At 37.2% G+C, this 144,179-nt stretch overlaps 2 protein-coding genes across 3 annotated transcripts; one reads left to right on the top strand and one right to left on the bottom strand.

The window, feature by feature from the left end:
* Window positions 1–7,513: 7,513 nt before the first annotated feature.
* Window positions 7,514–111,587, bottom strand: LOC149079200 (caveolin-3-like). 2 transcript variants are annotated; one of them, XM_089239958.1, is made up of 2 exons: window positions 111,224–111,587; window positions 7,514–8,103 (listed from the first exon to the last, which is right to left on the bottom strand). In XM_089239958.1, exons 1-2 carry the CDS (start codon window positions 111,500–111,502, stop codon window positions 7,738–7,740), a joined length of 645 nt encoding a protein of 214 aa, XP_089096084.1. In that variant the 5' UTR covers window positions 111,503–111,587; the 3' UTR covers window positions 7,514–7,737. The 2 variants fall into 2 exon arrangements, with proteins under 2 accessions (XP_089096084.1, XP_089096085.1); XM_089239959.1 differs by lacking the exon at window positions 111,224–111,587 and adding an exon at window positions 101,324–101,921.
* A 29,035-nt stretch (window positions 111,588–140,622) lies between these two features.
* LOC149079201 (uncharacterized) lies at window positions 140,623–142,269 on the top strand. The gene has a single exon (XM_089240416.1). The coding sequence runs from the start codon at window positions 140,623–140,625 to the stop codon at window positions 142,267–142,269; it is 1,647 nt and encodes a 548-aa protein (XP_089096542.1).
* The last annotated feature ends 1,910 nt before the right edge of the window (window positions 142,270–144,179 follow it).

A 144,179-nucleotide genomic window follows, 5' to 3' on the forward strand; every position in this document is an offset into this window, starting at 1 on the left:
GGAGATCGCTTCTTGAATATGCAATTATGAATTCGAAAGGCTTCTTATAAAAACATTTCCTAAATTTCTTGCCAATTATAAACATCATGAATAATTTATTTAGCAGAGCGTGGTTTCGATCCGCGGACCTCTGAGTTATGGGACAGCACACTTCCACTGCGCCACTCTGCTGTGCCAGGTACGACATAATATGAATTTATCATCGGAAATCGCTTCTTGAATATGAAAGTATGAATTCGAAAGGCTTCTCATAAAAACATTTTCCAAATTTCTTGCCTATTATAAACATGATGAAAATTTTATTTAGCAGCGCGTGGTTTCGATCCACGGACCTCTGGGTTATGGGCCCAGCACGCTTCCACTGCGCCACTCTGCTGTGCTAGGCGCGACATAATATTAATTTATCATCGGAAATCGCTTCTTGAATATGAAAGTATGAATTCGAAAGGCTTCTTATAAAAACATTTCCTAAATTTCTTGCCAATTATAAACATCATGAATAATTTATTTAGCAGAGCGTGGTTTCGATCCACGGACCTCTGGGTTATGGGCCCAGCACGCTTCCTCTGCGCCACTCTGCTGTGCCAGGTACGACATAATATGAATTTATCATCGGAAATCGCTTCTTGAATATGAAAGTATGAATTCGAAAGGCTTCTCATAAAAACATTTTCCAAATTTCTTGCCTATTATAAACATGATGAAAATTTTATTTAGCAGCGCGTGGTTTCGATCCACGGACCTCTGGGTTATGGGCCCAGCACGCTTCCACTGCGCCACTCTGCTGTGCTAGGCGCGACATAATATTAATTTATCATCGGAAATCGCTTCTTGAATATGAAAGTATGAATTCGAAAGGCTTCTTATAAAAACATTTCCTAAATTTCTTGCCAATTATAAACATCATGAATAATTTATTTAGCAGAGCGTGGTTTCGATCCCCGGACCTCTGGGTTATGGGCGCATCACGCTTCCACTGCGCCACTCTGCTGTGCCAGGCGCGACATAATATGAATTTATCACCGGAAATCGCTTCTTGAATATGAAAGAGTGAATTCGAAAGGCTTCTTATAAAAACCAAAAACGGTTGGAGAGGTGGGATGCATCCTTGTCATATTATTTTTTCAATGTTGGACCAGTTGGTGATTTCTTGGTATATTCTGAAGGCTGCTTGTTGTTGGTATTAAATGTTTTTCGTGATTCTCAAAATGCTTCTTAGGCGGAAAACATAGGAAGGCGGAGAGCAAAGCAACGAGGGGACAAAAGATCCGAACAGCGAAATCAAACACTTGGATTCCAATGCGTCTGCGTACAGTGCCGCGCACCGTAGCAGGGCAGGAACTCCGCGACAAGCGATAAGAGAGCAACTCATCTAAGTTCAATTTCGCTGCTCTGCTCGCTTATGTGTAGTTTCAAGCATGGGTGGAGATACCCCCCCCCCCCAGCGTCAAAGGTGAAATTGACTGATCTAATGTATATGCATATATGAATTGACATCATCATCATCATCGTGCCCTCCCCCCCCCATGACTTTCAAGTCTATGCCATCTATGGTTTCCAGATGCCCGTCGAAGGATTTGTTTTCGCTGTGAAAAAGCGGTATTGAGGTCAATAATGCCACCAGAATCGTTCATGTTAAGTTCTCGAAGTACTTCAAAATGGTGTGGACGATCAAATGAGAACATCGAGTACCGAATAATTTTCATAAATTTCCCGTCGAACTTTTTTCGTGCGCGCGTGCGTAACCAAACCGAAAATGATTTATATTTTGAGTTCTAAGCTAGTTTATCATGCACCGTGTGTGGGAAAATGTATTTGCGTAGTCTGAATTTGAAGAAAAAAGAAATCATGTATGTTTGTTTCTGTGGGAAAATTAGCAAGTTTTATTTGTTTATTTTCTGTGTAAGATTTCGATACTGCAAGCGTACCGAATATTTTTTTCATGCTGGATTTTTGTGTGTCAATAATAACGTCTGTTGTGTAAAAAAATTAAACCAACAAATATTCATACAAATAAAGGTATTCGAACGTTGGGGGGTGAGTTTTACACTTTTACCCTCCCGCCTAAACTAATAATAAAAATTTAAATGGCAGGGGGGCGGGATGATAAACTTGATATTTTTCTCCATTTTTTTCTCATAAATTTAGTAGAAAATATTATTGATTTTTCAGGAAGTGATCTTGTATTAAGGAAAGCGACCAAAATATGAGTGTGGATCATTTCCGTAGTTTATAATTAAAAATAGCGATATTCACACAACAGTATTATTTCTAAACTTTTATCTGAGCAATTATTTTTATTATTATGAAATTTTTGAAAATTTTTAAAGACGCGGAGCATTCTTTAATTAAAAAATCCAAGCGGATTGCGAGTTTCTATTCGATACTCTGTGCTATATCAAACGCCGCCACTATGTGTGTGCGTTATGCTCATCTCGCTTCTCATTCGTCGCTTTGCTCGCCGCCTCCACTATGTTCTTAGCCTTAACATCTCCTACATCAAGTAAATTTTTATTCAGCAGAGCACGGATTTGATTCAAGGACCTGTGTGGGTTATGAGCACAGCACGCCGCTTCCACTGTGCCACTTTGCTGCGGAAGTCATAGTCATAACATAATTTTAGTTTATCGTCAAAAATCTCATTGTAGATATGGCAAAAATGATAGTAAAAACATTGTTGCCATCAGAAATTTTGATTGAAATTAAATGTATAATTTTTTTTTTTTTTAATAACGTGATCCACACGTATTCCCAAGGGATCAGCATGATCCGTCCAGGGAATTTGTTAGTGTTAGTAAACATCCATGCCCGAACCGGGATTCGAACCCAGACCTGCACAGTCAGAAGCTAGTTCCCTAACCACTCGACTGCCAGGCGGTTCTTTTCAAAACTAATCGGATAATTCTTTACTTCTTTTGGATTTTTCTATCATTTCCTGCTATCCTCTTGGAATGTTTCGTAATTTCCGAAGATGCAGCAAGAGAAATTATGAATTGAGTTACACTTACACTATCTGAATACCAGATATAGATAATTGGCCATGCTTATAACGATACAATTAACTTTGCATACGAAGTAAGAGATGTATACTATCCAAATATCACACTATGACCTGAACCAATTTTAATCTACAGCATTTTAAGCGATAAATCAAACCAACCATACTCTTTCAGCTGATTCTCTACCATGCACGACCACGGATTTTCGATACCAATTACCAAACCTGAAACTCAGTGTGACGCTAGAATTGACACATCGGACCCCAGGTATCTATCTAGCTGCGGTATCTTTGTTAATCGATTTCACGATACGACGCGTCCACTTATTCAAAGTATCCCTTGAGGCCATCCAAGCTCTCTCTCTCTCTCTCTCTCTCTCTCTCCCTCGTGATTTGCATGCATCTAGTAAAATGATGAGCTGTGGCATCAGTAATACGCCGCGTGAACAGTGATTTGTGAAGGCATGAACCGAAAATCGACCGGAAATGACCATAAACTATTCCTTCGATGTGATTGGAAGTGAGGTTAACTCTGTACGACATTAAATTCGCGCATAAGATAAAGCTCCTCGCGTGTACATCGTCAAAGTTTAATGTACCGCCTATTGCGTCATTATTACTGAATATCTACCTACAGTATTTGGCTCTGCAGTCATGGCGTCAGGTTTTGGTTTATTGAGCATTCGTGGTTTCGATTGAATACAGATTCGTCTATTAGGCGAAATCTTTCTTATAGTATAAAAGCTGCAAAATAATTTCTGATTGATTGAAGCTGTACGGAATAAAATAACTTTTAAAATAATTTTGTTTTGAGTTAAAGAAATTCTTTATCCATTTTTCAATTTAAGAAACTAATTTGAAGAAAAATTCATTGGAAGAAAAATTCAATTAATTCATTGGAAGAAAAATTCAATTAATTCATTGGAAGAAAAATTCAATTAATTCATTGGAAGAAAAATTCAATTAATTCATTGGAAGAAAAATTCAATTAATTCATTGGAAGAAAAATTCAATTAATTCATTGGAAGAAAAATTCAATTAATTCATTGGAAGAAAAATTCAATTAATTCATTGGAAGAAAAATTCAATTAATTCATTGGAAGAAAAATTCAATTAATTCATTGGAAGAAAAATTCAATTAATTCATTGGAAGAAAAAATCAGTTAATTCATAGAAAGAAAAATTCAATGAATCATTTAATTTTCCAATTCAATGAATCATTTAATTTTCCAATTCAATGAATCATTTAATTTTCCAATTCAATGAATCATTTAATTTTCCAATTCAATGAATTTTTTAGTTTTCAGTTCAAGAAATTGTTTATCAATTTTCGAATAAAGAAATCCTTAAATTTTTTAATTAAAAATATTTTTTTGGAATTTTTTCATTGAAGAGATTGCTTTTTTTTCAATTAAAGAAAGTTTTTAATATAATTACAATTTTTCATAACAGAATTACAGTTTTTAATGGAAGAAATTTAGTTTTTAATAGAAGAAATTTAGTTTTTAATAGAAGAAATTCAGTTTTTAATAGAAGAAATTCAGTTTTTAATAGAAGAAATTTAGTTTTTAATAGAAGAAATTTAGTTTTTAATAGAAGAAATTTAGTTTTTAATAGTAGAAATTTACAATTTTTAATTGAAGAGATACTTTTTAGTGGAAAACGTTCTTTTCACTCGAATAAATTATAATTTTTCTCAATTGTTTTTTAATTTCTCAATTGAAGAATGAAATGATTATTTCAGTTATTTAATAAAATATATTATTTATTAATTGATTTTCTTTTTTTAAATAAGGAGATTCGTTTTTTGATTTTTCATTAAGAAAGTTCTTACAGATTTCTCTATTGAAGAAATTCTTCAATTTTTAAACATAAGAATTTTTTTAAATTGAGAAATTTTGTTACCGAAGCAGTTCTCATTAACTTTTTCTAAAGGAATATTATTATTAATTTTTCGATTGGAGAAATTCTTTTTAATTTTTTCAATTGGAGAAATTCTTTTTAATTTTTTCAATTGGAGAAATTCTTTTTAATTTTTTAAATTGGAGAAATTCTCTTTAATTTTTTAAATTGGAGAAATTCTTTTCAATTTTTTAAATTGGAGAAATTCTTTTTAATTTTTTCAATTGGAGAAATTCTTTTTAATTTTTTCAATTGGAGAAATTCTTTTTAATTTTTTAAATTGGCGTAATTCTCTTTAATTTTTCAAATTGGAGAAATTTTTTTTAATTTTTTAAATTGGAGAAATTCTTTTTAATTTTTTAAATTGGAGAAATTCTTTTTAATTTTTCAAATTGGAGAAATTCTCTTTAATTTTTTAAATTGGAGAAATTCTTTTTAATTTTTTAAATTGGAGAAATTCTTTTTAATTTTTCGATTGGAGAAATTCTTTCCAGTTCTTCAATTTTCAAACAATAAAATACACATAACTTTCTCAAATAAATGTCCTTTCACAGTTTCAATATTTTTTTTCTTTAGTTCATACCTGAGATATCGAATAAAGTCCATTTTCTTCATCGATATTTCAGCCCTACCCACCAAATCTTTTGAAATCGTGACAAAATAGTGTTTTCTCCAGAATTCTCTCTAATGGAGGATATTGGCATTCGATCAAAGTCGGAACTTTAACGTTGAATTTGCATTTTTCTGCAGAGATTTAATGGTGTACTTTCAAGAGCATTTAATGTTCACTTTCCAAGAACCGAGTGTAAAAGATCTACGCATAGAGAAAGATATACATTATGTATTACATGCTTTCAAGTTCGATCCATGAAAAAGTACAGCTTTCATACATGGGAAATGTTAAAAAAAGAAAACATTCGTTAATGCATGTGATATATTATATGGTTTTTTCTCCTTTCTCATGTTCAACTCGTTACATATCGAGAGTGAGTTAATGTTCGAATGATCTTCGATAAATTTCTCCGTGGTTTTTCACTTGATCTTGAAGTAATAACGTATCGATCATGTTTTTGTTTTTCCTCCTTTGGTTGGAAGTTTTGAATTATTTATTATTATTTCAAGATCAAAAATTGCACATAATCCTCTCTCTCTCGGGAATGTGGTTAAAGGAAATTAGAATGCGTAAGGAAATTGCAAAGCCCTAGAAATTTGCGTAGTCGTGGAAATGCTTGGGAGGATTTCTCACTCCTTAAAAAAAGATGTGTGGGAGGATACTATATACATATATAAAAACCTTGCGAGTCTTGTAATACGTTGGATTATTACTAGCTTTTAAAAATGTGTACGAGGCTTGCATTCCTGGAAATACTTTCCCTCAACAAACATTGCGAGTCTTGCGTATTTCTTGTAATTCGTAGGAGCATTGCTTACCTTCAAAAATGTGCACGAGGCTTGAGTATTCCCGATAATGCTTAGGATGGTTGCTCACATTTTAAAATGTGTAACAGGATTGCTTAGCTCCAGAAACGTGTAGGAGGATCTCACACATCTGGAAATGTGTACGAGGCTTGCGTATTCCTGGACATGCGTAGGATGATTGCTTACCCCAAAAATGTGTACGAGACTTGCGTGTTTCACAAAATTCCATATGAGCATCGCTTTCTCCTAGAAACATGTACGAGGATTTCTCATCCTTATAAATGTGTACGAGAATTACTAACCCCTAGAAATGTGTATACGATAATTTCTGACCTGTAGAAATTTTTACGAGGCTTGCGTATTCCTGATAAATGTGTAGGAGGATTTTTTACATCTCGAAATGTGGACCAGGATTGCATGATTCTGGTAATGCATAGGAGGCTTGTATATTTCTGGTATTGTATCAGAGGTTTGCTTAGGCCTAGAAATGTGTAGGAGGATGTCTTAAAGTTAAAAATATGTGTGAGGCTAGCGTATTTCTGGAAATGCACACGAGTATTACTTACTTCTAGAAATGTTCAGGAGGATTTCTTACACCTAGAAAAATGCATAAGAGGATCGGCTATCTCTAGAAATGCGTGCGAGGCTCGCGTATTCCAGGCAACACGTAAGAAGCTTTACTAATTTTGCTCTACCCTAAACATGTGCATGAGGCTTGCTGAAACTGCAGAAATGTATAATGTGCTTGCATTGCGTACCCTTGAAATGCCAGGATGTTTGCATATCCACAGAAATGCTCAAGATGTGAGTTGAGTTTCCCTCTAAAATCTAAGATTGGATTGAATTTTTTTAAATATTTTAAAATCGGTCGATTCTTTCTGAATTCCACGTAAACATTTTAACTTTATCTATTGATTGTTGCACATGTAGAATTTGATAAAATTATACTGTGCGTTTCATGTATGGAAAATGGCCTGAGTTGAAACACTGTTTTTCGTCTTAACATATTTTACTTTACTTTGCGGAAAATAAATTTCTTATTCGAACAGTTTTCACTTTGAAGGATCTTCCCACACTTTGGGAACCACTGGCTTAAGGCATTGCCATGTCATATGAAATGGCTATGTGAGTTGCAAATAACTCTCGGCAAAAACACGCAAATTCGAAATGCAACTAAAATAGCATGATTTCGAATGTTTATTAAACACATTGGAAAATGTACAAACTACGACACATACTCATCACATTGCTGATGAATGGCTTCATATGATTTCTGAATAAGATTTAGAGACGAAATACGTTTCTACATCTATAGTGGCAATTAAAAACACATGCGCATGTAGCCACTGGAAATGATGTCCGTAGAGATCACGTGAATACATATCTTATATGAACTGTATGGTGTTTGGTTCTTCGATTCAAACTTCTTCAGTGTCATTATCAGCTACTTTGGTGTAGTTGGTGACTTGAATGCGGCTGAGGCAAAGTCCCATTTCGCTGCAGCATGGTCCGAGGCACGAATCTAGTATGGTCCTCATGTACTCCCTGACGACGTGGCAGTTTATGCGGCAGTGACGGATAGCCGGTCCGATGCACCATATGTGTTGGAAAGATAGGCACGCGAAAGAACATCCGACGATGAAAGCTATCGGTAGAGCACACAGAATCGTCAGCAGCTTGTAGCAGCAGTTCTTGGTGCCCGTGAAGACTTTGTAGGACGTCCTCCATATCCAATTCAGGGAGAACGTCCCTTCTGGTTCGGCGATGACGTCATCGAACTCGACCTGCAATGTACCAAAAAACAAATACAATATCACCATTTTATACTAATAAAACAAAAATTTATCATTCAAATAAACATCATAAAATCATACGATCAGTGAAATCAGAGAAATTAATTCAAAATTTTGAAACATCATTTGTATTGCTGGTTGTGTCCAATTCGTGTTACGTTTACCCCTCTAGTGCAGAGGTTCTCAAACATATATATATATATATTGAGCAAATGTTCTTTGCCCCCCACGGGAAAAATTTAGAATGAGACGGGCCTGCCCCAGGAATCGGGACGCGTACTTTTAGAAACAACGCCGTAGTGATACGCGAAGCTATTCAGGGGTACGGAAAACAACCAGACATAGGCAGAAAAATGAGTCTGACGGATGCGAAATATCGTCGTGGTTCGATGTACACGTGGTATACAATTCTAGGTGGTGTGGTGCGACCACCAACTGCATACTTACAGTTGTACGAAATCATTATGCGCATTTATGCGAATTCGGACGCCTAATAAGAAGTTAAGAAAGTCCCGACTAATGAGTGTTTCTAAGGAAAAGCAAACGCCCTATGAATTTCTTGAGTGCGGAGGAAGGAGGGATATGAAAATTTCGTTCATATTTCTGGGAGTAAGCATGCGTTTCACTATTTCCAGGGTTGCGAACGCTTTTTGCGCATGTCTAAAAGTACATAAGTGTCCTATGATAAATCAAGCCTCGTACAAATTTCTAGGAGCATGCAAGCCTCCTACAAATTTGAACAGATACGCTTTCTTTCTACGCATCTCTAGAAGAAGCATATCATATCTAGGCAACTACGCGTGTCTAGATGAAGAAAGCAAGCCAGCTACGCATTTTTCGTGGTACGCTCATCTTCTGCACATTCCTCGCGGTACACAAACTTTCTATACATTTCTCGCTAAGGCGGCTGCGGGTGGAGTTATTCAGATACTCGGTAAGTCACACAACTCATCTGTTCCTGTGGCATTAAGACTATTTGATTCTTTATCAGGGTCTGTTATAAATTATGCTGCGCCAATCTGATCACTGGATCACTGGTTACACATTGAAAAAGTAAGATTTGTTTCTCCGTAAATTATTCGCACGTCCAGATATTGCCCCGGCTATATTCTCAGACTTGAATCAACCAGACGTCCAATGTCAATTTTTCTTCTTAAAAATACCCTCTACTTCTGGTATAAAATTTTAATGCTCCCAGATAACCGACTCCCCAAGATCTGTTACAAATACCTTTTAAAACGCCCTCCACTGCATAATGGCCGCAACTAGGCTTTTAATATTTTGAATTTGCTATATACAATTGGACTCCCGTTCGTTTGGGATCTGCAGGTCGCACCGGCAGCGCTGAAGAAATATTTTCCTACCATTATTACAAGATACATACATAAACCTAACAATTCAAAACGATCTTTCATCAATTTTGAGATCAACTAGATACGCTCATTACGATGAAACACTTTTCAGCACATTACACCAGAAAATGATCTGTTTTTTAATATACCCATATCCGTGGAAACGCTTGATTTTTCAAGTTAGGACGGTTAGTGGTTTTTTACGTGTTCCAAGAGGATGTGTCATACTTAGTCCTGGCGAGAATTGCCCTAACTGTAACTTTAGTCATTGCTTTGACGTATTTAATATTATTTTTGAATGCCCATTGTTTAACTTGCAGAGAGCTGTCTTGTAAAAATCGTGTATTTTCCTCAATCCAACCAGACAAAACCTAATTTTTAAAATTTCGCACCTCTCTGAATATCAAATTGAAAAACTGTTTTATTTTTTTTTAAATGATATTGTGAAGTTCCTGAATTTTTTAAATTGAAGTGTATGTGTGTGTGTGTTCTATGTCCTACGACTGGTATTCTAATGATTCTAAAGATGCTGAAATCATTTCTGGAAGCTGGATGTAACGAACACACTACACGCTTACTGATCTTGCTCAGTGTCTTCATCTTCAGATCAGCCAAAACCATTAAACACAGGAATCGGGAGTTTCTCAGAGTGTGGAATTGGTCGAATAACGGATGCAATATCAAGATAAGAGATCCTGTGGCGTTTTTTCTGGCCGACACAATTTGTGTTGACCAAGCAAAAATTGCAATTAGTTATGTGATTTGTGGGTTCCTGACAAACCACATGGGAATACCAAAAGGCAAACCCTTTCATCCTTTCATTTTCCTTTTGTCCAGTCACGAAGCATTTCCTCGCAATTATGACACACAATTTGAGGGGGTCCATTTGTTGTCTTGGTCCCCAAGTTGAATTTCAAAATGAGCTTTATAAGCACGCTCCACAAACAATAAAATACTATGCCTTCGACGAAAAAGTGTGCAGCAACCACATACACATAACAGAATGTATTAGGACTATTTGAGTACCAACATCTACTTGAAAAAGCGATGAATTAGATCCGAGGCGAACTCCACAAAATGCAGTTTTGTGGTTTAAAATGCAGTTTTACTCAGTTTGAAACTAACACCTAAAATAACACTGAAGATAGAGAAGAATATGACATTTTTCCATATCGCATCTGCCACTGACATGTACCGTGGTCGCCTTCCTGACGTCACGCCCTACATGCTAGAAAAATGCTGCCCTTTAGTAGCCAATGAAATTAAATTTATAAAACTGATGCTACATATTGATAAATTGACACACTAGTGAATCTATATAAATGTCCCGATATTGTATAATTTTTATACAGTATCACGAAAATGCTGTGTATTGGCGACTTCAGTAAATATTGCAACTTCAAACAAGCAGTTGAGTAAGTTCAAAAAACGGGACATGTGTAAGTAAAATCGGAGCAGCCAAATTTACAGGAATGTCCCGTATTATACGGGACACATGTGGTACGTCAGAATGTTTCAGACATTTTACTGGTCCTTGTTTTCAGGAAGGTTGGGAAACGCTGGTCTGAAAAGAAAAAAAAAATACAATTCGATCTCTCCATTAGAACCACCAAATTGCGTCTTTCCACAAAAGATCAATATCACAGGTATATTCACGTTTTATTCACCGCCCTGTAGGAACGTCTTAGACATTTTATCCGTCGGAAAATAGGAAGGCCATTTTTCATAGAAGAGGAGAAGGCCAATATGTAGTGCAATGTTCCTTGGGAATCACGCCATATTTGTCTTCATTCGCGTCCACAAGAGGAAAACTATCTCCGGGAGACGAGGAGAAAGAAAAAAAAGAGCCACCATCTTGTGTTTCCTCGCTTCATTTCACTTCAGACAACGTCTCCAGAAAATGGCCGACCCGGGAAATAAGAGACCGTATATATAGTATATAAAAATAAAAGAATCTCTCAGTCTCAGCCATTTTTGTTTCTTTCTCCGAATTTTGATGTCCCAGACGAGTAAAAATGATATTTCCCGAGTCTGGAGAAGTTTTCCTGTATTAATAATAATATCCCGTATTCCTGAGAGACTTAAGAAAATAACACGTTTTACGATCATGATCCCAAGTGTGATCAGGTCAAAGCACATTGTCTCGTTCATCAAAAACTCCAAAAGAAGAAGGTTACGATGTATTTTTGACGTTTACATAGGTTTGAAATTAGAATACCGTCTTCTCCTAGATTAATCATCAAATACAGGGTGATTATAAGTACCCGTACTCTGAATAGTTTCTCTCATAAACTGCTTATCCGAATACGGTCAGATTTGTGGCATATTTTGAAGAGACCCTGTGGGAGAGAGAAATTTATGAAACAAAAATATAATAACAATTCAATTTTCGACCACCATGTGTAAAAGTGTCACTTTTTTTATTGCATTGTACATTTTCCCACGGTCTATATACTGTATATACCAAGTTTCCATGAAACACGTCTACCAGAACGGGTGCTATATAGGTACGAGTAGTTCCAGTATACCGGGACTGCTCAGACCCATCAGTACACTGACAATACTCCGGCGTATGTAGCTCCCGTTCTGGGGGAAGTATTACATTGAAACTTGGTATATACTCTATATCAGTGTTTCCCAACCGCCGGGCCGCGGCCCGTTACTTGACATCAGTGAAACCGGGCAGTGAGTGGTTCACTGTTTCATTTTTACCCATTTATTTCCCATCAGTCGTGTGTGTGACCAGGCCTTCCACTCGCAAAACAGAAATCAACCGGGCCGCGGACTTCCAAAGGTTGAGAGCCACTGCTGTATACGGTACATGAGAAAATAAAAAATTCCATAAAAGAGCGCCGCTTTGTCACCTGGTGGTCAAAAACTGAGCTTTTTATTTCATAAAGTCTCTCTCACACATGGTCTCTTATCCTATAAATTGGGCTACAAAAGAAGGCCTCCGCACGAAGCTCGTGACGTCATACGAGCGTGTCTGTATGTATGGCCTTCATGATACTGAAGAAGGCCCCACACACACACACACCTCTCCTATTTGCCATGTATTTACTGCAAAAAAAATGGTAATAATAGAGGTCGTTAAAGTATTACGTCATCATCACTGGGGGGGGGGGTGGTTCCGATTAGCTGACTTTTGATGACAAGGGGGAAAGGGGGGTTTGGATAATGCTTACGTCATCAACCACCCTTTATGAAAATATGAAATATTTTTAATGGAATCTTACTGGTGCGCCAAAAACGAGAAAAACCTTTCGATAGTTTGTGGACACTTGAAGTAACATCCCCCCCCCTATTGATAAGTGCCCTACGGAGCCACTTTAGTGATCTGTAAATGTTTCGCGGATCCAAGTGATCTGGAAATGTGTCCGGGCCGTTTAAGTGCTCTGGAACTGTGCCACGCATCACTTAAATAATCTGAGAATGTGGTCAGGGGTAATTTCAGTGATGTAGAACCGCACTGGGGGTCACTCAAGTGCTCTAAAGCTACGTCACGTGTCACTCAAGGGATCTCTAATTGTGTCACGGATCGCTTAAGTGTTCTGAAACTGTGTCTCAAATAATTTAAGTGATCTGAAAATGTGCCACGGGTCGCTTAAATGTTCTGTAATTGTGCCACGGGACACTTAAGCTATCTGTAAATGTGCCGCTTAGTTCATTTTTACAAAATTAGGTTTGAAGAGGGCAGGCAGCATCAGATAACACCCAGGGCCATCTTTGGTTTATGTGATTTATAATTATATGGCTTAGAGGTGGGTCGCAATGAATTTATTGAAGATAAATTTTGAGTTCATAGTCTTCAAATGGCATTTAAATTGACAAAAATTGATTATAATAACATATAAAAGTATTTTCTTCCGAAATTTCAATTACAAAAAAATAATTTTTTTGCACTAAAAAAATAAATTTTTCATCGTTCGGGGGGGGGGGGCCATGAGCCCCCTATGCCCCCACCCCCTTTGTACGTCTCTGATCCCACAAATATGCGTTAGGATTCAGACGGGCAGAGCTGATGACGAAATTTTGCTGACGGGAGGGGGGGTCAAAAATGGCTAAAACTTTACTTACGTAATACTTGAACGGCCCCATATCGCATGCGTCGGCTTGCTATTATATCGAATTTCACTAGATGAAATGGCCTTCTCAAGTGACGTCATGAGCTTCATGCGGGGGGGGGGCTTCTTCTGTAGGTGGTATTACCGTGTCTCGTCACAGCCTATCATAATTACTTTATTGGAGATTGTGTCACTGCCATCTATAAACGACTTCCGAAAATCTGTGAACTGTTTCCTGACCATCGACAAACTAGTCAACGAACATTGAAAAAAAATCAAAGTATTGGAGATTTCGACTTCTTGGTGTGGCGAAAAAATAATAGTATTTCGATAAAGAAGAGAAAATAACAGCTGAAATGTTTCGTAGCCATGCACACAAACGTCATTTAATTTTTAAATAGGGTAATTAAAAATATATATAATTTCTAATACCAGTTTTAATTACACGTCTTCAATATACAATTGCGTTTCTAGGTTGCTTCATAAGAGATAATATAGAATTTCGATATTGTCTTGTTCAGCATTCGAATTTCTTAGGCCGGGATTACGCTATGAAATACCACTTTCACTGCGGGGCTTAAGTTTTTCTGGTTGATTTTTTTCTACAAATAGGATGGTCTTAGTGCATGGAACACGACATTATATATATGTAGAGTTAAATTTGAATCAAGAGAGTTAAATTATGACGCAAAACTGGCGTCTTTCGATGGTGTAATTAGGTTAGTTATACAAACCGACAACACGTGAGAAAAAAAGTCTCTCGCCCTCTATGAATGTTGGGGAGGCCGAAACCTGACAAGCAATGGGCCATAGCCCACTAAACAATTGGTCGTCCGTGGTCCAGCCCTGTTAAGTGACTGCGTTTTTTTGTTGTTTTTTTTTTAAATTAACTTCCTGCCTGCTTAAGCTTTCCCCCCCCCCCTAGATTAATAACCCAATATGGGAAATACTAAACTCTAAGTAGTTTAAAAAATTATAAAATACTAGCTATAATGCCTGGCGCTGCCCGGGTTTTCTTTCTTCAATGAGGCTTTTTGGATATCGCGTGATCTATCTTTCTTTGAGGGACATACAAACCGTACCAAAGTTAACCAATATGGCGACTTCCTGCGTGACTCATGAAATAAACAAATCTGGATTTAAAGAAGATGGAAATATTTTTCTTCCTTTTTCAAGGGGCGCTGGGTATTTCGATCCCCCCCCCCCTGAACTTCAGGTTATCCATCTGCCTATTTAAGCTTCCAAAAATGCTTAGCTAAAGCTGTGGAATTTCTTCGCGCGCGATGCACTTTACGGCAGTGCCGTCTTAACGCATGGGCCCATCCGGGCACGGCCCGTGGGCCTTAAGAGAAGAGGTGTCTCACAAAAATTACATTTGGTTGAAATTTTCTAGAAGTTACCTGGTACGACCTCAGAAAAACCAACTGGCCATGGAGCCCATGATGCTCTTAAGACAGCCCTGTTTTACGGGCCCATAATTAATTTTAAAACAACCTAAATTATATGAATTTATGCAGTTGAATGCTAAAAGACAATGCGGAGACATTAATTTTCATTCTTGAGAAGATATAATTAAAAAGTTGAAATCAATGTGTTATTGCATGAATATCCAACTCGAAAGTAGGTCCGGCTAATGGCTTCATATTCAATTTTCTGGCTTCGTATCTCTAAGCGAACTCAATATATTTAAAAAAAAAATCAAGAATTCAACACAATTTTTGAAATTACAGATGCAGCAGAAAACCTCATTAAATCTTCGCATTTCTACAGTAAAATCGGATATTTTAACACTGATTTCTATGAGGATCACCCTTTTCCTGACCCTCAAAGCGATGCTGATGATGATTATGACGTCATTCAAAAAACCTCATTATAGTAGTATTGAAAATGTGGCAAACCATTATAAAGACATAAATTATTATTCATATAGTAGCAGGATTAGAGAAGTAACAAACCGTTGTAAAGGCATATACACGTCTGAAACGCATTGCTAGGGAATCACGGTAACCAAAGTAAACGTTCCGAAAGTGATTGTTGAGGCCCAAAAACCATCGTTGCCCGACACTTTTTGGCCCGTTTGGGGCATTTGCCCTTCTCTGACGAAATTTTAAAGTAGCCTATCATTCAAGTCGGGTCCCATTTGGTATATATGCAAAATTTGGCGACGATTGATGTAAAATTGTAGATTTGTATAGAGAACATACACACACACAGACAGAAAATCAATTTTATATATATAGATACAACCATGGCGAAAATCGCACTACTTGTCCAGGATGGCTAAGAAATGACTCAGGGGGTATGCACTGTTTGCCAATTTCAGTCGGAACCCACAGGCCACTATGTCATATTTAGGATTTTTGAAGTATATGACATCCATATTTGTTATGGGCATCTTTTCTCAACCACCTCAATGGGCATCTTGCCTGTTGTGGCGTTGCATTTGTATTTTCATCCAAATTATGGAGTATTTCTAATATATTTCCTGGTCCAATAAATATTTAGCTGAAAAACCTTTACGTGAAACTGCGATGAATAAAAAATGCTATCAATCGGATCTAAAAGTTACATCCACAGAAATGAAATTTAAAACAGGAAAACAAAGTAATTTAGAACTAACTGATAGTAATATTTAAAGTGGAAAAAGCAACTTAATTAACGTAATACAAAAACAGTTATTAGGATGTGGATGTATTATAACAAGTAAATGTAAAAATTACCTAAAACGTCGTTTCGGAAAAAGGGGGGGGGGCTCGTAGAGTAAAATCCAAGATGGCTAATGCTTTGTTAAAGTGAACCAAGAAATTCACGTTACAAATTGTAGCCGTGTCTCAGAATAATAATTATTTATTTTTTATTGAACAGTTTTACTGTCATATATGAACGGTTCTTAAAAATCTATGAACCATTAACTGACTATCTATAAAACAGACAACGAATACTAGAAATTATGAATACGTTGAGGATTTTTGACTTATTTGTGTTGCCAAGAGTGTTTGTTTTAATAAAAATGAAAAATAATAATTGAAATATTTCTTATTGATGCAAACCTATATCCTGTAATTATTAAACAAGGTAAATAAAAATATATAAATAACAATAATCAAATTGCGAAATAAGTTGCTATTATAAGTTGCTTCTATAAGTTGCTTCTATAAGTTGCTTCTATTAATAGTGCAATTCGTAAACGATTCCGAATTGCATTAAATTTTTGTGTTAGATGTAGAGAGAGAACAGAAGTTATTATTGTTACAAGAATGTCGTAAAATCAGAGCTAACGAAGAGCATTTGAAAAAGTAATAATCATTAATTTTTCTCAAGATTATCGATGATATGGCTCTCAAATTGTTTTTGAAACATCGAAAACGATTTGGAGAGGCGACTTGTGGGAATTCCAAAAAATTCGAAGTCACTATAATGCTCTAACTGTTAACGTTCAGAAAATTGCGGCAGTGTGCCTCGACAGTAATCGTAATATATATATATATTACGATTTTTTTCAATTTAAGAGGTTTAGTGCCATCTGTGAACAGTTTCTGGAAATTCATGAACTGTCAGTCGACCATTCATGAAGTGGCCAACGAAAAGAGGTCCATCAAAACAAGGATAAGGAAGTAATTGAAGACTTAATTCCTTTATATGCGCAGGCGCCGGATTCGGACATCTTATTGAATAGTAAAAAAAATGTCAATTTGTTTGGTTCACGGGATATATGTCACAAAATTCCTAGACACAGAAATATTTATATTGACAGTAAAGCCAATCGATAAAATTAAATAACTCGGCTTATATTAAATAAATCACTAACATTTACTCCACACATTAAATATGTTCGTAATAAAGCTCACATGGTCATGTGTGTGGGGGCACTTAACAAAATAATATTCCCTCAAGCTAAGTTCTCTTTAAAGTACAAAATTCTTTACTTTAAATCTATTCTCAGACCCATACTCTTATATGCTTCCTCCGTGTGGACCCATGCAAACAAACAGAATATTAAATATTTACAAGCTGGGCAAAACAAAATACTAAGAAAATTCACTAATGCGCCCTATTTCATCAGGAACAAAAATATACGCAATGACTTAAAAATTTTACATATCTTTCAATACATCAAAAAAATAAATAGACATCAATATAATCGAATGGGCGAATTTGAATATGCTCATATAAGGGAAATCATTTATTACAACGAACGACCTACACCTAGAACATATAAAAAAAAGATCTATAGAAGACCCAAAAACAGATTTTCCACCTACCGTGGGGAAATCTGTAAATAAATATGCTGATGTTTTTGTAAATAATCACTTTGGTTGTTATTTCTTCTCTTGCAATGTGAATATATACCTTATATCTATTGACAAATAAATTTATTTGGCTCCTGTTTATCAATTTGAACTGTATATTATTGACGTCTATTTAATCATTGGCACCTACTTAATCTTTGGCACCTATTTACTCGATCAAAAACTCAAAAAAATCTAAAAAAAATCCACTCTGAATGGAAGGGACATATTTTGAAACTGGTGTGAGTTTGGTGAAATAACTTAAATATAATGGACAAATGACTATCAATATTCGCATGGCGACATGTATCAATGTATCACTTTTAATAAACTTTTGATGTTTAAGTAAATAACAAATGTCTCTTTTCCTTTTTTCCTTTTTTGTAGGCCATGACCCATTTAACCAAACTTGACAAATTGTCTTTTCTCATTCACAACACAATCATGCAGACATTCAAAACAGTCTTTTCTATCCTCTTCTTCATAGGCCAACTTGGCCCGTTCTTAATCCCACAATCGGCCCCCTGGGCTGGCCATGGGAGTCAAAATCTGATGCTGGTCTGGTCTTTATATGTGCAAATATAGATATACAGTGATCGACAAGTGTCAGTTTTAATATTCAAAGTCGTTTATAGCTTTAGAACATTCCTTTGAGAAATAATTTAGAATTGAAATTAAAGATATTGATAGGAAGCGTAAAATTAAATTAAAATAATGTATTCCTGCATTGTTAATAAATTACAAGTGGACATGGATGTTGATTAAACAAGGTTGGCTGTTACGAAATTTGAACCTTGAGTTATGTCTTAATTTAATTATTGTTTGATTCTTTTCAACGATACACACCAGCGTGATATCAATATATTTTGTGCTGAAAAGTTCTAAAATTTTTCGAAGTTGAAAAGTTCTAAAAAATTCGAAAGAAAGAACTGAAAGAGATCAAAATGTAAAAAATAACTCTCAAAAAAGTTGTTCTGTTTAAATTTGAAGAAGAAAATATTTTTTTTCCTGACTACTTTCAAATTATAGTTTCAGTGGGAAGTCCTTGAGTAATTACAGAAATTCATCCCGAAGAAAGTAGGATTTCGTGGATCATGAAAATATTCCCAAATGGATTCATTTTCGTCTGGGCTGTGGAAAGGATCGGACGCGTATATATCGCGCACCGGCCAATAGCTGTAGTCCCAGTCGGCTTCTAACCGAGACCGTCACTGAGAGTGGTGGTGTAGCATCGGTGAACCATTTTGTTATTTTCTTCGTTCTCTTTGATTTCACCACCGGATTTTTAGAAAAGCAGCCATCTTTGTATTTGCGAAATAAGTATTCTTCGTTACTCTCTACTGTTTTAATTTTCATTCCTATTTAAATCTTTCTTCTCGTGATTTGATTTTCATTTTATATTCACCAGGCTTTTTTCCGTTGTTTCTTTGTTGATAATGAATTTTTGTACAAATACAAATACAACGCCACAACAGGCAAAATGCCCAACGAGGTGGCTGAGAAAAAGATGCCCATAAAAATATGGATGTCATATATTTCAAAAATATAGCAACCCAATTAAAAATGCAATTAGAAAAATTATAATCAATATATACACATGACAAAATATTATACAATGCCCATGAAGAATACTTATGGTTGTCTTATTCTAAGTATGGATAGCTTCTCGATTTACTCCAACATGTTTATCGTACTTCTTTTTAAACGTGTCAATTGTGTTACAATTTACCACCTCCGGGGGTAAGCTATTCCATTCATTAACAACCCTATTAGAGAAAAATTCCCTGCGACACCATAACCTTGCATTGTCCCTCACCAATCGATACTGGTGTTCCCATGTAAAAGCAGTCGGTTGGCGGTGTACTAAAAGTTCATGGTCCATCCCATTGAAAATTTTGAACACTTCGATCATATCTCCTCGACACCTGCGTTCATCCAATGTAAACATATTCAAAAAATGAAGTCTCTCTTCATAACTCAAGCCCCTTGTGCCAATAAGGACACGCTTCTCTGCACCCCTTCAACCAAGTCTATGTCCCTCTGTAGGTATGGTCTCCAAAACCTTACAGCATACTCAAGTCCAGGACGAACTAAGCCTCGAAAAAGCGGAAGAATGACTTTACGAGAACGCGAAGAGACCTTTTTGAAAATGAGACCAAGCATTTTTTTCGATTTTTTGACCACCGCTGAACAATTCTCAGAAAACCTAAGTCGCTCGTCAATGAGAATTCCCAAATCGGTGACCCTAGTGGCATCCGGGATAGTGACACCATTCAACTCTTAAGAGAATGATGTTCTGGGAAAAACAACTCAAAGTTTTACCCATGTGCTCGTACCGGAGGGAATATCTGTTCATTGATTTTTGCCACTGTGGTGTTTTTCCCGCTTTTTTGATACAGGTATGAATTCAGGGACATTTAGGACATCTGCACATTCGTCCTAGCAACAATACCGATTCACCCTTCAACTTCTTGAGGCTTGATGTGAAATACTGTATTTTAGGAGCAGACCTGTTGCACACTCTAATCTTTTCTTCAAGGTTGCTTGGTGATCTTTGTCCATCCACCCCATCTATTTTCTCTCCCCCTCAAATGATTGAAGCCAGCAAAACGTGTGAGAATTATAGCGTCTATCATTTGCATAAGTCGATGATTATGGTCGATCTTGCATTTTCTTCCATGAACAGTCTGACCCATTCTAGAACTTCATACTTGCTTATACCTTTATTTGCATTTTTATTGTCAAAATTTCTTCCTCAAAGTTGAAATTTTCGGGAATGAGAGAGATTTCAAAAATAGCATTGCTAATATATAATTTATTACTTAGCAATAGAATTAAGCACTTATCAATAGAATTAAGCACTTATCAATAGAATTAAGCACTTATCAATAGAATTAAGCACTTATCAATAGAATTAAGCACTTATCAATATAATCAAACATTTAGAAACAGAATTAATCTTTCAGCAATAGAATTAAGCATTTCGCAATAGAATTAAGCATTTCGCAATAGAATTAAGCACTTATCAATATAATCAAACATTTAGCAACATAATTAAGCATTTAACAATAGAATTTAGCATTTAGCAACATAATTAAGCATTTAACAATAGAATTAAGCATTTAACAATGGAATTAAGCATTTAACAATAGAATTAAGCATTTAACAATAGAATTAAGCATTTAACAATAGAATTAAGCATTTAACAATAGAATTAAGCATTTAACAATAGAATTTAGCATTCATTTAGCGGATTCATTTGTCTGCTTGAAAAAAGTGAATGACTTTTCACGAAAGAGGAATTTTTCGACATAAAATAATCTTGTGTCGACTTTATTTACAAATACAAGGTCACAATATAGGCAAAATTCCCAACGAGGTGGCTGAGACTCCACAATTCGTTTCATTTCTACAAGTATCACATATACGTTCGTTTCTATAGTACAATATGTAGGTCTATTTATTTCTAAATACTCTCACTCAGTAATTAAATATGATTTTAAATTAGAATAACTTATCGAATTTTTTCATATTCAGTAGTCTGATATGTTTTACTAATAAATTCATTTAAAATATATTTTAACGAATTATTTAAAAATATATGCTTTATATATTCGTAAACTACTCTGTTTTTTAATAAATCCCCCCTCCTTCTGAAATCGGAATTTCCGATATGTCGAACTCTGCACATTCGACTTATCGAAATATTTGACTACTTTTATAATCTCGATAAACATTGCATAAATATTGCATTTGTATGAATTTTTTTTTTTTTTGCAAATGACTTTTCAGCACGGGAACTACATTTAAATACAGTTGAATCCCGTTATAACGAACTCCAAAAGACCGGAGAAATCAATTCGTTATAACAAAATTTTGATATTAAGAAATTTCAGAGTTTTGCATTGTTCCTAAGTAAACTTATCTGGGAGATTAGAAAAGTGTTCGATAAAACGATATTTTCGCTATAACGGTATTCGTTAAAACGATATTTTCGCTATAACGGTATTCGTTAAAACGATATTTTCGCTATAACGGTATTCGTTAAAACGATATTTTCGCTATAACGGTATTCGTCAAAACGGGATTCGACTCTTTTTTGAAAGTTTTAGTACACGCGGACTGCATAAAAACTTAATTTATTTTTTGTTTTGCGTACACGATCCCTTCGAAAAATTTCAAGATCTTGAGTAACCACATGCCATTTGAAAACTTCATTTGTAATTGGAAGTATAATTCTAAAGTTGTCAACAGTTGCGGAGATATCTGCTGTACAAACAAGTTGGGACACCCAGTGGAATATTACGGGAGTTTTTGAAAATACAAAACCAGAGATATTGCCGGAAAGTTCCTCTTGAAAAATACAATTCTCGTGTATAATCCCCCGAAGAAATTCGGGATCGGAAATAACACGGTTTTATGAATTCCAGTCACAGGAGGAAAGTCGAAAGTTTCTTGAGAAATTTGAAGAGAATTTATATTTTGGAAATATAAAGGGAATTTCTCAGCAACCTACATTTTATTGCGTATGACGAAATATCGATTCAATGCTGCAGTTCTTTCCGCACCAGTTGCGTTTCGCAGGTTTACGGAATTAATTTTTAAAGGAAATATATTATATATTTTTTTTACTTTATCATCATTTTTCTTTTAAATGTTTAAACTTTTTTCAGATGATTCGTTGAAGAATTTTCTGCTTTTGATTCGAATGGTGAGTTTTGTTATCTAAAGTGTGAAGATACATTAACATCCTCCAAACAGCGTAATTTCAAATATTAGCATCCTTTCATGCTTTCAGATGTTGCCCGAAATGATTTACGGAAAATTTACCGCCGGGAAATTCACCGACAACTGTTCATCACCAGTGATTAAGTGATCGAGCAAGTGAGTGAATGTGTGAACGAGTGAGTGACCGAATCAAAATTGGTGGATGAGATGAGCTAGCTAGCGAATAAGCTTGTGAGTGAGTGACTCACTCGCTCCCTCACTCACTTGCTCATTCATCTCCACTCACTTTCTAAGTCACCAATTCCCTCACTTACTCTCTTATTCGCTCATTTATTTTGATCTCACCTGCTCACTAACTCTCGATTCACTTGGGGCCGTACTCACCGACATGGTTTAAACTGTAGTCACAATTTTTGGATAAGAGATCAACATAGATTGGTTAAAAACCTGAATTTAACCAATCCGTGTCGATTCAAAAAAATTGTGACTATAGTTTAAACCATGTCGGTGAATACCGCCCTTAATTCAATCACTCACTCGCTCACTCACCTGCCCATCCACTCACCCACTGTCACTTTGTCGATGAATTGCGTGGCGATAACTTTTCGTAGTGGCGAATTGCCAGTCGGTGAATTTTCCGAGCGATGAGTTGTCATGTCGGTGAATGGCGTGGAGGTGAATTTCCATGTCAATGAATTCCGTAGTGGTAAATTTTCCAGCGGTAAATTGCCATGTCAATGAAGTAGTGATGGATATTCCACTGTAATGAATTCCGTGGCAATGAATTGTCGATTAATTATTTTCCGGCGTTGAATTTTTGGCTATGAATTTTCTGTATACGGCCCTACCTTAGTATAAGGTAGTTTTATGCAATGCAAATCGTGATAAACATCAATTATACACTTTTTGTGTCACATATGTTATGTTCTGTCGATTTTCTCATGAGACGGCGCCATCTGTGAGTGGAATTTTTCCCTTTTCTTATCATAATCCAGAAAAGAAAAACTACGCCATGATAAAGTATTTTAGTGCAAAATGCTCTTTTTTAATGCCAAATGGTAAATTTTTTATTGGTTTTTATACTGCGTCATGGACGTTTCACCTACCCCTGTACATCTGTGCTTCAATGTAAGAGTCGTATCTTCATGATCACACACAGCACCTTTTCAGGATACAAACTTAACTCTATATGTAATTAACTTCTTTTTTTGCATTCGACAAACAACTATTGATTAGGAAAGTGTTGCTAAAATTTCAGCGGTGATTTTCCCAGCGGTGAATTATCATATCAATGAATTGCGTGACGGCGAATTGTTTTTGATCAATTTTTCCGGCGGTGAATTGTTCGAGATGGATTTTCTGTACACGACCGAGATAGAAAAGATGCTAATATGCAGTATGAGGGCTCCCTGACTTGACGGAATAGCTCGATCTGGATCTGATGTTAATGCGTTGAGACAGCCCTGATTTGACGGTATAGATAGGGCAATCTGGACCCAAGGTCAAAGCGTGAAGACAGTCCTGATTTGACGGTATAGATAGGGCAATCTGGACCCAAGGTCAAAGCGTGAAGACAGTCCTGATTTGACGGTATAGATAGGGCACTCTGTACCCAAGGTCAAAGCGTGAAGACAGTCCTGATTTGACGGTATAGATAGGGCAATCTAGACACAAGGTCAAAGCGTGAAGACAGTCCTGATTTGACGGTATAGATAGGGCAATCTGGACCCAAGGTCAATGCGTGAAGAAATCTCTGATTTGGCGGTATAGCGCAATCTGTGGGCCTGAGATCATAAATTATACTATGTAGGAAAATCGTCAGAGTTATATGTTGCTCTAAAATGACATGGAAACATGTTACTTTCCCCCACGAGAGGATATTCCAATGACTAAGCGTTTATTTCTCTTGATTTTTGTTTTGTTTTCCGTTTATTGTCTTCAGCCTGTATCGTGACAAATAGGTTTTCCTTATTTCTTTGAAAATACCGCATGAGTGATGAAATGGGTAGAGCAAATATCATCAATTTCATGGCACCCGGGTCTTCATTCGAATGTTCATGTTTCATTTCTTTCGGGGGGTAAATCGATCAATATCTTCTTTGCAACACAATTTCTTTTCTTTTCCAATATGTGAAAAATGTACTTATGATGTTCGTGCCAGGACTGGACAAAAAAATCTGAAAAAAAGAAGTGCATGCCCGAAAAACATTGGTTAGCTTTCATTTTTGAGAAAACTTTTCGCACACATTAAAACCGAATGTGTTGCTACCTATTGATGAAAACTATGCAGAAAATATAGAAAATTAAAAGCATTGCACTACATTAAAGAAAATGTCAAATTGTTCCTTTGTTTGATGAAATCTCACAATTTTCTGCAACACCTACAAATTTTCCACACGGACAGATTTTGGACAATTTCTCCTTCCCCCCCCTAGTTTCTATCAGTGACGACTACATATGGTCTAAGGCTGGTGCTACACTTACCTTAACAAATGCAACCAATAACCAACATATCGGCTGCACTCGAGCGCATGCAACCGAAAAGCTCATTCATTGCATTTGTCAAGTTTTGTTGAAGGACTTTCATAAATCTTTCATAGTGTGGCCTAAGGCCGGGATTGCAATATAAAACTTTGATAGATATATCTTTTGGACTTTTTACATGCTTGAGTGGAATTTTTACATGCCCGGAGATGTCGGGCAATAGATTTGTCCATCCCTGATACGTACCTTTACGTTACGCCAGGATCATATTCGATAAAGTTTGATAAAAGATTTTTTACAGAAAAAAGCAACCAATAAGCCTGCTGGTAACATTCGCTTAAATGTAACCGATGCGCTTATTGGTTGCATTTCTCAAGTTTTATAAAACAATTTATATGCAATTTTTATAATCTAATCCCGGCTTTGGAGGTATACATATTTTGAACTTTCTTCCCTAACTCAAAACGATAAAAATATATAAACGGGATGGCAGAAAAGTCCATGACGCACCCAAAAAAATAAAATGAAAAATTCAATTAATTGACATAAAAAATAAGAGTGGTTTGGACTAAAATACGTGTGTGTGTGTGTGTTTTCAAAGAATTGAGAGAGGAAAATAGTTCCGAATTTCACTCACGGATGACGTAGTAAGGAAAAAAGGTTGACATAACACATTAAAAGTGTCATATGCAGATGCACAACGTGTCAACGACATTTACAAACCTAATCTTTTAAGACTTAAAAATGAGTTATTTTGCATTTTTCGCAAGTTTGCTGATCGGATGGCAGAACAGTGTCGCTAACATAAATCGGTACTGTTTTTGATCGTCACTAAAATAGGTCGGACTGTGTGAATCCAAATAACTTATAAGATAACTTGTATCACATTTGAAGACAATGTTCAATATATCATTAAGGAGAACATCCTATTGATAAAAAAGTTTGATCTCAGCATGGCGTCATCGCAATATTGTCGCAAATATGAGGTACGAAAACTGTCACGTTCACAAATCGGAAATTGGTATTGCTCAGAATACCGGTCTGCTATCACCTTACGTGAGGTGTTATTGGATTCATCTCAGCAAGTTCTACAAGAAGTGAAATAAAAGCAAATAAGGAGCCTTTACAAATGTAAGTGTGGTCCGATAATCGTAAAAATTTTGATTTTTCTCAGAATAACGCGAGATGTGACTGATAAAAACATCCGAAAGGATTTTGAGGCGCAACTTGTGAGGATTCGAAGCTCTAACTAACGTATTCACGTTGAAAACTTGAGGCCGTATCTCGACACAACTTACTCTAATTCTTCATTAATTAAAAAGTTTTACTGCCATCTATAAACGGTTTTGGGAAATCTATGAACCGATAAACAAACATAAAAAAAAATAATAAAGGTTTTGAAGACTTTTAGCTTCTCCATGTTGTCAAAAAATGTTTATTTTGATAAAGTGAAACGAAATAGAAGCCAAAATTTTCTATAGTCATACAAGCAGTCATTTTATTTATAAACATGGTAAGTAGGTAAATATAAATATTATAATTCAGCAATGCGTTACTTCTATATTCTAAGGTTATTTCGGTAAGGCTAGACTATGTACTAGTGATAGTGAGTAACTCAACGTCACGTTGAAAGTATGATATCGCTACGAAGAATATAAATTTATTTTTTGATTCTTGAGGAATGGCAACATTATTTACTTGTGATTGCACGTGTATTTTCGGTGGCGTCCAATTCTTTTGGGACTTATACGTATTGCGATATTACATAGAAAGAAATTCTTTACGTGAATTTGATTTAACTATGCAAAACACTTCCTGTTTCAAAACAGGAGTGGGGAAGACACCTCAAAGACGATCAAAAATTGAAATATTTTAGTAAATAAACAAATCTAGCGAAAATTTTTCTTATGCTATATTTTTCGATTCCCGTCAATTTAAAATGCTTTCTGAAGGTAAGTAACTCAAATTTCTGTGTAAGATAATCTTGTGCCATCAATTTCGATCCTTTGTTCGTCCCTTTACAAAGCAAGGGTATATTGGCTGTTTGAATTACAGAAGCAAAAATATATAGATAAAAATTAAGAGAACTTCTAAAAAAACAGTTTTCTTTTTGCTTAGCGATCAGCTTTAATTTGCACGGAAAGTGATAAGGCTGCTACTAAATTGTTTTCAATAATTTATTTTGTAATACACTTTTTATTCTACGTAGTTTATCTTTTGTCTCGTTGCTGCTCTTTGGAAATTTTTAATTCGCTAAAATGTGTGATTTTCCTGATAATGCACTGTTCCATGCACATTTCAGTCGCACAAATTCTCTGTTATACATCCGTCACGTTTTTTTCCCCCTGGACGAAACACCTGCAGAAATTTCCGAATAGTAATAACACAACTTAGTCGTAATAATCAACACTAATAATCGTAACAACACACGTCGACCGCATCGCCACTGCTGCTGAAAAAGTTGTTCTTGAGCTAAGTAAGAGGATCTTAGCTCTCGTTAAAAATAGTCCTTCCCAGCAATCCGCATTACCGTTCGTGAAGGATATGGTCGCAAAAACGCTTTTTATCGTTTATAACGAGAAATCGCTGACTGAATTATAGAATCCTTGGTGAGGACAAGTAGATTGTTTCGTTGTAAATAATCTAGAATTGCATTTTAAACCTGTTTAACAAGCGAAAGCCGAACAGTTCGAAGTGGCGCATGTTCGTTTCAGCAAATTCTGCGAGAATGCGGTGCAGGGGCTTTTTCATTTTTCCATCCTGCACCCCTTGAATGATGTGTGGTCAATTTGTTAAAAGTTAAGTTTTTCAATTTTATTAATTATCCACTATTTAATAGTTTAAAACTTCTAAACTTAAAATATATTAAAGATTAAATTGTAAAGCTAATTTGTTGAAGAAAAAAAGCACACAGGTATCAACGCAACAAAATTAAAATACGCTACATGTCAATTTTTGGTGATTAATTTGTTGTGGTTTCTTTTATAATAGTATTGAAATTTAGGTTTTTTTCTTTGAGAGGGGTCCTACCAACACAAGCTAAAGAAGACGGGTCTTCTTTAGGGGATGTTAGCCCTACCAGCATATTGTCATTTACATTCTAGCGATTCAAATTTTTAGTTTCCTTCAGCAAACTCCATCTTGCGAATGTGAATGGTAGAAGTGTTTGAGGAACAGTCAAAATTGTTCTAAATTAGACTTTTGAAGGGGAAATTTTTACTTTTTGTGGGAGGCTGAAATGGTTTTCAGCCCGGAGGAGGGAGGTGACCCTCTGATAAACTTCATTTTTTTTATTCATCCAAAGCCGTTGACATTGTTAAACAAGCAAAATGTTTGTACTTAACCGTACGTCCCACTTCAAAACAAAGAAAAAAGAATTAGATGTAGAGAGCTATATCACAGCGCTCATTGAGCATTCTCTTCCTTTGTGCTTTAGGGCTTTTAAATTTTTCTAATTTCTCAAATCTACAAAACACAGATGAACGTAAACGCGAAAATACCTCCTTCAAGTTCCCAGGGCAGAAACTGGTGGGGGCGGGGATTCTGCTGCTCCAGGCTTTGGATAAGTGAGCACCTGAATTTTTTCTTTGTCCACTCCAGATTAGTTACTGCGTGCGGGCAAAAAATGCACACTTGCCCCGTGTGATCCATTCATGCTTCTGGTATCGCGGCCCCAAACCCCGTCCTTTCCCTCAAGTTTTGTCGACATCAACATCGTTGTCAAGATGTGGCTCAAAAAGAGTGACAGCGTGAGATGTGTTGTGATTTTTTATTATTTCAAAATTTTGAAAATTTACGTGCCTAAACAAAAGGCTACCACCGGTTGCACCACGCCACTTGCACCCTCACTTAAGCCAAGGTGTATGCAGGGTAAGGGGAGCATATGCGATGTGCCTAAAATATACAAAAAAGCAGATAATTTTAGGGCGATGAAAATTCATGATCCTTTTACACGTGCCCCGTTCGCCCATGCAAGAATCAGGCCCTGCATGAATAACACATTTGGTGCCGTAAAATTATAATTTACTGCTTTAATTTTAATAATATGCATATTAAAATAAAAAACAACGTATTTTAGATTTTAATGGCAGTGTCAAAACTGACCTAAAAGCAATCGCGTGCCTCAACCTTCGCTACAAAGGGTCCGCGATATGAAAAAGGTTGAAAAACACTGGGCACAACACATGCGGAGTCCAATAATTGCAGTGTTTGGCCGAACAAGTCTACAAAAATTCAAAGTCGCTAATGCTTTGTTGAAATGAACCAAGGTATTTACGTTAAAAGTTGTTGCCTTGTCTCGACACAGTCCATTATAAATACTTTTCTTAATTGAACAGTTTTACTGTAATCTATGAACGGTCAACGAGTATTAGAAATAATGAACGCGTTGAAAAGTTTTGTTTGAATTTTTCGTATTGACAAAAAATGTTTACTTCTATAAAAAAAGATTAAAATAGATCTGAAACACTTCACGGTCATACAAACAATCATTAAATTTAAAAAAATAGGGAAAGTAGGCATAAAAATGATAAATCCTGAAACATCAACATCCATGTCTTTCTTCAAATTTATACAGCGTTCGAGAGAAACATCTAGAATTGCAAATTAAAGTCTTGTTTAACAATCGAGAGAGCGGATCGAAAAAGCTTGATATGCAACTTCTTTGTGTCATGGAAGTTCTAAAAAAAATGTAGTGAAATCAAAGCCAATAAAAAGAGCATTTGAAAAAAAAAAATTATGGCCCGAAAATTAGCAGAAATTTTGATTTTTCTCAAAATAATGTGTGAGATATCGCTAAGGCCGGCATTACACTATAAAAGTTTGGTAAAAGTCGTTTTATAAAACTTCAAAAATGCTACCAATAAGATGATCGGTTTCATTTTCTAGAATGTAACCAATAACTTTATTGGTAGCATTTTTCAAATTTTATAAAAGTACTTTTATCAAACTTTTATAGTGTAATCCCGGCCTAATAAATTATTTTTGAAACATCGACAACAATTTTACGAGGCACCATGTGGGGCTTCTCCAAAATATTCAAAGTCGGTAATGCTTTGTTGAAGTGAACTGAGGTATTCACATTAAAAATTTTGCCGTGTCTCGACACAGCCTACCATAATCAATTTTTTGTAAATGAAGTGTTTTACTGCTATCTAGGAACAATTTTTGAAAATCTATGAAATGCTAATCAACCATCTGTAAACCGTTGAACGAAAATAAAAATAATGAAGAAATATTGAAGAGACTTTTATCTCTGTATTGCTACAGAATGTTTATTAATACAATAACTGATATATTATAGCAGAACAAATATCATTTAATTTATTAATAAGGTTTATAGGTATATATAAATTATAAGTTACAATGTGACTATGCAACTAAGAATTTCACACACACAATAAGTTAACCTGGTCCAGTCGCTGGGTGAGGTAGGTGTTTGTTAGTTTTAAAAGGAGTGATGAATTCTTGAGTTTTGTGCGGGCTATGTGGAGAGTGTCGACGTGAACAGTTTTGTGTGATCCAGTGAAGGTTGTCGTATTTTATTTTTCGTGTCACTTAACGAATGTTTCATCTGAAGTTGCGCTGGTGAACTGGGATTTACGGCTGCCTCTAAAGGACTGAGCGCAAAATCGTCGCAAGGACGAACTTTACTCATTCTGATGTACGTGAAGAGTTTCGGTGTCTTAAAGAAAGTATGTTTTCGGACATTCTTCCGTTACGGCCAGATAGCCTAGAGTCCGGACGTAGCTGTGGAGGAATTGACGCCACTGGGTTTCAGATCAACGACTTCTTGCGCACGGCGAGACGGAGGTTCTACGGCTGCGATGGTGCTGGTCGAAGGGTCTGCTGGGGCAATCAGCCTTCCAGATCAGTGAAGTAGCCCGACTGGGGTAAGTACAATTGTCGTATGTGCTCCGCTCCCCAGTAAATATGCCTCTTAATTGCCTCATTCCGACAGGATTGAGCTGGTAAAAATACTTGAACTATGCAAACTTGCAGAGAATAGTGTTGATGATGAGGATAATGACTTGGAGTTATTTGTACGTAAATTCAAACATTGGATATGTGAAAAATATGATTTAGCTAAGATGGCATTGTTGATAATTGAAATTACAAAATGTTTGCACCATCAGTCTGTAGGGGGGGGGGGTTATCCTGAAGAACCCAAAAGCATCGGGTTTCCAAGTTTCTACACGGGTAATAACGTCGTCCGTGGGTTTTTTCTTGCAGATTATAACACCTAATAGAGATTTCTTGACCTCCTTCGGACTTAGCCTAGCTCTCCGACTTCCAATTCTATCTATGATAAGCAAGCCACAACTTATTAATTCATACTTTCTTAACTGATTTCAATTTAATTTATACTGACTCTCTGAGTACAGCTCGGACTGTATATTTTAATATATTTTTTGACACTCATCTTATGCACGTACACTCGCACACCCAGCAAAGAATCACATACAAACAATTTTTAATCTTCTCCATCCAGCTCGTACGGAACAGCATCGAACAGGGAAGCTTATGGGAGTCAATAGACTCGGTACGCCCTGAGAAAATGCATCTACCTCAGTGAGTCAGTCAGTCCACGATTGCTTTATCATTTTCATTTACTTATTGCATTTTGCAACATTTTGGCGAAGTGTATATATATATGATTTCATTAACGTATCCATTATAATACCCGCATTTATCGCATAATGTTTCTTATTCCTTTTGTAGTTGCATCCACCTAATGTTTCTTGTCATGTATAATACTCTGTCATTTTTCTTATCTCTCATACTGACAACAAATGGATAAATATGCCATAAGGAACTGGGACATGCAAGTTGCAATAACCATTAACTTACGTTAATGGCTCTGTCTGCACGAATGGTACACTGAGTGATTCCCCTTTTTTCCCCCGTTTAAAACAAGTGCCTGCAAATATATATATATAACAATTTTTGAATCTACTTCTAAAAAAACTTTCTGATATCCCATCCTCACATCCGGGGTTTTTATCACGTCACAATTTAGAAGTTTAGCTTACGTGGTGTTTCTCCCCCATTTGTTGCGTGATTTCGTTGATTAGTCGAGAACTTGTCGTAGCATAGGGCTTGAGTTTCTGAACGAAGACCTGAGTTAATATTCTGATGGTGGCGTGTAACTGGACCGTATTTTCGACTTTCCACTCACCTAAAAAGCACTCCAAATTAATACAAACACGAACAATTTTGTCTTTAACCTCTCCTCATAGCCATAAGGGCAGTTTGTAAGTCTCCGGGCAGGCCACCCTGGGGCTACGCAACTACGAGAAGAATTAAATTCCGTCGGTCGGTTCACGATTACTTCTTGATCGCAGGAACCATATTCCATTTCTAGAATATTTCTTGGGAAATAAGCTAGAATTACATTTAAAAACTTGTATACAGCGAAGAAATTAATGAACAAACACATCCTGGATGGTAGAAAAATCCTGGAAGTTTCTCTCAAAAATCCTCTATTTTGTTTTTCAATCCAAGTCAAAGAAAATCCTGTTTAAGTTTCGAGAGACTGAACCGAAACAGTTCGAAATATAACTTCTTCGAAGAAAAAAAAAATAACTTTGAAAAAAAGAGGATTTCCGAGAAGAGATATATAAAAGAAAATAAATAAAAAGTTTTTTTTTTTTTAAATTTTCAGACGGGAAAAAATAACTATTTTTTCTCGGATTCTTTCAAATTTGAGTTTCAGTGGAAAGTCTTTAGTAATTACAGAAATTCTACCCGAGTATTAGTTCGAGGACCAAGAGGAAAAAGTATCTTGAAAGTAGAAAATATTCATCGATGCGGATTTTTGTACGCCAGGATGGTTCCCAAATGGATCGAAGATTTTTCGTGTTTGTGTTCCCCACAAAGAATGAATAATAAATTGTTATCATAGATTATTAATTACTCCTACGCAAGACTAACGAGTCCCTCAAGGTCCATGAATATTGAAGTGAACGTTTTCTAGCAGGTCTTCTGTCATAGCTTTTGTCCGGAATGGATTCCAGAACACTTACAGGTTTTGAATAATACAATAGCGTAAAAAAATCACCTCATCGGTAGACGTTTTGGGTAATTTTAAATTTTAATCGTATGATTTTGGCTTTCTTTTCTTTTCTGCAACTCAGAGTGGCCCTTACTAAATGCGGAATATTTTGTAGATATTGGGAGCCACTCTATCGTTAAGGTAAAGTATGTGTAATAGTTATGGCTGGGATTTTTATGACCTTAAAAATCGACGGAATATGCTCTATAAAAATGTTTATGCTCCAAAAAGATCTAAAAATGTGCCTTTATAAACAGGCTGACCATATTTTCTCGAGAAAAATACGGGAAATTATTAGAGGAAGTCGCCTATCATTGCCAAAAATGATGCCAAATGTATTCAATTAAAATTCCCAATAGTTCCGAATATCGCCGAAAAATCATTGCCAAAACCGATGTCAAAGGTAAGTAAAATTTCCAATTATTGCTAAAATCAACAATTGCGAGAAATGAAGTTAGGCAAGAGCTTGGAAGGCGGGAATCCCTCTTCAGTGTTATGCTGAAATATGCAAAATAATGCTCCAAAATATAAATCTATGCCCTAAATTCTGAAGATATAAAAAACACTCTAAAACTAAAATTCATGGAAACAAAATGCCTTAAAATTACTAAAATTATTATTATTACTAATTATTTATTACTAAAAATTATCTATCACGTAAAAATAGCGAAATATGACAAGTCAAAAATCCGAGCCCTAGTAATAATGCCACCAATTCCGTATGCAATTTAAATTAGCGTTCTTCGACCGCTTTCTATTTACTGTCAGGTGAAATCTGAGAAACGATTTCATGGACTGGCATAAAAGGGAGAAATAATTTACGAACCGTAATTGCAGAATAATTTGCTAGCTTTCCGACGTATAAAATTCCATATTTATACTCTATTGCATAAAACAAGAGAGGAAACATATTTGAGATAGGATCTCTGCTTCCACCTGTTATATAAAAAATAAATCAATATGTTTAATTCTCGAAATAAATTTTGGCTTTCGGTTAAAGCCGGTGAGGGCAATGAGTTGTATAAATTCTATGCGCCATCCTACCGATTACGTTCTTATGTTTGCCGCAGGATTTCCGCAAAAAATATTTTCATGGCGCCGAATATGAATGCAATCGATCTTGAAACTTATGGGCAATAAACCATTTTGCGGCAGACAGCTGACTACTACGTGAATTTTTTAAATGGCAAGATGGTATCAGGGGATCCTGTGTAACAATGCCCCGCTCTGTTATTGTGGAAAAGAGAGGGGATACTGTTGTTTAAGGACCCCTGCCAATCCAAAAATTGTGACTTCAGTTCTAACCATGTCGGTTAATACGACCCTTAAACGCTTACAAGATGCAATCTTAAAAGAAAAAAAAAATTGGTAGATGTTTAGCGTTTAAAACTGATCATACTCGAAAGACACACCACTGAGTGACGTTATCAAGAACCACACCTAAAGATGTTTTCTATTCGGCGATGCCTATTGGCGTCAAGTAATCACGTGGTGGTTTTCCTTTGGAATTCGTCTGGCGTCAAGAGAAACAATTTGTTGTGACCGTAGACAAAACAATTTGGTGTAGAGGATATCAAAGGGCTTTCGCTAAAAATAATAAGTTGAGACAGGTCAAGAGAGAGAGAGCAAAGAGAAAAATGCTCGAGTCTATGACTCATTAAAGATTCAAAAATACTCATGGGGGAAAACGCTGTCACGCCAACATACTACGTGGGAATAATACGCGATCATGACATATGTTGACCACTTTCAAATTCCTCTTTCCGAGAGACTTTCTCAAGGGATCCATGAAACGAATGTATGGTACATTAAAAAAAATGTCGTAATTCGTGATGGACAGTTCCATTCTAAAGCCTCACAATGGCTGGGTAACAAAAATGATAGATTTTAACTTCAAGGGGAAAAAAGTCCTGCTTTTCAATGAAAAATGGAACAATTGAACATTTTGCAACCAATTACTTGCGCAGAGTCGGAGTTGTCCCGTTTTACCAAACCATTTCACTATATGCCCTGCTCAACAAAACGGAATGTATGATCAACGTACTAATTATTTTAGTCACACATTCACCTCGTCCACATTCCTCTGCGGAACTTCTAATGAATTGGTACATGTTGGAATGTATGTGTACGTGTTGTGAAGTTTATTTCTATGTCACGGCTTGTTATTTGTAGTGTCATTGGACATCTGTCATTGGTTTTTCTAACCATGAATGAAGTTTTTTCATTTAATAATTGTATCGTTGTAGACCTGTTGGTTTCTGTGGTGAGACTTTCTAATGGGGAGATCGGCCCGCATTTGCTCTTCGAAGTTGGGAACCACAGAAAACCAACTTCAGCTGACCACCACTGTGGCAACAGTGGGGTTTGAACCCGGATCTTCGCGATGCGAATCAGTCACTATCATCACTCAACCATCACCGCGAAGTAATCAACGTACTTTGAAAGCGGATATAGTTATCCTTCAGTTATTGCTATCAGAGACCTCGAGTCCTTATGCGATCACATAAAGCGACTAATATCGAAGATTAAAAATCCTCAAAGGGCGTTCAGATGGCGAATTGATATTTTCTTGCTGCTTCTCGGAAGTAAATCGGGAGGTAAAAGCCGTAATGACCCTTAAATTCCATACATACGCCATCTATCTTTCCTGAAATCAAGTAGAAGCACAAGAACAACAAAAAGTGGATGCTGTTTTTCTTTTTTAGGGGCCGTTCAAGTATCATGTAAGCAAAATTTTAGCAATTTTAGACCCCCCCCCCCTTCCATTGTCAGCAAAATTTCGTCATCACTGCTCTCACCTCCTAACACATAATGGTGGAATCAGAAACGTATGCCGGAGTGGGGTTTAGGGGCTCGTGCGCCTCCCCCCCTTGACGAAAAACAAAATTTAATTCAAAAAATTATTTTTTTAATTAAAATTTCGAAAGAAAATATCTTTTTATGTTATTATAATCGATTTCTTTTCATTTCAATGCTATTTAAAGGGTAAGAACTCTCAAAACGCTTCTTTAAAAAATTCATTGCAACCCACCCTTAATGGCTTAAAGGGTGAACTTCGACCCTTGACCCACAGACCAAATGTGGCCCTGTAGGTTTTCTGATGTGGCTTGGCCCCTCAAATCCCATTTTGTAAAAATGAACATAGCGGCGCATTTTTGCAAATCGCTTAAATGACCCGTGGCACAATTCCAGAAGATTTAATTGGCCCGTGACACATTTTCAGATCACTGAAGTAGGCCTCAAAGATCACTTTCACATTCAAAGATGATCTAAGTAACCCGCGACACAGTTACAAAACACTTAAACGATCCGTGGCACATTTAGAGATCCCTTGAGTGCCATGTGGCACAGTTTTAGAGCAATTAAGCGGTCCCCAGTGTGGTTCTACATCACTCAGGTTCACATTCAAAGATGATCTAAGTAACCCGCGACACAGTTACAAAACACTTAAACGATCCGTGGCACATTTAGAGATCCCTTGAGTGACATGTGGCACAGTTTTAGAGCAATTAAGCGGTCCCCAGTGTGGTTCTACATCACTCAGGTTCACATTCAAAGATGATCTAAGTAACCCGCGACACAGTTACAAAACACTTAAACGATCCGTGGCACATTTAGAGATCCCTTGAGTGACATGTGGCACAGTTTTAGAGCAATTAAGCGGTCCCCAGTGTGGTTCTACATCACTCAGGTTACCCGCGGAACATTCCCAAATTACTTAAGTGATAACTATGGATCACTTGAGTGATGCGCGACGCAGTTCCAGAGCACTTAAGCGGCCCGGAAACATTTCCAGAGCACTTGAAGGATCCGTGAAACATTTAGAGATCATTAAAGTGGCTCTGTAGGGAACTTATCAATAGGTAGACTGTTAGTTCAGATGCCCAATAACTATCGAAAGGTTCTTTTCCGTTTCTGGCGCACCGAATAAGATCAAAAATTGTCATTGTCATTCGGTGTCATGATCACCGAATTGTCATCAAAAGCAAGCAAATCAAAAACCCCTTCCCCCTCATCGATGCTGACATAATACTTGAATGACCCCTTATATGGCGAATCTCCTATATATTACGCAGTTAAATGGTTGGATATTTTTACTCCTCACATTGTTGTGTTCGTTACATGAGAAATTTTCTTTCCCGAAAAATAAATGGAGCCGGGAACATCATCCGTTTTGTTCATCACCGGGAAAACAAATGCGGTATTTTTTTTTTTCTCATGAAGGTTCGCGAAAAATATTAGGATCTTCCGAGGAAAATAAACCATTTGGGAGAGGATATAATTGATGAATGTGTTTCCATAGCCATGTGGTTGTTTTCTCCTCGAGGAAAAACAGTAACGGTTCCCAAAAAAGAAAGTTATGTCATAGATGCTTATCAACACCATCTTGAGAAATCCATTGCCTATCTCCGGAGAAGAAATCCGATATCGGGAGATATGATGAGGCATGCTTCCAGAAAATCGATCCTTATCTTGATTGAGACCTCGGCGCTTGAATAAGATCTTTCGGGAAATTAGATTTTTGAATGAGATTTCCTTGTTTTCGATTATCTTTAGGAAGGCTCGTTGCTCTCAATCTCGTACTTTCGTTACTAATGAAGAGACTGACGTCATTAATATTGTAATAAGGTAGAACTTTCGGTTAATTCGGATAATTCGAACTTTTTAAGATTCGGGGTCATTCAAGTATTACGTCGGCATCGATGGGGTGTGGGAAGGTTTCGGGTTTGCTAGCTTTTGATGAGGGGGGGGGGTTTGAATGATACTTACGTCATCAACCACCCTTTATAAAAATATATGAAAAATTCTTAATGGCATCCTGAACTGTGGTTTTGTGGGTACCTCAACTAACAATCTACCTATTGATAATTCTCCTAGAGAGCCACTTTAGTGATCCTCTAAATATTTCGTGGATCCTTCGAGTGATCTAGAAATGTGTTTGGGCCACTTAAGTACTCTCGAACTGCGCCACGCATTCAAGTGATCGGTAATTATGCCGCGGATCACTTAAGTAATCTAGGAATGTGCCGGGGGTAACTTGAGTGATGTTGAGCCGCACGGGGGTCGCTTAAGTGCTTTAAAACTTGCCACATGTCACTCAAGGGATCGATCTCTAAATGTGCCACGGATCACTTAAGTGTTCTGGAACTGTATCGTGGGTTACTGAAGTGATCTGAATTTTTTAGGATATCTTAATGAGACCATAGGGGAGCGATTTATAAAAATTTAAAAAAAAAAAGTTCAATTTTCGACCACTAGGTGAAAAAGTTATTTTTTCCCATGGACCAAATAGCGTATATATCAAATGTCAACGAAATGAGTCTGCAGAACGAGTGCTACATAGGTCTGAGTAGTTTCGGTATATTGACACTGCTCAGAACAATGTAGCACCCATTCTGCAGACTCATTTCATTGATACTTGGTATATTCGCTACTTGGTCCATGGGGGAAAAAGGAAAATTCAACGCAAAAAGTTCCACTTTTCCACCTGGAGGTTGAAAATTTAACTATTTTTTCTTTTTTATTCCATAAATTTCTCTCTCATGGCCTTATTAAGATATCCTTAGAAATTGGCTGTATTCGGATAAGCAGTTTTCGGGAAAAAAACTACTCAGAGTACGGGAACTTTATATATATAATTATTGTCACTCACTGTATATATCAGGAAGAACACATCGAAAATATTACGGGGATTTTCTTTTTCACCATAAAACGTGAAAATGAAGCGTATATGAGAATAAAGATGGGAGTCCCATCATATTTTGTGAATTAAAATTTTATTTTAACTCTAATTTACTTTTTCTGTGAAACGTCTAGATTACGTGACATGCATTATGAAAATTATTAGCCGATTTTAAAATTATTATCAGTGCGGATAGTTATTTCTTCATCATTTTCAATATTCCAGCCACCAATCAGCCAATGATAGATTGTCCAATTGGTATTGATGCCCAATTCACAATTATTGACACCCCCCCACCCCCGCCACAAAAGCAATGTTTGAGGGGAATAATCATCATTTTCATAATTATTCCGGCTAAGCAAACATAGAAATAACAACTTCTACTCGATAACGAAGAAAAATTTGTTTTTTGCGACACAGTGACAAAAATGTTGTCTCACAGCAGATGTCGCACAGTGAAAAGTCACTGTATGACAACTGCTCCAGTCTTTAATAACCCTGATCGATCACTCCTTAAATGACACCATAAATCAATTGATTAACTTTATACTTTACACTGGAATTTGATACTGCTGGATCAAATTTATACTTTGATCCACCATCAACTCATATCACTGAATAGCCACTGGTTAATCTAGTGATGGGCAAACTACGGCCCACCAAGGGTTTCCATTCGGCCCACCAACGGTGTTCGGGTAGAAAAGTATCAATTTACACTGCACAATAAATACCTAGGCATACCCTATTCCCTTCATGAAGGTACGGGAAACAGAAAATCGGGATCCATACGGGATATCACGAATTATCGCGAAAAAAAAAAATTGTCAAATGCAATTAAGTTGATAAATACATCCAATTTTTTTTCAAGTTCCAAAGTTGCCAATTACAGCCAAAAAATTGTCAAAGACAAGTAGTTACCAATTACCTCTGAAATTGATGAAAAATCGGCTATAGCGGGAAATAAGGAAATAGCATTCCACAAGACACACAATGGGTGAAAATTTATAATTCCCCAAACAAACGTCTTGGGAAATATGTGAGATGGATATGTTTACACGACAAAAATTAATTATCATATAAATTAGCTTGTGATAATCATTACTAAGTAGTGAAAAAATCGTAATTATTGATTTCGAACGGGTAATGCCTCATTGAAAACGGGAGAAAATAGAAATTTTGTAAAAAGTTGGTATACGTCCAAATTTACGAAAATGTCCCGTAAAATACGGCCATATGGTTAGACTATACAAACAAGTTTCTTCTATAGACATATCGCATATCTGGTCCACGGACTGAAAGTTTGACTATCACTAGGTTAATCTATCGTGTCTACGGTAGTTTTGAGCAAGTTTCTCAATAAAAATCTGCATTTCTTTATTAGCCATCACTTTAGACACCCGGGATCACAAATGCTGAAGAAAAATCCTCTCCCCCCCCCCCCAGAATCTTTAGTGCCTCCTGTAAATCATGTAACATCCGACCCGTGTTGCTAACGATCAATATTTCCACCATCAATGACACGACATATTTCCGTAGAATAAATTGACTCATATTTTTCACTATCAAGAAAAATAAATCCTCCGCGCGCTACTAGAATATCTAGTCTCGACGGAAATTCTTTGAAAATTCCATGAAAAAACGTGAAATATCGCGATATATTTTTCTTTGTGTCCCAAACTTCGATGTCGTCGTAATCTAGTGTTTTCGTATAAGTCTAATGTACGGGAACTAGTTTACATAAAATAAGCAGAATCTTTTTTTTTTTTATGAAAAACGGGGAATTTTACGGATCCGTGGTGCACACTTTGAGAAACATCGTTTAAAATATGGAATATGGGTAGACCATATAAGCCGTTCTCAAACTTTTAGCCCACGGTTTATGGGCTTATCAGGATTTCTTTTGCGACCGTTGTAAAAGCTGAATTTATTGTTCCTCTTGGAAGAGCTGTGTAAAAACCTTGTTACTTTTTTGGAGAGCTGAATAATTTTCGAGTTGCACGAAATCTAGATTACTCTGAATTACATTTTGAAGCTGAATTACTCTTTAGAAATTCCATTTAAAGCTGAATTATTCCTCATAAATTGCTTTTGAAGATGTGAATCACTCCTTGTAAATTACTTATCCAGCTCAATCACTCCCTAGAAATTACTTTTGAAGCTGATTTTTCTTCAAAAGCTGTATGAAAGCTGATTTTTCTTGAAGATCTGCATAAAATCTGAAATATTTCTTGAAGAGCTATGTAACTGAAATTAATGAATTGTTCCTTGGAGAGACAAAAGTTCCCTGAAAGAGCTATAAATAAAAGCTCAATTATTCTTGGAAGAACTGTATGAAACATGTACTATTTTTCGCAGACCTAAAAATTGAAAATCCTTATTGAGGCTGAATTACTTCTTGGAAATCCCTGAATCTTTACTGCTTCATAAAGAGCCGCGTAAAGTTGAATCAGTTGATCTAAATCCCTAAAAAAGCTCTTACACTTTCGCTTATACACCCGTTTAAAAGTGAATCATTTGTTTTAGAGCTATATGTACAAATGCTGAATAACTTTATAGAAAGCCGCGTAAATGTTGAATTATTCCATGAAAATCCTCATTTATGCTTAATTATTTTTAGGGAATTTGATTACTCCTTGAAAATCCTCATTTATGCTTAATTATTTTTAGATTACTCTATATTACTCTTTATTTTTAGATTATTGATTACTCCTAGAAAATACCAATTTAAACTGAATTAATTAATAGAGAGCTACTCAAAATCTGAATTACTGCTTGGAAATTCCTATTGAAGCTGAATAACAGCTTGCAGATTTGCATAAAAGCTGAATTACTACTTCGAAATTCCTTATTGAAGCTGAATTACTACTTCGAAATTCCTATTGAAGCTAAATTACTACATGGAAATTCCTATTGAAGCGGAATTACTGCATGGAAATTCCTATTGAAGCTAAATTACTGCATGGAAATTCCTATTGAAGCTGAATTAGTGCTTGCAGATTTGCATAAAAGCTGAATTAGTGCTTGCAGATTTGCATAAAAGCTGAATTTATTTTATTACAGATTTGCATAAAAGCTGAATTTATTTTATTACAGATTTGCATAAAAGCTGAATTTATTTTATTTGCATAAAAACTAAATTAATGCTTGGAAATCCTTATTTTAGCTGAATAACTGCTTGGAAATCCCTATTGAAGCTAAATAACAGCTTTGAAATTTCTATTCGAACTGAATAACAGCTTGGAAATTCCTATTCAAGCAGAATTACTGCTTGCAGGTTTGCATACAAACTGGATTAATGCTTGGAAATTCCTATAGAAGCTGAATTGCTGCTTGGAAATCCCTATTAAAGTTGAATTATTTCTTTAAGAGCTGTATAAAATCTGAGTTATTTATTGGAGGGATGTGCTGAAGCTGAAACCACTCTTTGGAAATCTATCGAAGCTTCATTTTTCTTACGAATTTTTACGGGGGGGGGGGACGTGGAGGGCATTGCCCTCCCAGCGTCAAAGGTGAAGTCGACTGATCTAATGTATAATTGTATATATAATCTGGCATCATCATCATCATCGTGCTCCCCCTCCCCCTCCAGACTTCCAAGTCTATCTCCGCCTACGAATCCTCATTGAAACCGATATTAGAGCTACATAAAAACGATAAGCTCTTTCTTAAAGATCCGTATAAAAGATGAGCTAACTCAAAGGAAAACCACATAAATTCCTAATTAAATTATATCTTCGACGGTGGAGCAGAAGCAAAATTAATTTAGAATTAGTTGTTGTTTTTTTAACAGGAAAAAGCGAAATCTCTCATTTTCTGGATTGTCCCGGAGCTAATCTTGGTGCAGCTACGCGTTAAATAATAGTAAAACAAATTGAAACGATCGAAACCAATTAATTAATTTAATAATTTTTTTCTATTACTTCAAAGTTTAATACGAAATGAGCATTTTTGGCAACTGAAAGGTCTAATGCGTGTCATAGTATTTTTTTTTAATTTGTTTACGATGAAATTTGATTTTTTATGATTTTAAAAATTTAAATTTATTTTCAGAATATTTTTTTCAATTTTTTTTTTCTTGACCATGAGCAGAGATAATTTTTTTAGAAATAGAAAAAATAATTTTTCCCCAAATTATTTTCGTCACATGGTACATGAATTTTCCCGAAATTATAATCATTAATTAGTTTGATTAAACTGAGATAATTAATTTTCATTAATTAGAAAGTTAATTAATTGGAGATTCACATTAATTACAAAAGAACAACATGATAATTGATGTCCCTTTTTTTTTAAACTTCGAAAATATGTTATTTAAGTAGGTGATATATATAAATTGTGAGATTTGGTCACGAATAGCAAGAGCGGTCAAAAATTGGTGAAAAGAGTATAGTACTTCCTAGCGGATTATCATAATCGGGTATTGGGACAAAATTTATCCCCCTTTTATCCATAAAAGTGTTTTTTTCTGCGGCTGATAAATATGATAAATATTGTGTGAGTATTGGTGAGCATATACGTGTGCTTTTCTTTCGGAACCTTCAACAAACCTAACCATAAGATAAATCTCATGTTTGCTCTCGAGTAAGCGATCGCCATTGAACAAGACGTTGATAAAATATTCATTTCCCCCGTTTCTTTTGCACTGTTTGAATAAACGATAGCTCAAACAGAAAAATATCTTATGAAGTTTATGAAATTTTCATCGAATGAAAATTCATAAACGCTTTGGATCTGTGAATTCTCTCCGGTTTTTCCGTGTTCGGAACGTGAACATGATACTGACAGTTTTTCGGAGTCCATTGTGTGAGAACATTCCCGTTTTTCAAAAAGTATATCCAGAAACGACAACAACAAATGTTGAAGACACATAGGATAGCCATCCGCTTGTTCAAGAGTGAAGGTTTTATGCCAAAACACTCCATGTAGAAGAATGAGAAATTCATACCTGCACATTAGAATTGAACATGAAATAGATGTGCGACATGGAAAATACCAACACTATATATATATATATATATATATTCAAGAGGTTTTTTTAGGCATAAATAACTTGTTAAAAGCTTCATTTTTATATCAAATAGCGGTTTTTATAGCTAAAGTGACAGGTGTTTCGTATGTTCGGTACGGCAATTGTAAAGAAGAGCATGAATTTCGCAGAACTGTATTGAATACTGGGAATATATCGCTTCTATCCCTCCTTTTGTTGCACTGAGTAATAGGGATACTCGAACCTGTTTTCTTGTGGTAAAAAAAGATTTCTGCGCGATACGCACGGTTTTTACGTACATCTATGTGTACGCAAGCTTTTTATACGTTTAGTGTTGATAAGAATGCTTTCTACGCATTTGAAGATCATGCACGCATATCTAGGGATATGCTATGTGGTGCGTCTCAAAAGTGTAGAGAATGCTACTTTTTCTCTGAATGAAATATGAACGAAAGCAACATCCCCTAAAAGATTTTGACATACGATTATAGGACTAATTAACTTTTCAATAAATTTTGATATGAATAACACAAAATACCAATTTGAATTATGGCAAAAAAATGTTTTCTCAAAAGATAGAGAAAAACGTAAAATCAGCGACTTCCCAAAGAAGCTTAATAAATTTGCAGAAAGTTGGATCGCATATGGACTTTTGTACACTTCGACACAGTGTATAAAATACTCGATAATTTGCACTCTTAATTAAGTTGAAAAAATTTCATTTTTTTTTTTGAGGGTGGGGGTCTTCAAACGAACGGATTGAATTTACAAACTAATTTCCAGAGAAATTAATAGAAGTAAATCAGTTTAAACCACGAATTCTCAACCTGTGGGGCTTGTACTGAAAGGGGGGCGCTAGCATATCGAAAGAAACTTGTATTATTTAAAAAAAATGATTATTTCACTCTGAAAGGAAAGCAAAACAAAATGCATTATAAGATAATAAAAAATAAAATTCGCATTTACACTGATATAATACACTTCAAATAGGACTTTTTCAGTACTGCACAATGTATTTAATAATTAGAATACATCCCATATTGTTCAGTATTTTCTTGACTTTCTCAGAGGAAAGATTGTTTTATTTTCGTTTAAAATAAGTTGATAAAAGTAATTTTCAGCAAATTATTTGAATGTAATATTACATATGAAAGTTCCAAAAATTTCATGAAGGGGGGGGGGGTGCCCCCCGTACTCCACTTGTGGGGGGGGCGATGAAAATTACGATTGAAAATTGGGTCGCAAATACTGAAAGATTGAGAGACGCTGGTTTAAACAAAGAACATTGATTTTATCGAAGAACACAAACGTAGATAACTCTTTCTGTTCTTCTTAGGGCCGTATTCACCGACATGGTTTAGACTGTAGTCACATTTTTTTGATAAGAGATCGACACGGATTGGTTAAATTCAGGTTTTTAACCAATCTATGTTGATCTCTTATCAAAAAATTGGGACTATAGTTTAACCCATGTCGGTGAATACGGCCGTTAGACGTCCACTTTGTTTCTATTCGACGAAATCGTAATTCATTCGTTAATAGCCGACTTATGTTTTCTCAGATTACTTCTGCAATGTTTTTTAACACCAATTTTGTCTCGTTAATTCCGAAACTAACGAGACGGATTTGGCAAATGTTTTGTAAAATTAATTACGGGATATTTTATAAAATTAATTCTGAAATGTTTTGTGAAATTAATTGAAATTTTAAATTTTTGTTAACACGCGCACACATATACGATACGTAGATACACAAATTAATTGCAACACGACACATACAGGAACATACACGTACAGCATACATGGTTCATAGAATATCTACAGGGTGTTCTGTTAATGGACCGACAAACTCAGAGGGTTGTTAATAGACATTGAAGAGAAACAAAAATTGCAATTTCGATATATATAACATCGGGGTGATTACGCACCTTGAGGGAAAAATGTACAGGTTGTTCTAAGCGTCCATTGCCATCTGCTCGACCGTAAATCAGATGTAGTATCATCAGTGTATTCCTCGTTCGTGTAGTCAGCCATCACGATACTCATTGCAACAGACAACTAACTGCTACACGTGCTTACTATTGCAATAACGCTAATTTATGTCGTCCGCAGTGCGTGATCCTACCCCAGCGATTAGATATGGCGAACGAACCCACGAACGCATTTAGCGATCAATTGACATCCACCTTTCGTCTCCTCTCGACTCAGAGCCTGCATGCGTTTTTCGCGATTTTCAACCTCACAACGTGGTTTGCGACACCGTGTTCCATTGCTGCAATATTTGTTCCTCTTGATGCCTACTAACAACCCTCCGAGTTTGTCGGTCCATTAACAGAACACTCTGTGTATAGTTGGTGGCACGCACACTCATAGAAAAGAGATGGTATTTTTTCTGCCCGAAACTTTTTTTTCATATTTGTTCTACGCGTTGAACACCCCTGACATGTATAGCAACTGCCCCATTCCAGTTAAATGAGATGACCTAATAACCATCAACGTAACATACGCTAGTGTTGCAAATTAAGAGAATTTTATCTTTTGGTTGATTATCTGGTCAGCTGGAGGAGTGAGGCTGACTGCCACGAGCCTCTAAACTAGGGGTGGCCAACCTTTTTCCAAGCCGTGCTACAATCAAAATTATTTTCAATACTCATGCCAATCTACGAATTTTAAATAGGTAGACCGTTCGTCCCGTTTTTACGGGACATGAGCATTCTCTAATGTTCGGCTGCATTCTTATTTCCGTGAAAATGTCAAAATTATCAATCTTTTGAGTTCTAATTTTTTTTTATTTATGACTCGCAATTTGGTTATCGCGATGCAGATTGTGTCTGTAAATATTATACATACATCGATAGAAAAGTTCAATTTTACCTATATCATATTGGGCATAGACATCTGAACTTGATGACTCAGGATGCTTGTCCCCAATTTTGCAAGAGGGCTTAACCCTCCCTTCCAAGAATTGGTAGATATATAATTTAATTGTATTATACAAAATGCATGTACCCACGCGGACGAACCTGAATCTCGTAAATGTTGGACGTCCGGCAAATATTCCCAAAGATGAAAAACCGAACGTAGACGCATTGAATAAAAATGCATTATATAATCATTATTTCGAGAGTTCCTACCGTAATAAATATAGGTTTGGCAGCCTACAATACTATCATCCATGAGAAAATTACTTTTTAAAAGTTGGAGAGAATTTCTTTGATTGAGAAAAAAAAATAATAGAATTTCATTTGAAAAGCGTTCGCGTGGCACACCTGATACAATTGTGGGATGTAGCACGCGTGCCGCGAGTGGCCGAGTGGCCACTCCTACACTAAACAGCCGGAATTCCAGTATAAATACACATTGGGTGACTTGTAAGAGGTGACCATATATTCTCCTATTACCTATTTTTTTTTTTTTTTTTTGGATATCGTAAGCTCTGCATCAGACCATTTGGCAACGATGCGTCTTACGCCAACACCACCTATTGAACAAGGCCTCCGCACGAAGCTTTTCTCTTATTGCCATTGGATACACAGCAAAAAAGGTAAAGATATCGCATGCGTCGCCCTGCTATATCCAATGGGAATGAGGTGAAATGGCCTTCTTCGGTGACGTGACGAACTTCGTGCAGAGGCCTTGTTCTATAGGTGGTGTTGCTTACGTACGACCACGTATGTGTACAATAACTTTTGTATGCCTATTTCGTTTTCATTATATAACTTGTATCAACACACCTGCTTGCGAAAGGCCATTAAAATTTGTCCAGAAGTTCCGGAGATAATCGAGTGAAAATGATCTTACTTTTTGAACACCAGTGTATATTAGAGCAGATACTTTCCGCAACTCTCTTTAGACGTAGTGTATTTATTCATCAATCTTTCTAGAAACTATCTCATCTTGTGGCCATCTTTTTTTGAGGTAGGTGTATCACCTCCACACACAGACACATACACTAGTAAGTACGTGAGCACTTTTTCAAGTCCAGTATTTTTATTTTATGAGCTCTAGAAGATAAACCGGACTCCACAGCAGAAATGCTTTAGTGTAGGATTCGTTGAAAGATTCATTCCTTGTGGAGGACCATCGATAGAAAATAGAAGACACACATACATATGTATCGATATATATATGTCTCTCTCTCTCTATGCTCAAGAGTGCTCCAGGAGTGAGTCGGACACGTAGCAATAAAAGGGCAATTTCCCGTGTTTATGGTCCCATCGTATTGCTGCTGACGTTCGTACAAATATATCGACTTTTATGGCCCCCCTTTGAATTGGAGAAAAATATTATTATTATTATCATTTTGGAAGATGGCTGATATAGTATTGGACTCATCTTGAGGAAAGTTACACTATAAAATAATTCGTAAGAATCTATTAGACCTTGCGACTGGCCACCAACTCTACAATGCCTTTCAATTAGAGAGATGACATGCAAATGTCGCAGTAAGGAGGGAAGGTGTCGCTGCTACTGTAACCAATACAGTGAATTCCGTAAATTCGTAAATAGTTTAAAAATTCATAAAAATTGAAAGAATTCGTATATTTTTGAATATGTGTGTGGTTTGGAAAAAGTTTTTTCGGAGGAAGGTGGTTTTTTTTTTTGGACACAGAAAAAAATAGTTGAAATTTTCGTCCATAGGTGACGCTGAATGTCTGTACGGTAAGAGTGACTGGACCTGAACCTTTATTCAATCTCTTCCGTGTCAGCCGATGATTCGTTGCTGAGGTTAAACAATGTTTTCAGTCTTATGTAAGCACCAGCAATAGGAAAATGCAGAAATGAGCTCTTAATCTCATACACCTTTCATTTTATCAGCATTTCATTTTTTATTACCTTTTATTTTTCAGACTCTCCTTTGGATATTTCAAGTGATTTACTTACGTGCATTTCTATGCATGTGCTGATTTGCACTCTCTATCGACAAAATAACTGCAACGAAAAGCAGTTTCTGTTCTCACATTTATGCAAACACATTCGAAAACCAGACAGACCACAACAAAGCTTGCCATGCCCCCCCCCCCCACATCCTGGAGCAGGGCCCCCTAGGCTGGGATCTTTTGCGGGGCCTCCGACCAGACTTTCACGGGCCCCTTTAGGATGAATTTATAGCGTGAAAAAAGCAAAAAAATTATGAAAATCATCCCGGGCCCCAGGGCTGGAGCCTTGTCAGCCAACCCCTTGTGGGGGCCATGAAGCTTGCCTCTATTCCCATCGTCAAAGGGCTGATTGTGGGATTAAAATAGATTCGAAAATAACAATTCTTTAAATTTTTTTTTACGAATTTTTAACCTATTTACGAATTTATAAGACACCCTGTGTACATGATGTCTCAAAATTAAAGGGAACATTTGGAAAATGAATGTAAATATTATGAGAGAAAAGTGGGATCAATGTGCACTTCTTGTGCGCGGAGAAACGATACATTTCAATCAGACAGAATTTTAGTATTAGTTACAGATTTCGGCAAGAGATGGCGTGCAGTCTGAAAAAATATAAAATGGTTTTTTTTAAAAGTATGTATCTATTATTTGTTGCAACAGCATGTTGTGTAGTCTCAAGGAACGAAACTGACAGAAACCGTCTTAAAAAAAATGGGATGGCCTGAATTGAATTTAAGCAGAATTTCAAAATTAGCTGCAAAGATTGTTAACAGATGGCGCTGCAGACTGAAAATAAAATTTTGCGGTTTTTAAAATCTCCGCGGAGACGTTCGCATGGGTTTTTGCGAATTTTGTCCTGCGACAATGTTGTTGCTGAAAACTGATGGATATTTTTAACCTTCGGTCGGGCGCATCTAATCTCTGACAATAAGTACCCAGTCTTTTTTCGTGCCCAACAGCGGGATTAACCGAGAGGGGGCGCTCTAGTAGCTTCTTGAATCTGCACTTGGTTTCTGTGAGGGGCACGTCAACACTTTTACTACGTACTTTAACTGTCTTGTTCCAACCGGCAAATCTTTAAACTTACTAAGTCAGTCTTACATCATTTTGTTCATGCTCGTAATCACTGTTTTTCTCACTTTCTATGTCAACCTTTCGATCGCTTACTGACCTAGTCCCTTGCTGTCAGCGCCCGAGGGGCACCGTGGTAAGATGCTCGTTTTCCACTATGGAGGTTACCATTAAGGCTCGAATTCGAGCATACAACGTTAGAGAAGCAAGTTCTTTACCTACCGAGCCTTCATTTCCCACAAAGCTACTCTGGCTGGAAATCGCCGTATGGCGATATATGACCGCAGGTGGTGTGCGGTAAAGTAATAGTCCCTTACTGTCTCGGAGAGGAGGATTTATTTAAAGTTGTGCAAATTTTGCCACCCATCTCCCATTCTATATTGATTTGTTTGGAAAACTCGTTTTTCAAATTTGCCGCTTCTCTGAACTTGCCGCCCCCCCCCCTCTAAATACGCCATTGGTCTTTGTTCATTTTTCCATTTGTTTCACCCTCGTAGTTCATTTCTCCTTTCCTTTTGTAAGCGCCGGGGGCACCAAATTGCTGCTCATGAGATGTTAATGATGTTCTCTGGGGTAGGATGTTGTACGAATGTTTTCTTTTTTTAATTGAGAAAATGGCCACCACCTTGGCGTCATGAGATTTTTTGATTGAAATATTTAATATCATACTAATTTAACTGTAATGGTATGTTTCATGACAATGCGCTATTTATGGGGAAAAAAACCCCGCCGCTTTTAAAACTCAGAAAACAAATTATGTCCCGCAGTGAAAGTGTCAATCTGGTAGAGTTGTGCGCGATTACATAAGAATTTTTGTGATTTTTCGGAATTTTCCTCAATATTTCTTTTTTATGTGTCTGCAATAGTTCGTGTCCCTACGTTCCAGATCCCCTAATTTATCATTATCTGAATGAGAAATAATGATATTGATAATTATTTGTCCTTATAATCTGTGATATGAATTGCGCCTGATCGTGTCCCTGAGGGAAAAAAAATTGAAAAAGTTTTGTTATATTGGAAATTGAAAGGAAATATGACAAAGAAGAGTTGATCAACTTTGCCCAAGAATATTTAGACACCAACGAAAAGGCAAATATACGATGTACATACATCTTGTATTTGCCTTATTCGTTGGGGTCTTCCTAATAAATATGACAAAGTTTCTGAAAAACGCAAATGTAATATTTTTTCAGTGAAAAGTTCAGTTTGATAAGTTTTCCCGTAAGCCTAAGCAAAAAATTAATTTCCGATACCACAGATGAATTGCGCCCGACCGAAAGTAAAACTAGTTTTTTTAAGACTCTAGCACCATCTATTGCCGAAATTCGTAACTAATTCTGAAATTTTGTCTGACATGGTCTCACAGGCCCCAAGGGTCTACTACCTGGACTTCCCGTGCATTCTGAGGGACGACCCCATCAAGGCTAAAGCAGTAGCTCCAATCGTAGCATCATAGACTGTATTTTATTACTGATTCAGTGGCACTATGGAGAGGGAAAAAAAAGGGGGGGGGAACTTTTGGTGCCCCGAAATTTTCCAGACACACATGATCCCGCCTCTAGTAACAACAGCCCTGAGACTAGATTACACTAAGAAAATATTCAAGTTTCGCACTACCGGGTAAGAAAACAGATGGCAGCACACGAACACATAACAAGCATGGCATCTTAATAATTCACAGTTAGATTACAAAAAATAGAGTAATTCCGATTATATTCATTTATCTGGTAGGTGGTAAAATTATAGCAAACCATCCAATGGTGATAGAATGGTTGCCAACTTTAAATAAGTAAATATGGCTATACGGGGGCGAAGATCCTGAGGGGGAAAAAGCACTTCCACAAAGAATTTGAGAAATCTTGTATTTTTTCCTCATATTACTAAATACGCCGTACTTATTTAAAGATTGGCTTCCCGGATTAGGAGTTCCTATATTTTTTTTTTCTATCCTGTCGTGGGGATCTTAAGTAGGATCTCGGTAATTAAAGCGCCAGTTTCCGGAAAGTGAAATTAAAGTAAAAAAGAGAAGTAGGAAAGAAGTTTTTCCTTTTTCAAACTGAAGCGGTCCACTTGCTCTTTTATTCATTCCAAGAATCTTCTCTCACGAGTTCCTTTAGAAAGGAAGTTGCAACTCGAAACTATTTCGCTTCCAGAGAGTCTTAAGAAGGATTTTATTTTATTCTTCAGCATTTGAACGGATAGGAACCCGGGGATAACACGTGCCTTTTTTTTTTTTTTCATTCTGCACCGGGTGTTTCAGGAAAAGTTCTTAATTTTACAGCGGCATGTGCATTTAAAATTCATATAAAATATGTAAAAACATCAGCAGAAAAAAGGGGGGGGGGCGGCGAGATAGTTTCACTTTTGCAAAATGAAATGAAGAGGAATTACTCGGAAGAGGATTATTCGGCCTAATGGGGCGTAAGGGTGGGCCGGATAACAGAAAAGTCGGATAGGCCTGAATTTTATAAATGCTTACTTCTCCTACTCCCCCCCCCCTCCCCCATTACCATCAAAAACACCATTTCAATACCAAAAAAGCTTCTATGCATACTTTGTGACCTCTTGTTACAGATCAGTTCTTTGTACATAAATATATATGCTACTGCCAAAGCCCAAAGTTGGATACATCGCGAATTGGCCGGCCCTTTTGACGATACCAAGGTCTTGAAGTCGGTCTTTCCCGTGCTTTGGCCTGCACCTAGACTGTATATCGATCCCTATAATTCGTGGTCATTGCCAAGTTAGCGTGTTTTTTTGTGATAATTATGGCCATTTATAATAAGCCATAGCTAACTACAATTATTATGGTTATCTATGACAATCCTAACGATCGAAGGAATCTGAATATCGATATCTTAGTGATCCATGTATAGGGATCGACATATAAGGGCTGGCCAAAGCGCAGCGAAAGCACGAAATTCGGACATTGGCTGGATCAACTGGGTCTGCCAATTCGGGAAGCGGCAAACTTCAGGCTCTGGCGGTAACATATACATAATGTAAATGTCTGCTTTTACTATACGTACAGTATGTTTTAAAAATTTATTAAAGAAAACGGAAGTCCAAGAATATAAATATTGTTACGAAAAATATGTAAATAATTCTTATCTTTTTCTTTATTTTGCCGTTTTTCGCCTGTAAATAGTCATTATCTTATGTAAAATGAAAATCAATGAATTTTTTTTGTAAATATCGCAAAATCGGCGACAAACTTGGCGAAGTTTCGTTCCAGCTTCGATGATTTGGCGACGTCATTGCGTCACGAATCTAGACAAGATGTTACGGAGACCGGATATTCACGAGCCGGATAGTCGAGATTCAACTGTATTACCTTATTTAACTTTTATCGTCACTACCTTCAGTCAAAGGAGGCTGCATGGCGAATTACTAACTGCCACTACGTGCGCATGAAGAGTCAGACATGGCTGTACTTGTATGTCATGTCAATAGTGTAATGCATGTAACGATTTAGGAAAAAAACTCCAATCGGGGGACTAAAGGCACTAGTGGGAATTTTTGCTGGAAATCTCCCGCCACAGACACACACACGAGTAAAGATGTTTTCAAAGATTTTCAAACTATGTAGGATAAATGCCGGTTTAAAAAAGATCTTCTGCCCGACGAATTAAGCGGGAAAAACGCCAGCCCGCGAAGGCTCGTCACGCAACACCCCCCCCCCTCCAACTGTTTAAGGTTAACGAATCATTTCATCATTTTTGTCGCACCACAGTCATTTTCTGCACACGAGGGCTAAGGCTAATTAGACCGGGACCTACAATTTCTTGCCGATTCCGAACGGTAGGCTTGTTTTTTATACTCATCGAGAGGTTGGTACGCTAACACCCTCGATGTGGGAGACCCTGCAGCAGCAATTTTTTCTGCGGTCATTCTCGCGACACTTCTAAACACCCTTTGGTACTTTAGGCGAGTATCTTATCGACCTGGGCTACCGCGCCCAAGGTGAACGAATCCTTCAATTTTTACGGATTCTTAAATTATTTACGTAATTTTAGTAACTGACAGTTCCTTCACTAGAAGCCATATTGCAGTCAACATTCGCATTAAAATTTCTATATATGACCTCCAATCAAGAAACTGTCAGTTACTAAAATTTTTGCCTTTATCCCAAAGTCAAGTAATCCATAATCTTACAAATAATTTAAGAATTCATAAAAATTGAAGGAATGGGTATAATGCGATATGAGAAAAAGTTATTCTCACGAAAGGAGATTTTTTTTGGTCCAAAAAAATTAGTCCAAATTTTCGTCGATAGAGTGTGTTACGGAAGAAAATCAAGAATGATTGGAACTGAATTTTTATTCAATCTATTCTGGGTCCGAAACCTTCAGCCAGTCATTTATGGCTGAAGTAAAACAACCTCACCACTAGTGCTTCATCCACCCAATGCCAACATTAAAATGGGAACCTTATTCAAGACCCAGTAAAGGAAAAATTCTTAAATCAACAGTTAATCGTAAATCCTGCATTCTATATACCAGTGATTTAAGTTCGCACAGCGTTCTCTAACGACAAAATTTGAACTTTTTTTTTTTCTGTACCCCTTTTGTGTGAAAATAACTTTTTTGCAAACCAGCACTCAAATTACCAATTCCTTCGATATTTATAAATTTTTAAATTATACACAACGTATTCGCACACCCTGTATTTACCGAAAATACTGTATTTGTAGTAATCTATGATTTCATATCAGAACAAAATGGAAGATAGTCACGTAAAGCAGCGAAAAATCAAGAATTTTAACTATTGATATCTCGACGAATATTCGTTCAGTTTCTAAGGGTTATCAAATTTTTGGTATCTCTGACGCAAATTTATTGAAAAAAAAGGAGTAAAATGCAGTATATTACAGATGGGGGTGGGAAAAATTTACTTGAAAAACATAAGGAAGCCATGTTGCTTTTTTTGAGAGCGCGACATTGCCACAAATGAAGGACTACCACATATATTCATTTAAAAACGTTCTGTGAAGTCTGAGTGACTTCATTGGTTTTACATGAGAGCAATTAACACTGTGTTAGCACACTCAATTATTCACTTTTCACAGGCGAAGACAAAGGAAACTTCACAATCCTGAGATGGGTAAAGGCCACAGGAATTCAAACTCCTCTCCTTGTATCCTCGATCGGCAAATAGCGTCTCCTGCTTAAAGAATTGACTTCTAAGTCAAGTCCCTATTCCTTTTGTTCCTGTTTGTCTTCGGGTGCACTTTTTAAGTACGACATCTGTAATTAAATAGGATTTTTTTCCCTTTCCTCAGAAAGTGAAATTCAAAATAAAAAGGAAAAGAATTTTTCTTTCAATTTCCAAGAGGGGGAAACTCTTATTTATTCCGGAAATACTCCAGGAAGTGCTTTTTGTAAGAGGAAGAAGAGGTTTTACGAGTCGAACCGAAGGGTTTTTATTCCTCTCGAATCTTTAAAAACAGGATTTATTTTTATTATCTTCGATAGGAGTGTATTTTATACGTCCTTTTCAAATGCATTTTACAGTCGGACTCGGTTATTACGGCATCGAGGATTCCGTGAACTATCTGTCGTTATAACCGAGGTTGAGATTTTCGAGAACTTTTTTTTTTGTAGAAAAATTCTATCAAATGCCGTGCAACAAGTTATTTCATTAGTAGGGCTCGAATTTCTAAGGCTTTGCATGTTTTTTTTTATGATTTTGCATATTTCGCTATTTCTACAAGATAGAGAATTTTTTCATGATTATGTATATTTTGCTAGTGATTTTGTTATGTTTCGCTATTTGTAAGCGATAAAGCATTTTCCAAGATTTTGCATGTTTCGTTCCCTGTTTCGCATGCACTCAGAACATACATTCCAGCGTGTATCGACCCGTTAGACATTCCAGTCACGTGGGGCATTGTACGGTTAGGTAGTAGTGGTGGTTATGCCTAGAATGCTTCTACTGGGCAATTGTAACGTTGGGGGGGGGGGGGAAGAAGGTACATTCACATTCTAGACTACAAAGGTTTTTCAACAACTGGTTGATGCGAAGATGAATTTAGGGAAGAGAGAAAATTCAATTGCCCTTTCGGGGATTTGTCGGGCTATTATCGGCGAATTGAACTGTCCTTGCGGGAAATCGAACCCATGTCGTCTCACTTGCCGGGTGCGCATCCTACCCCTCTAGATTACGTAAGCAACGAATCTCAATATTTTCTTAGAGCTCGTGTTCACTGAACGGGACCGTTCATCGACGGCCAAACCTAACTCAGGCCAAAGTTTATAATTGTTGACACTGACAGGTGGTGGCGATATCTGGTGACAACATACAATATGCAATTTATATAAAACAATACTAATTTCTAATAAAAAGCAAACATCGTACGTATTTCTAAGGAAGCATCGTGTACATATTTTTTTAACGCTAGTGATAGGCAAATATTGTACTCATTTCTAGGTATTGAAAAAAAAACAACTTTGGTGCATTTCTGGTGATAAGCAAGAATCGTATGCATTTCGGGTAATGAGCAAACACCATATGCATTTGTGGTGATAAGCAAGCACCTCTAGTATTCCTGGTGATAAGCAAGCATCGTAGGTATTTCCAGTGATAGCGAGAAGGAAACATTGCACTCATTTCTAGGAATTGGAACACTTTTACGCATTTCTGGTGATAAGCAATTATCGCTAGTATTTATGATCATGAGCAAGCATCGAAAGTATTTCCGGTGATAAGCAAGCATTGCTGGTATTCCTAGTGATAAGCAAGCATTGCTAGTATTTCTAGTGGTATAAGCAAGCATTGCTAGTATTTCTAGTGATATAAGCAAGCCTCTCTAGCATTTCTTGTGATAAGCATGTATCGAACGCTTGAATTTTACCCATTTCAAAAGGCTATGCAAGCTCCTTACAAATTTTTTGACACTCACCGGTTTTTTTTAATGATTTTTTTGGATATGCATTGCACGTCTCTCGTGTATTTTTAAGGAGGTATACATTTCTACTTGCAAGGAAAGAGCGTATACATGAAGTATGAAACTTTTGGAGCCATTATTCTACACAATTATGGCATTGCACACCCTTGGAGGAACTGATGATGGTTTCTATGAAATTGAAAATGTACAAATACTTTTAATTAAATGTACAAATACTTTGTTATTCTACTGAATGGTGGGTATCCGTTTATTATTATTATTATTATTATTATTTTGACTGAATTAGGAGAATGCTAACTTTTATGAAGATTCAGCTCTCATAACCCAGTCATGGTGAAGACTACACGATTATTGTGCTCACACCACGACTGGTTATAAAACCAGTTCGAAAGCTTAGCCTTCTTTACATTTGTATGTTTAGTAAATTTATACGATTTCAAAGGGCATAATCACTCATCATGAAGAGAGAAAACTCGTGATTCAGATATCGTTCAGAGAGACATTCAACGATATCTATTAATAGATATCGTGTTCATTTCCGATTCATGGAATCGTAAATCACAGCCCGTTTTGTGAATCCCCTGATGCCATATCCCTCTGTCTCACTAGTTATGCATGAAAATTCAGCGAGTTTTGATGAACTGGAAAAGGGAGGGGGATGGTACTTGGACATGCGGACCTGTCAGACCGCACAATAGATTAATAAAGTTATTGCAGCAATCATATTCACAGCAATCAATTCATATATCGAGATGTGATTTGTCCTGTTAGCATCATAAACAGGGCGTTGCAGAACTCGAGAACTATCACATCGAGACAAGCAATTTTCCCAAAGCAGTGAAATTCAATTGAGTCACGATTACATTTCTTTAAATTCATGTTTATACATGTATTTTATTCAATTATCTGTTAAATAGGTAGGAGATATTATAACCTTCTTCCTCTTTGAAAAAACAGAAATTCCCTTTCGTTCAGTTTTCTTTTGTGAAATATAGATGACAAATGCAAGGCCACAACAGGCAAAATGCCCAACGAGAGAAAACGTTACCCATAACAAATATGAATGTCATATGCTACTAAAATACAGCAACGTAATCAAAAATTCAATTAAAAAAACTATATATACATGATAAAATATTATTCAATGTCCATAAGAGTATTATGGTTGCCTTATTCTAAGTATGGATAGCTTCTCGATTTACACCAATATGTTTATCATATTTCTTTTTAAACGTGTGAATTGTGTTAGAATTTACTACCCCCGGGGGTAAGCTATTCTATTTATTATATTTTCTCTATGAGAGAAAAATTCCCTGCGACACCATAACCTAGAATTGCCCCTTACCAAACGATACTGGTGTCCCCCTTGCAAAAGCAGTGGATTGACGGCGAATTAATAAATTATGGTCCATTCTATTCATACCGTTGAAAATTTTGAACACTTCGATCATGTCTCCCCAACAACTGCGTTCTATACTATATCTTTCATATCCAATCTATATATCCTGTGAATTATAATTCCATATATATCAATCTATACATATTCAAAAAGTAAAGTCTCGATTCATAACTCAAGCCGCGTGTGCCAACGAGGACACGCGTAGCTCTTCTCTGCACCCCTTCAGCCAAGTCTATGTCCATCCGGGGGTATGGTCTTCAAAACTATACAGCATACTCCGGTCTAGGACGAATTGAGCCTCGAAGAAGCAGAACAATGACTTTGCGAGAACGCGAAGACACCTTTTTAGAAATGAAACCGAGCATTCTATTCGTTCTTTTTTACCAATGCTGCACAATGTTCAGAAAGCCTAAGCCGCTCCTCAATGAGAATTCTCAAATCGGTCACCCTAGTTGCATCTGGGAGAGTGACGCCATTCATCTCGTAAGAGAAAAGTGGGTTGTTCGAAACAAAATGAGCGATTATGAACTTGTCAACGCTAAACTTCATGCTCCATTCATTTGCCCATGTTCCAGATCTGTTCAAGTGCGTTTGGAGCAACTCCCTATCGCTTTGATTCCCAACTACCTCATTAGCTTCACGTCATCTGCGAATTTGCTGACACTCCCATCGATACTCTGATCGAGTTTATCAACAAAAAGCGAAAAAGTATAGGGCCAAGGACACGTCCTTGAGGAACTCCACTAGTAACGCCTGTACAACCAGAGAATTTTCCGTTGATCATAACTCGTTGTGCCCTATCTCTTAACCACGATTCGATCCAATTCAGCAAGTTGCTCCGAATCCCTGTCTTGTGTGAACGTTTCAAGAATTTACCATGTTTGACCAGATCGAATACCTTCTTGAAATCAAGGTAAACAACATCTACATTTCTGGCTTTACCCAAAGCTTTAGTCACGTGATCACAGAAGCAAAGGAAGCTAATTACACTTGACTTCCCCTTCCTGAACCCATGCTGATTACCCGACACTACACTATTCTCGTCTAGCCACTTCACCAATTGCTTTTTGATAATAATTTCCAAAGTTTGCAAGAGGGAGCTCGTCAAACTCACTGGACCTGGTATGCTCACTGGATAATTGGACACAGCCTCTCTACTACCCTTTTCAGATATCGGAACAATTATCCGGGTATAGATTAGGAGAATCTTTCAGCTAGAAATCAATATGAAAGAGACATTCTTAAGTTAGTGCTCGATATTTTTTTGTATCAGCCTGTATCAGAAGCTACTAGAGGTACTGCTATTTTGGAGTGATATTTCCAGTGATCTTCGTGTCGTCAGTTTTGTCTGTAACTTTTCGTCGGGTAAGGTTGATATCAAAATACTGGTTCCTATTTTCAGACAACTAACTTTGACGTTCTGAGAGAAAGAAAAATGTTAGCGGAAGTTTTCAAAGACCAGTTGGAATCAGTCGGGGTGGTAAGTCAATGGGAATAATTTAGTGCGAAGCTATCTTCTATTTTGCACGACGTCATACCCTTTGTTCGAAAAAAGCGTGTTTGAACATCGCGTCTCCTATAGTTCATGGATAGTGTGCGTAACCTTTATCTTAAAAGGAAAAGAGCATTCGGAGAGTACAAAAGAGGACGAGGTGACTGTCATTATGTACAGATAAAAGAAGGGCGTTGAAGAAAGCGATAAAGGATAGTAAAAAGAAGTTGAACCTAGGTTGGCAGATGACATTGACTCTGACCCAAAATCATTTTAAGGTACGTCATTAATAGATGTAATTGAGCAGTTGGCCCTTCTCGATAGGAGGGTCCAGTGTAGGTATGTGTAGTGCTTTCAATTACTTTTTCGCGTCGGTTTTTGATAGAGATAATGATATTCAATATACTGGTGTTGCTTTGAGTAATAAAATCCTCAACGATATTCAACGATAGGAAGACATGGAGGTTCTAAATCTTCTAAAAAATGTATGTGGGAACAAAGCACCTGGACCAGATGATATCTATCCTAGGATCCTCCGGGAATGTGCTAATGAATTGCTGTGTAAGAAAGATTCATCCCCCATCATTTGCCCAAGATTTTGTAATGGCTGTAAGATCCAGGCCCCTGGTTCTGAGGATTTTATTACTCCAAGAAAATGAAGAACCATATATTCCCTCCTATACAAGCACGTGAGCAAAGAAATTGATTAACGACAAAGCAACAACGGTCACAAACCTGGCAAAAGTACAATGAAAATGAAAAGAAAATTAAGTCGATCTCGAAAATACACAATGAAATTAAAAAGTTGAGAGCAATAAAAAAAACACTTATCTCGCAAATCCAACAATGGAAGTCCTTTTAAAAATCCAGAGAAAAATCAAACTAAAAACTTTTGTTTGACACCCTGTATATGCATAGAAACTCACTTTCTGTAATCGACATCGAATCCTTAGAATGAGAATCAACGAGAAGATTTTATATTAACGGCTTTATTTCATGCGGAAACATGGGATGAACAAGTTGAACCCACACCAGAGAAAATTTGCCAAATACTTCAAGCAAGCAACCTCACAAGTCACCGGCATCAAAAAGGGTTGACTCACCACAGACATGTATGACAGCTGACATTTATAACGGAAATATATCCTTTTCTATATTTTCCGATCAACGAGGTGGTGTCCTTTGGCTATCGGTGACCCGTGATGGAATGTTGGTGACAGGATTCACTTGGGATCATGATCATGGAAACACATCATTTCTCTCTCTCTCTCTCTCTCTCGTTCTTTCCACAGGGAATGCCGCGTATAAAAAAAAAATAAGTATACAGTAGGAACACACTTTCTCTCAAAAATCCCAGTAGTATTGATTTTTCGCTTTTTTATCCGTCAAAGTGCGAGAAGAAAATAGAAAATAGCCTCGTTTTTATTTATATACGCGTACATACTTATTTGCAGCGCCGAATATTTCCTTGAGACGTCGTCTGAAGTGAAGTGTAGCGCGAAAACGCAAGATGGTATCCTTTTCTTCGTTCCTCCTGGTGGCAGTTTTTATTTATATTTTTCTTTTCGTTGGTGGAGCTGAATGAATGAAGACAAATAACAGGTGATTTTTTTTATCAAAAGGAACATCGAACTACTACATGTTTGGCCTCCTGTTTCTTTGAAAAACGACCTCCTATTCTAAAGTCTCGTAGGTGGAAGGATATAACTCGACAAAATTCGGGATCTGTGCTGGTCCCTTATATTATACTTGGTCTTTTGTTTGGGTTAGATAAATAAATAAAATCTAGATCAACTTGATATTGATCGTGAATCCCTTTTCTCTTGCAAGTCTGGGATAGCGGTCTCTTAAAGAAGAAGTTCAATTTTGTAGAAAGTTTGTTTTCTTCAAAGATTGAATCCGTGATCTAGTGGAGGTACACATTCCGATTTATTTAAGAAGTTTAGTGTTATTATAGTTTATAATAGGCAGATGTATATAAGGGTGAATCAGATGAAAACGAAACAATAGTTACAATTTGGATTATTATTTTATGAATGTTATGACATTTTTGTTTAGCGTTAGAGAGAATGTAAAAGAAGGTAAAATCTATTAGAGAATGGATTTGCCCTAAGTAGTCACTCGGACGTACGTGATGTGTGCTGGCGGTCAGCCAACAGTATCGTCCGGCAGGTAATCGGTTGCTTTTTCATCTGCGTCTACGAAATGTTTACGAGTAAAGAAGAGTAACGTGGCATTATGCTTTTTTTTAGTGGCGCAAAGAGCTGGAGTTCACAAATTGCATCGGCGAACAAAGACAGTGTGCGGAGAACATACGCTGTCGTTGACTTGTGTGCAGGACTGGCCCAAGCGTTTTCGCGAAGGACAGGAATCTGTGAATAATGACACGTGTCATGGTCACCTCGTCATCACGGAAGCTTTGGAGAAATAAGGCGATCAGAAAATCAGCTCAAACAAAGAGCACAAGGGACAGCAGCGTAAGGGACATCAGCAAAAGCTGGAAATGTGTTTCGGTTCCGTTCGTGTCATCATTACAGAGAAACTCTACCACAGGAAAATGTGTGCTCAGTGGAAACTCTGGTGGTAGTAGTCAACGGTAGTGCATGTTCTTCGTACATTTCCTTCATTCACCAAGCATTCCGTGAACTCCAACTCTTTCTGCCACTTAAAAAACGCATGGCACCACGATGCTCTTCTTTACTCGCAAACATTCTGGAGAAATATATGAAAAAAAAAACCCCCATCTGATTGCCTGCCGGACTTGGTCGACCACCAGCACACATCATGTGCTTCCGAGCGACTAACTAGGGCAAGTCGATTTCCCCAGTAGAGGTAGCCTTCCTTACCTTCGTTCTACCTCTACACCAAGTTTCGTCATACTCATACAGAAAATAAACCAAATCGTAGTAACTGTTCCGTTTTCAGTTGATCCACCCTCGAAGGTTTCCAATTTTTTTGTTGTTGATAGAAGAAAGAGAACCCAGTTTTAGTCTGGGAAAAACAGCAGCGGAAACTGTCGCAATAAAAAGCTATACAGATTAAGGGGACTTGATGAGTTTAATCATGGTGAAGTAATACGCTCTAACAGAATTATAATTAAAAATTGTATTTAACCGTTGATTTATTTCAAACGTTTTACACATGTTCTAGATTGTATGTGCTATCCTATGCTGTCAGACCAGACACGACCCGTTTTCTACCCCTTCCGGGATGTATGCCCTTTACCCGTGTGGGTTGAGTCGCACTGGGGAGGACCAGGGGTACCGGGCCAAAGCGACCGCACCCATGCTGGTAAAAAAGTTTTGCATTTCTTCGATACTTAATCAGGAGAGATAGAGCAACAACTTTCTAGTTGGGTTTTTGAGGACAGGATGTCGGTATAAAAAAAAATATTTTTTTAATATCTACGTATATTTGCGGTATGAAGGAAGTATCTAATGTCCACCTGCCATTTGGATAATTATACTGAAAGTATGTCTCTCTTTGGGATCAACGGTTCGTCAGTAAAATGCAGCAAAGCGGAAGTGAATAATCACCCTTTATAATTTTTCTGATGTTTCTTGAAATTTCTGAACTTGTGATTTCTCTACAAATAAGTGTTTCCTATATACAGGTTTCCTATAATTTAATTATTATATTAATTATATTATTATATTAATAATTATAAATTAAACAGAAATTAATATTGTTTTTGTAATATTGTAGTGTTCTCTTCAACTGAGCTGAGTTCCGTTCTGGTAAATTCTCATCCAACATTTGTGGGAAGTGAAGATTTTACCCTAACCTATTTTAGAGCGTTTGAGAACGCATGAAAATCGAATTTGCGTCGTACATGTACAGGATCTCCATTTCATAGTACATTATACGAGGTGGATCGTTAGTTAAGCGTAAAACATCATATAATGGTTGTAAAAGATATCCAAATGCTTCTTCTCATTAAAACACAAAACAATGACGTTTAAGAGAAACTTTTCTCTCTCGTCGTAGAAGAGAGAGTAACGCTTTCGTTCTAGTTGAAGAGCGTCACGTAAATTGTCTCTCGAGGGGGAACGAAACGCATGCAAATTTTCAGAACCTCGACCACATAATCAACCGGAAACAAAATAAACAATTTGTTTCCAAGATTCATTTAAAATGAAACCCTTGGGGCGGGTAACTTTCTCGTTATACTCGAGATGTTCGTTGAGGAACTCGAGTTGAATCCTCATACTTCGATTATCATTGAAATGAATACATAATAGAAATTTAATTGGAAGTTTTCGTAAACACTCGTCATAATGAAACGCGTTTCTTCAAGTATAAAATTACATTCGTTCTGTCGATTCTAATATACCTCGTAAGGACCACATATGCGGATACAGGCTCTTCGGCCGTCAGGCATACTCCCCCCCCCCCCGTCCCGCCCTATGTATCCGATTATGCTAGATAGTCCGTGGAAAAAGAATTTTCGCACTCCGTGTAGATAAATTACTCAGGGTATTCTATAAATGATGCCGAAAACAACATTACCTGGCGTGCTATCCATTGTGTTCTTTCATTAAAGAATCATGTAGTTATCTGCAGAGATTTATTCTCATATGATAAAAAAGGATGAATTCATTGCACTTCGAACAAGTGAAGACCTATCTCGGATGCATATCAACAAACCTCACATTGGTGAGTAAGGGAGAAATTTAGCACCCCGTGATTGGTCGCAATGCGTGACAAAAGAAAGTGATATCACTTATGGCGGAGTTCTTGGTGAAATTCGATATGATATAAAGTGGTAATTTTTATCGACTATTTTACTTTCTCGCGTGGTTGCACAAGCAATTTACTTTATTTTTGTGTCACCGTAAATGCGAGCTACTCTGGCCCTGTGGTGTTACTTTGCAGTAAAACGAAAGAAAAAATGATTGAAATATTGGTGCTAAAAGCTAATTGCTTTAGGTTCACAGAGTAGGCTGCAGTTCCACCAGGCTGTATTACTGGTTAGGTAAACTCACCTTCAATAGAGGTCTAATATTCACCACTAGGTTGCAACAGTGCTGTTTTAATAACCCTGTTAAATTCTCGTTGTTTAGCTAAGTACTAAATTTCAGAGCCAAAATCATCACCTGATTAAGAATATATATGAAATGCTTTTGTTGAACTATCAAGGGTTATTAATAAAATGCATAGATCACAAAATAGTGTTTTAACTCAAAAAACGGTTAATTTGTCCGAAAAGGAAATGAGGGACAAAGTAGCGGAAAATGCTTGAGCCAACACCAGGAACTGGTAGCGGTAAAACTAGGAACAAGTCTGTTGAGGAAAATGAACCATTGGAATCAACTCTGCCAAAAACTGTGGAAATCCAATCTCTTAAGGACACTTTGGAAGTACGAGATGCTACAATAGTTGCTTGGAATAGGGAAAAAAGTTACAGGACTGGTTATGAATATAGCGAAAATTTTGGCAGTATTTTGGATTGCGTGGAGACCACAAAAAAGGCTTGAAAGTGGCCAACAGAAAAAAAGACACTTTTATCACAATTGGGCAACATGCAGAAGTGATCAAGTCTTCAAAATCATTGAAAAGAGGACTTTTTCTGCGAATATTATTTTGCTAAGAATTAAAAGTTGTTTTTTGAACGTATAAAAGACATGAACGTATAACTGAAAAAGGATTATAATTAAGGATTTTACTTAAGTACCGCACCTATTTAAGACTTATATTGTTTATGGTCTCTCTTTTCTCTATATTGATTTGAAAAATTTTGTTTGTTCTGACAAAGAAGTAACCGTGTAAATAAAGTGTATTTTTTCATTGATGAATGTATGTGGGAGTACTTTTTCTTCAAAACCAGGGGCCCGCCCCATCGCTTTAAGCATATTTTACAGTGTTTTAAAATAGGAATATTTGGTGTAGGACAGTTACCCTAGTAATACAGATAAAAGAGAGCGTATAGCATAATAGATAAATATATCTCTTATACTTATGTATTACACCTTTTTCATTTGTTTTTTTCCTTACTTCTCTACTTTTCTTCCCTTTCTCCTCCTTTTTCTAACATGCGGTTAGGTTAGGAAAAGGTTACCATATTTATCGCCGAAATCGTCAAACAGAAATCATCCGTATTTCTTGAAAATTGCTTCTAACCAAAGAGGTTAAACCCCGCCAAGAACTCTGCCAAAACTGGCGTATTGTTCCCCTTCACGACTAGTCACGTACATGCATCCCCCCATGGTAGAAAAAGATAAAACGCTTCCTCTCTCCTTTTGTGTACGAAAATTCTTGTTACTTTTTGGACCTCCCTCATTTTTTTTCCCGTTAAATTTCACGGAAAGGAACCGAAACTTCATACCGATGATGCCCTTAACCTCATTGCCAAAACAGAAGAATCCCAAGATTCCAGGGAATCATCTTCTCCCCAATGCTTGAAGAAATCAGGAAAATAAGGATATATAAATATATACACACACATCCCAATTTAGGGGATGGAACGTGAGGCTCCGATCCATCAAACACGATCATCTTCATCTTGAGTTCCTTCTTGCAGAACAACTTGATTTGAAATTCGCCATCTTGTTTCTTTTTTGTTGGTTCGAATTTCTGTAATATTTTTTTTCATTTATTATTATTTATTTTTTGATGTTGACTACCATCGAAGAGCAAACAATCTCCTTGATTGCCTCTTCCACCTGCTTGCACCGAACCTTATTTCTTCTCCGTCTCCTAAGACGAGAAAAAATAACCTGTTCAAAGGTGCATCAAACCGTGCAGGAGTCTGAGGAGTTTTTACCTTCTTACGTCCCATCTCCTAAGAAAACTCTTCTTTACTCCTTCATCCTCTACCACCACCAAACTATTTGTACGTAGCGGTGGGAGAAAGATAGCCTTGGAAAACTGTATCGATTGTGCTGATCGATTCCGTAAACCATTTGGGGTCGGATGAGTTCCAGGTATTCGCTTTTTCTTGACCGAAACTTGAGACAAACGTTGTAAGGAAGTAAACACTTGTTTCATTTGGAAGAATACACACACACACTCTAACAAAATGGTTGCCTTTTCCTCACGCTCTTATTTTTGATTTGACGTAGATATTGAGCAGGGGGTCCTTCAACGCGTTGCTCGCGGGCCAGATGTGGCATTCGATGCTTTCTGCAGTAGCCCGCCGACGAAAAAAACTTAGTTGCAGAAAAAATGCTAGGGGGAAAAACATGATGAAGTTTGTATCATGTTTTTCTTCCACTAATTCTTGGAATACAATTCCAAGAATTAGTGGAAGTGGTTATTTTTCGAAATTACTTTTAGAAAACATTTCAGAACTAATGACAGAAATGATTTCAGAAATAATTATTGTAATAATTTCAGAATTAATGAGAGAATGAGAAATATTCTCGGAATTACTGAAAAATAATTTCCAGAATTATTGTAACAAGTATTTCTAGAATTGCTAGAAGAAATATTTCCTGAATTAATGAAGATTCATATTTAATGGAAAAATAATTTTAGAATTGATAGAAATTTTCAAATTGAATGAACAAAAAATTTACAATGAAAATTAAAATTTAATGAAAGAAAATTCTCAAGGATAAAAAAGGAAAAGGTAATTTGAGAATTTATTTTTGAATTCATAGTTGTTGAAAAAATAAAACTTCAAGATCAGGGAAAAAATAATTTCATAATGAAGGAAAAAAAAATAATTTCAGTATCAAGGAAAAAAAAATAATTTCAGTATCAAGGAAAAAAATAATTTCAGAATTAAGGAAAAACAATTTCAAAATCAAGGAAAAACTATATCGATTGTGTGATCGATTCCATAAACCATTTAGGGTTGGTTCTATAGGCATTATTTGTATTTATTTTTTCTTGACTAAAAACTGAGATAAAAACGTTTTAATTGTAAACAAAAAACGTTGACGCACAAAATCAAAATCGATGTCTTCCCAGATGTGGCCCTCGGGGCTTTCTGCAGTAGCCCGCCGACGAAAAGGCTTACAACTTACATAATTACAGAATTCATAGAAATTCTGGGGAAAAAACCTTCCAGAATTGATGAAAGATGTAATTTTGAAGTTACTTTTCGAAAATATTTCAGAACTAATGCTATTTATAATTTTAGAATCAATGAGAGAATTACTATAGACGTAATGACAGAATGACTGGAATTAATGGATTAAATGTTATCAGAATTATTGAAAGAAATATTATCAGAATTATTGAAAAAGAAATAGAATTATTGAAAAAGAAATATTATCAGAATTATTGAAAAAGAAATATTATCAGAATTAATGAAAAAGAAATATTATCAGAATTATTGAAAAAGAAATATTATTAGAATTATTGAAAAAGAAATATTATCAGAATTATTGAAAAAGAAATATTATCAGAAATATTGAAAGAAATATTATAATATTGAAAAAGAATTATTGAAAGACATATTCTCAGAATTATTGAAAGAAATATTAATGAAAGAAAAAATTCATAATTTATAAAAATTCATATTTGATCGAAAAAATTTTAAAAATAAAGAAAAATAATTTCAGAATTACGGAAAAATAATTTCAGAATTAAGGAAAAAAAAATGATTCCATAATTAAGGAAAAATAATTCCAGAATTAATGGAAATTAATATTTAATGTAAAAGTAATGTCAGAATATATGAAAAATTCTATAAGAATTTATAAACAAAGTTAATAAAATCTAATAAAAGGACTAATAAGGAATTGATATAAAAAATATCGGGATCAATAAGAATAATCAATACAGAATTAATAAAAATAATTAGTGCAGGGTTAATAAAAAAAATCAGCGTTATGGAAATAATAATTTCTTAATTATGGGAAAAGTAATAATTTCAGAATTATGGAAAAAATAACTTTCAGAATTAGTGAAAAATTAATAATTTCAGAATTATGGAAAAAATAACAATTTCAGAATTATGGGAAAATAATAATTTCAGAATTATAGAAAAAAAATAACTTTCAGAATTATTGAAAAATTAATAATCTCAGAATTATGGAATTCCACAGAATTATGGAAATAATAATTTCTGAATTATGGGGAATGGTAATAATTTCTGAATTATGGGAAAAGTAATAATTTCTTAATTATGGGAAAAGTAATAATTTCAGAGTTATAAAAATTTAATAATTTCAGAATTATGGAAATAATAAATCCAGATTTAGTGGAAAGTCATATTGATTGAAAATATTGAAAAACTTTTGAAAAATATCAAAATTAATGAACACTAATTCTAGAATTAATGAAAATCTATATTGAATTCACATTTAGTCGCCGAAAAATGAAATTCACCAATAATACGCTTATTCCCCTTCCCCTTGTTCGACTAGGAGCTTTGGGCCCCGCTGGGCCCACCTGTTTACACGCCACTGCATGAATCTCGATGAATTTGACTTAATGGTTCAGCCTTCATGGAATTTTTATTCTTTATTTTGGGCCTCAATGTCTGAAAGTTTGGAGATCCCTGACGTTAGGAATCCACTCATCTCTACGTTATCATCCTAGATCCATCTAGGTCCCTGTGTTGAGAATTAATTAACTGAAGGGCATAATTAATCTCTGGGATTTATGTAAATTAATGAGCCGGACTAATTTCTCTCAAGATCTTTGAGATTACTCTGGTGTACTTACTCTCTTTCCACGATACCAGCTGAGCGTGGACTGAACTCTGAGAATCATCTGATTTGGTATAATGAATTAACCATGGGGTTGATTAATTAATTACGGAGGTGCGAATGTACACGCTGGTGATGATATAGGTAATGATTAATTGAAGTGTATGAATGAAGTTAATGAACAGCAAGAAATAATCGATTTCTTTATCTTACATTGTCAGAGATATCAGATTTAGATCTATTTCATCTCTCGATACACAGAAACTTAATTCACTCAGATGTACAGTGTGGTCGTTTGATCATTTTTGTCGCACCACGGTCATTTTCTGCACACGAGGGCTAATTAGACCGTGACCTACAATTTATTGCCGATTCTGAACGGCAGGCTTGTTTTTTATACTCATCGAGAGGTTGGTGCGCTAACCCCTCGATGGGGGAACTCCGTCGCGGTAGCAATTGTTATTTATTTTTTTTGCTGCGGTCATGTCACCGTTTCTATTGTATAGCCCTGTGTCAGGAAAGTTTTCTGACAAGGACGAGCCGGGTATCGAACTCGCGACACCTCTAAACATCCTTTGGTACTTTAGGCGAGTATCTTATCGACCTGGGCTACCGCGCGTCCCCAGTGTGGTAGTACAGTCGAATTCCGTTATAACGAACGCCAAGAGACCGGAGGAATCACTTCGTTAAAACGAAATTCCGTTATAAAGGAATTCCAGGTTACCTAGCATTGTTCCTATGTAAACTTATTTGAGGGATTAGAAAAGTGTTCGTTAAAATGAGATTTTCGCTATAACGGTATTCGTTAAAACGGGATTCGACTGTATTATAATTTTGGGTCGCGAATTCGATACCCGATTCATCCCTTGTCAGAAACTTTCCTGCCACTGGGGTGCAACAGAAACGGCGACATGACCACAGAAAAACATTGCTACTACTGGCGGAGTCCAACACTGAGGGGTTAGCGCACCAACCTCTCGGTGAGTATAAAAAAAATAGGCTGCCGTTCCGAATCGGCAATAAATTCTAGTTCTCGGCCTAATTAACCTTCGTGGGCAGAAATGCACCGTGGTGCGACAAAAATGATCAAATGATAAATGATGTAAAATAATTTTGCTAATATACGAGCCCCCCCCCCCCCACTAGCGGCTGCAAAAACCTACGAATGCGAATCAAATTCGAACAGAGTCTGCGCTCAAGAATGAGAAGAGAGGCAAAAAACTAGCTCTCGCGGTTACACTACTACTTAACCTTACCTCGTGCACATTCGGAACACACGGGATTTTTCTGACGAATTGGTGCATGTCATAATGTGTGTGTGTACGTGTTGGGAACCTAACATGAAGTTTTTTTTGTCTGTATAATGCTTGTTAGGCCCCTTTCACACGGAGCGGATGCGGACCCGGAAGAAGTTTCAACAATTGGTATATACGCCTCTCAGACGAGGCGAAATTCGCCTGCAACTTCGAAGTGTTCATGCGGGTCCGGACGTCGTCCGCATGTCTCAAAACCTTAGTGCGTGCTCCGCATCCGCACATACAAGCCGCTGTGGTGGTCGAGTGGTTATAGTGCCGGACTCGTGATGCGAGGATCCGGGTTCGAACCCCACAGTGGTGGTCGGCTGAAGTTGGTTTTCTGTGGTTCCCAACTTCAAGGCGCAAATGCGAGCCGATCTCCCCGTTAAAAAGTCTCGCCACAGAGAGCAACAGTCCTACAACGGTAAATCATTCAACCATAACACTTCACTCATAGTTAGTAAAACTGGGGGCAGATGACAGCACTACACATAACAAGCATTACACAGAAACAAACTTTACGTCAGGTTGCACTACACGTACACGCACATTCCCGCATGTACCTATTCGTTGGGGGGTTCCGCGGGGGGGGTGCATGTGTGGTGTAGCAGTAGTAGGTAGGGGCTCGGGGATCCATGATGTTCTTAAGTCAGCCGCCTCGTTGGGCAATTTGCCTGTTGTGGCGTTGTATTTGTATTTGTATAAGTTTTGACCATTAGGTTATTCGGAGCTATCCACACGATACGGATGCGGAGCGAATTCGTCCGCATCTTTTGCTACTTTTTGAAGATGATTTTGCACGGAATTTTTTTAATTATTTGCCATAAATACCCTTAAAAACACCATATGAGGGTCCCTGTTCATCAAATATCATGTACCTACATACATCTATCCCTCCGTTTACTTCTGAGGTGTAGATATAGCAACTTTAACTGCCTTTTGTCCATACTTTACAATTTTATACAATAAAACCTGCCAACAACGGGACCAAAATTATAAGCCGTTCTGTCGAAACACAGCTAAGGAAACGATTTGATGTCAACGCTCTTCTCTGCATTTTTTCTTCCTTTTTTTCTGAAACCAGTTGTAGAGCTACTTCACTAGTTCTGACTCGACCACCATTTTTGAGCATAACTGTGACGCCATTAATATATTCCATTTATGCCAATCACTGTTCTCTACTTTTTCTTTTTTAAACGGTTTTCGAGACATCACTGGGAGCAGCAATCCTTCTCTTCGCTTAAGTATGGACGAAACAACTTCACTTTTCTTTATGGGTGCATTCACCAGATTGTATGTGCAGACCGTACTCATCGCAGATGAGCATTTCATGCCAGACTTTGCCGTAAGGTTTTGGGGACCATACGTACGGAGGGGCATTTACTTGATTGAAGAGGTAGAGAGAAGAGTTACGCGTGTCCTTATTGGCACACGGGGCTTGAGTTATGAAAAGAGACTTCATTTTTTGAATATTTTTACGTTGGAAGAATTCCGATGTCGGGGTGGGAGGGGATTCGACAGAAGTGTTCAAAATTTTCAACGGGATGGATAGCATGGACCGTGAAATATTAATACGCCGTCAATCAACTGCTTCCCACAAGGGGACACTACTATTGATTGGGTAAGGGACAATTTTTGGTTGTGGTGTCACAGGGAGTTTTTAATCAATGGAATTTATCGGAGCTTACCCCCGGGTATAGCAAATTCTAACACAATTGACATATTTGAAAAGAAATACGATAAACATGTTGGGGTAAATCGGGAAACTATCCATACTTAGAATAAGACAACCATAAATACATTTTATGGCCATTGCATAATTGTATATATATATATATATACAAATACAAATACAAATACAAATACAACGCCACAACAGGCAAAATGCCCAACGAGGTGGCTGATAAAAAGATGCCCATAAAAATATGGTTGTCATATGTTTCAAAAATACAGCAACCCAATTAAAAATGCAATTAACACAAATTACAAACAATATATACACATGATAAAATATTACACGATGCCCATAAAGATTACTTATGGTTGTCTTATTCTAAGAATGGATAGCTTCTCGATTTACCCCAACATGTTTATCGTATTTCTTTTTAAACGTGTCAATTGTGTTACAATTTACTACCTCCGGGGGTAAGCTATTCCATTTATTAACAACCCTATTAGAGAAAAATTCCCTGCGACACCATAACCTTGCATTGTCCCTCACCAATCGATACTGGTGTCCCCTTGTAAAAGCAGTCGATTGGCGGTGTACTAAAAGTTCATGGTCCATCCTATCCATCCCATTGAAAATTTTGAACACTTCGATCATATCTCCTCGACACCTGCGTTCATCCAATGTAAACATATTCAAAAAATGAAGTCTTTCTTCATAACTCAAGCCCTGTGTGCCAATAAGGACACGCGTAGCTCTTCTCTGCACCCCTTCAACCAAGTCTATGTCCCTCTGTAGGTATGGTCTCCAAAACCTTACAGCATACTCCAGTCCAGGACGAACTAAGCCTCGAAAAAGCGGAAGAATGACTTTAGGAGAACGCGAAGAGACCTTTTTGAAAATGAGACCAAGCATTCTATTCGATTTTTTGACAACCGCTGAACAATGTTCAGAAAACTTAAGTCGCTCGTCAATGAGAATTCCCAAATCGGTGACTCTAGTTGCATCCGGGATAGTGACACTATTCAACTCGTAAGAGAACCGTGGGTTGTTCGAACCAAAATGAGCGACCATGCACTTATCTACGCTAAACGTCATGCTCCATTCATATGCCCATGCTGCAATCTTGTTTAAGTTGGTCTGGAGCAACTCCCTATCGCTTTCATTCCCGATTACCCCCATTAGCTTCACATCATCTGCGAATTTGCTAGTAATTCCATCGATACCCTGATCGAGTTTGTCGATAAAAAGTGAAAAAAGTATGGGGCCAAGGACACTTCCCTGAGGAACTCCACTTGTGACGTCTGTCCAACCAGAGAATTCCCCGTTCACCATAACTCGTTGCGACCTATCTCTTAACCACGATTCTATCCAATTCAGCAAGTTGCCCCCTATTCCAATCTCGTGTAAACGCTTCAAGAGTTTGCCATGTTGGACCCGATCGAATGCCTTCTGGAAATCAAGGTAAACAACGTCGACATTTTTTCTCTTACCCAAAGCCTTAGTCACGTAATCATAGAAGCAAAGGAGGTTAGTTACACATGACTTCCCCTTCCTGAACCCATGCTGATTATCCGACAATACATTATTCTCGTCTATCCACTTCACAAACTGCCTTTTGATGATAATTTCCAAAATTTTCGAGAGGGAGCTCGTCAAACTCACTGGACGATAATTAGACACCACTTCTCTACTACCCTTCTTAAATATCGGAACAACGTTAGCCAGTTTCCAATCTCTCGGGACGATACCCTCAGCAACACTACTCCTGTATATCTGTGCGACTGGCCCCAACAATTCATTAGCACCTTCCCTGAGAACCCTGGGATAGATATCATCTGGTCCTGGTGCTTTGCTTGCACTTACATTTCTTAGAAGATTTAGGACCTCCACGTCTTCCACTTGAATATCGTTGAGCGTTTTATTACCCCATGCAACACCCGTATATCGAATATCATTATCTCCATTAAAAATCGACGCGAAAAAGTCATTGAAAGCACTACACATGCCTACATTGCTCTCTACTTTTGAGCCTCCTATCGAGAGGGGGCCAACTGTCCCCTGACATCCATTATTGACGTATCGAAAAAATGATTTTGGGTCAGAGCCAATGTTATCTGCCAACCTAGATTCAACTTGCTTTTTACTATCCCTTATCGCTTTCTTCAACAGTCTTCTTTTATCAGTAAACAATGATAGGTCACCTCGTCCACTTTTATACTCTCTGAATGCTCTTTTCTTTTCAAGATAAAGGTTCCGCACGCTATCCGTGAACCATAGAGGGTGTGATGTACAAACACGCTTTTTTCGAACAAAGGGTATGACGTCGTGCAAAACAGAGGACAGCTTCGTACTAAATTCTTCCCATTGACTTACCACCCCTACTGATTCCAACCGGTCTTTGAAAACTTCCGCTAACCTTCTTCGCAAAACATCAAAGTTAGTTCTCCGAAAACAAGGAACCAGTCTTTTGTTATCAACCTTACCCGAGGAAAAGTTACAGAGAAATCTGACGATACGATGATCACTGGAAGAAAACTCTTCCCCCACCGAAACATGTTCAACTAGATCCTCAGAACTAGTCAGAACTAAATCCAAAATAGCAGTACCCCTAGTGGCTTCTGATACATGCTGATACAAAACATTTTCGAGCACCAACTTAAGAAAGTCTCTTTCATACTGATTTCCAGATGAAAGGTTCTCCCAATCAATACCCGGGTAACAATATATATATATATTGTTAATAATTGTATATAATTGTACATATATTGTTTATATTTTCTGTAATTGCATTTTTAATTGTGTTGCTGTATTTTAGAAATATATGACATCCATATTTGTTATGGGCTCTTTTTCTTAGTTACCTCGCTGGGAATTTCGCCTGTGGTGGCCTTGTTTTTGTATTTGTATATTGATTTTTAGGAGTTAACTCACGTTTGCACATGAATATAATGCAACGTCGGACAGTTATATTAGATTTATCACTCTCTTCGTAACATAATTCAATTCTCTTCGTAACATAAAAACATCAAAAATATTTGTCATTATAGAACGCGATATAGACAAAACTTTCAAATTATTTAATTTCAGTGAATTTTCCCGAAAGCCAAATAGCATTAGGAACGCGTATACAAAAAAATCAACATGTGCTTGGTGAATTACAAAAACACCAAGATTTCACCAAAAAAGTGTATAATCAACTCTTTCCAAACGTCAATACTAAAAATTACATAATGGAGATAGAGGAAAAAAACTCTATGCCCCCCGTGATCGATTATGAAAATTTTACAGTTAATTTTCCTTCGGCTTTTTCAATCATCGAAAAAGAGGAAGAGGGAGAAACGTTTTATTTCGAACCTCAAGACTTTATTCAAAACTTCCCGAACAGGACATCTCCAAAGGCAAATAATAAAGTGTCAGGAACAACAGACACTCGAAGCCATTGTCATGGTAATTCGATTTCCTTGTCCGTTTAGGAAACGGAATTCCGGGAATTGGGCCTTCATTTAAATGCGTTGGATTTCATGTGAAAAAAGAAAAATTCATGGGTTTAATGAGTTTTTTTTTTTCATTTAAAACATTTCAAACAATTGTTACTGAAAGCTCACGCGAGAGGAAGTTCATTTTCTTCTCTTTCAATACCTGAAGTTGAATCTTATTCAAATGAAAAAAAAAAACTAACGTAAAGTTGGGAGGATCCTTGTTAACATGAATGTATTGTTGATTGTTTGAATGAAGAGACATTGTTATAATGTAAACGCGGGCTACTTTTTGGTTTATTTTTTTTAATTCTCAAATTCACATTCCGATAATATCAATACATTATTACTACTTTTAAATTCTGGTAACCTTCCTTCTATCGATAGGTTATCTTATAATATGTAGGCCTATATGTAAATTTTTGTAACTTAAGCTGATTTAAAAAAAAAAAAAAGTTACTCTAGCCTGAGGAGAACTTTCGCCCACTTCATTTTTTCCTGTCTTATAGCGTTAAATAAAGAGCTAGGGCATTTCTTGAATACCTGGGATCGTATGAAAACTTCAGTTTTTGAAATAAAACTTATATTTCAACTTGCATTTATATATAAAAAATACCGATATTTATATATTTTTTTCTAATTTTTATTCAACTGTATTATGTCAAACGAACTAACTAAGAAAATATCTCTTTTAACAAGCTTTGGGAGCTCAATTATAGCTAAGTTATAAAGAACCCATAATCAAACATTTTGTCACGTGACTAACAAATTCTAGTTCTTCCTCGGCACTTAAAATTGTGGATGACCTGGTTTGCTAGAAAATGCATCTTTAAGTTTATTTGTAATGGTGTACGAGGTATTTTAAAGCAGCTCGCCTTTGGTTTATATGTAACATAATTATGTAATTCAGTCTAAATAGTTTTTTAAAAAAATTGCCATTGCTATAGTCTACATAACTTCGACTTCCAGCCTAACGCTTGTACAGGGTGATCCAAAAGTCCCAAGACTGAGTTTTAAAAGTCACAAGACTTTTGAAAACTCAATAAATTTTTAAATATGTGCAATAGAAAGATGTGGTTTTCACAGATATGCTTAGAAACGCCTAGAATTTTATTTTGCATAATAAAAAAAAATTGAAATAGTCGCGTTTTTTCAACAGATGACACTATTTTATAATGTCAAAAAGTACTTAACACGCATTTCACAAGCGGATGACTAAAAAATTGCGTAGCATCCGCACAAGGATGTTACTCAATTTTTTTTTTCAGATAAAGATTTGGCTGTGAGAAACGTTTCTGTTCAAAAGTTCGATACATCTTGATCGTCAGACATGTTATTTTTACGAGAAACGCCGTATTAATTAGCTAAACTCTAGTGTCATCTGTTGAACAAAAATGTAACTATTTTGAATTATTTTTTTTTATTGTGGAAAATAAAATCCTAGATGTTTCCAAGCATATCTCTGAAAACCGCATTTCCTTATTGTACATAGTTGAAAAGTTATCAGGTTTTCAAGTCTTGCGACTTTTGGATCACCCTGTATTTATACTCCATCTTTCCAATCTGAAAACAAAAGCTTCAAATAGGACAGGCATTCAATAAAATGAACATAGTTATTAAATGAATAATCATGTTCGCAAGTGTACTCACATACAAACTACTTAGAGTTGCCCCCTGCCCCCCCCCCTCTCCACCCATGCTTCCAAGTGATTGTTCCCGATACACTTGGCCTGGTTAACTACTAATACCACCACCTTAACCGTACATGCACCTTGTACACATTCCTCTGCAAAACTTCAAACGAATTGGTAGATGCCATAATGTGTGTTCTATGTGTGTGTATGGCCCTAACGTATTTATGTTGCCAAAATTGTGCTTGTTTCGTGTTCTGCTGGGGCTTCCATCTGTCCATATTTTGAAGTAAAGATGGTAAGCGCTTGAATTTTCATGTTGTGTAAGTATGTGTAACACAACATGGTGGTGTTACACACATGATTATAACCTGGGGTGAGAGAGTAATCACTGCGACAACATGGTGTGACCTGAGGTCGTAAATGACTTCTTTGAAGTGAAACTTCTTTAGGCGGGATAGTAAATTTTCAGATCGACGTCAGAAAACGTGAAACGGAGGAACGGAAACGACGTAACATTTCCTTTCCCTCAATGACAATAGTGAAACGAAGGAACGGAAATAACGTGAGCTTTCCTTTCCCTTAAATACGGTTGCCTGAACCTTTTGTGGTTTGTATTGGACAAAGACAGTTATCTTCCCCTACGTCCATGGCGCCGCTGGAATCATAGAACGCCCCATTAAGAGATGGTAGATGGGTGATGCATATATTGGAAGGAAAGAAAATCGGGTTAGGGCGGAGTGGGAAGGAGTGTGTGTTCCCACGCTTCGATATCTTGTGACTAGTAAAAGATAAATGTGGAGCTTGGCGAATCTTAGCCATCTCAAATCAGACTTAAACAACCTAGAAGTTTCACTTCTATCGCCGTGAGATTCACACGCAGATTGTTTTATTCAGCGTGCTGGTAACATGGAATTCGAGCCAATGGTGCCAAAGAGAAGGGGAAAAAAATAAAATGTTCTTAAGCGCTAAAGGGGAGTTTTTCACCCTGGGATTCATGGGAAAAAATATTTCCCCCTAACACACATAACCGAGGAAATGGGACAATATTTCCTTTTCTCCGTAATATTTACGGGAAGGAAGAGATATCCCCATAACTACTCATGATATGAGGAAGGTTGCAATATTTTGGCGACTTCTGAATTGAGATGCACGTATTTCTCGAATACGAGGGTTGTGACCCTCGGTTTCATTGCAAAAAAATTGCAGTCTTGACATGTACTATCACTCCCCTCTAAGCTTTATGGTAGGGTTTTGGAACGATAAAAATTTCTCACTAAAAATCGGAGATTTAGTTGCCCCTTAATTTCCCAGTAATGAATGTTTCCGTTGATTATTTCCAAGTCTTCTTTCCGTGAGTATTATGTTAGACGAGAAACTGCAACCAGGAAAATAGAAAATTCTTATTCTTCCAGCGAAAATCCGAGGTCTCGTTCTCTCCTCTAAGTATCCAATCAAAACGAGCCTGTCTTAAGGTTCCCTTGCCGAAGCGTAAGCTGGATGGTAGACGGGGGTGCGAGTGTGAAGGAACGGATGTTGGGTTAAACTAATTAAGTTAATTAAGTGAAAGGGTAGGTAGGAGGTGAAATTGAATGGGTACTCTCTTCGAGGCACTGGAGAGTGTTCTTTTTATATTGTGTTCCCGGTGAACAATAACATCATAGAATGGAATGGGAGGCGGCAACTGCGTACGAAACGCACGAAGCGTTTTGACTCAACCCCGTTATGTATGACCGTAGATGGAAAAGCCTTATTAAAAGTATGAATATATGATGTCGACGTGTCTGTGTTGAATACGAGGAAATGTCGGTTCTTTTGACAGCGACGGAATTTCTGTCTCGCGTGAATTTGCGGTCGCTAATGAAGGAACAGACACGTGCCGAATTGAAGCCTCGTTTTATGTTGAATACTTGTTTGCCAGGTGATGTAATGAATTCGGAAGAGTTGTAGTTATATAATAGTTTATTGCGTCTTTTTTTGAATATTGGTTTATCAATGCTGAAATTCCGACCGTTTTAAATTCTAACTTGGTTTACGATCGATTATTATTTTTGTAATTTTTGACACTTTTTTACTCTGCAGTTAAACAGTTTGATACGTCTTTGTTAGTTTTAATTAAATTTAATTTTCCAATGACTAAATGACTAAAATCTCGGATGTCGATGTAAATTTCAGTTTTTTAGTTTTTTTTTAGTTTTTTTTTTTAGTTTTTAAGTCGATTTTTTTCGTTTGTTTTTTAAGGTTTTTGTTTTTTATACATATTCGTTAGCTTTTGCACTTTCCATAAGTTATTTCCTGGTTTCAGAATTTTTTTTGTTTATTACAATTACGTTGATTATTTTCGCAGTTTATAGTTTTTGAAGATCTTTTGTAGTTCCTCTTGTTTTTGACGAAAACAGTTTCCAAACACATGCTTCATTGGCAACTCAGATGTTCTATTCAAACTTTTTTATTAATGACTCAGATGTTTTTATTAATAATTCAGATGTTTTCTATTAATACCGCAGATGTTTTCTATTAATACCGCAGATGTTTTCTATTAATACTGCAGATGTTTTTATTAATAATTCAGATGTTTTCTATTAATACCGCAGATGTTTTCTATTAATACTGCAGATGTTTTTATTAATAATTCAGATGTTTTCTATTAATACCGCAGATGTTTTTATTAATAATTCAGATGTTTTCTATTAATACCGCAGATGTTTTCTATTAATACTGCAGATGTTTTTATTAATAATTCAGATGTTTTCTATTAATACCGCAGATGTTTTTATATTAATAAATAAAATTCATTAAATTTTATTAATAATGTTTTAAATAATAACTTAGATACTCTTTATTTAAAAGAGTAGTAACATTTATTTTTATTACTGTGATTTTTTTTTTCATCTGTAAAACTCATTTTTTTAATATTATTATTACATTCTTAACTTCTTTCAACTTCTAACTAATTCATAATTTTTATATATTTTCCATACTTTCTATTTTACCTGTTTTCTATACCTTTCCTATATTCCTATTTTTTTATCATACAGATTTCCAATTATTTTTAGTTTTCTCCCATAGTTTTCGAAGTATTTTTATTTATTTTTTCAATAATTACCCAAGTGTTTTTATAACTTCTCGTAATTTTCCACATTTTTTTAAATTTTAACTACTGTTTACAATTTTGAATAGTTTTAATGTATTTGGACAATGTTATAACTAGAGCCCGGAAGTTTAGACCTTAAATATGATCGAAATAGGCAGGCAAAAGGGCATTCAAAATGCCTCAAATAGGCACTAAAAAAAGGCATTTATAATTTTTGGAAGGAAAAAGAAAAGCTAAAAACAAAGCTATTAAGAATGGATGATTATTTTTTGCTCGGCTAAGATACATGAAATCAGTAGGCTTTCTGGATATTATGCCGAGATGAACAGAGAAAAAAAGTGTTGTTCCTGGTGGCGAGAAACAACACTATTTTCCCGTTCACCGCGGCATAATATCCAAAAAGCAAAGGCATTAAGGATCTAAAAACTAGCTGAGAAATTTGTTGCACTTAATCCGTCTATTGTTTTAATTATGATTTATAATAACTGCATTATATTACCCAAGTTAAATTGATTTCAAGCCCAAAATAAAATGTTTGTAGACCCTCAGGATCAGGCCAACTCCAGAACCACCATTACCAGACGCGGAGCCAGCAGGGGAAGTGATCCGTGGGGTTCCTCCGAGTTGCGAATAATTCTCATTTATTTGTTGTATTATTTGGAATAATCATTGCCATTTCTACAGTTGAAATACGTAATATATGTATGTATATACTCCTTCAACCGCGGGGCATTGTGTGATGGCATCTGTCAAGCGCCCTTGAGGGCCACTCTGATCAATTTAATCGAATACTAAATATGTACGTTTTATAAATATCCATGGGTGTTTGCAGTACAAAAAATAAAATCAAAACAAAATAGGCCCCAGAGCCCTGTCTACTCCTACTCTGCCTTGTGTGAGCCATGACGTCAATTCGTGAACTCTTGGGACAGTCATCGGTCAGCTATACTCATACAACGGAGTCCAATCACTTATCACGTAATCTCACTTATTTCCGTCTAAATAAGGCTGGCGGGGGGGGGGGGGGGGCTTTCTGACAATCAATACTGAGAGCTGGAAAATTTAAAAGAAAGATCAATTCTTTTGAAATTTTCAATGCTCAAAATATTAAAGTTTCACAGATTATGGCCTCTGAAATTCACGAATAAATTGAAAACTGTTAAAATAGGCATTTATGCCACGAAAAGTTAAGAAAAAAGAAGACATTTTTACCAAAAAAGTTTGAAAATAGGCAAAAACGGGCATTAATGGCATTTTGTCTGAACATCCGGGCTCTAGTTATAACTTTCAGAAATTTATCGTTGATTCTTTTCAGATTCTTTTAAGTTTGTTTCTTTATGTTTTTTAGAGTTTATGCAGTTTTTGTAAATTTTGTCTATTTTTTTCGGATCGTAGATGAATTTTAATGCAATAAGCAACAAAACTAAGAATAATTTCAGTGATGTCAAGGCCAAGGTACGTGTATTGGGTTCGAAAAAATATGACAACACGTTCATACGGTTTTTATCAGTTGGAAGTTTATAAGAAAAAAAAAATCTCCGGTTTTTGTCACGGAAACTCGCTTGGAATAAAATTTTCCCCGAGCAAATTCAGCCTCAAATAATCAAATTGTTTTCCAGAATTTTCTTTATTTCCGGAGCCAAAAGAAGGTTTCTCGTTGTTTCTCGGAGAAAAGATCGATAATCTTATCGGTAAACGTTATGGAACGATTCTGACCGTGTAGAGGCGTTCGTGACCAATTCTCACGTCATGCAATGTTATATAAAAACGAAAGATTTCAATCGCGTTCAGATTATTTGCCATGAAAGAAGGAGGTTATGAATGAGAAATACAAATTCATGATGATCGATGACCAAATGTTAATATTCATCACCCTGTTACAATATCGCATGATTTATTGTGATGCTTATCAAAACTGTTGATAGCTCGCGATCACGGATCTAAAGTGTCGAATGATTCTTGAATTCCTCCGAGTTTTAATACATTTTCTTCTCGCTATTAATGGTTAAGTACCTAAGGCGAGATCAGGAGATGAACTATATCAGATCTATAGATTTAGGTAGAAATATGATTACGTATCTGAGAATAGAGCGTGGTCACACTCTGAATCTAAGATAAAAACATTTTCACGTTCTGAATCTGAGACTATAGCGTGGTCAAGTATTTGATATTTGAGACCAAAGCATGATCACACACACACACAAGTATTTGAGACCAATGCATGGGCAAGTATTTGACAAAAAAGCTTGGTCAGTTATTGTGTGTGTGAGATAAAAGCATGAACGACTATTTCATCTGAGACAAAAGCACGATTGAGTATTATATATGAGACAAAAAAAACATGTCCAAGTAATCTTAGACAAAATTATATTGGAGTACTGTTTCTGAGATGAGAGCATAGTTTCAAATATTTGAGATAAAAGAATAATTGAGTATCCTAGATAAAAGCATAATCGAACATCTTGGACAAAATCATAATTGAACATCTTGGACAAAAGCATAATTGAACATCTTGGACAAAAGCATAATTGAACATCTTGGACAAAAGCATAATTGAACATCTTGGACAAAAGCATAATTGAACATCTTGGACAAAAAAGCATACTCGAGTATCTTGGACAAAAGCATAATCGAGTGTCTTGAATAAAAGAATAATCGAGTATCATCGATAAAAGCGTAATCGAGTATCAGAGGTGAAAGTGTAATCGAGTGTCCTGAATAAAAGAATAATCGAGTACTATCGATAGAAGCATAATCGAGTACTATCGATAAAAGCATAATCGAGTATCATCGCTAAAAGCTTGACCGAGTATCTTCGATAAAAGCGTAATCGAGTGCCCTGGATAATTGAACATAATTGAACATCTTGGACAAAAGCATAATTGAACATCTTGGACAAAAGCATAATTGAACATCTTGGACAAAAGCATAATTGAACATCTTGGACAAAAGCATAATTGAACATCTTGGACAAAAGCATAATTGAACATCTTGGACAAAAGCATAATTGAACATCTTGGACAAAATGCATACTCGAGTATCTTGGACAAAAGCATAATCGAGTGTCTTGAATAAAAGAATAATCGAGTATCATCGATAAAAGCGTAATCGAGTATCAGAGGTGAAAGTGTAATCGAGTGTCCTGAATAAAAGAATAATCGAGTATCATCGATAAAAGCGTAATCGAGTATCAGAGGTGAAAGTGTAATCGAGTGTCCTGAATAAAAGAATAATCGAGTATCATCGATAGAAGCATAATCGAGTATCATCGCTAAAAGCTTGACCGAGTATCTTCGATAAAAGCATAATCGAGTGCCCTGGATAATTGAACATAATTGAACATCTTGGACAAAAGTATAATTGAACATCTTGGACAAAAGCATAATTGAACATCTTGGACAAAAGCATAATTGAACATCTTGGACAAAAGCATAATTGAACATCTTGGACAAAAGCATAATTGAACATCTTGGACAAAAGCATAATTGAACATCTTGGACAAAAGCATAATTGAACATCTTGGACAAAAAAGCATACTCGAGTATCTTGAATAAAAGAATAATCGAGTATCATCGATAGAAGCATAATCGAGTACTATCGATAAAAGCATAATCGAGTATCATCGCTAAAAGCATGACCGAGTATCTTCGATAAAAGCATAATCGAGTGCCCTGGATAACAGCATATTGAAATTCTGTATATGCTGGTACAGGTAATTTGGTGTTTTCATATGTTTAATAAACATTTTTACTGTGCCGTGCGCGTGTATAAAAAGAATTATAGGAAAAATAATAGAAAATTGTACTTTTTGCTCTCAACTATTGTCGAACCATTTTTATGGACGCTCGAGTGGATTTGGTAATCTTAATTACTCGCCGATGATTCCCCTTGTAACATTTGAACCCCTCATCACCCCCTTGGGGGGGGATGAATTTTAAGAAATTCCGTCTAAGTGGGTATTTACATTATAAAATACCATATTGACTAAATTTCATATTTATGGCTTCATCGATTTCGGCTCAGTGATGATTAGTATTAGAATTCTGAAAAAATATTTTTTTTGGGCAACTTTCAAGAATTAAAAAAACATGCATAATGTAAATGATTTTCTTAAAGCATTTTCTGACTTTTTAAGTGTCATTGAATGGCAACGGTTATCCGTCTTCCTTTAATGGGTTTCAAACTTCCATTGACCCCTTTTATCAAGATGTCACTAAATTACGTGAGTCGGTGCCGCACCTCCTAGAGATAGGAGACCTCCGCATTCTGCTTGTGATGTCAGTAAGTAGACTTTTGTCCATTTTCCCTCAAAATATTCAGGGAAAAAAATTCCCTGCTCCTGCCGGTATCATGGTTGTGCGGAAAAGAAATTATACGGCTCGGAATTGGCGATTTCTTTGCCCCACATCCAATCACTATGCGGTATTTGTGAGCCAATCATGAAGATTCTACGCCAAAATAAGAAGAAACGAAATAGGATGCTGTGTTTCAAAATGTGGCAAACTTGGTATGCAGTCTGGATATGGCAACCCGTGCGGAGGCATTCTATCTCTAGGAGGTGCTGATCTGAGACAACAACATGATGTAGCACCTGAGACACAGCATAAAGTTGTATTTGAGACAACAGCATAAAGTTGTATTTGAGACAACAGCATAAAGTTGTATTTGAGACAACAGCATAAAGTTGTATTTGAGACAACAGCATAAAGTTGTATTTGAGACAACAGCATAAAGTTGTATTTGAGACAACAGCATAAAGTTGTATTTGAGACAACAGTATAAAGTTGTATTTGAGACAACAGCATGGTGTAGCATCTGAGACAACAGCATGGTGTAGCATCTGAGACAACAGCATGGTGTAGCATCTGAGACAACAGCATGGTGTAGCATCTGAGACAACAGCATGGTGTAGCATCTGAGACAACAGCATGGTGTAGCATCTGAGACAACAGCATTCTGTAGTCTCTGAGGCAACAGCATGGTGAAGTACCCAAGATTGTTCAGTATAGAAATTTGAGATGAAAAACGTGGTCACACAAGCATCTGACGTGGCATCTTGGTTATCCATGCCACCTGTTTCCGAAGCATTACTAGATTCCGTGCAAAATCTGATTGAAGCTGTGAAATGTACAATTTTCGAGACTGGTCCGATTCTACTCTTTTTTTCCCCCGACTATATTCACGTTATCAGATTTTTCAAAATAAGTAACAGAAATAGAAAAAAAAAACCTAGTCTTTATCACTGTTTTTCTCCAAGATGGATGATGTCCATTCTCTATACACCAGCGTCGTGAGAATCGTGAGAAAAGATCATCTGTGTGAGCAGAAATAACAAATGACGGCTGACATGGTACTTGCTGTTTCCGTTGCCCCTTTTCCTCTATAATGATTAAGTAGCGTCCATTATGGGATAATAGTGTCTTCACGAAACTAAAGGTCAACATCAGGGTGGTTTACTCGTTATTCTTGCACTCCAAAGTCAATAGTTATCAATGATTATTGTCAATAAAGCGGAAAAAAATAACCATAACTACTGTAAAAAGAAACAACGTTTGACTAAATTGTTATTATGAGGTCATTGACAGTACACAGGGTGATTCCATAATTCCCGTTGCCACATTTTACTTGCGTGCCGTTGATTCTAAAGGCATACTTCCAATTAGAAAAATCATCCTAATAACGTGTGAAACTCAGATACGTCAATCATGTTGCGGGGGGGGGGGGGTTGTATATTTATTAAAATGTACAAATTAACATTTTATACGAACATCCTGTCTTTAGAAACCCCAATTAAAAAAAATTGCTGCCCAGGCTCTCCTGACGTCACGGAAAAAATTCACGTTGCTGAGATATTGAATTCACAAACCGGAGAAATGTTCCGAAATTTCTTTCCCTCGTTCATGTTGTTCCTTCCCTGTGCAGCATAACCGGGTAGTAAGGCAACCGTAAAGAAACCGTCGGCACTATTGCATGCAAGGATAACACTAACGTAGTTTCGATCCGTTACATGAAATGTGGTTTCCATTTTAGGAGAATTATTTAGAACTTGTAACGAAAGAGATTCAAATATAAATGAGTTCAGTTCATATTTTCAACACTCGGGAAGTAGCGTTTTGGTCCTTATGCAGCAGAGCAGAGGGAAAGAAAAGTTCCACGCAGTTTGTTATGATTTCCCCGACGCATTACATCCCGCGCCCCATTGACTGCAACTAGCGACAAATTTCCCGTATCCATAAAATTTATACACGTAGGAAGTTACTTGACATTTGTAGAAATTTTAATTTCATCAAAGAAAAATAATATATTTTTCAAATATATTGATTCACACACTATTATTCATAATTAACCCTTTCAGACCCAGTGTCCATCTCAATGAATATAACTTTCAAATGCCCACAGCAAATTTGTTCATCGTGTGATAAGGTTCATTATTAGCTTTTTGGTATTGACAACAATACCTTTACTGAATCAGATTTATATTTCTATGTTGGTAATACTAGAGTGGCAACGTTGCCGTGATTTCTGTCAGCAATCGTGCTTCTTGGCTTATACAAAAACGCTCGTTTTTATTTCTTTGGCATAAAATTCTTTTACGGTGGAATTTCTTTCACTATTTTTTTACAGCGTCTCTATACCCTATACTTCTTATACCATAGAAGATTTTTTTTTTCATTTGCACTAGTATTTAAGTATTTGCATGAAGATAAACTATGATGTCTATTGCCATGGACACTGGATCTTAAAGGTAACAAAACTTCTTCCTTCCAGCATTCTCTTGTCATGTTCTTATGCTTGAAATTTCAATTACATCTTCATGGAAAACTGATTCTATGACAGAGAATTTTCAAAAAAGTATGATCGGGAGATAAGCAGGACATTTCAGTGGTTATGTGTAATGTACAGGGTGCGCCAAAAGCCCGTGACTTATTTTAAAAAATCAATATAAAATCAACAAACTAACATCTTACATTAATTTTTGCAGTGCAATAGTCAATAATTACTGCTGGGGTATTAAAATGAATTGTACAAAATTTCACGCATTGCTTGTATTGTACCTCAAAACATATAAACAACAAAAGCAAAATTTTGACAAACATTAACAATTCGTATTTGAGTTTTGAAATGCTTTTCACCAAGCACTGTTACACTTTGATGGATATACCATTAATTTTAACAAATTATAAAAGGTAGAATGTAATCTATGCATGACATTTTGAACTTTTTCTCATTTTCCAGAAGGAAAATCTGTAGCAATATGTTTATTTCGCTGCCACTGCCCTCTCATAAACTCGGTGATTTTATATAAATATATAAATTATGGAATGTGTCACTGACGTCAGATACAACTTGTGTAACCAAGCGGAGGCATAAAATATTGGCACAATAATAAGTGTACCATTTCTGACCGAACAGAAATTTCAATCTACATTGCGGTTATACAAGTATATATTTCAGACTTTGATATCGAAAACAAAATTTCACGAGTTTTGCAACCGTTGAGACCCGGTGTCCATCTCAATGGACGTAGCTGCAATTTCTTCTTTTTCCCCCGGTGAATTTTATGCGGATCTGAAAGGGTTAATCATTTCAAATTAAGATCAATCTCAGAATTAATTAATTTGAGCAATAATTAATCATGAACTTTCAGAATTAGTAAAAAATTATTTGAGGACTGATCGAAATTGATAACAATGAAAAATACTTTCAGAACTAAAAAAAAAGTTTTCAATTACTTTTTTTTTGTCCCTGTGCAACTGCACTTCCATTGACCTCTTTTATCAAAGATGCCACTAAATTACGTGATTCGGTGCAACACCTCCTAGAGATAAAAGACCTATCTCTAGGAGGGTGCTGGTCGGTGGCCCACGGTATTCGGGAGAAGTTTCAATTTGGCCCGCCGTGTCTGAAAGGTAAAATCCTCCTTGATCTAACTGAAAGATGAATATGCTAGCTGGCCACTCTTCAATTTCCACTCACTCGACAACGATCCATGCCAACACGATTCTCGTTCGATATCCCAACAATAGATGGCAGTACGAGCGGATGTAACTATCTCCGATAGAACTCATTGAATTAGCCTCAATTATCTCGTAAGACATCATAGGAAATAAAATTCAATTTAATTTTCTCCTTAACAGTTTTCTTGAAGGAAAAAAATGACAGATCTTGAAAAATAAAGTCTTGTGAAAAAATCTCTCACCTGGATTTCTTCAAAGCAAATTTCCCCATTTTTTTCACTTTTTTTTATTACACCAGCATGTGCTTTATCTCAAGAATCTACAGTTTTCATGCAGCGGTAATTGCCCTGTCAACGTAAGGAACGACTTCTCCCGCCAGCGAAATTCCACTTTCAACAAAACAAGCCCCTGGGCTTATAATATAAGAAACTCCCTCCTTTTTTTCTTTAAGAAAAAAAAATTCATTTCCTAATCATTTTTGTAATTTTATTGCTTTTCAAGCTGATTTAATTGCAAATTTTCTTCTCTTTAAGTTCCTATTTCATTTCCTGTTCGTGAAATAAAATTCATTTGACCAAAAAGCAAAAATTAAAAAAAAAAAGGGATTTGTTATCAAATATTTTTACACCACTGAGATTAAATAGGAAATATTTATAATTTACTGTGATTATATGATCAATATTCTGAAATCATCATTAAAGTAATTGTTTAAATGATTATTACGAAATACTTATGCTGCCAGAGATTTAAACGTTATTTATTCATGTAAGCCTGTAACTCTAATAAGATCCAGGAAAGATGAAGATTATAGAGGCTTGTTTTTTTTTGTTGTTTTTTTTTTTTTTTTGGTGATCAGTGAAAAATTATGGTCACAGACTGAATCTGTGACAAAAGTATGGTCAAGTATTTGTGTGAGAAAAAGTGTGGTCAAGTATTTGAGACAAAAGCATGGTCAAGTATTTGAGACAAAAGCATGGTCAAGTATTTGAGACAAAAGCATGGTCAAGTATTTGAGACAAAAGCATGGTCAAGTATTTGAGACAAAAGCATGGTCAAGTATTTGAGACAAAAGCATGGTCAAGTATTTGTGTGAGAAAAAGTGTGGTCAAGTATTTGAGACAAAAGCATGGTCAAGTATTTGTGTGAGAAAAAGTGTGGTCAAGTATTTGAGACAAAAGCATGGTCAAGTATTTGTGTGAGAAAAAGCGTGGTCAAGTATTTGAGACAAAAGCATGGTCAAGTATTTGAGACAAAAGCATGGTCAAGTATTTGAGACAAAAGCATGGTCAAGTATTTGAGACAAAAGCATGGTCAAGTATTTGTGTGAGAAAAAGTGTGGTCAAGTATTTGAGACAAAAGCATGGTCAAGTATTTGTGTGAGAAAAAGTGTGGTCAAGTATTTGAGACAAAAGCATGGTCAAGTATTTGTGTGAGAAAAAGCGTGGTCAAGTATTTGAGACAAAAGCATGGTCAAGTATTTGTGTGAGAAAAAGCGTGGTCAAGTATTTGAGACAAAAGCATGGTCAAGTATTTGAGACAAAAGTTTGGTCAATTACTGTGTCTGGGATAAAAGCATGATCAAGCATCAGAGATAAAAGCATGGTTGAGTATTGCGCCCAAGATGAGAGAAATCATAATAAAGTATTGTACATAAGATGAAAATATGTTCAAGTATCTGAGGCATAAACATAGTCAAGTATGGAAGCATAAACATAGTCAAGTATTGAAGCATAAACATAGTCAAGTATGGAAGCATAAACATAGTCAAGTATGGAAGCATAAACATAGTCAAGTATGGAAGCATAAACATAGTCAAGTATCTGAGACGCAATGATGGTCAAACATTTGTGATACCAGAAATAATAAGTAGTAGAGATAACAGCATGATCACATAAATACGAGCATATCCAATTATTGCATACCTCAGGTGAGAGTGTGGTCAATTACTGTATCCGAGGTAAGAAAGATGTTTGTCAATTATTGTGTCTGAGATAAGATTTATTTATTTGGATGTTAATTAAAATGTTGGTCAATTACGTGTGTGAGATGAGAGTGGGGTGATTTAGATGAGATTAGAGTGTGGGTGAGTTATCTGAGATAACATTGATCATTAAAGGATCGCACATACCCCGCTTCCCATCTCAGAGAAATATCGGCGCATTCCCGAAGTATGGGTGTATCCGGAAATTTATTAATTTATGTTAAAATAAAAAATAACGATATTTCATGTATACATGTCTACACTGAAAATCCAGAATAAAAATTATAATCATAATCATCATCTTTCACAGTTAATCAGTCCATAATCGTACAATGTTCTTATGTAACTAGTCTTGCAATAATCTTGCCGTGTATATGTAGAATCTGGAATTGAATTTATCCAATCCGGAACATACCGATCTCTTATTGATTTTCAGTATTAGCAGTCACGCCGGAATAAGATATAAACTGTCGTCTATATATGGCCGGTGCCTCCATTTCATTCACACCCAGCAGTAGTGGATGAAACAGCTGACGCTTATCTTCTTGGGCGTAAATTATCTCAGATGACGGCAAGATCAAATACTTAATCTGAGGAAACAGTATAGTGAATCGTCTGAAATGAGAGCAAGGTTAAACCATCAAGTCAGGTGAAAACCATGGTCAAGTGTATATTTGGGACAAAAGTATGATCCGCTTTGAAATGCGAAGGTGGCTTTTTCACTCACAGAAATTCATACAAAGCTTTCGTATCCCCTTGAGAATGCGTAGGAAGTTTTGTAAATCGGGGTATATACGCGGACCACAATGGAAGAACTCATAAAAGAATCCGTAACTTCGTCGAATCAGATGAATCATAGTCTTCCAGTGCCATTAACCGATGAAGCTTGATCTAAATTTCAAGATATAAATTCTTTTGTCCATTCGGGAAAACACCAACACTCAAAATTCCCCACCATAACCACATAAAGACTACATCCAAACATAGAATTTTGTATCCATAAACTCAAGCAAGCACAAAAACCACTATACAAAAATACTTGACGTTATCCAAAAATTTAACAATGCATCAAAATGCATCATTTTTGCGGATCCGCAACCGAAAACGAAATAAAATGGAGAAACCATTAAGAATGGCGTAACACAATTCTCACCTAAAAATAACGCGTAAACGGTTACACTCGTACATTCCTACATTTTTTCCATTGGGGAGACTCACTTCTCAAGAAGGAAAGAGTACAGACTGCTGGGTCTCCCCGCACCCCACACCTGTGAAACAAGGGCCCCCCCCCCCGGTCCTGGTCGATACTAATGGTCTCTCTTTCGTTCAGAGCAACAGCTGACATCAAGGCGAAACTTCCCTTTTGCAGCAGAAAACAAATACAAATAATAGCATCTTCATGCTGTATAAAGATCGAATAAGAACTCGAATCCGTGGATTCCGGACATACCTCTCGAGTTATTTATTGCATTAATTAAATGATAGTTATTTTTGAAAAATTGTGACGTCAATGCTTTTCTATTATATTTAAAGGATTAGCTAAAATATTTCTGGGATTAAATTGTTTTAATCCTTGTAATCTTGGTGGGTATGGACGGTCCTTGGAAGAAGATTAGGTCTTGAGGGGAAATTAGGAGATGGGTCCAATTAAAACTTTTCTACGTTGAATAATGGATAGTTATTATGCCTTGCTTAACGTAATTAAAACGGGGTTCCCAGGATTTAACTTAACGGCCCCCTCTCCCACATTCACATTTTGAGTCCGTAATTTTCAGGTTTGGTTTTGAATTTCGTGAAGAGAAGGGAATTTCGTCGTGTATTCTCCTTATTAGGATGTTGTTAATTAACAATATTTTGGCATTTTTCTTCATTCTTAAAGGAAAAATATATTTTTTTCTTTAACTAATTGGCTCTGAAGTTTTGAATTTTTTTCATTCAGAGATTTTATAGGAAGTTTTTGTTAAATAATATTTTTCTTTAAGTTGTGAGGAACAGTTTTGAAATAGCACGCCTATTATACGCATTTTCATTGTTATAAAAAATATTGTCTAGTACAGCGTTTTTCAATCTGTGGTCCGCGATGATGGTATAGGTTCAGTGTTGCCAACACAGTCAAAAAATTTTTCAACTAGATTCTTCATCAAAAACAACTAGAAACCAAGCTAAAAACAACCAGAATAAATTTTAGTCATTCACCATTCACTTGGTTATTCATACGGTCACTCACTTGGTCACTTGTATCATCATTCATATGTTCTCTCATACGATCAGGGCAGGCGAAATGTCAGGGGGTAAATGTCCAATTCACTTGATCACTGATAGGGCCACTCAAATGGTCACTCACCGGGTCGCTCATATGGTCAGGGCAGGCGTAATGTTCGTTGTGAAATATCCTGGGCGGAATGTCAGGGGGTGAAATTTCCAGGGGTCAAATATACAGGGGCGAAATATCAGGGACGAAATTTCCGGGGACCAAATGTAACGGGGACGAAACGTGATAGGGGCGAGATGTCGGGGGCAGAGATTCCGTGAACCATTTAGATGACCATACGTCCCAAATGTTTCGGGCTATTCCCGTATTTTCATGTAATTTAATAATATAGCACTAGTACACAGGAAAATTTTCTGAGAACGATTAGGAAAAACAACTAGATGGATACTTTTTCCAATTAAATGGCCGAAAAAAAATGGCCAGATCTAATTGGAAAATAATTAAGTTGACAACAATGCATAGGTAGTCAGTCCTCACAGGCATACTTAATAACTCGTTTCTAACAATGAAAAATTATTCAGTTGTTGTCATTGATATCACTAATATCCACATGGGTTCAAATAAAAATATTATGTTTACCATACCTCATCAAGGAAAATGAGGAAAAGTTCGATCCTAAATACGGGATATCTTCGATTGTAGCCAAAATGATGCAATTTATGACAAGTTTACTAATTACTGATAAAAATGGATGAAGGGTGGGGGGAAAATAAAAGGCTGCTACAAATCGCAGTGAACTAAAATTTATTTGACGAAAAAAACTTTTAAATCAATATATACTCATATTTCATGGAGAAAAATAGGGGGGGGGGCGACTGTAATCCGGTGAAACATGGGACCTCACCAATTGTCACAAAAAAACGTTACTATAAGTCGGCAAAATTCCTAATTCTAGTTAAAATCGCTGAAAAATTGAAAAAAAGTTTAACCTGAAAAAATACCCCTACGTTAGATGAATATTTGGGGGGAACCCCCATAATTACCATAATAATTATGAAAACGTTGTTTATTGACGATTTTAGTCAGTATTATAAATTCAAATAAGCATCATTGAAAAAACTGGACAAATATGTGAACCGATTCGGGACAACTGAAATCACACGTCTCGTAATACGGGGTACACGTGTTCCGTCGAATTGCGAATTGTTTCAGACATTTTACTGATCCTTTCGCTTAGAAAGGTAAAGGAACTCCGTGTAGTACCTAACATGAGATTGTAGTAAATAAAGTATATTGTGGTTTATTTATATACAGGCTGTCCCAAATTTTTTGCAAAACGTATATTTTTCTGCAACCGTTGACACTTTAGAAAGATACTTTCAATTTTACAGAAAGTTTTCAAATGTCGCGCAGTTACTTTAAATTTCAAAATTCGTTCGAGGGATCGTATACGCAATAAAATAAACAATCCCTCTCTCTGAAAAGGCATTTACGAAAAATTTCATAGTTTAAAATACAATGTTTATTGAGGTATTAAATATATAAAATCACTATAATTTGGCAATTTATCATTGCGTTAGCAAGTTTTCATTGATTCAAAAGTTGCCATTTCATGTACTGTGCGCAAGTAGAAAGAAACCTCAACCATTTTACTTTTTTATTCACAATTTTAAATAACAACTATATTTTTTGACAATTTTTTTTGACGACCACAAAATTTTCACAATTTCTAATCTAACTTACTTTAAGCAATTTGTGAACCATGTATTCAATCATTTGTTAAAATTGTTGGAAACTTCAAAGTCAACTATATCTCCATTGATATTGCATTTAAAAAATACGCAATATTTCGTAAATGACTTCTCAGAGCCGCATTTACATTTAGCAAATTGGAAGTTTTAGAACACACGGAATTTTTCAAAAATTAGTTTTTTATTATTTTTTAATTTTTTATGTATACACGACCCCTTGGGAAATTCAAGACAATTTTAACAACCGCACGTCATTTGAAAACTTTTGTAATTAGAAGCATATTTCTAAATTAAACGGTTTCAGAGATATCCACTGCGTAAGCAATTCGAAACACAGCCTGTACAGATGAATCTCGTTAACATTATGGTGAAATCAAATTATCATTTTCATGTTGAGGTAGGTATCATGGTGAGAGATCGAAGGATCTTCGTTCAGAGAGAGAATAGATCAAAATATATCGTGTCTAGCTGTTACCCTTGGTTTCTCTCGCGTGGATTCGTTAATCTGAAAATTACTCGGAAATGAATCCTTCCAAATAACATTGTAACCCCTTATGACCCCCCCCCCCCCACCCAGGGGATGAATTTTCAGAAAACCCGTCTTAGTTGGTACCTAAATTATAAAATATAACACTGACCAAATTTCACATTTATAGCTTTAGCGGTTTCGGTTCGGCATGATTTCTCTATGTTACCTTTGAATCTTCTTAGGGGTCGAATTTCGAAAAACCCCTTCTTAGCGAGTCTTTATGTCGTCTAAAATAAAATTACTCAGACCGACTTTCATTTTCATAACATCGGCGGTTGAAAGTCAGCGATGATGAATCAGTGAATTAGTCAGGACATGACATTTTAAGCATAAAAAAGACCATTGTAGATAAAACTATCATGGTGAAGTCGAAGTAGAACGATGGTATCAAAGTGTCATATCGAGACAAAAGTATCATTTTCAGATAAAAGATAAGAGCATGACCGCAGATGATGAGATCGAAATAACATGGTAAAATCATGACAAGATGATGGGGTCAAAGTATTGTTGTTTGACCACAAGAGAGATCATATTGTTGTCAAAGTGTCATAATGAGACATCAAAGCATTTTGAGGTGCACAAGCATCATTTACTTGAAATCAAGTGTTCAGGTCACGTAAGTGTTCTGGGAAATAGTGACGGGCCTGTGTAAAGTGATATCGAACTGCACCGAGGGTAACTTTAGTGACCTGGCAATGCACCGAGGGTAACTTTACTGACCTTGAAATGTTTCACTCTTAGTTCATTTTTATAAAATTACTTCTCACGTCGCGGGCCACATCAGACGATTTCGAGTGACTCATTTCACCCGCGGGCCAAGGGTTGAGCATGTACAGTATAGCTTAGATAGTCATGATTCAGAAGTATTGAAGCGATTTCTTCCGATCCCACTTCATCACCTCCACTTAAGTAACCATAATTGCTCAAATTACACTTTGATCTTATACTAATCAATTCTCGGCATCATTGGCGACATCCCTGCATCGCCAAGAGAGTTACAAAAAACCGCTACTAGTTGCCCTGCTCGTAATCACCGGAATTCACAGAAGGAGGATCAAAGCGTAAATTGTTAAACCAACCTGGAAAAATCAAGGTGGGAAAAATGTATTAAATTATTCCCTTTGGAATACCAGAACACAACAATTATCGATAATTAATTACCGGGGGGGGGGGGAGGCGGATTTTCAAAGCCACTTCCGAAATAGCCAAGGTTACCAATTTGGCATTCTGTTTTGAAGCGCTTTTAAAAAGTATTTCGAGTTGGAGGTGCTTTCAAGTTAATGAATGATCCAAACATTAACATTTAATGGCCATTTGTTACGCTTTATTAGCTGTAAAATTGATGATCCGAAATACCCCGTGGGAGTTTTCAGTGAAATAATAATTATTATTACAATGTATAAGACAACAGAGTAGGAAAAAAAAAATAATATATATATATATAAATGAATAAATAAAAATAACAAAGAAATAATGCAATTCGACGGCGCTTATTGGATTATCTCGTTTACAGCGTGTGAATAATTGAAGATAATTAGCTGGGATCCTTTTTATTTGTAACCGAGATCAGTGATTGTGTGTGTGTGTGTGCACATGCTCGAAATAATTACAAGAGGCGCGACAGCGATTTGTTAGCTGGACGTTTTTACCGATAAATTTCACTCGAGAAAAAGACCTTTTAATAAGAATATCTTCCCCGCAATTAATTCGAAAACACGCTAAAGTGAGCATCGGAATAGCTATTGTTTCCCTGTGGTGTTATTTTCTGTCTCTTATCTATTGCTAATGGATGATCGAAGACACGAAAACCTTAGCTTTTATACGCTTTTCAATGTTAAGGACTGTAATAAGTTGGAAATTTTAGTTTCGAAGATCATTTTCTCTCTGGTGAATTTAATAGCATGATGGGATTAATCACTTTACGATCAAAGGACGTAATATTGCGTCCAAACGCCAGTGGAATGAATTTTCAAACGAAGTCTATCTGTTTTCTTTCCTCTCTCCTGTTAATCCCGAAGCTTTGTTGCAACTTTGCAATTTTTTTCTTTTTGGTTTTTTTTGTATACCGTGATAGTGATTTTTTTCCCCTCACATATGATGTATCTTTCTTATAAGAGTGAAAGATAACAGGTAGTGAGGGTGAAGAGAAATGTAACTTTGGACCTACATATATGCTTATCGCCTTATCTATATTATACTGTCTTATTCTTTTATTTGAGGTTTTTTCCTTCCCTTTTTCTAATGTACGGTTAGGTTAGGACGAGGTTACTGTATGTATTACCGATTCGCAAATATAGAGCATCCGAATTTCTTGCCAATTCGCTTGTAAGCGAAGTGTTAATGTTTGCAGTGGATAATTAGAAAAAAATATAGCGAGAGAGAGAGAGAGAGAGTCTCTCTCTATATATGCAGTCGAATCCCGTTATAACAAACTCCAAGAAACTGGAGAAATCACTTCGTTATAATGAAATGTCGTTATAAAGGAATTCCAGGTGTTTGCATTTTTCCTATGTAAACTTATTTGGAGGATTAGAAAAGTGTTCGTTATAAAAGGAGATTTTCGCTATAACGGTATTCGTAAAAACGGGATTTGACGGTATATTCAAACAACACCATAGCTAATCCTTAGCTAATACGCTCTCTTCAGGCAATCCCATTCAAACTAATCCCGCATTGCTCACCAAAGTAGGCGTAGAGCGAGACGACTCGGCCTAGCAGTTATATACAATAAAAGTCCGTTATAGAGCGAGTATGATTTATAACGACAATCTTGATGCAACGAGTGATTTGGAGGTGATTGTCAAAGAGCCAATGTTACAAAAAAAAACATCCGCTTTTAACGAAAAATCCGTTATAACGACGATGTTTCCCGTGATTGTGAGCTGTCGTTATAACGAACTTTTACTTTATATATGTGTGTGTGTGTATGTGAACATATATGTTTTATATATGAGTATTCTTTTTTTCCTCCTCTCCCTCTCTATTTCAATTCTTTATGAATTTCATGTCCACGACACACATATTGCCGTATTCACATGTTGCTCACCGAATGAGGAGCAAAGCAAGATGGCGCGGGTGGTCAATAATTGTATATTCCCCCCCCCCCTCACACGATATACGAAACCCCGGAACTTTTCCCCAATAACTCCCAACCCCATCTCGTATGTTATCACCGCAGGATCTGTTGATCGCCACAGTACCTAATTGTCCGGGGAAAATATATACAGTCGAATCTCGTTTTAACGAACTCCAAGAGACCGGAGGAATCACTTCGTTATATCGAAATTTCGTTATAAAGGAATTCCATGTTACCTAGCATTGTTCCTGTGTAAACTAATTTGGGGGATTAAAAAAGTGTTCGTTAAGACGAGATTTTCGCTGCAACGGTATTCGTTAAAACGGGATCCGACTGTAGTAAAAATTTTGTATGTTTGTCAGTTTTTTTTCTCATTTTTCTTATTTTTGATTCAAAGTTACATGTTTTGGGCTCTGCCATAAACTGGACTGGAAGAGATCTCGACAACGGGACAAGTCCAGTGACAGAATTCAAGCGTCCAATTGGCGCAGATGTAAGATGCTCGTCTTCCACTATAAAGGTCCATGGACCCGAATCCGGGAAAGAACATCAGAAACATGTTTTGTACCTACCGAGCCTGGGGCGACCACCGACAGATGGCACCTTCATTTCCCACCCGACTCTACTGGTTAGAAATTGTCGAATGGCGATATATTGATCGGAGTTGGTTCAGTGTATAATTTTGAAATTAAGCTGAACAAAGTCCATTAAACAGTACATTAAGACTTGGCGGGTTAAAGAAACGATTACGTGCATGCCTTAGTGGACTTTAGAAATTGGTGACGTAAAGCTAAAGCAGACTCTAGAAATTATTTTTTCCAACACTTAGCGGACTCCAGAAATAATCGGCTTCGAGCCTTGGTTGACTTCTGAAATGATAAGCGGACTCTAGAAATGATTGGTGAAAAGGCTAAGCGGACTGGTTGACTCCAAACAATAGTTGACTCTAGAAATGATTGACCCCAAGCTTTAGTTCGATCCAGAAATAATTGGCATTAAGTCTTGGTTGACTGCAGAAATGATTGACTTCAATCCTTGACTGACTCCAAGCCTTAGAAGACTCTAGAAAGAATTGGTGTAATAAGAGGCCCTGTGATTGACTCACAAGCGTTGCGAGCTCTAGAAATGGCTAGCTTCAAGCCTTAGTGGACTTAAAGAGTCCATGATTTGCTTCAAGTCAACGCAGACATCAGAAATGAATGAATTGCAGCATCAGTGGACATGGGAAGTGATTTACCCGAAACCTCGGAGGGCTTCAAATGATTGACCTGAATCTACCACGGTATTCAGAAACGATTTGCCCAAATTTGTTAACGATACACACCGTATAAGGCCGGGTACACACTCGACTGCTACGATAAGCGATGTAACCTATAAAACTCACTTCGAAAGGGATTTCATTATTGAGATGGAAAAGCGTGTCAAAAGCCAATCGTGTGGATAGTATTGACTATTCGGAATGCATAAACCCGTGATGGCACCTAGATAAAATGGACTAGCTTCGCGTGGACCAGTCAGACTACTTGTAGATGTGGATATTTGATCACATTTACCGTAACATATGCAGGGTGTCCTGAAAGTCCCAACGTGGCCTTTATCTCATCAACCGTTTATCGTAGATGTAGTTTTAGTTTAAAAAATCATCAAAATGTGTCCAGAAATCACCCTGTACCAGTTTTGAGAGTGAAAATACAGTGTCACAAAATACCAAAATTAACTTTTTATACGGACACCCTGTTTCAAGAAGTCCAGTTAGAAAGTCGTTTCACTGTCTTTCCTGAGGCCAACAAAAGAATCTCGCAGTTTTTTTCTTTTGGCCTAAGGAGAGAGTCCAACAATTTTCTAATTGAATTTTTTAGAATAGGGTGGAATATGGTGCCCGTATTTTGTGACACACTGTATTTTCACTCTTAAAACTGTACGGCGCGATTTTTGAACACATTTTGACCATTTTTTTTTAAATTGGAACCATACCTCTACGACGACTGGATGAAGATATAAAGGCTGCATTAGGATTTACAGGCATAGACGGAGATTGACTTGGAAGGCTGGGGGGGGGGGGCAATTTCATTATTGCTGGAGGGTGATGATGTCAATTCATACATACATATATATATTAGATCAGTCGACTCCACCTTTGACGCTGGGGGATCAATGCCCCCCCCCGTATCTCCGCCCATGCTTACAGGACTTGTGTACCAGCGCCGCGTACTCAGAGATGCTACACGATATGAATAAGAATTCTCAAATACTCTGGATCCATATATTATTTAAAAAAATCGATCTCAACGACTGGATAAGATTCGAACCAACAATTCATTTTCTCGCTGAAGTAAAATAGTTCGCCTCAGAAATAGTCTCGTTACTCCGACCAGTCTGAAGCATTTTATTTCACCAGGTTGATCATTCGGATCGAATCCTTTGGAGCTTATAGACCTGGAAAATAAGATTCCTTAGAAAGAGACGCCGGGATAGAAACCTTACACCAGGGACAATATAAAAGAGGGAGAATGACGTATCCTGTTCCTTTTACCCCATCATCTTTCACGGATGGAAATAGACCCCGGGACAATCTAAATCTCTTTTCTCCTTCACGTGTTCAGACCCAAAGCTATTGAGCTGTATATGTACAGTATGCGGAAAGGGTTCGTCGTTCCTTTGTTTCTTTCGAAATCCTGGATTCCCTACGGTTTTCAGGTGCACCTCGATGAGCTCGTAGAAAAATTTTTATTAGAGGGACGGGATGCAGTTGTTTCAACCATGAAATATATACCATTAAATTTCGGGAGGAAAAAAAATCAGAACCTATATAAAATTTTTAAGAATGCCGGATAGTTTTGAATTACGACACAAATAATATAATTGTAATTGAATATACGAAAATCCATGTTTAAGGTGAACACTTAGTGTGCTCCAGAAATGTCTTCAAGCCCTTGACGGGTTCCAGAAATGATTGTTTTTAACTCCTTAATCAGTTCCAGAAATGATTGTTTTTAACTCCTTAATCAGTTCCAGAAGTGATTACTTTCAACCATATTAGTGAGCTCCAGAAATGATTACTCTTAAGCTCTTCATTGGATTCTTAAATGGGCTTCAGAAATGATTGTTCTTTAGCCCTTAACGGACTCCACATGCACATATGATTGTTTTCAACCCTTAGTTGTGCTATAGAAATGATTTCTCTCAAGCTCTTACGTATAAATGCTAAACCGGATCCGACTTGAACGATAGGCAACTTTGTCAGAGCTGAGCAGATGCCCGAAATTGTCGAAAAATATTCGGAAAAACAATGGTTATTTAACCTCGATAATGACTTTTGGAATGTTTGTTTTGGTTACCATGATTCCGAAGCAATGTGTTTCTGACATTTTTAACCCATTTGCAATGGTTTGTAACTTCCTGAATACTCCCACAATGTATAGAATACCCGTGATTTCAAAATTTATTTTTGCTAATACTCTATAATAAAGAACATGAGGAATACACTTATTGTGCAAGTGACTAGTGTATAATAATTAGAAAGTGAATATAATAATTTTTTACCTGAAGGTACTCATTCAAGGAATTTGGATCCCGGTTCTTAAGATTCGGAGTACTGCCAGAGTTACCCATGCTCGGTGGCGGCGGTAACTCACTGGCTTCAACTGCAAATACCGACGCCGTCTTGAAGAATCTTCTAGGACCCTTGACACATACACACACACACACACGAGAGCTAATATCCACAAAATCAGCTGGAAGAATACTTTTTCCTCCCCTCTTCGACTTACGTCGTAGTTCTTTAGACTTAGGTCGTAGGAATTCTCCTACCAACGAAATGAAACAGCTGGTTCTTCAAGACCACGATCAGAGGACCCCTAATTCCTGATGCATTCTTGAAATAATAATGAGATACCGGCTGATGATATTACTTTTGATCGCCAAAGAAGAACCATTTTCTTCCTAGCACTGAAAAAGTCTCCACCCGTATTAAATCTTTTCTATCGTAGAAAAGAATAATAACATGAAGAAAAAAAAATGATCATTTATAACCTGCGAAGAGACATGTTCTGTATTATCTCGTATCTGAAACTCATGGATCTGTAATCATCTCTTCTTTTTTTACTTTGAGAGAGACATGAATCCATGTACTTCCCAGCGATCATCTAGTTATGGATTAAAATGAGATAGAAAAAGAGAAATATGTCCGATCACGCGAATTTTCTTCGAGATTTTTAAAGGATAGGTAGAAAAAAAAAAAAAGATAAATTTTCTCATGTAATCATGTAATAGGATGAAATATATAAGTAAAAACTTGCGAAAATTGTTGTGGAATCCTACCAAAAGAAGTTACCATAGATACATTAGGCACATTTAGGGTTAGCACGCGAGATGTCATTGGATGCAGGAGAGAGGTTTCTCTTGAGGCCATTGGTGCACAAGATACTCGCGATTATTGACGTCATGTTATTTCTTTCTGGCCGACATTGCCTATTTTTTTTTTTTTTTCCACTATGAATTATTTTTTTTTCTCATTCCGAGAGAGAATTCTCCTGGGTAATTATCGGCGAATAAATAAAAATGGCGCGGAGGAGAGAGAAAAAAATGACTTTCGTGACTTTGCAGACTCACTTTCTAACTTCATTATACTCTTTTTCGCTTCCCGAAAACCATTTTTCTTTTTTCGATATCGAGAAAGTCACGGTATCTTAATATCACCCCAGACCTATGTTATTTAATTTCCGTTTTTTTTTGTTTTCCTTTGCGTCCTGGCATTTGCTGACTTCGTTTTACTCTGGAGAAAGGTTCAAGTTATTATCTTGAAAGAGACACTGGAAGAGATATGGGTTCACGCATTTTCTAATAGCTTGTTGTATTTTTATTATGATTTCAGTCCACCGTTTGAGATTAGTTCCAAAGAAGGCAATCTCGTCCTACTATTTATTACGTTTACGCGAAGACTCTATTGACTGTGTGGATTGTATTTTCTATCGTTACCAAACGACTTCACCAAACACCAACTCTGCGCATATCGCTGTATTGCAATTTACTGCCGTTCGTGAGTTGGGATGGGAATGAAGGCGCCATCTGTCGGTAGTCGCGTCAAGCTCGATAGGGAAAATATTTTATGTGTATTCTCACCTGGGACTGTGACATGTTCACGGTGGTAGAGGAGCATCTTACCACAACGCCGCTAGGGCCGTTACCAAACCGTCACTGTGATTTACACCGTTTTTCGACTTGGCACCATGGCAGTTAGGTTGCTTCATAGTTCGAGGAACATGAATTCTGTATAAGGCCGAGATTACACTATAAAACTTTGGTAAAAGTTCTTTTACAGAACTTGAAAAAAAAAATTAATAAATGCATTGATTACATTTGAGCGAATGTAACCAACAGGAAAGGTTTATTGGTTGTTTTGTAAAATATATTTTATCAAACTTTTATACCGACAGTATGTTTAGTATACAGGCAATACAGGACATGGAATCCCCACATAGCCTAGTGCATGACATTAGGAAAATACTGATAGAGATTACAGTACGTTGGGTGAAACTCATGTAGGATTGAGGGAAATGAAATTGCGGCTAAATTTGCAAAAGAGGCTTTAAAATATCAACATGGAAACCACCTAAAGAAATTACCGGCATCCTACATTAAAAATCTGCTCTCGCAAGAAGTGTCAGCGAAATGGCAACACCATTGGCAAATGTGCACAACTGGAAGAAGGGTTTTCGACGTAATACCAAAAGGGGGTAAAATGAAAGAAGTCATGCCGAGACAGAAATAGTAATGTTCCTCACAGAATACGGTCCAATCGATGAATACATGCAAAGGTACAAAATCAGCCAGACCAGCACATGTAGACTCGGCCATCCGGAAAGCGTGATACACTATGTGACACTGTGTGAGTACACAAAGGGATACCATTTAGAGGCGCCACCAAACGGACCAAAGATCTTATGGAAACGGAAGATTATTTTACAAAGACCTGCAACGAGAAAACTACAGAAAGTCTTGAACTATTTGATGAATAATAAAGAAACTATTTTGATAATAACTGGAAGCAGCGAACATTCTACCAGTGATTTGGAAGTAGAATCTGAAACAGATGCAGAGAGAGATATTCAATATATAGAGGGGCTCACTTAGGCTCCTATACCATAATATTTAAGTAATACACACTGTATAATTTATGATTAGGAATCAAGGACGTATGTGCGTATGTGTGAGCTATTTTTGAAATGTCCACTCGTAAAAATGACACACTCAGCGATCCTGTCGTGGGCAGCCGGAAGAATAAACAAATGTTTTAGTGTGTCATAATACAACTTTTATGATAATCATTTTGTAACCTTGAATATTTGCATGAGCTCATAATGACATTTGTTTCCAATATTATTATGAATATTATTATGTAAATAATATATGTGAGTGATTCAACTACACTCGTGTGCAAAATTAAGAGAATTGGCACATTATGTCGAATTTCTGAAAAACTAGTGGACAGATTTTGATGAGATTTGGTACGAATACACAGTTATAACAGAGAAAGAGATGTATCACACAAAAGTCATAGTACGCACGCATGATTGTCAGTAAAGCTCTTCATTGCAGGAATGTCCAAAATCCACATTGCGAGATCTAACCGAAAATGAGTCTAATATGGAGTTCTCACAGTCAGACAGGTCGCCCAGCACGACAGCATACTGGACACAAGGCAGTTGAGGAGTCTCTGTGGCAATCGGTCCCACTCCTACAGCAACACAGTTTTCAGTTCCGGGATGGTTATCGGAGGGGGATGGCGAGCTGCAATTGCCCTCTCAAGAGCGTCCCAGTCATGTTCTATAGGGTTCAGGTCAGGAGATCTGGCTGGCCAATCCATACGCCGAATATGCTTACTTTCCGGATAACAGTTGACCAGGTAATTCCGATGTGGACGAGCGTTGTCGTCCACGAACAGGAATCGAGGGAGCCAACTGCGCCAGTCGAACATAGGGCTAAGATCTCCACTCTATACCTCCTAGCAGTCACGGACCCTCTGCCAAATACATGGAGGGGTGTGCGGCCGTCCAATATGATGCCTGTCCAGACCATGCCACCTCTACCACTATAGTGGTTCGTTTCCCTGATGTGGGAGAGATGGTATCGGGTACCAGGCTCTCCCCAGATGAGTGTACGTCGAGAATCAGTGCCCAGGCTGAATCTCGACTCATCTGTGAAGAGCACGGTGCTTCACTGAAGTCTGGTCCAAAGCTGATGTCATCTGCACCATGCTAAACGCGTTCTCTTGTGTGTGCTGCAGTTAGCGGGACGCAAACAGTGGGTCTTCTGCATTCTTATCATCTTCTCTTAGGACCAGCCAGACCAGCATCAGACTTTAACTTCCATGCCCAGCCCAGTGGGCCGATTGTGGAATTACAGACGGGCCTAGTAAGGCCTATGAAGAAGAAGAAGGGATAGTATTATGTAAGTCAGTGTGTGAGTGTATGAATGTGAAAAAAAGGAGATATGTCAAGTCCGGTTATAAAGCTGTCATGGCCTACAAAATTTATGCCTGAGGTGAAATGCCACCACAACCTGTAAGGAGATAAGAGTTCATTTATCAAAACAATATAGTGATGAATTACTCAGTGTCAACCTGCTGCTAAATTCCTACTCTTCAGTAGCAATACATCATCTACACGAGGTTCAAAGTTCGTCCCCTGCATTCAAGGTGGCTTTTTCATTTTTATCCTTTTTTTTTTTTTTAATAATGAGTACAAGAGATTAAATAGGTGCCAAGAGTAATGTATATAATTGCAAGTTCAAAAATTGGATAAATAGGTGCCAATGTTATATATTCAAGTATTATAGGTGCCTCTTCTTCTCTTAGGAGGCCTTCGGGCAACAGTAAACCGTGAAACTCGAGTTCCAGTGGCATCCCGCTTCTTGTTACAATACTGAAAATATTGGCACTATTTTATCGCAAAAATACCGAGAAAGAAAAAGAAATGTTTCTACTCTCTACACCTCATTCGGTGAATTTTGTTGTGATGATGTACCAGTGTCTCTAACGGACCAGAACGCATTATTTCATTGCAGACGGTCCCAATTGGTTAAGACGCCTGTCACAGCGACCCCAAGTGGTCTGAATATCAATGGCAAACACACGTATGATATAAATTAATTTATCTGTTTTTTTTCTTTTTAACTACTTCAGTACCACATTATAAAAAAAAAAATGAAATAACTATCATGTAATTGTTTGGTAGATTATTTTAGTTCAAATTTTAAAACCTACAAACAAGAACAAATATTTTCATTTAAAAACATTATTTATTACACAACGATTTGATTGACCTGGTACTTTTAAGCTTCATCAGAACTATACGCTTAAAATAAGGATAGGAAAATACCAAATTCAAATATTTTGAATAATACAGTATATATGATAATTAATAGTTTTTATTTTACTACAAAGAAAGCCGTAATCTGTTATATACATTTGTTAGGGACCATTTGAAACTATATTTCTACGGCTGATGAGATAAAGGTCACCTTAGCACTTATAGGACACCCTGTATATAGAGATCAATTATTGCTAAAGATAAATCCCAATTTTCAGAAATTTCAGGACGCATCAGAGAAATTATAGACGCACACAGTAGTATTGTATTCAGCTAAGACCGGGATAACACTATAAAACTTTAATAAAAGATCTTTTACAAAACCTGAAAAAATAACCAATCAGTGCATTGGTTACTATTGTTACTATACATTCACGCGAATGTAATCAATAGACATGTTGGGTGTTTTTCTCCCAGGTTTTTAAAAGATATTTTATCAAATTTTTATAGTGAAATCCAGGTCAAAACAAGAAAATGTATTTTCAAATATATTTCAGCGATGTTTTATTTTTTTATGTTCGAAATTATTTTTCGTAAATCAATTTTATCAATAACATACAAGATCACGACATTCCAGATGATATCTAAATTCATGAATAAGTTGGCCAAGATATATTCCTGCCGGTAAACGGAACTAAATTCAAAATATAAATGAAATTCGAAGGTCCACACACACACGGGAGAAAAGAAATTTACGGAATAGGAAATTAATTGGAATGTAATGGGATATCATTTCCTAGAAAACGAGGATTCGATTTCACTTAAGTGGAAATCGTCGAGAGAGGAAAAAGATTTCTTCTCCGAAAAAATAAATTTCAATTTTGCTCTCGTTGGGAAATTTATTCTTTACAAGAATTTATATTCTTTACATGAATATGTATTTTTTGAATAAGGAAAAATAAAGTGAAGTAATTTTTCGAAATAAAAAAAAATGGTTAAGCAGCAGTTGGAAAATGGGTTTACTAAATTTTCTCTATAAGGTTCTCAAAGGTGTCATCCTTCAAGTAAAGATCTGTATCATCAGCGAATGATATAAGTTGTCCATTTGGATTCAACAAGCAAAAGCCACTAATATAAACCGAGAATAATATACCAAGAGTACTACTTACAAATTAAAGTTGGCGTGTTCTGACAGCACCACCTATAGATCAAGGCCTCCGCACGAAGCCTGTGACGTCAATGAAGAAGGCGATTTCTCCTATTGCCATTGGATATACTGCAGAAAAAAAGGTAAAGATATCGCTTGCGTCGACCCAATGCCAATAGGTGAAATGGCCTTCCCCAGTGACGTCACGAGCTTCGTGCGGAGGCTCTGTTCTATAGGTGGTGTTGGTTCTGCACTGTCTGCAATTTTGACTACTCATCAGAAAAAAAATTATGAAACGTTTTTGTGGGAACGTCTTAACGGCGAAATGGAGGAATGAGGATCCATTTTCTTATTCTGAGGGATGAATCATTCTTTAAAATACAATTTTTGGCTTAAATCATCCCATAAAATTTTTAAACAAATTTCAGAAGTTCTTCAGCCTGTCCAGGCTTTAGAACTTATAAACAGGATTAACTTTTGTGCTCTTGGTATGTTATGCAGGGATTTTTTTTAGCGTCCCGTCCATTTATATTTCCGTTGAAGAAGTGGAAAATGGTTTCATGTTCATTCCACGCGAAACAGTACGCGTTTATGAAGCGATATAAAAATTTATTAATTCTAAGTACAGGGTGTCCCAAAAAATTCTTTAAATAGTTCAAAAATCCAAGAATATTAAAATAATTGTGAACTTGAATGCTGTTTTCAAAAAGTTATGATCACGAAGGGAGAAACAGAAAATAAAACAGTTCAAGTTTTTGTCGATAGAAGACGCTACACGAAAGCAAATCAGGAGTGATTGGACCTGGACCTTCCTTCAATCTCTCCTGTGTTTGAAACGTTAGTAAAGCTCCAGCCGGTAATTCGTGAATGAGGTAAAACAGCTTCGCCAATAATGCTTTATCCACCAATGTCAGCATGTCAATGAAAACTTAAGTAACCACCAGTAACAGAAACACTCAGAAATGTGCAATCAAACGTACACTCGGCACTTTTTGGGCTCTGATTTGCATATTTCCAGTGATTTGTGCTATAGTACAGTGCGAGACCCACATGCATACATGGCACACCAAGACTTGACCTTCTGCTAGCCTACCTCCAGACTCGGACACATCCACGACTTCAATCCTATCAGATTACTTGCCGCCTATTACTCGAAGCAAATCCCTGCTACGGAATAGACTAACTATGTAATCAGAATTCGATAATCTCTATATTAAAGTACACGCTCTTGTAGCGTATTGCATCTCTGACGACTAGCCATACGTGATTGGGTTATCTGATGTGTACACATTTTTGTTTGTATTTCTATCTCTGAAATGTTTGGAAATTGTGGAATGTTAATGGATGCACATATGTGTACTATTTTATTATGCATGTATGTATAATTATTATCTCTGAAATGTTTAGAAATTGTGGAATGTGTATGAGATACACATATGTACTATTTTATTTGCTTGCTATTGTACTGTGCTTGTATGTATAACTGTTTCTGGAATGTTTGGGATTGTGTATTGTGTATAGGACGAGCATATGTATTTTTCATTTTGCATATTAACCATACTAAAAATATTTTTCCCGGTGATGGCTTTTCGGTTAGAAGTCCCGTAGGATATGGACCGAGCCATCACACGATTAGTTCGTTAGTTATAGTGCAGTGCTCTCTATCAACAAAAATTTGAACTAAATTTTTTCTGTACCAAAAAAGAAAAATCCCCCTTGTGAGAATAACTTTTTTGCAAACCGCATTCAAAAATATCAGTTTCTACAATTTTTGTGGATTTTTAAACCATTTACGAATATATGGGATAATCTGCAGTGATATAAATGTGACTTGAAAAATAAATTTTGAACATTTCTATCTTCAAACTATTGGAAATGCATATTATTGATGACAAAACCGAAATTTTCCTCACGCAATAGTCCTTTTGCATTAGCTACTATGCATTATGAGTGAACATTTTACATAAAAGAAAATATGAAGGATGATTATAATTAAAGTTCCCCTACTCATTACAGCCAGATTATCAGGATATCTTAGTGAGAAAATGAGAGAGAGAGATTTATGCAATAAAAAAATAGTTCAATTTTGACCCACCAGGTGAGTAAGTGGAACTTTTCTATTTAATTTTACTTTTTTTCTCCCGTGGTCTATAGAGAGCAAGTTCCGATGGAATACGTCCACCAGAGCGGGTGCTGCATATATCTGAGCAGTGTATGTCCCTGTATATCTTGATTGATGATGGTCTCTTTTTATCCTTAAAGACGTTGGTGTTGTTCTGGACTTCTCGCCACTAGATTCGATACAGATTAATGGAAGTGTTACTCTCACTCCCTTGCTTTTATTTCCCCGGCTGTGGACATCATCATTTACTAACGAGAAACGTTTTACGTCTTATCTTGGCATTCGTATTTCCCATTTGATCCTCTCGGTATCAATCGGTGTTTCCCGGAGATCTCTTACCACGATTTTTTTTCCCGAAAGCTTGATAAATAAAAAAATCACATGAATATCGGAAATTTCGATCAATATTGCATTGAATTAATCAGACATATTATTTATTCTAATATTAGAATATAAAAATGAGTGAAATAATATTCAAAAAAGTAATTAATAAAACTTTGTAAATAATAGAGTTTGAAAAAGAAATTGATGCTCAATAATAACATATTTATACAGGGTGGGCAAAAAGGTCCGTTAGAAACTAAAACTTCATAAAAAACCGGCAAAAATAACCGAAATAAAAAAAACGGTTGGCAGGGTTAGTATCGCTATGTTACGGGAATTTTTTCGTCAGGAAAAAAACCCTCAGCCGATAGGTGGCACTGACGTACACAAGTCAGAGAAAACATACGCAAATATAGGAACAGAATGTCTCCATATCGTTTATTACAGCAGTATGTGTTTCCCATGACCACCACAACAGGGGATAACACATTGCAGGTGAGTGACAAAACCAGCTACAGCAGAGTGCAATAGGTCCACATACACGGTTCACAACGGTGAACTGGTTGTGAGTTAGGAGAGCAGTCCTTATAACCGTCTCATTTGCATATTTCCAGCGAAGTCATTCGTACCAGTGCCACCTATCGGTTGTTTTTCAGTTTTTTTTCCTATTTTAAAAAGTTCCCGTGACCTAGCGATGCTAACCCTGCAAACCATTTTTTATTTCGGTTATTTTTTCGTTTTTTATTCATTTTTTCAAAGTTTCTGCCCACCCTGTATGTGTATGTTACCGTCAATAACCGAAATTTGTGCATTTTTCGATGTGGCTGAACAGTTTGCGGCTACATTGTCACGCCCCGAGATACACGTCCCATTAGATTTAAAAAAGTAAAATGCATTGCTTAATTACTCTAGATATTGCGCCACATTTAACTTCCAATGTGATTTCTTAAAAACTTCAGACATTTTCTTACAGTCACTCACCCCTATAACAACTCTAACAAAAATTAACTTGGTCACTCACCACTTTCACGATCGCTCTATTCAGATTTGATCGTCGAATTCGCCCTACCGCTGTCCATACATTAGTAATTACCTCGTCGAACCTAAACCTACCCTTTTAGCGTATCAAGGCACTTCTTCGTTACTAGAACATGTTCGCCGGGAGAATGCCTGTATCTGTTCTTCTAACAAAAGTGGTGAAGAGAGTGCCAACTCTTGGTTTCCTTTGTTCGGCTTCCTACAATGTGATTGGGTGAAAAAAAACACCTGACAACCAGCCATGTTTATGATAGGTTCAAAGTTAAAAAAAGAACCAAAAAATCAAAAAACATGTTAGTCGTGACATCTTTTGTCGGATGTATCATTTTTTGACTGCGTCGTAGCAAGTTGTGCGTATCTGTTATAGCGAAATAAGTGCGTTGTAGAATTCCTAAGTGAGGGAAAGAAACTTAGTGCATGTTATCTTCTCATTTAGTATGAAGTGAGATTTTTAGAGTGAATACGTGTTAAGGTGATCATGACAAAATTGTAAACTACTTTACCGCACACCAACTCAAGTCGTATATCGTCCTACGGCACTTTCCAACCACTGGAGTGGGGTGGGAAATGAAGGCTCCATACATCGGTGATCTCTCGAACCCAACACCATCTATAGCAGAAGGCATCCGCGCGAAGTTCGTGACGTCACTGAAGATGGGATAGCCATTGGATATATCAGGCCGACGCATCTTTACCTTTTTTTTTTCAGTATATCCAATGACTATAGGTGAAATAAGCTCGGTAGGTAAAGAACTTGGATTCTGATATTCTTTGGCTAACATTGTAAACTTGAGAATGTTTGGAATTTGGTCGACTTCGGTCACGGTTTTCCGAATCCTGTACCACGTTATTCGAAAATGAGAATTTCATTTCATTACCTTAAAACGAAATTCGAAAAATAAAAATTATGGATGAGAATTTAAATATAAATTTAAAATATAGAAATTACAAAATATAAAATTCGAAATAATTTTTATAATGTTGAGTAGGCTATAAATTTGCAAAGAAAAAAATTGCTGGTTTTTATTATTCTAATTATAAGTTTTAAAAAAAAAATTCCTACAAACTATCACCGTTATTACCTAAATAAGAGAATGAAAATCTAGTCCCGGCAGAAAGTCAATATTTCTAATCTCACCAGTAACTAGTCACTAGCTCAAATACCCGGCCCCGGATTCTGGGAGCATTGAAGAAGGGACGTGTTATACTCACTCGTTACTAAAAATATCAAAAGAATTAAACAAAAACTTAAAGTTTTACATTTACTTCATGAATAGGACATTGCGTTGTGAAAAAAAACAAAAGAATTACTTGACTCCTTGGTTACATAATCACAAATACATATATATATATATACATGATATAAATAAAGTTGGATTACAACGAGACCCATTGCGTACCTACACTTTCGGTGGTCGGCTGAAGTTGGTTTTCTGTGGTTCCCAACTTCAAGGCGCAAATGCGAGCCGATCTCCCCGTTAAAAAGTCTCGCCACAGAGAGCAACAGTCCTACAACGGTAAATCATTCAACCATAACACTTCACTCATAGTTAGTAAAACTGGGGGCAGATGACAGCTCTACACATAACAAGCATTACACAGAAACAAACTTTACGTCAGGTTGCACTACACGTACACGCACATTCCCGCATGTACCGATTCGTTGGGGGGTTTCGCGGGGGGGGGGTGCATGTGTGGTGTAGCAGTAGTAGGTAGGGGCTCGAGGATCCATGATGTTCTTAAGTCAGCCACCTCGTTGGGCAATTTGCCTGTTGTGGCGTTGTATTTGTATTTGTATTTATGTACGGTGAGGGTGAAAAGAGAAATCTACTTCGTACGTACTCTCTTACAAACTTATCTACTATACCGTTTCCGTGTACGAGAGAGACATTTGTTTTTTCCTTCCTTTTCTTCCACTTTTTTTCCATCTCCTTCTTTTACTTTTCAAACGTGCGGTGAGGTTAGAACAAGGTTACCATATTTATCGCCGATCCGTCAAATAGAAATCACCCAAATTTCTCGCCAATAGCTTGTAAAAAAGTGAAGGCTTAGTACCCAAAGCATTTTGCGGTTTGTTTACATTCGTATATCATGTGCTTGACATGATCTGGTACAGCCATGAGCACTACTCAGGAGAAACGTTTAGTAACTTAATCAAGTGTCAAACAAACTTATATTTATTGCTGTTGTTCTGGCTGAAATTAGTAAGTTAAGAACAATTTATTTGAATATTTTCCTTTCACGTTTTTCGAGAAATGTTAAAAAATTATATTTTTTTTAGTTTAGTATATGAATTAATTTTTAAAAGGGGGGTTAAACGGAAAACCAAAATTAACTATCAACCATGCCAAAAAGGTAATTAAATAATATGTAAAAGAACTCTTATGAAAATTAATTAATCAATGATGAATGTAATTAACACGGATCTATAAAAAAAAAACTTTTTGAAAGCTGTTTTAGTTTTGATAATATCGATTTTTATATTATTTTTAGTGCTGATTCCAAAAATACCATCTCTAAATACAAAAACTCCAACCGGGGCGGAAATTGCTGTAGTTAAGGAAGGCTGCTGTCTCCACTCAGCGCTTAACGCTACTAATGCGTGTTATAAGGAATTGAAAAGTGTCTCTGGTGTATTGGTGAGAGCACTTTCCCGGTATGCAAGGGGACAAATCACTTTTCTTTCCAAACATTAGTTTCGGCGTAACATCCAGGAAATTCAATTTCTCAGTATATTTCGGGGCGAAAAAATACCATCTCTTAATATAAAATTCATTTTTTCATCATGTAAAAGGTTGTTTTTTATAAAATTATTTCATGTTTTGGAGATTTCTTTTTTTACAGATTTCATGTTTTTGGAGAAATAACTGAAATCCAAATATTTTGAAATTTTCACTTTTATATTTTATTTCACCTCATAAATGCACAGTTCCTATTTATATCCTAGCTCTGTCGTTATAATGACAGACTCTAAAATCAATGAAAAATCTTTGGTAATGATTTACTATATTTATTTGAAACATACCGTTTTAATGCGATTTATATGCTGCTTATGTATAACCACTGAAATTTGATTTTCACTTTATCTTGAAGCTAGAGCCAATCTGACAAATCCAATAGATTCGGAATCGTCACCTCGAAATCACTGAAATATCTTTGGCAACGATTTACTGTATTTGTCTATTACGCATAGCTTATGTGAGGTTTGTATGCTGCCTATGCATTACTATCGAATTTTAATTTTCACTTTGGTGCAGGGCACCCCCATCTATTTAAAACATTGTACGTGATGGAATTTTTTAATTATTTTTCCAGTAATTGGCATCTTAAAAATTTCAAAAAATTCTATTTATTTTTGAGAAAGCTTTTCCATCTCAGATTTGTGTAATTATGGAAGACTAAATTATATATGACAAATAGAAAACGCATTATCCGGGGGAGGGGTGTAGGAAGGTAAACTGTATTGCTCTGGGGTGCGGGATGTAAAAGTATTAAGAACCACTGCTATCATCAGAAAAAAACCAGCTTATACCACATTTTTCATTTGTATGCTAAACTTCATGTGTTCACAATCTTTATTGAAAGAATGGAAGAATCTACTAGGTAGAAATATTTTATACAAACCCCTTATGCGGTGAAATTCACTGTGTAATTCAGTTTTTCGATTAAATGTATTTCGTACACTTACAGTATTTTCTGCGATTTCAAGTTTATTGAATGGAACAAATATCCACAATTTTTAATGTTTAAATAAAATATTCTGAAAGCTTTATACCCTTTTCGCAACGGAAATCAAATCAAATCCAGCGGGAATTTTAGGGAATGGGAGAATCACATTCGAACTTTATGACGTTCCATGGGAAATACACAAAGCTTTACAAGACGGAAAAAACAAATAATACATCTATCTGTACCACCTATTATTTAAATTTCCATATTTAACATCTAAATACAATTATGAATGACGATCCAGGTATTATCAACTAGACTTTTACATCAGATTAAATGTAACGAAAGCTTTAAAATACAGAGATTAAAAATATAAGTTATTTAACATGAGCATCACGTCATATATAAATATAAGTACTACAAACACGTGTAATGCCTAAAAACACAAAGGACGAAATATAAACTTCCGATGCTCTTGGGATTGAATTTTGGAGATGAGTAAATTCATCGGGAATTTAAATAATCTCGCATACATAGTGCACTGATAGTATATAAATCGTGTATATTTTTCCTAGAACTGTAGTTATATTATATAATGCATTAAAGCTAAAACATTAGTCAGAATTCAGAAAGAATTTCAATATTGAATGGAGAAATCAAAGACTCTTAAATATTGTAAATTCGATTTACTTGAATTGGTGCATTAGCGTTTCTGTTTTAGGGAATTCGAAAATACTCGTAAGAGAAAGCGATAATAAATCACAGTTTTATCAAAGATAACCAACCTATGAGGGTGCTCTCAAGGGAGAAAATGTATTTTGCATTGAAGATAAAAACCAGAGTTTTCTTTGAGTAAATTCAATTGCTTCTTGTTTAGAATTAGGATGAGTCACGTTTTTAAAATTCATGGAAAATTTCAGAACTCTTTGTTTTTTAAACGATTAATTTAATTTATCTATTATGAAGAAATATATCGTCTCCGGATGGAAGTTCCTTTTCAGAAAATTTAGTGAAATGGAACATTTGGGATGGTTTTTTTTTAAATCTAATCTGTTAGCTTGCGTAAAATCTGTTTCTGCAATTATTTAATATTATCAATAAATTTTTTATTATTTTATTAGTCAATCAAGCAGAGGTACCTAATTGCATTTTTGTGGAGCTCTTGAAAAACATTTCATGTTTCACGAAATCCTTAGAGCAGTTTTCATGTGCAGCGGAACCCGTGAGACGATATCAATGTCCAAGGGAGACTTTGAACCAATAACGTTTTCTTATAACCCTTAAGTTCTATACACGTAAATATTTAAGTTATCATTTAAAAAATATCCATAGCCTAGGAACCAATTGGTAAATCCATGGTTCTGAAATGAAGGTTTATGTAGCTCAGAATATTATAGTTCATATCCATGGTCCAAAAATCACGTGAAATATATCCATGATCCAGAAATCAGTTAGATAATACCCATGGCCAGGAAATCAAGGTTTATATGGCTCAGAGCTAGACATTCCATATGCATCGTTCAGAAATTATTTGGAATATACTCCTGGTTCTCAGAAATAATTGGAACATATCCGTATATCCGTAGTCACTGGGAAAAATATGCATGGCCTGGAAATCAACGTTCATATGTGTGAGAGTAAAGTATTTCTTATCCCTGGTACAGAAATCACTTGAACACTATTCATGGTCTTGGTCTGGAATCATTATTCATGTGGTTCAGAATAAAATATTTCATATCCTTGGTCCAGAAATAATTTGAAATATAACCGTGGTCCAGAAATCACTGTGAAAATGTCCCCTATTTTAGAAATTACCATGAAAATATCCCTGATCTTAGACATTTTTGTTTCATTCAAATTTTCAACTGAACAACATGAAAATATCTATGGCCTGGTAATTTCCTGAAAAAGTATTTATACGATAGAACCATCTGAAAGAGAATTATAGTCTAGAATTTACTTGTAAAATTTCCATGGACTGGGAAATGCCCGAAAAATAACCATAATCTAGAAATCACCTGCAAATCATATGTAGCCTGCAAAATATCACGTGGAATTAATCAATCACATGGAAAATATTCACAAGGTCAATTAATCAGCAATCGAATATACAGTGCGAGAAAAATAATTTATTCAAAATTTTTTTTTTTAATATTTCCTACGAATCACATGGACGCCATCTATGATCGCCATGGCAGTGCTTTAACAATTTGTATTGCTATTTATTACTATATCTCACGTTGTACAACAGTGTTTGGTGGGGAGGAAGGGGAATCCCAGAATTCTCCGCCGGACCTAGACGAGAAGCGACATTGAATATGCACAAAATCGATTCAGCAATATATGTAGGAACAATAATGTTGTTCCGAACTTAGTAAAATTTTGCTAATTCAATTCTTGTTGCATTACTCTGTTGAACGACTCCATATAAATAACTCGATATACGTTGAACGATGATATACGGGTGCATCATGTATGAATTTTAAGACGCTTAGCTAATTCATACGTTCACGTTCTAACTTCGAACTCACGTCCCGACGTAAGCACAATTGAATTTCGCGTGATATATGAGAACGTTAAAGTGAATAACCGAACTCTAACCGTAACTAGCCATAGAAATCCAGGTCATTCCTAAATCCAAATGCGTAAATATGTGTTTAAATATGTGTGTTTGCTTATACATAAACATCTTCACAGAGCGCACACATATTTGATACCTCTCACGTGCTCATTCCGTGATCACGAACCATTCCCACGGTAGACGGGGAACCCGTAATCTTTCACGCCAACATTAGACAACAAGTTTGATTCAGTAACGTGCTATTAGACATTATATTTAGCTTAACGTTTTACAAAAACATGTTTGTTTAATGCAAACATTGAGCTCTATCCCGTTGTTTATTCTACTTAGAGCATTATTGAGAGGTCGATAATATATCAAAATAGTCACCCCGAACTAATAAGTGGTTATTAGGTATATTATGGTAACGGAGGTTTTGCATATTTTTCTCCAACCGCCAAAGAGTGGCAACATGCTTTTCGCGTTGCCGTTATAGAGATGTTTGTTATTCGAGCATTTACGGGACTTGTAACGGCAGAATTGATATAAAGTTGTATTTTCACATACATCCAAACTTTTGAATTTTCGTGGTCGTATTAAGCGAAGGAAAACTTTTTTGGGTCTCATTGAAACAGGAAGTTTAAATTATTTTAAGCTTCATAAGAGGTTTAGGCCGAAGAAAATCTGCTATAAAATGAAAGGTAGAAAACTGCTTAGCGCTGAAATGGAAGTAATAAAAACTACTTTGTGTTGCAGTGAAAGAAGGGATAAAATTACTTTGTCTTGCAGTGAAAGAAGGGATAAAACTACTTTGTCTTGCAATGGAAGGGAAAAAACTGTTTTGTGTCGCAATGGAAGAAAGAAAAAAAACTGCTTTGTATTGCAAAATGGAAGGGAAAAACAGCTTTGTGTTGCAATGGAAGGAAGAAAAACTGCTTTGTGTGTGGGAATGGAAGGAAGTAAAACTGTTTTGGGCAAATTCTAATCAGGAAGAAGTATTTTAGACCGTACTAAAAGAAGAGAAGCTCTTTTGGGCTGCATTGGAAGTTGAAACAGAAAGGAAATTGTTTTGTGTTGCACTGCAAGGAAGAAAAAAACTGTTTTTCGTGTTGCTTTGGAAAGAAGAAAAAACTGTTCCGTGTTGCACTGGAGAGGAAGGAAGGCTGTTTCAGGATGCATTGGATGTGAAATGTTTTTTTATCGCATTGGGAATCAAGAAAAACTGCTTTAAGTGACACTGGATACCAAGAAAATTTGTTTTCGACAAAATTTAAAGGGGCGGGGGACAGAAATACCTTATTTTTGGGTCTCATTAAAAGAGAGAAAAACTGTGTTTATTAATTAATTGGAAAGCCGTTTTCAAAGGTGAAAAATCTTTTTAGGCCGGTTGAAACCATATCGAAAGAACAAAAACTGTTTCAACAGCATTGGGAGAAGAAAAAACTGTTTTTGGCCACATTGGGGTCAGAAAAAAAACTTTCAGGCCACATTAGAAGATATAAAACTGTTTTATATCTTCTGATAACATTGGGAGACGGGAAAGCAGTTTTGAGCTAAATCGCAAGCAGGAGAAACTGTATTAGGCCCAATAAGAAGATAAGTATGGTCCGAAGGAATACGGGTATACAACGCACTTGGAGAAGAAAAACTACTTTAGACCGCATTTTTTGGGAGAGGAAAACTATCTCTAGCCACAATGAAAATTTAAACGACAACTAATATTAGCATTTTGAAGCCAAATCTAAAATTTTTATTCAAAAAAACGGAGCAACGCTTTTTTTCCCTCTGTCTCTATTTTTTCTGTGACAAAAAGCACCTAAAATAAACACAAACTGCAACAAAATTATAGAAAAAATTGTTTATGGAATTGCTTGTTGGGTAATAATAGTAATTTTGGCCACACGTAGGACATCACTGGAACAATACTCATCAATAGAGCCCGGATCATATGCACTAAAAAGTGACGAAATATGCTCTGAAAATACGCAAATATGCACATAAAATGCCGAAATATGATCTTAAAAATGCTGAAATATGCATTAAAACCCAAAATATACACAAAAAAATTATGAAAAAGTTAAAAATTATCTAAAATCATAAAATATGCATTATCAAATAGAATATTTTCTATTTCTTAGTGTATATTCATTTACAAAATATACCCCCACATATATCTGTGAATATACAAAAAACTTCTACAAATTTTTTATTTAGACATTTTTAATTTCTAGTTTGTTGTGACTGCTCAGTTACGAAATACCAGTAACAAAAGAATTTCAACACTATTTCTAAAAAAAATTGAACGCTTTTGACATATCACTTGAAATAGCCGTAATAATAGAACTCTTAATATTTGGGAAAAATACGAACATCTCTATTAACTCACTAAATTCCACCTGCGGCAGAAAAACCGATGTTATAAAAATACAGTGAAACACCCCTCCTAACGGACACCCCCCCCCCCCGTCAGATACGGTCACCCTTCTTTTACGGCCAAATTACATTTTCCCCTTGTGTAACAGAAATACTCATTTCAAATCTATGATCAACTACCATCCCTCTTTTACGAACGAATTTTTTTATCCCGCCGGTGAACGCAAAAGAGAGGTTTTACTGTATTATTTTAGCAATATTTATTTGAAATATCATAAAAAAGGGGATTACGCTTATAAAGGAACTTTCAAAAATATGCAATTATTCTGAAAATTCTTCGATTTTATGCATTTATATGCATTAATGCTGAAAAAGGCCAAAATAATCCGGGCTCTAGTCATCAATCAACGACCAGCTGGAATCACATGCCTTTTTGAAAATAACCATAACATAAGATCACATTGGCAACCAGTGTGTCATGAATTATTATAAAGCGTTAATAGCACTGTCCTTGTATTAGATAATGATTATAAATAACCAATTTTAGGTCTTTTAACTATTTTTTGTCCCGTTAATTGCACCCGATTCTATGAAGGAGAAAAAAACCGTATCGTTTTTCATCAAGTTCCAAAGCGAATATCAATATTAGTATTACCAGGGAACCCCCAAAAACAAAAAATGAACGTCATAAATCACGGAGGTATATGCGAGTGACTGTCATACATTGGCAGGGAACATCGATCTGTCACACTGATACTCAATATAGCCAAAATACAACATACAAAACAATGATAATAATAATCGATAATAATGTATCGCGGTGAGATTATATCACCCTGAAATAACATCAGAAAAGAATGGGTGTATTTTTTTCTTTTTTGTATGAAAAATAAAACACTTCTCCTCTCATCAAAAACTCACCATAACGATAGTTGACTGGTCCGAGTTAACGATCGGTCGATTTTTATGGAATTAGCTCTCGCTCGGTTCGATTTTTAGACATGTCTGAAAGGTGCGAGACACTCTCTTTGTGAAGTTTTATAACTATATACTCCGGATTTTCTCTCTTGAATTATTAATGATATTGCTCCCCCATGATAACATATGGTGTTGATTTCCCTCAGGAGGAATTCACATGACTGATGATGGCATTCGTTAACGAAATGATGTACATATTTTGAAGAATTTTTCAAAGCATTGATTGTTCCGAAATCGCTTTGGTCTCGCCGTCCAGGCGAGAGTTTGAACATTTGTATGTTCACATATCGGTAATTACTTTTGTTGAGAACCTTCCTTATGCATGTTGATGGAACCCTCTTACGTCGCTTTCGTGAAGAGATTAACATTGCTGAAGCTGAATAGCGAAACGTCATTGGAAGCTACACCACGGGTTTCCAACTGGTGTTCCGAGGGTTTCGTGACAGCTTGTTGGAGGTTCCGCGTGATCAAACGCCACGGAACCCTTACAAATCCCGGATATCGGAGAGCTTTCGAAGAAGAAAATCTTCTTGTTACTCATATTCACAAAGCTGCTCTTTGCTATGGACTTTAACGCGTTAGTGTCGTTTAAAAAAAAAATCCAGACCACTTTAATGACTTACCTAGAGAATGGAGATGTATGTGAGTGACCAAAAGAATGATCTGATGATCGAGGGACGAAAACAGCGACCTAGAGGGTGCAAAAGCATGATAAAGACCGAAACAGTGATTTAGACACACAGCCATATTTACGGTGTGGAAGGGGCTAACCGGGATGTAGTCCAGGGAAGCTAATTTGGGGAATACGTAGGGAAGATAACTAGGCTGTAGTGAAGTGAGGCGAAATTTGTGTAGCCCACAAAACGATCAATCCATTTCCGGAGAGGCCTTGAAATTATGCGGTCCTTGTCAATTGCTCGAATTTCCACGCAGGAAACTAAGGCAGTCTTTCAAGCCTCTTGAAGGCCAATATTTCGATTATTATATATATTTTTTAATCTATAGAAGGTACCTTTTCTGTGTTATTGTAACCAATTTCTGTAATTTCAATGCTTTTTTGATGTGTAGGGTGGTAATTTGTGTTCCTTCCAAGTCTTTGTGTCCCATCCAAAAGTCGATCCTGGGTATGTTCCTGATTAAGAGGTGGTAACTAAGCCGTCTTTCATTTATCCCTGGTTCTGTGACGTTGTTCAGACAGAAGTAGGGGAAAAACTGTTTTTTGGATAAATATTTTTTGAAAGGCTTATTTGACTTCTCTCTCTCCGTAGAACAGCCTCATTATCATCAAGGGTTCCATTGAACAGCCTCATTATCATCAAGGGTTCCATTGAACAGCCTCATTATCATCAAGGGTTCCATTGAACAGCCTCATTATCATCAAGGGTTCCATTGAACAGTATCATTACCATCAAGAGTTCCATTGAACAGCCTCATTATCATCAAGGGTTCCATTGAACAGCCTCATTATCATCAAGGGTTCCGCTAGAAACTCCACGTTGGGCAGCCCTTGCACTATACTATGTTGATTATTATGCCAAGAAGCTCTAGTTGGACGCAATTGAAGTGCTGCTTTGGGTGAACCATTTGAATGTTTAAATCCCGTGAATGTTGCAATATGGTTTTGGGTAGAGCTACTTAAAACCCCAAGGGTGACTCAACTGTGAGATTTGAGAGCAAGTTTGACGTCAGTATTATCGATACAGCCAAACTCTGTTGACGTCACGAGCAGCGTGCGGAGGCCTTCTATGCTGGGTTTTCCTCTATCACTATGGCGGTAGAGTTCTTGGGAAAAGAAAAAAGGTCTATTTTCGGCGAAAAAAATATTCATCTTCCCTCAACTATGTCCGTATACAGCACTTGTTAGCGTAGAGGAAAGAAAAATTTTTCGAACTCACACGATGCGGAGACGAGCCGTGACTGATGTGTGTCCATACATCGTATAATGTGTAGATTGTTTGAAACATTTTTCTGAAATTTTAATTGCGCCAGGAAACTGATAACGTGTCGGTTACGAATCCTAAGGCGCGTCTACATGTGAAATGCACACGCTATTCCTTGTCCTTGAGTGGTGTACTGAGATTTCTCATCCATGTGTACGGTTGTCAGGAAATATCCCATCGCAAGCCACGCAACGCGCACTAGACGAACGTCAAACTTGGAAGGAACCACCGACGATGGATTCTGGGGAGACGCTTGCGTTACGTCTTTCCGTTTTTGTGCAGGCCGACAAACAAAATAAAAAAGAGGAAGAGCAAGACACCTCCTCATCCTTCAAACGCAATCGTTCCGGAATTAACACCACTTCATGAGGTAAATAAAATTTTATTTTTCGTTCCTTAGTTAAGGACTGGATTGCCATTAAGTACTAGAGGCCATTCAAGTATTACGTAAACAGATTTTCAGCCATTTTTGACCCCTCCCCCTCCCTTGTCAGCAACATTTCGTCAGCAGCTTAGAATATTTCATATCTTCAAAAAGGGGTGGTTGTTGACGTAAGCAACCTTCAAACTCCCCTCCCCACTTGTCATCAAAAGTCAGCAAATCCGAAACCCCCCCCCCCTCGATGTTGACGTAATACTTGAATGACCCCCTTGAGCTGGTTCCCTATCATACCTGCAATTAGAGTTAAAATTATCTTTCGTTATTTTGGGTTCCAATCTGTACTTGACCGTCTATTCGCCTTGATATATTTAAGCAATTAGAAAACCTTTTCTTTGAGAAAATTTTATTCGTGGTAATAAATGTGGATGCATTGTATGAAAACGGAAGAACCATAACGGGCTAAATAGCTAATACATTTTTTTTTTTTTTTTAATCTTGGCATTATTCCAGCCAGAATTTATGGCGGAGGAAGTGAAAAGCTCTTTTAGTATGAAACAAAACCACAGCTTTCGAAACGGTCAGACAATCTGTCAACGTCGCCTCCACGCGCGAATCGCCAACGCCCTACGTGATCGACTCGGCCGTGTTCACGACAAATTCTAAAGCGATCGCCATGTGTCATTATATGTGCTCGATTCAGAAATTTCTACCATTTATCAAAAGTGAAATTTCAAAATGATAAAATAAGCTAGAGTGAAGAAATTCAATTTCAATTGTATAGGTATGAAAAATGACTATTTCAAGCAGAGCATACAAGGCGTCCCATAAATTCGTGAATGGTTCAGAAATTTTAGGGGTTGGTATATCTGAATGCGGTTTGTGAAAAAATTAATTTTCACGAAAGTGTGTGTTGTTGTTTTTTTCCCCCTTCAGGGGAATAATTACTTCAAGTTTTTGTCGATAGAGGGCGCGGGATATCAGTCCGGAAGTTGTGATTGGACCTGAAGCTTTCTTCAACTTCTGCTATGTCTGGGCTGACCATATTTCGTCGAGAGAAATACGGGAAATTGGGATACTGGACGTCGCCAATTATCGCCAAAAATCGCGCCAAAACCAAACAAAGTTGACAAATATTGTTGATATTGCGGAGAAATCACAATTGCGAGAAATGAACCATTACTGCAAATTACAGTGGATTAAAATGAATTCCACGAAATAAAACGTTCACCAAGACAAATGTGGGAGTTTAATATTCTCATTTATAGTTGTAATTATCATAAAATAATTTATGATCTAAATTGAATTATGATAAATAAATTGACATTATGACACGAAGTAGGCTTCGCGTAAAATACGGAAAAAACCGGGACACTTTTGCCAAAAAGTCTGGACAAAAAAAAACAGAAAATACCGGGACTGACCCGGGAAATACGGGACGTATGGTCACTCTAGCTATGTCTGAAAAATTCGTAAAGCTTCAGCCGGTGATTCGTGGCTAAGGTACTTTACCAATATCGCTTTATCCACCAATGTCAACATCACAGTGGAAAACTTATGTAAGCGCCAGTAACAGGAAAATTCATAAATTCGCTGCAAATCGTGCACCCTTCATTTACTGCCCTCTAATTTGCATATATCTAGTGACTTTCTTTCGTGCAGAGCTCTCTCTATCGACAAAAATTTCAACTAATTTTATCTGTACCAAAAAAAAATATCTCCCTTCGTGATAATCACTTTTTTTTGCAAACCACATTCAACTATACCAATTCCTTTACTTTTTATGCATTTTTTAACTATTTATTTACGAATTTATGGGCCACCCTGTATTTTATGCTATTATATTGATAACCAAATATAACCAAATTATTCAATAACAGTGATGAATAAAGAAGATTTTTACTAGAATTATCGTACCATGTGCTATTCATTTTCCTGCTGCACACCTGTTTGAAACCAGCAACCTATTTTATTTGCAGAAATTATCTTTAGATCCTTTGTTATTAGGGTAACCTAGAGCTAAGTGAGCCTTTGAACAGTTATATACAGATTTCGCCGCTGACCCGATTACTAGTTCGAGAACTAAAGGGTGTTCTTAACGGGCCAACTTATTTTATGCTCATCCTGTGTGTACTATGGTTTACTATTACAGGGATAGAGGGCACGAGATAATTTCAAATCTGAGGCAGGGAAATAAAATGATGTGCACATACAAAAAATCAGTTATGACATACAATGGGATGTGTAAGCTTTCTACGAATTCCTAAGCGTGAAAGCGCCCACATACAACACCACCTATAGCACAAGGCCTCCGCACGAAGCTCGTGACGTCAATGAAGAAGGCCATTTCTCCTATTGCCATTGGATATAGCAGGTCGACGCAAGCGATATCTTTACGTTTTTTCTGCAGTATATCCAATGGCAATAGGAGAAATGACCTTCTTCATTGACGTCACAGGCTTCGTGCGGAGGCCTTGATCTATAGGTGGTGTTGTCAGAACACACCAACTTTAATTTGTAAGTAGTACTCTTGGTATATTATTTTCGGTTTATATTAGTGACTTTTGCTTGTTGAATCCAAGATATCGCATGAGTCGGCCTGCTATATCCAATGGCAATAGGTGAATTGGCCTTCTTCAGTGACGTAACGAGCTTCGTGCGGAGGCCTTGTTCTATAGGTAGTGTTGCTACATATCACGCATTTCTAGTGATATGAAAGCCTCGTGATCGTCTCAAAAGATTTTCAAGAATCCTTTTTTTTTTTTTGGAGAAATCAATCATTGGAGTTTTCTGTGTGTCTATGAAATAAGCATCTCTAGAGATGTCCATGCACCTTACGCATGTCTTAGAATTAGCTAGGGATTAGCATTTCTACGGATTGCCAATCACCATTTAGGGATGTTCAAGCATTGTAAGCATGTCTAGTGGTTATTGTTCCTAGAGTCCTCAAGTATCGTACGCATCTTTCAAGATTAGCTTTTCTAGGGATTTTTAAATATCTTATGCATGTGTAGGGGATTAGCATCCCTTGGGGTTTTCAAACATCGTATGTATGTCTTTTGTTAGTAGCATTTCTAGGTTTTTTTTCAAAAGCGCAATATACATGTCTAGAGTTTAGCATTTCTATTGATTTCCAAGAATCGTACGCATGTGTAGGCATTAGCATTTCTAGTGGTTTTCAAGCATCGCACACTCTTTTCGGGATTAGCATTGCTATCCAGGGAGCACGCGCGCTATGGGGAGGAGCACGAGAACGCGCAAGGGGGAGCTTTGCACCCCACCTAGTTAATTTCTTCTGAAACGCGTTTTTTATTTAAATTTTAATAAATACGTATCTTAAAAACTACATTTAATCAAAATGGGCGAAGTTATGAGTAAATACCAGCATTTATTTTACATGAAAACTTACATTATTCCACACACTACGCGCAAAGACTGATAGTGCATTCTTTGACAAATAATATTCTTGCTTTACTTGGGGCAGCTCGTTTTTTGTTTTTCTGTCTTTTTCTCATGCACATAAAAAACAACGTTTGTATAAAGTCTAGCTTTTTTGCAAATGGTTTGGAAGCTGAAAAATTTCTTCAGAATCTCCCTTTCAGTTGGAGTGCAAACACTTTGAATATTTGGGATCTGATTAGTTGAAGGGCTAGGGTTTTTCTAGATGAGAAAGAGCCTTCTTTACTTGGATTCTTTTGGAAGCTCTTTCGTTGATAAGAGCACTCTTGCATTGATTGCAGCGATGGTCAGCAATGCAGAAAATATTATCATAGGCCATCTATTTGAAATTTTAGCAGTAGAATATGGAACGCCCATTTCATCTGCAACATCCACGGTATTTCTCTCACAAAAGAGAGTATAACTCTTACGATACATACTAATCTGATTCATTTATTGATTTTTCATCCGTAGAAACATCTTCAAAAACTTTTGTAAGCATTTGATCTCATCTGCGTAACTCAAATCGAGAGACGTTTTCGTACAAGTGAAGTAACACCAGGACGCACGGGGGGGGGGGGTGTTTAACACCCCAGTAGCTGCATTCAAAAGAAGAAACGAGGAAATTTCCCGTCTAACACGTTCTCCTACTAAAAGATGATCTTAGAGAGAAGCAACTACACTGGGGTATACCCATTTAAAAAATAGCAAAGTCAAAAATTTCGTAATATATATTCGCGTGGGATGCGAAACACCCCCTCGCGCGTGCTGGATGGCTAGGGATTTTCAAACATCTTACGTATGCCTAAGGATGAGAAAATTTATAGGGATTCCTATGTTTCTTACGAATTGCAAGGTTTTTACGTATTTACAAGCGCCTATTAAGCATTTCTAGTAATCTACCAAGCCTCCTGCGTACGTCTAGAGAAACGCAAGGTTCCTCCGCATTTCATAAAATATGCCGCCCTATTCCCATGATTAAGAGTGAACAAGCCTCCTGCGAATGGCTATCGAGCCTCCTACGCATATCTGCAGTGTAGCCGTCCTCTGACGCATTCCTACCAAAGTGAAGCTTCCTATGCATTTTTCAGCTCTCCCTACCTCTCGTTGTGCATTTTACCTGTTGTGGCCTTTGTGTTTGTATCTGTATTTGTGTATTTCAAGGACTCTTGCCTCTTACGCATTTCTGGGGAGGGAGACCGCCCCCTGGGGCATTCCTACTGATTCTAAAGATCACTGTGCATTTCAATAATGTACTTGACTCGTACGTATTTCCCTGGGTGCACTAGTTTCATGCGCATTTCTAGAGGTAAGCCATTCTCTGACACTTCCTTAGGGATTCTGGATCCTACTACACTTTCCTAGGATACGCGCATTTCTAGAGGTACGTAAGACACACGTACAGGTACAGTCAAACCTCGTTAGTGCGTCACCCGGTTAACACGTCACTCCGCTTACCAGATCACTTTTTGGAAGTCCCTATTATCTTCAGGCAGGAAATGGCACACTCCGTTTAATGAGTCACTCCGCATATCAAGTCATATTTTTGCTCTCCCAAGAGAGACTCATTAACGAGGTTTGACTGTATTATACGTACAGTATGCAATGTTGGGGGATCTACAGTATTCACAAGTAAGAAAACTAGTTTTTGCGTGCGACTGAACTTTCGCCGGATATAACATCACACTCATTACAAATACATTTACCCAATACATACAGAGTAAAGCTCGGGTTTTGGCTTCGATAAACTTGGCGTCTGGGCATGAATTTTTGATGTTTCTCCTTTAAAATGGATAACCCGATATGGCGGAAAAAGAACTTTAATAGAAAGAGGAAACTTAACTTTTCGAGTTAAAAATTTCCGTGCTTTTTGGATTCCCTTTTGAAGTCATTCCATATTCGCGTATACTTCAATACTGAATAAATAAATGTAAGAAAACAGTTTTTTTTTCGTTTTTCACCCATATATTTCCCGATTCGCGATTTGCTCGAAATTATTTCATTTTTCAATGAAAAATCTGGAGTTTTTTCCCCTCTTGATTCATGCAAAAGATATAGAAATGCTATTCCTCTATTTTTCTAACTGAATACTTAGAGCAATGAAATTTCTTCTTTTTTTTCTTCGAACTTTATTTTTCGGGAATTTTTCAATTAGAATTACATTATATTTTTTGCACAACAAGAAAAACAATTCAATTTCAAAGGTTCATGGAAAAAAAAATTCAAACCACTGATTTAAATTAATTAATATGATTTTTATCACAATCAGAAATTTTAAATGAACAAAGAAAATTTGAGTTTAAATTTCGATATTTAACAATTAGTAAGTGCTTTTTGTTTATAAATTAAGAAAAATTAATTAAATCCAATTTCATTAGGGAAGCGCTTTGAAATTCTTAATTTTTTTCCCCCCAATATATGAGGAAATACTTATGGAAAAAAGTTTATAGTTATATACAGGCTGTCCCAAATTGTTTGCAAAGCAGATACCTCTGCAACCGTTGATTTTAGAAACATACTGTCCCGGATAATGTCTCACACAAGTCGTTGAAATGAGCAGAGGCTGAAACAAAATCAAGGACGTCCATAGATTTATTCCACAGGACAGCTATTTACACGTATTTACAAACAGAGATCTTGACTATACGTGACCTATAAAAATAGCGAGAGCGATCTACAGATCAGACCTTGTCTTCCGACTAAAAATTTACGAGTGCTCTAATTATCTTTTGGCGGCGACAATATACAGGGTGATTCAGAAAAGATGGGAAAAACTTTAGGCGATAGTAACACCAATACAAACAATTGTCATCCAAGAATGCATGGTTTGACATGAAACGCGCTAGCGCGTCTCGAAACGGCCACTCGGCAAACGCTAAAACGGCATTCCTGTTGAAATTTATCGGGAGAAAACACCATGCATATGCAAATGAAAAGGAAACGTATGCAGACATGCCTTTCACACCCTGTGAAATGCATGTCTGCTTTTTGAGTATTACTAAATTGCGCCATTATCCCGTACGTTTCAACTGTTAGAACGGTTGCACGCTGGAATAACTTCACAGGGCTGGCGTCCGTTCCTTTTATTCACCATGACGCAGATTTTCAAACAGTTTCTTCTTCTTCCCCAGGTTACATTTGCATGCACGGTGTTCTTTTTCACCCGATGAATTTCAACAGGAATGCCGTTTTAACGTTTGCGGAGCGGCCGTTTCGAAACGCTGTAGTGCGTTTCATGTTAGACCATGCATTCTTTGATTACACTGGTTTGTACTGGTGTGTACTATCACCTCTTAAACTTGTTCCCATCTTTTCCGATTCACCCTGTTTAAGCAAAAATAAAGCTTCTAGAAAAATCTCGATGATTCGCGTGACATTCATATTTCTCGTTTGGCATCATGTCATCGCTGAATCGAAGCAGGGGGTCTATTACGCTCACGTCGTTATACAACGAGGTCGTTAGTGACGTCACGCCCTTAACGCAAATTCTCAACGAGCCTCATAACGCAAATCTCAGCGACCATCGTCAAAAACTTGATTTTTCTCAGCAACCCGCGGTATATCGTTATCTATTTTACGAAAATCTCCCTGGTCCGATAGTTGCGTTAGCTCCGAAAGGGATGGACCAATCGGATAATTTTCTCCGCTGCTGATAATCATCATCACTATCAACGAGTGCTGCAGCACGTGCGTTATTATTTTTCATTTATTTGTGCGCGTTTGTGTGTGTTGGTTGTCCCTAATTTTCTAAGCCGCATTTTTTTTTAAATTCTTTTTATTTTCATCAAATATTTGAGAAAAAGGTAGGCTATGCACGCAACATGATACTGGCCCGGGGAAATTTTCTAAATTATTACGTTTAAATAATGATTTTCTATTAAAGTTCAATGATATGAATTTCCAAAACGACTATCAATAATATCATCATATATTACCATGTTTTTAACACATTTATCTACCGTCTTGATATTAAGTCAAAATCAAGAACAAGTAACCTTTTATTTACATCATTAATTAGAAAATTGGTTTCCTTGTTTCACACATGAAAATGAAGTGCCACCAAATATACACTGTTGATGACATCTTTTTTATACTCCGATCATAAAATGCACTCAAGGATTAGAAAAAATTTATTTGTTGATTAATAAAATTTACTTTGATTTTTTATAGTGTACTTTTAGTGCGCAGAGTATAGTGTGTGTGTGTAATGGTGTTTACCGCATTACACTTCTGTGTACTGCACGGAAAGTAGCAACACTTTGATATAACAAAATATCAATGTTATTAAACGAATTAAGAAGGGGAAAATCTGGAGACGTTTAAATATATATTGACGTCGATTTTGAACGAGATGTAAAAAAAATATTGAGCGAATTTAAAAATGTCTTGAAAACATCGCGATAGAGATTTACCAGTTAAATAATATTCTTGTATTGAGATGAGTTTAAGATTAGAATAAAGGCATTCCCATGCAAGATTTAAAAAAAAAAAAAACGTTGCGTAGAGTGATTTATCTTTGTACCGAGTATAATCATTTATAACGATTTACCACTATGAATAATTTTTTCCAATCAGTATGTGTACAGATAACATTTTAAACGATAATGCTGTCTCTGAATCATGTTACTAAATTAAGGATTAATTTAATTTAATTAACTTGATAAATTAATAATGAATGAATAATTTCCAATTCTAACTAATTTGTCTCCGTTGCTCTGACCATCGAAAAATAGATCTACTCACGTAAAGTACCAAAGGATATTTAGAGGTGTCGCTGGTTCGATATCCGGTTCGTTCTTATCAGAGACTTTAGTGACGCAGGAGTGCAAGAGAAACGGTGACATGACCGCAGGAAAGAATCCTACCCCAGGGAGTTAGCGTGGGGTTAGCGCACCAACCTATCGATGAATATGAAAAAAGAAAGGCTGCCGTTCGCATTTGGCACTAAATTGTAGTTCCAGGTCGAATTAGCCCCCGCATGCAGAACATGATCGTGGTGCGACAAAAATGATCCAATAATCAAACCGAATTGGAGTTGTCACCAAACGCGTTAACGGAACTTTTAGCACATGGAGACTGTATAGAAAGATAATTTTTTTTTTTTTTTTTTTTTTTTTATTTATACGACCCCTCAAATGAATTTTGAGTTAACTGCACGAATTTTTGCGACTGAAAGTATATTTATAATGTCAACGGTTGCAGATATATCTCCTGTGCAAACAATTTGGCACAGCCTGTGCAGTGAATGGACTTCAAGGATTAGTAAACTGTGAAGTTCATGCTGGACTCGTACTAAGTTTCTCTCTACCGGGTGAACGTGACCTGTTCCACCAAACGAAAGAGGGTGATAATTCACCAAGTGAATCATGAAACACCCTACCAATCCTGTCCTATCTCGGACCGTTTTCGAGTTATTGTGGATGTAGTCGATTATGGAACAAAAAAATGCGTCAAGTCTGAAAAAAACACCCCCAAATTGGTGATGTTCCTGTGACACCAACACGCAACCTAAGTGCATGTTTGTAAACGGCAATAAACATTTTATAAGGTAATTTAATCAGAATATCGCTATTCAATGGCGAGTTTCAAGCGCTGAAAGATTGGCGACGTTCAAAATCCAATTTTCACAAAACTTTTTAGTCGCCGATTCCACTTAAACCCTTCCAGCTACTACCAGTCAAATTCCCCAGAAATTCGTCCATTGCAACAGCTTTGAAAAGAGCCTAGAATACACCATATTGGAGTTTCGGTTCAGGAGACATTTATACTTTTGTTTGCATTGTATCACAGGAATCGGTATGAAAGTAGATGATATCAATCATCACTGAAAGTAGAGATTCCAGGAAAATTTGGAATTGGCGGTTACACACATGGAAATTTGATTTTGCAGCAAAATCCTATAAGGTGACATTGCCCGACACCATCTGCAGCAGAAGACCTCCGCGTGAAGCTCTTGCCATCACTAAAGAAGGTCATCTCATATTTATTACCATTGGATAATAGTATAAAAAAGGGTTAAGCTTGCGCATGACGTTGCTAGTTTGTGCTAAGTACCGAGAACTGAGCTCTCGTCTTGGTTACTCTACTTAGGCAGAGATATTGATTAGTCATTGGCAAAATGGTTGCTTGATCCCACGGCCACGCCTCGAATTCTCTCAGCTTAACGCAAGCAACTTGTAATAACACGTGAGATAATAACCTTCCCTCAACCGCACCTCTAATAACCTCACACATATATCCAATTTTATCTTCCACTTGGAGCACGTTTTTCAATGCAGCTACACCTCTTCAACTAACCATGCACAGCCTTGTCTTTTCATGAGGGCACTTGGGTGAAATACCAAATCTTAACACTCTGTTTCCCAGCGTAAAAATTTCTGTTCACCTCAAACGTCGTGGTCAGAATGAAGCTGTGAGCCTGCGTGAGATACTGATGCAGCGTTCTGATTGGACGCCTACGATATAGTACTAGATGTCAAGATGTTCAAAGAATAATGCAAGTTAAAAATCAGTGAATGAAATAATTTCAGAATGAATGAAAGAAGTTTTTTTCAGAATTAATGAAGGAAGCAATTTGAGAATCAATCGAGAAAATTATTTCAGACATAATATCGAAAAGTAATTTCGAATTTCTAGGGGAACACTAATAAAAATTTGAAATCCTCTAAAATTCAGAACAAGATTAAATTCAAAAAATTGTTAAACTTCAAGGAAGAATCAATGGTATAAATAATTTCATAATCGATCAACGTCGTAAATAAATTAGGACTCCTGTTTAAATCCGACCAGCAAAGACACAATTCTTTATGAAAGCATAGAATAATAATGATAATAAGGGATTGATATGTTATCTTCCCCTCATCTCAACCATAAAGAAAAAAGTTCTAATAAAATCAGACTTCAATAATTTACGGCCCTATATAAAATATAATCATTCGCTATTACCGTTATCGCCCCCTATCCCAAAGGCACAGTCGTGGAGACATCTTTTCGGTGCTCTCCAGCGAAGCAGTCTGGTAAAATGACCCGAACTGCAGTTTCCGTGCGAATTATTCCGTGCAATACATTTGCAGTTCAAATTTTACAAAAGGAATATTTTTTACTGATTTTTCTTCAATTTTTTTTTTGTCCCCGATTTTTCACCCCTTTTTCCATAGTATCACACTAGTCATGTGAAGTCCTTTTTTGGTATACCTAACTTTCCGTGATTCCAATTCGCATGATGACTTTCAGGTTAAAGAAGCTTCACCACTGCGCGATCAGCAGGACTTAAAGTGGAATCTGTCAATGTTTTTGAATGCTGCTAGACTTTTCCAACTAACCATGCACAGCCTTGTCTTATCATGAGGGAACGCATACGTTTAACGTTAAAATCTCTCATACTATTTATTTTTATTTAGCGCACGAATTGCGACAGACTCAGAAACCTTCTGGACGGATCCTGTTCTGTAATGTGTGTCCAATTCGCTCCTCAGACAGAAGCATGACCGTACATAGAGTTAGCCGTGCAAAATATCTAACCTCGGGACTCAAATTTACCATGTTACTAACTACACAAGAACTACTCCAACTGGAAGAAGTGTCGTTTCGCGGCCTGACTCGAATAGCCTCTTAATCCCACGACCACGCCTCGAATTCTCGTCAGCTTAACGCAAACAACTTGAGATAACACGTGAGATCATAGCCTTCCCTCAACCACACCTCTAATAACCTCACACGTATATCCAATTTTATCTTCCACTTGGAGCACGTTTTTAAATGCAGCTAGAATTTTTCAACTAACCATGCACAGCCTTGTCTTATCGTGAGGGAACGCATACGTTTAACGTTAAAATCTCTCGTACTATTTATTTTTATTTAACGCACGAATTGCGACAGACTCAGAAACCTTCTGGACGGATCCTGTTCTGTAATGTGTGTCCAATTCACTCCTCAGACAGAAGCATGACCGTACATAGAGTTAGCCGTGCAAAATATCTAACCTCGGGACTCAAATTTACCATGTTACTAACTACACAAGAACTACTCCAACTGGAAGAAGTGTCGTTTCGCGGCCTGACTCGAATAGCCTCTTAATCCCACTGCCACGCCTCGAATTCTCGTCAGCTTAACGCAAACAACTTGAGATAACACGTGAGATCATAGCCTTCCCTCAACCACACCTCTAATAACCTCACACGTATATCCAATTTTATCTTCCACTTGGAGCACGTTTTTAAATGCAGCTAGACTTTTTCAACTAACCATGCACAGCCTTGTCTTATCGTGAGGGAACGCATACGTTTAACGTTAAAATCTCTCGTACTATTTATTTTTATTTAGCGCACGAATTGCGACAGACTCAGAAACCTTCTGGACGGATCCTGTTCTGTAATGTGTGTCCAATTCGCTCCTCAGACAGAAGCATGACCGTACATAGAGTTAGCCGTGCAAAATATCTAACCTCGGGACTCAAATTTACCATGTTACTAACTACACAAGAACTACTCCAACTGGAAGAAGTGTCGTTTCGCGGCCTGACTCGAATAGCCTCTTAATCCCACGACCACGCCTCGAATTCTCGTCAGCTTAACGCAAACAACTTGAGATAACACGTGAGATCATAGCCTTCCCTCAACCACACCTCTAATAACCTCACACGTATATCCAATTTTATCTTCCACTTGGAGCACGTTTTTAAATGCAGCTAGAATTTTTCAACTAACCATGCACAGCCTTGTCTTATCGTGAGGGAACGCATACGTTTAACGTTAAAATCTCTCGTACTATTTATTTTTATTTAACGCACGAATTGCGACAGACTCAGAAACCTTCTGGACGGATCCTGTTCTGTAATGTGTGTCCAATTCACTCCTCAGACAGAAGCATGACCGTACATAGAGTTAGCCGTGCAAAATATCTAACCTCGGGACTCAAATTTACCATGTTACTAACTACACAAGAACTACTCCAACTGGAAGAAGTGTCGTTTCGCGGCCTGACTCGAATAGCCTCTTAATCCCACTGCCACGCCTCGAATTCTCGTCAGCTTAACGCAAACAACTTGAGATAACACGTGAGATCATAGCCTTCCCTCAACCACACCTCTAATAACCTCACACGTATATCCAATTTTATCTTCCACTTGGAGCACGTTTTTAAATGCAGCTAGACTTTTTCAACTAACCATGCACAGCCTTGTCTTATCGTGAGGGAACGCATACGTTTAACGTTAAAATCTCTCGTACTATTTATTTTTATTTAGCGCACGAATTGCGACAGACTCAGAAACCTTCTGGACGGATCCTGTTCTGTAATGTGTGTCCAATTCGCTCCTCAGACAGAAGCATGACCGTACATAGAGTTAGCCGTGCAAAATATCTAACCTCGGGACTCAAATTTACCATGTTACTAACTACACAAGAACTACTCCAACTGGAAGAAGTGTCGTTTCGCGGCCTGACTCGAATAGCCTCTTAATCCCACGGCCACGCCTCGAATTCTCGTCAGCTTAACGCAAACAACTTGAGATAACACGTGAGATCATAGCCTTCCCTCAACCACACCTCTAATAACCTCACACGTATATCCAATTTTATCTTCCACTTGGAGCACGTTTTTAAATGCAGCTAGACTTTTTCAACTAACCATGCACAGCCTTGTCTTATCGTGAGGGAACGCATACGTTTAACGTTAAAATCTCTCGTACTATTTATTTTTATTTAGCGCACGAATTGCGACAGACTCAGAAACCTTCTGGACGGATCCTGTTCTGTAATGTGTGTCCAATTCGCTCCTCAGACAGAAGCATGACCGTACATAGAGTTAGCCGTGCAAAATATCTAACCTCGGGACTCAAATTTACCATGTTACTAACTACACAAGAACTACTCCAACTGGAAGAAGTGTCGTTTCGCGGCCTGACTCGAATAGCCTCTTAATCCCACGGCCACGCCTCGAATTCTCGTCAGCTTAACGCAAACAACTTGAGATAACACGTGAGATCATAGCCTTCCCTCAACCACACCTCTAATAACCTCACACGTATATCCAATTTTATCTTCCACTTGGAGCACGTTTTTAAATGCAGCTAGACTTTTTCAACTAACCATGCACAGCCTTGTCTTATCGTGAGGGAACGCATACGTTTAACGTTAAAATCTCTCGTACTATTTATTTTTATTTAGCGCACGAATTGCGACAGACTCAGAAACCTTCTGGACGGATCCTGTTCTGTAATGTGTGTCCAATTCGCTCCTCAGACAGAAGCATGACCGTACATAGAGTTAGCCGTGCAAAATATCTAACCTCGGGACTCAAATTTACCATGTTACTAACTACACAAGAACTACTCCAACTGGAAGAAGTGTCGTTTCGCGGCCTGACTCGAATAGCCTCTTAATCCCACGGCCACGCCTCGAATTCTCGTCAGCTTAACGCAAACAACTTGAGATAACACGTGAGATCATAGCCTTCCCTCAACCACACCTCTAATAACCTCACACGTATATCCAATTTTATCTTCCACTTGGAGCACGTTTTTAAATGCAGCTAGACTTTTTCAACTAACCATGCATAGCCTTGTCTTATCGTGAGGGAACGCATACGTTTAACGTTAAAATCTCTCGTACTATTTATTTTTATTTAGCGCACGAATTGCGACAGACTCAGAAACCTTCTGGACGGATCCTGTTCTGTAATGTGTGTCCAATTCGCTCCTCAGACAGAAGCATGACCGTACATAGAGTTAGCCGTGCAAAATATCTAACCTCGGGACTCAAATTTACCATGTTACTAACTACACAAGAACTACTCCAACTGGAAGAAGTGTCGTTTCGCGGCCTGACTCGAATAGCCTCTTAATCCCACGGCCACGCCTCGAATTCTCGTCAGCTTAACGCAAACAACTTGAGATAACACGTGAGATCATAGCCTTCCCTCAACCACACCTCTAATAACCTCACACGTATATCCAATTTTATCTTCCACTTGGAGCACGTTTTTAAATGCAGCTAGACTTTTTCAACTAACCATGCACAGCCTTGTCTTATCGTGAGGGAACGCATACGTTTAACGTTAAAATCTCTCGTACTATTTATTTTTATTTAGCGCACGAATTGCGACAGACTCAGAAACCTTCTGGACGGATCCTGTTCTGTAATGTGTGTCCAATTCGCTCCTCAGACAGAAGCATGACCGTACATAGAGTTAGCCGTGCAAAATATCTAACCTCGGGACTCAAATTTACCATGTTACTAACTACACAAGAACTACTCCAACTGGAAGAAGTGTCGTTTCGCGGCCTGACTCGAATAGCCTCTTAATCCCACGGCCACGCCTCGAATTCTCGTCAGCTTAACGCAAACAACTTGAGATAACACGTGAGATCATAGCCTTCCCTCAACCACACCTCTAATAACCTCACACGTATATCCAATTTTATCTTCCACTTGGAGCACGTTTTTAAATGCAGCTAGACTTTTTCAACTAACCATGCACAGCCTTGTCTTATCGTGAGGGAACGCATACGTTTAACGTTAAAATCTCTCGTACTATTTATTTTTATTTAGCGCACGAATTGCGACAGACTCAGAAACCTTCTGGACGGATCCTGTTCTGTAATGTGTGTCCAATTCGCTCCTCAGACAGAAGCATGACCGTACATAGAGTTAGCCGTGCAAAATATCTAACCTCGGGACTCAAATTTACCATGTTACTAACTACACAAGAACTACTCCAACTGGAAGAAGTGTCGTTTCGCGGCCTGACTCGAATAGCCTCTTAATCCCACGGCCACGCCTCGAATTCTCGTCAGCTTAACGCAAACAACTTGAGATAACACGTGAGATCATAGCCTTCCCTCAACCACACCTCTAATAACCTCACACGTATATCCAATTTTATCTTCCACTTGGAGCACGTTTTTAAATGCAGCTAGACTTTTTCAACTAACCATGCACAGCCTTGTCTTATCGTGAGGGAACGCATACGTTTAACGTTAAAATCTCTCGTACTATTTATTTTTATTTAGCGCACGAATTGCGACAGACTCAGAAACCTTCTGGACGGATCCTGTTCTGTAATGTGTGTCCAATTCGCTCCTCAGACAGAAGCATGACCGTACATAGAGTTAGCCGTGCAAAATATCTAACCTCGGGACTCAAATTTACCATGTTACTAACTACACAAGAACTACTCCAACTGGAAGAAGTGTCGTTTCGCGGCCTGACTCGAATAGCCTCTTAATCCCACGGCCACGCCTCGAATTCTCGTCAGCTTAACGCAAACAACTTGAGATAACACGTGAGATCATAGCCTTCCCTCAACCACACCTCTAATAACCTCACACGTATATCCAATTTTATCTTCCACTTGGAGCACGTTTTTAAATGCAGCTAGACTTTTTCAACTAACCATGCACAGCCTTGTCTTATCGTGAGGGAACGCATACGTTTAACGTTAAAATCTCTCGTACTATTTATTTTTATTTAGCGCACGAATTGCGACAGACTCAGAAACCTTCTGGACGGATCCTGTTCTGTAATGTGTGTCCAATTCGCTCCTCAGACAGAAGCATGACCGTACATAGAGTTAGCCGTGCAAAATATCTAACCTCGGGACTCAAATTTACCATGTTACTAACTACACAAGAACTACTCCAACTGGAAGAAGTGTCGTTTCGCGGCCTGACTCGAATAGCCTCTTAATCCCACGGCCACGCCTCGAATTCTCGTCAGCTTAACGCAAACAACTTGAGATAACACGTGAGATCATAGCCTTCCCTCAACCACACCTCTAATAACCTCACACGTATATCCAATTTTATCTTCCACTTGGAGCACGTTTTTAAATGCAGCTAGACTTTTTCAACTAACCATGCACAGCCTTGTCTTATCGTGAGGGAACGCATACGTTTAACGTTAAAATCTCTCGTACTATTTATTTTTATTTAGCGCACGAATTGCGACAGACTCAGAAACCTTCTGGACGGATCCTGTTCTGTAATGTGTGTCCAATTCGCTCCTCAGACAGAAGCATGGCCGTGCATAAAGTTAGCCGTATGAAGCATTAGATCTTCCCTTCACCTAAATCCCTCCCAATCTATTTTACTTACCTACGGAACAAATTCGGTTTGAGATTTAAAATTGAATTGGAACTAAATGGTGTTCTTATATACTCTTAATGTAATTGTTGACTTGTTGCAACAAATGTTTTGCTGTATTTATTCTTAATTGTTATCAGTATTTTCGTCTCTTTTCTTTTAACTGTTGTTCAACAGTGAAGAAAAAGTTTCTTAAGTTTTCAGTTAACAGAAAAATTCCAACAATATGGATGTTGTCTTTAGAGGAAAAATGTTTAACCACTAGCCACACTACCGATTTTCCCACTTGGGTGAAATACCAAATCTTAACACTCTGTTTCCCAGCGTAAAAATTTCTGTTCACCTCATACGTCGTGGTCAGAATGAAGCTGTGAGCCTGCGTGAGATACTGATGCAGCGTTCTGATTGGACGCCTACGATATAGTACTAGATGTCAAGATGTTCAAAGAATAATGCAAGTTAAAAATCAGTGAATGAAATAATTTCAGAATGAATGAAAGAAGTTTTTTTCAGAATTAATGAAGGAAGCAATTTGAGAATCAATCGAGAAAATTATTTCAGACATAATATCGAAAAGTAATTTCGAATTTCTAGGGGAACACTAATAAAAATTTGAAATCCTCTAAAATTCAGAACAAGATTAAATTCAAAAAATTGTTAAACTTCAAGGAAGAATCAATGGTATAAATAATTTCATAATCGATCAACGTCGTAAATAAATTAGGACTCCTGTTTAAATCCGACCAGCAAAGACACAATTCTTTATGAAAGCATAGAATAATAATGATAATAAGGGATTGATATGTTATCTTCCCCTCATCTCAACCATAAAGAAAAAAGTTCTAATAAAATCAGACTTCAATAATTTACGGCCCTATATAAAATATAATCATTCGCTATTACCGTTATCGCCCCCTATCCCAAAGGCACAGTCGTGGAGACATCTTTTCGGTGCTCTCCAGCGAAGCAGTCTGGTAAAATGACCCGAACTGCAGTTTCCGTGCGAATTATTCCGTGCAATACATTTGCAGTTCAAATTTTACAAAAGGAATATTTTTTACTGATTTTTCTTCAATTTTTTTTTTGTCCCCGATTTTTCACCCCTTTTTCCATAGTATCACACTAGTCATGTGAAGTCCTTTTTTGGTATACCTAACTTTCCGTGATTCCAATTCGCATGATGACTTTCAGGTTAAAGAAGCTTCACCACTGCGCGATGAGCAGGACTTTAAGTGGAATCTGTCAACATTGCATTCCGTCATCGTCGTCCCTAATTTCAAAGAGGGAGATAGCAGCACTTCGCATTTTTTACATTTCTAGACACTGCTACTGCATCACTATGACAAGGATCAACCCGTCGTATCTAAATTGATCGTAGATTAAAAGAAATATAATTCTTATAATTGTTAAATTCTAGTCATAGAGAAGGGGCAATCCAAGCTGAGATCATGCTGTATTTTTGCGATAAAACCACTCTCTAGCCAATGAAAACAATCAACGCAAGGGCAGAATCACTGGCAACGGAGACGCTCAACACGATACAGGACTGGATGGAGGCACATGACCTGAAGGTGGCGGCCGAGAAGACAAGGTATATGTGGTTCTCCCCAAAGACACCTCCAAGGCTCTCCATAGCTGGTTCACCAATAGAGCAGACCCAACTACTAAAGTATCTGGGAGTACACTTCGACCCAAAGCTAACGTTCCTCGAACATGTCAAGCACCAGGCAGACAAGGCCAACATGGTCCTCCCCCAGATGCTTAGCTGCGCAGGAGTAAGATGGGGGATTAACAGCCACATGCGCCGCACACTGTACATCTCGGTAATCCAGAGGATGTTAACCTATGCTGCGCCAGTGTGGGGAGCGAAACTCACGATGGCAGTAAAGAAAAGACTCGACTCGGTTCAGAGAGGCTTCCTCCTGTACATCACCAAGGCGTACTGCACGGCGCCGACAAACGCCCTCCAGGTGATCACAGGACTCGCCCCCCTAGGGCTCTGGACCGAGTTCGAAGCAAAAGTGGCTCTGCTAACAAGGCTCAACCGATTCGTATACGTCGGCAACAAAGTCATCGGGCCAGAGCAAATTCAGAGGAGAGAAACGGGATGGGACACCCACCCAGCCACAGAGGTGAAAGATGGGCAGATATGCCTCTCGGAGGATCGAAACCCAACGCCCACAACGATCTACACGGACGGTTCTAAGATGGCAGAGGGCACAGCGGCAGCATACGTCATGGCTGAGGGCGGAACCATCACCGAAAGGTGGGCAAGGAAACTCAATAAAGAAGCGTCGGTTTTCCAGGCGGAGACACAAGCGTTGATGGAGGCCACGAAGAGGGCGGAACAACTGAGCCTTCCAATCAAAATATATACAGATTCTCTATCGTCACTACACTCGGTGGCGAATCCGCTCTCCAAGACAGGAGCCTCAAGGGTGATTAGAAACACCCTCCTCAGGAACCCGAGCATCTCACTATCATGGGTCAAGGCACATGAGGGGAACTGGGGGAACGAGGAAGCGGACGCCCTTGCAAAAGCGACGGCAAAAAAGACGGCGATAGATCAAAGAATCCCTTTCCCGAGGTCATGGGTGAAGACCAAACCCAAGAAAGACCTGGTGAAGCAGTGGCAGCAACAGTGGGACAGAGACACCAAGACCGGAAGGAAGATATACCAGATCCTGCCGAAGGTCCAACTCCAAGACCAGAAGTGGACGAGAGGGATGGTCCTCTTCTTCACGGAGCACGGGCCATTCCCATCTTATCTCAGGAGGTTCCACCTGAGGAGGACGGACGAATGCAGATGCGGTCAGGTGGGTAACACTGCACTACGCCACGGAGTGCCCCCTGACCAAAGAACTGCACTTCGGGACCCCTTCCGAAGAAAACCGGGAACTGTGGAGGAAGGAACTTCTGAAACGGAAAGACCGCCGAGAGAGAATAGGCAAACTCATGACACTAATCATGAAAGACGAAGACGTGTTTATCCCAAAAGGAAAGCCACCCCGGTCAAAACGGATACGCCACTGCAGGGCGCTATCGACAGAGGAGGAGTCATCAAACCCCGAGGACTAGAAGGGTCATCGGGGATGAGGACAAGCACCCTCTCAAGAAACGTCCAGGAGTAGCCATTGGGTCATGAGGGCGCGCCCAGTCATCAGGCCCAAGGGCAAGAACAACTCCACAAGGGGAGAGGCTCACCAGGGCCACCCGGCCAGGGAGACGGTGGTCCAGCACCTGGGCTGGCCACGAGGATCGACATCGGCTCACCAGAGCCACCAAGCCAGAGGAGTGGTGGTCCAGCACCTGGGCTGGCCACGAGGATCGACATCGGCTCACCAGAGCCACCAAGCCAGAGGAGTGGTGGTCCAGCACCTGGGCTGGCCACGAGAATCGACATCGGCTCACCAGAGCCACCAAGCCAGAGGAGAGGTGGTCCAGCACCTGGGCTGGCAACGAGGATCGACGTCGGCTCACCAGAGCCACCAAGCCAGAAGAGTGGTGGTCCAGCACCTGGGCTGGCCACGAGGATCGACGTCGGCTCACCAGAGCCACCAAGCCAGAGGAGTGGTGGTCCAGCACCTGGGTTGGCCAAGAGGATCGACATGGGCTCACCAGAGCCACCAAGCCAGAGGAGTGGTGGTCCAGCACCTGGGCTGGCCACGAGGATCGACATCGGCTCCCCAGAGCCACCAAGTCAGGGAAGTGGTGGTCCAGCACCTGGGCTGGCCACGAGGATCGACATCGGCTAACCAGAGCAACCAAGCCAGAGGAGTGGTGGTCCAGCACCTGGGCTGACCACGAAGAAAGGAAATCAAAACCGCGCCCCAAATGTAAATGTCGCGAGAGCGGTTGTGGGGGAAAAACTTTGTATATAAATGTAAAAACTGAATTCTTCGATGCGAATAAACAATTTTCTGGGGGATTCTTGGGATCGGGTCTCGGGGGTTTGGGTGGGGGCGTCCCGGGCTGTCGCTCGGGCCTGTGATCTCCTCCTGGGGGTGGGAGGTCTGCCTGGGTGGGGGAGATGCTGCCGCAGATCGCAGGAAACCCTGAAGACCAGGCCTTGCGCTTGCAGCAAGGGTCTTAGACAGAGGGTTGGGGGGGCCGGGAGAGGACGCCTTCCGGACAACCTCCGGTAGGCGTCCTGGCCCGGCTCCCCTGACTCCCCCCAGCGCGACCCAACCCGCAAGGGTAAAAGGCTTATATCCCTGGAGGGACAGAGCCTGGGCCGTGACTGGTTTGTCGGAACTAACTACACAAGAGCTGCTCCAACTGGAAGAAGTGTCGTTTCGGGGCCAGACTCGAATAGCCTCTTAATCCTACGGCACTTGGAGCACGTTTTTAAATGCAGCTAGACTTTTTCAACTAACCATGCACAGCCTTGTCTTATCGTGAGGGAACGCATACGTTTAACGTTAAAATCTCTCGTACTATTTATTTTTATTTAGCTCACGAATTGTGACAGACTCAGAAACCTTCTGGACGGATACAGAAGGTATAGATAGGTATACATGTTTAGGAAGCTATTGAACAGCCGCTGAAAACGAGAAAATGTAACGTGACTTTGTGCTCGAGCGAGTGAACGATTTGTAAGAACGTCAAAAATTTAAAAGTATGAGAGGCAGTAGTATTAAGAGATTTTTGATTGAGGGATGATAGAAGTCGTCATAAGATCGAGGGACATTGAAGTAACCTGTGAGGATGATATCATTTCAAAAATGGTCTTGAAGAATTAGCTGTGTGATGAATTACAGTCTGGCGATAAGAAGTTTGCTAATGTGGGTACTACGTGTGAGAAACCAGGACGTAAGAGAACAGGAATTCGTCTAGATGAGTTCGACGATTCAACTGAGAAAGAAGGAAAGCGAGAAGTTTGGTCATTGGTGAATGAGTATAGAGATGTTTTTACATTGACCATTGAGGAACTTGGATGTACATCGTTGACTAAGATGGACATTAAGGAAGTAGAAGGCAGTAAACCTATTTGTATACCGCCGTGTAGAACAAGTTTGTCTGAGAGGACGGCAATCAGCGA

The sequence above is a fragment of the Pholcus phalangioides genome, unplaced genomic scaffold (genome assembly GCF_987345545.1).
Source record: "Pholcus phalangioides strain wild (caught in Gottingen) unplaced genomic scaffold, Ppha-v1.0 ptg000012l_1, whole genome shotgun sequence".
NCBI lineage: Eukaryota > Metazoa > Arthropoda > Arachnida > Araneae > Pholcidae > Pholcus > Pholcus phalangioides.

Coding starts and splice junctions, on each gene's coding strand:
- LOC149079200 (XM_089239958.1), bottom strand. CDS start 111,502: ATGTTAGCCAAAGAATATCAGAATCCAAGTTCTTTACCTACCGAGCTT. Junction 8,104..111,223: donor ACGACTTGAGTTGGTGTGCG/GTAAAGTAGTTT, acceptor GGTACATTGCAG/GTCGAGTTCGATGACGTCAT.
- LOC149079201 (XM_089240416.1), top strand. CDS start 140,623: ATGAAAACAATCAACGCAAGGGCAGAATCACTGGCAACGGAGACGCTC.